At 35.8% G+C, this 144,179-nt stretch overlaps 1 protein-coding gene and 1 pseudogene across 1 annotated transcript; one reads left to right on the plus strand and one right to left on the minus strand.

Moving 5' to 3' along the window:
• The first annotated feature begins 26,636 nt into the window (after positions 1-26,636).
• CLVS2 (clavesin 2) lies at positions 26,637-90,158 on the plus strand. The gene is made up of 6 exons (XM_028510385.2): positions 26,637-27,390; positions 27,845-28,776; positions 40,742-40,916; positions 73,893-74,003; positions 79,248-79,468; positions 85,187-90,158. Exons 2-6 carry the CDS (start codon positions 28,388-28,390, stop codon positions 85,272-85,274), a joined length of 984 nt encoding a protein of 327 aa, XP_028366186.1. The 5' UTR covers positions 26,637-27,390; positions 27,845-28,387; the 3' UTR covers positions 85,275-90,158.
• LOC118500317 lies at positions 48,929-49,988 on the minus strand (annotated as a pseudogene).
• Positions 90,159-144,179: the final 54,021 nt, after the last annotated feature.

Consider the following 144,179-nt stretch of genomic DNA (forward strand, 5'->3'; position numbering starts at 1 on the left):
ATATATAATAATACCTCTATAACTTTCTTTATATAATACATACATATATGTATATATAAAAATATATCTCTCCACAACTTTTATTCTCTTTTGTCAAATAAATTCTAAAATAGTAACCAAAAGTTATAATTCCTTTATTATTCTTTTTCCAATTTAGTCTTGTACTAAAGTATTTAATAAATACTTGTTAATAAAATTGTTTAAGCTGTGCTAATTCTTTACCTACTAATCTTTTAAAACCTTTTGCTCCCAAGTTGGAGGCTTATATCAGAGATCTAGAAGACAAGTGTGACACAGAGTAAAATAAGTGCTACAAATATAAACCAATACTTTTTTGTAGGAACAGCTATTTGCATGGAGGAAAAGTGAATGGTCTTTTGTGAGTTATGTTGAAACAGCCTCATGGAGTTAAACTTCTTTTTTTTTTAAGATTTTATTTATTTTTAGAGAGGGAAGCAAGGGAGAAAGGGAGAGAGAGAGAGAAACATCAATGTGCGGTTGCTGGGGGCCGTGGCCTGCAACCCAGGCATGTGCCCTGACTGGGAACTGAACCTGCGATGCTCTGGTTCACAGCCTACGCTCAATCCACTGCGCTACACCAGCCAGGGCTGGAGTTAAACTTCTTAACATGCCTTATTAGCAAATGAACAGTTATACATGGAGAGAAGCCAGCTCCATATACTATTAAATCAGAACTTTATGTGTCAGATCTGTAAGATTCTTTTCCATAGGAGTTTGGTCCATTTTAAATGGTATGAACTTTGATGGACTAAAAAGGAACCTAGTCAATATTGTTTGAAATCATGTAGTCTCAAGCTACATGATTCCTTGAGCTGCTTAAAGTAGTATAACTCTTGTTTAAAAAGAAAATGTAGGTAGGAGGAGCGAAAACAATTTGGAGGAATCTAAAGCCACAAGTGAAGGGCAGTGATGTGTGTTAAGTTAGGGGGAAAATGTCTTTGATTATATGTTCTGAGGGCAAAAATCTATAGTAGAGTTATATCAGAGCTAGCTGTCTCTTGAATAATAATTTGTCACTAGCTGCATGGAAATTTTAAAGTATCGTAAATACTTCTTGACAAACACACAAAAATTAAAATCTCCAGGTTACACAATGGACAGTATTTGTATTGGTATCATTAATCCAATGTCACCACAAACCACATAAATGATATAGTTCATCAATTCAAAAATCTTTCTCAAGGGGACATGAAAAGCTGAAAGTCCGATCTAACTTATTACCTGGAATAGTGTCCATCTGATTGACACTCCAAGGTCTCTATGAAAAAAGATGGGAGTTTAAGCCACAATTTGCAAGACCAAACTCCCTGAACCAGTTGATTCCTGACCTGTAAATAGTAATCTGCAGAACCTCAAGTCTCCCGCCATTTTTTCATACGCCCTTACAGATTTTTGGTTGATTTAAACCCAGTGGTCTGGTCCAGTGCATACCATGTGAATACCTTTCTCCTTTACCTTTATGTAAAAACTGCTGCTTAAACACAGTCTGCAGAGTTTGCTCTACCTTCTTTCGGTGTTAGACTTGGAACATAAACTGTCATCGACTCTGGAGCCTATATTTCTATATCCCAATTTTTATAACACAGTGAACAACAGTTCCTTGAAGCACACAAATTTAAAATTTCATAGAAAAATTGGATCTGGGCTATGAGGGTGGGAATTAATAAAAGATTTGGACTAGTCTTGTTACTAGAAACAAAAGAAAAAAATATTTTTCTGGTGGAGAAATTGTACTCTTTCCTCCTGAGAACCATGTAACACTTATTTGTTTCTACTTTAAGACATAGGAAACAAAACACTTTCTTTGATAAGTGTAAGGGTATGTGGAGAAAGAAATGCTGAGGCCCTGAATACAAGGAAGCAGAGGGAACTATCTCTCATTGAGAAGTAATGTGCATGACACTGTGGTAGAAGCTTTGCAAACACTGTAGCAGGGTGTCCAAACTTTTGGCGTCTCTGAGCCACACTGGAAGAAGAAGAGTTGTCTCGGAGCACACATTAAATACATTGTGATATATAAGCACAGAAAACAATCTCATAATGTTTTAAGTAAATTTTATGATTTTATGTTCTGCCACATAGCCACGCTGAGCTGCATGTGGCCCATGGGCTGCGGTCTGGACACGTCTGCTAATGTTTAACCAGGACAAGAACCCCATAGATTAGGGAACTGAGCTTTAGAGATATATTTACATGACATTACCCCATATGTTTCAGTCTGCAACTACTAGAATATGTGATTCAAACTTATACATAAAGATTAACATTGCATGAACTTCAAAGCTAAGTGTGGGCTTAGCACTGATTGATTCAATGAACCACATGTTATGGAGGACTCAGGATCCTTTGGTCTCTGTGTGCAAACATACACAGTTTGGCCTTCAACCTAAAGCAAGTACCTCATGGCTCTAGGATGCATGCCAGTGACAATGAGCTTTAAGCTTCCTCATTCATATGCAGGAGAATGAGGGAGAACATTGCCTTTGGAGGCCTTCCTGGAAGAGCAAGGAAGATTTTTTTGAGAACTCTTCAACAATAGCAGTCCTTTCCTTGAATTTCATTGGTCTAAACCCACCTAATCTCACAGGTAGCCCTTATACTATGGTGCATTTAGGCAGAATCTGTAGTCATTTCCCCTCATCACCCTTTTTCTGTAGTGCCATACAAAGGTCTCCGAGTGAAGTAGTAGCCCAACATTATGATTTTCAAGGTCAAAATCATTTTTCTTTCAGTACTATACTAAATTTGTACATATTCTTTTTTTCATCCTTGTATTGTTTAAAACAGTATTCTCTAGGTTCTGTAAAAACCTTAAATTTAAATGTGCTAGTCATTATATAGAATTTGAAAATAATATTCAAAAGGTATTTTCTTATAATTTCTCTTTCTCACATATTTCTCACCCATTATTCTGAGAGCAAATTTTAATTTAAGCATTTGTTTTCTTATGCATCATTTTCCTTCAGACTGTTTGTTTGGTTAGTCTGTGGAAGAAATTGAAAGTTCAGTAAATGTTTTTGAGAAATAAATGTTTTATTTTTTGAAGGGGATAAATTAAGTAGAATTTCCAGATCTAAAGCTCTGAGTTGTAATCTTGGACTTGCTCCAGAATTAATCTCTTGTCAGCATAGAAGTAACTATTTTCTTAAATAATTTATCAACTATGCTCCCGAGTGACTGTTTTAAAATCTTCTTTATTTTCCTGAACTTTTCATTATCGGGGCTTAGAGAAAATAGCATAAAAATGTCCCATATATACATAACCCAGCTTCGACAGTTGTCAGTATTTTCCCAATTGACTTTAAAATTTCCCCCGTACACATGTCCCTCCTAGAATGTTTTAAAGCAAGTCCCAGACATTGTCCTTTCACCTGTAAATAAATTTGTTTGTATGGAGCTCTTGTTAAAAGGTAAATATTATGCAAGAAAAGTATTACAATAAACGTGACAGTTATCCCCCCAGAAATGCTCCGGCAGTTCAGAGGAAAGAGGCCTCCACAACCTCCTAGTTCCCCAGAGTTACGAGTCCTGACATATCCGCAATGAGATTTCAGTCACACGCCTTAACTCCTATGTCCTCAGTTTTCACTTCTAAAACAGAAATTTTAAAATGTCTTTTACTTCAGAGAAAAATACTAGGTTGTTATAAGGATGCGGTATAGAGAGAATGCAAATTGACTTTTTAAATCTCAGATAGAAAGCATTAAATACCTTTTATAGAGCCTTCAGAATGGTAAGCACCAAATGGATTGTGTTAAATGGAAGGACAGTATGTAAAAAATCAATTAAAGACATCTGCACAAGGCTGTACAAAAATTATGAACTTGAGTCAGTTCGCCAAATATTTTGCTCAACTGACATTGAATGGGTAGCTATTTAGAAATAACGATTGGGTATATAGACTGTCTGGAAAAAGTCCAGCCATTGTTAATGTAACAGAATGGTTTACGTGACATCCATGTACCCTGGCAGCCAAGGAGAGTGGACTGGAATGTGCATGTGTGAACAATGACAACTTCACTTTCCTAGTCAGTGGGGGTGATAGATGTAGTTGAGTGAGCATGTGTGCTGTGTGGCCATTGCATTCAAGATAACTGAGTCCATCAAATTTTATTTTAAACTTGAACATTCCTCCATGGAAACTATTCAGATGATTCAGAAGGCTGCAGCTATGGACAACTTCAAAAGACAGGGTGCCCACCCCTGCATCACATCTTGTGTATACTGTTTTGACAAAACATCAGATCACCCAGGTGACTCAGTCCTACATTTGGCACACATTTGGCAGATTGTAACTTCTAGTTTTTTTCCAAAACTAAAACCACCTTTGAAAGGGAAGAGATTTCAGACCATCAATGGGGTGCAAAAAAATGACAGCACAGATGATGGTGATTGGGAAATCCATGTGAGGTCCCAAGGAGTCTACTTTGAAGGGGACTGAGGCATAATTGTCCTATTATAATGTGTCTTGTATCTTCTATCTTTTTCAATACATGTTTCTATTTTTCACATTACATGGCTGGATACCTTCTGGACAGACATTGTATAGTTTATATAAAGCATGCCTTTAGATTGCTTGACATTTTTGTCTTTTGGCTGTAGAGCACCATATAATTGACAGACATTTTTACTTTTGATTTACATGATTCATTATTATGTAGTAACAATACGAAAGAATGCAATGCTTTGCACACTACTGCTTAAGCTAAAGACCTGATTTTTGCATTTAGTTTACGGCCTATAAACTAAACGCTGTGTTTTTAGGATATATTGCTGCCTGACATGGTGACTAAATAGGTCTTCTTATATAGACTGCTATTCATTATGGTAACCAAAGTGATTGACTATTTGCAAGAAATTATGTTGTTATTTAATTATTTCTTTAAAATTCCATTTTATTGATTATGTTATTACAGTGGTCCCAGTTTTTCCCTCTTTGTCCCTCTCCATCCAGATCCCCCACTCCCTCAGGCAATCCCCACACCTTTGTTCAGGTCCATGGGTCATACATATAAGTTCTTTGGCTGCTCCATTTCCTATACTGTACTTTATATCCCCATGCCTATTCTGTAACTACCTGTTTGCACTTACTAATCCCCTCACCCCTTCACCCACATTCCTATACCCCTCTTCCATCTGGCAACCATCAAAACACTCTCCATATCCATGAGTCTGTCACTGTTCTTCTTGTTTGCCTAGTTTGGTTTTTAGATTCAATTTTTGATAGATACGTATTTATTGCCATTTCATTGCTCATGGTTTTGGTATTCTTTTCTTAAATAAGACCCTTAATTTTTCATATAATAATGGTTTGATGATGGGGACACCGTTAGTTTTTTTCTTGTCTGGGAAGCTCTTTATCTGCCCTTTGATTCTAAATGATATCTTTGTTGGGTAGCAATCTTGGCTGTAGGTCCCTGCTTTCCATGACTTTGAATATTTCTTGCCAATACATTCTAGCCTGCAAAGTTTCTTTAGAGAAATCAGCTGTCAGTCTTATGGGAACTCCTCTGTATTTAATTGACTGCTTTTCTCTTGATGCTTTTAAGGTTCTCTCTTTAACTTTAAACTTTGGCATTTAATTATGATGTATGTTGGAGTGGGCTTCTTTGCATACATCTTGTTTGGGACTCCCTGTGCTTCCTGGGCTTGCATGTCTTTCCTTCAGCAAATTAGGGAAGTTTTTTCTCTTTCATTATTTGTTCAGATAGATTTCCAATTTCTTTCTCTTTCTCTTCTCCTTCTGGTGCAAATGTTGGACCTCTTGAAGTTGTTAAAATTCTTTTTCTTCTTGTTTTTCTGATTGGTCATTTTTTGCTTCCTTTTTTTACAACTTATTGATTTAATTTTTGGCTTCATCCACTCTACTATTCTTTCTCCATAAATTGTTCTTTATTTTGATTAGTGAATCCTTTGTTTCTGACTGGATCTTTTTATGTTCTGAGGTCTTCACTAATTTCCTTGAGCATCCTTATAACCAGTGTTTTGAATTCTGCATCTGATAAGTTGCTTATCTCCATTTGTTTTAGTTCTTTTTCTGGAGTTTTGATCTGTTCTGTCATTTAGGTCATGTTTCTTTGTCTCCTCATTTTGGCAGCCCCCCATGTTTGTTTCCATGTATTAGGTAGAGCTGCTTTACTCTGTGTGTTGGTGGTGTGGCCTAATTTAGTAGGTGTCTTATAGGGTCCAGTGGCACAATGTCCCCTAACACCCAAGATGGGTACTCAAGATGTGCCCTTTGTGTGGGCTGAGTGCACCCTCCTCTTGTAGTTGAACTTTTATTGATTTGGCAGGTCTTAGGAGGAATTTACACAGGCCCATCAGCTCCAAGGACTGGCTGTGACCACTGACCATTAATCTCTACCCTCTGTGGAGAATCAGCTGTGCAGGACCAGGATGGTGGTATTCCAGTGTGGTCTGTAGCTGTCCACTGGGTGGGCAGGATCTGCATTTTCCCTAGTGGTACAATCCAAGGTCAGCCCCCACCTTAGTTCTGCCTAGGGCCAACCTGTATGTGGTATAAAGCAATCTGAGATGGCTACTACTTGTGCTGGGCTTGTAGATTCCCAGACAAAGCCAAGCAGTGAAATCAGGTCTGGGGCTTGTTGAGGCCAGCTGTTGCTTGTTTGATAGGATTTAGGAAGTTGTGAAACTTAGCCAAGATCAGCCTTCATATGGAAAAGTCATGATTAACACCTTGGGTCAGCCTGTACTTTGGGTGGGATGGTGTCTCAGGGTATCTCCAGGGCAACGCAACCAGTGTTAGTCAGGTTTATGGAGTCTCAGATACAGCATCTGCCTGCTGGCTTTATAGCTCTGTGTGGAGAGGGCTCAGAAATAGGACAATGGATCCTGCCCACCTTTCAGTCTGGGAGAAAGCTACCTTCCAGCTCACACCTTGATGCTGGATACTTGTATGCTGCTGATGGTTTTCAAGCTGTGACTCTGGTGCTGGTGCTCAGAGAGAGTGCCAGTTTGGGACTCCAGAAGTTTCTTCCACTGACTCAATCTCCACTGGTTTTTGCAGCCAGAAGTTATAGTTACGGGGACTTACATTCCTGGCACAGTAACCTTGGGCTGTGGGGCCTGTGTGGAGCTGCAACCCCTCACTCCCAAGATATCCCTTCCAAATTTATCCTCCATACATGGATGTAGGACCAGGCTGTTTTGCATCTCTGCCCCTCCTATGGGTTTGGATGATGCAGTTACTTTAATTCAGTAGTTCTCAGACTTCTGGTCAACTTGATTTCTGATGATTCTGAGTGATTGTTGTTCTATATTTTAGTTGTAACTTTGATGTGGTTGTACAAGGAGGTGAGCAGTGTTTGCCTAGGCCACCACCTTGGACTGGAAGTCTGTTTTTATTTAAATGAAAATTTGGACTGGTTTGGTTAAACTCAGTTCAATTAGACACAAAATATTGAGTTTTGTGTCTTTGGAGAGTACCATTTTTTTGTGGATGTGATAAATATGAAGATGAAAATGTAATAGGCACTTCCCTTTAAAAGCTTGTAATCCTGTCATAGGTAAAAAATACACAGAAGGTACACTGTTAGAAAGAATCAAATAAGTACTTCAAGGTATAAATAAGCAAGGACAAAAGAAAGTGCAGCTGAATTCAGACAAAAAACAAGTGAGGAAAAGCAAAATATTGGACTTTGAGTTGTAGTTTGTATCAAAAGCCCCAAAAAACTCAAATACAGGTAATATATTTTATTACCTCGAGAGACTACCAAAAAAGGATAAGAAACAATTATGAAGTCTAAAACAATCAACATAGATTTTTCTCTTTCTTGTATCGATAAGCTCACAGGAAGATCAATAATATGTATAGTATTATAATTGATAATAGAAAAAATAAATAAAAATAAGAGAAATGAGGGTTAAAATCAGCAGTTTTTTCTAAATTTACTCTATTTAATACACTAAACAATTTCTGTGGGAAAAACTACATAGAATTATAGTCAGCATTTTAGTCAAAGCAACTGCTACCATGATTGGTGTAAGGTTTGCTTAATACAGATTTCCCAAAGAGCTTTTTTAGGCACCATGGTGGTTTCTCATTTTGTCACACTACAATACTCAATTGTCTGTATAAACCATAAAAGGTTTACAACATCTAATAAATGGCACTGACAGGATTTTAGGCCTTTGCTCTCATCGCTCTAGTGCTATATAATACACCATGTAGAACCTGATAATTTATCTTTTCCTGTGTTAAAAATGCTAGCGGGGAATCTGTGAGTGTATCATAGCAGCACTGGGAGAACCCGAATGAAATTCCCATTGTTGTGAAGGGATGACGAGGGATACATGCCACCTAACACTTTTTAAAAAAGATTTTTAAAAAAGATTTAAAAAAAGAGTTTATTCATTAATTTTTAGAGAGAGGAGAAGGGAAAGAAAAAGAGAGGGAGAGAAATATCAATGTGTGGTTGTCTTTCACGTGCCCCCACCTAGGGGCCTGGCCCACAACTTAGGCATGTGCCCTGACTGGGATCGAACCAGTGACCCCTTGGTTCACAAGCCTGCATGCAGTTCACTGAGCCACACCAGCCAGGGCTCACCCAATACTTTTAGTGTACATAATTTATGCTTTTGCCCTAAGGAATACACACCACCTGGTCCATAGTGGGAGAAGGGGCCTCCTCTGCCCCTGACCCAGACACTCCCCTGAGTGCAGGCTGCTTCTTCCCTGGAAAGGCCCTGGAACTTTCTGGGGTCAGCACTGCATAATGTTCCCTCTTCAGTTCCCTCTTACGGAAAGCTGGGAGCTAAGTGGGGTGGGGTGAGCATGCAGGTCTGTGTCTGGTGTTTCCTTGGCCACAGATTCTTGGGACCACCCTCCACTTTCCAGAGTTGTAATACAGTGCTGTCGGAAATATGCAGCACCTTGCTCTCCCCAACCATCTTCATAGCTCCATTTCGTGAGACAGTAAGGGGAGGATCATTCTTATTATACAGATAGAGTCCATTGATTTCCATTCAAGTGTGAGTCATGTTTGCTTTAAATGGTACATAATCAATGCCCATTCTACTAAGACAGTCTGTATGCTCTTGTGATGAATTGCTTTTAATTTTGCCCTGACAGTTTGTGGATAAATTCTCAAAGGTGACATTACCTTGTTCATCTGAAACTGGGAATTTTAGATATGTAGCCAGATGGCAATGTACTGGTGTTAAATCATACTCGTTTGAAGTATAAAACTAACATTTGAAATTATCCATACTAGCTTTCACATTGTTCTAATCAAAGAAGGTAATGCATGGAAAGGTACTAATAAGATGCAGGGAGTCAGAGAAAAAGACCATTCAATTGATAAGTGAATTTCTATATAAGGTTGAATCATAGTGATTAGAATTGAATCACAGAGAGTAGACTTAGGAGTAAGTTTCAAAACACCATTTACAGTTCAGACAAATTGTCTTTCACTTCAATTTTATTTAAGAATTGCATTTTCCATTTGGTACAAAATCACAAAAACAAACCAATTTATCAGAAAAGTGTGCAAGATGTTCAGTCAAGGCCTGATGGTTTATAAAGATATGTATTTTTTCCTTTACTCCATTTTATACAACTGAATAGAAGTAAAGAAACCATATTGCTAGATAAATAGTGTAGGAAACAATTGAACTTTATATAGGTTCTATTTACACTTAATGTCATTATCTGAATAGAGGATTTTGAATTTGAAAGAAATGTTAGAAATTATCTAACCATACACCATTATTTTATAAATAAAGAAAAAGTGGTTAAGAGAATTAAACAGCTTAACCTAATAGCATGGCAAGTAAGACAGGCATAACTAATATATGATTTCTTGACTCCTACTAATGCAATTTCTATCATGTAATTTATAAAGCTATTGTATTTCTTACATGTTTTATTTTTAAAAATATTTTATTTATTTATTTTTAGAGAGGGGGAAAGGAAGGAGAGAGGGAGGGAGAGAAACATCAATGTGTGCTTGCTTCTCACACACCCCCTACTGGGGACCTGGCCTGCAACCCAGGCATGTGTGCTGGCTGGGAATCGAACCAGCTGTCCTTTGATTTGCAGGATGGCATTCAGTCCACTGAGCCACACCAGCCAGGACATATTTGTTACATGTTTTAAATAGCTGCTACTATAATATTAATTTGATACATTTATTTGAGCTTTTGAATTCCTTGAGAAACCTGGTATACTGTCTAAACTGGAAAACCAAATATTGTTATTCATTCATTCAAAATATATTTATAGCACTACAAGATAAAGCCCTAACTTGACACAACTATGCACACAAGGAAGCAAGATAAAAAAGTGAAAGCATACAATTACACTGGGACTGATATGTAACACAATAAGATATACAGTGTTATCATTACAGAGCTGGGATCAGCACTTGGACAGAGAGGGATGGGTTGCAGAATGAGGTGGATTTTAAGACGAGTCCGGAATGAGTAGTAGTGGTTACCACCACAGTGAAGAGGGATACAACAATGCCCCAGAACTGGGAGCAAAGTGTGGGTAGAACAGAGGGTGCCAAGCCTTAGTAGAAAAACGGTGTGGTGTTTTTGCTTTCAAGGATGCGTTAAGAGGCTGAAGCCAAGTGAATGCAAGAGAAGTCAGTAGAGAAGTTAGCAGTGTCAGGTAATACTTGGACTTTAAACTGAGGGAAATAGAAATCTATAGAAAGATCTTAAGGAGCAGATACAAATTTCATTCTGGTTGAAAGGCTGGCAGTGGCATCACTGGACAGAACAAACGTCTTATGTGATTTTCTTGCTTTTAATCATGCAGTGGCTTCCATTCTCTGTAGTACAGAGTCTAATTGCCTTACAAAGGTTATAGGGATCTGTATCTGTTTTCATAACCCTGACACCAAATTTCAGCCACACTAGAGCAGGATGTTTCATGCTAAGGAGACTGACCTCTAGAACACTGAAAATGCTGCTTCTTGCCTCAGACACTTCTTTTCATCTTTGTCCAGTCAGTACCTACTCATCTTTTGCATTTTAGTTCAAATGCCACTTCTTCCAGAAAGCCTTCCCTGCAATCACTCAGTCCCACTCCAAGCTGGTTTTCATCTGCTTTGTGTCTTCACTCCATACTATCACTATCATATCATCATCATCTTAGAATATGATTGCATTGAAGTGCTTATGTTATTAAAATATTGAATGTGAATAATGCATGTATGACATTACATGAAATAAGAATAATTAAGCTCATACTGATGGAAAACAATGTTGTGATCCCAAGTTTACTTATTTTCCTCACCTCTAGCTGTGAACTCTGTTCAATAAATGCTTCATGATGAATGGATTAGAATGGCACGCAGCTGGGACATGAGACCAATATGAGGTAGTTACAGATGTAATAAAGGCCCTGACCTAGAGAATGGCAATGGGGTTGAATGGAAGTGGATGGACTCTAGATGGAAGTGGATGAAGTAGATAAAGGGGAAGAATTGACTGGACCAGAGATCAGTTGTGAAGGATAGTGGCATAATAGTGGTTGACCTTCAGGTTTTTGGTTTGTGCAATGGCTTTATAATGGTACAAATCACTGAAACAGGGAGCCCAAAGGCTGAGTACTTACAGAAAGTCAAGTTGATGACTTCAGTTTTATTCTTGTTGCATTTTTAGGCCTGAAGGATCTATGAGTAAAATTATGCTTGAGACCACGGTAGGGGTCTGGAGCTCCTCAGGGCAATTTGGCTAAAGGGGTGTGAGTCACTGGCATGGGAGTGGGAGGGAGGTATATTAAGTGACAGGAAAAGAATGACATGCAACCCAAGAAACACAAACATTTTAGGATTCGGAGAAGAGTAATGAAACCACACAGGTGTAATGAGGTAATAATAATAGTTAATATCTGTAGTAGGCTTACATATACCATAGACAACACCAAATGTTATATCATTTAATCAATCTGACAACACAGTGAAGTCTATTTCCCTATTTCTCACTTTCTCTTTCATATTTTATAGCTATCAAAGTAATATATACACTTATATAAAATTCACCATGATATAAATACATAATTTAGAAGGTAACTGCTATATAATCCATTCCACAAAACAACTTTTGGCCAAGTGTAGTGCATATTCCTCTAACTTTTCCTACTCTCTACACACTTATTGATATTGATGATTCTTTTTGTAAAGGACTGTGTTACTTTTGTGTAATTTAATACTTCTAGATGATTGCAACCGACTTACTTTATATTTTAAAATAGCTCCTGGTGTTCCATTGTTTGGATACAATAAGTGGTCCAAGTAACGCTGCAGTGAGTAGGCTTTACAGTGAAGAAAACTGGGTTTATAGGTAAAAATTACCTGAAATACAACTGTCAAGGAAAAAATGGTTTAAGTGGTGGAAACAAGACTCATAAGAGAGAATCCCAATAAACATCAGATCTTGGAAGCTTAAAGATGACTGGGTAATATGACAAGAAAGATGTGGATATTAAGAGTACACATGCTACAGAGATTAATATTTAGCAAGAATTTGTTAGTGGAAACCACTAATGTGTGATGAATACAACTTCATTGGAGCAAGTCAGAGGGCCTCATAGAGGGTGATTGGAGGGTGACTAAGAGGAAATAGTGATTCTATTTATTTTTTTAAAATTGTATTTGTTTTCATTAAAAATTAATTTATTTTCAGTTATAGCTGTTATACAATATATTAGTAGTTTCAGGCATACAGCATATGATTATACATTTAGATATCCTTCACAGTGATTATCTCAACAAGTCTCATATCCATTTGACAGAGTTGGTGATTTTAAACAGCCCTTTCAAAAAATTTAAAGGGGAGGAGAAGAAAGAGGATGGTAGAGTGATTTATGAGGTTGAAGAACCCTATAAGCAATACTATTTTTAAAATTCAAGTCCATTTTGATAACTCATCAAGATATTTTCCTTTGACTTGAAACTGGATGAATATAGAAACATCAGAGAATTTGGGTGTTCGTACAACTACAGACAAAAATCATACTAAATAAAGCATATCACATACCTTGACCTGCATATAAAGGTCACCAAAGTATGTGTATGATTAAAGCAATTCAATTTTTTTCTTTCTTTAAAGCCTATTATGAGACATTTAAAACAATGTCTCATAATAGGAGATAGAATATTATGAGAAAGGCCTTATACCCATTACACCTACTAAAAGATAAGATTATGCCAAATTTCTTAAAGTCCCATGATATCCCTCTTTGATCTTATCTCTCTGTCTTCACCTGAACAGTTGCCAGTATTATGAATTTGGTGACTTCTCTGCAAGAAGTAACATTTTTTTTTCTAAGAATACAATCCCATTTTGTCATTTTCATGGAAGTAAAATGACAGCTAATAGGAGTTAGTATAATGTTGATCTATTATTTGACACTTTAAGACAAGCTCAATATTGAAAAGTTTTAAAATATATTCTTATACAAGTAGTAAAATGAACTTTAGAGGATGATTTAAGCCATACCAGCTAAGTTAATTTTCATGTAAACCAGACAGTCTGGGCATTCTAGTTAAAAATAAAGCTTATGAGATAAGCTAAAGCTTTTGCTTTGACTGATGCCTATAATTTTGCTCCATTTCCTATTCTCATGATGTCTAATGTAATATTTTATGCTGAAAATGATTTTCTCTGGGTTAAGTCTCTGAGGCTGAAGCACCAGTCTTCCTTGTGAGGTATGCCGTTCATTTGGTTGGAAGGATGTGCTGTTTCTAAAAGTGAGTCTTGTATCATCAGTCCAGGTCAGGGTGCTGTGCTGGTGGTGGGAGATGAAGGGAGGGTAAGGTGGCACAAGATTCTAGAGACACACTCTGTGCTCCTTCACATGGCATCCCTCATTCATACAATAATGTGATTGTGGTAACATTAAAATCTGCCACTGGGGCGTAGGTAGCAGTGTCCTATCAGACAGAATGTTTGGTCTTCCACAAAGTGTCTAGTGTTCAAAGTGAAATGTTTCAACTTTATGTTAATTAAAAGATGCAACTTTTTTTTACCAGATCACTTTCCCACTTTTTAAAATAACTAAATTACATTTTGAAACAAAAATATAGTTCTTGATGCTCTTTAAGGCCCTCTTTTTTTTTTCTTTGGAAAAAAAAATTTTAGTCTCATAATCACAAAACACCAATCAACATAAACAGTCACAGCAGGTCCTTTGAGACAGGTTTGTATCAGATGTTGAGATGTCAATATAAGTAAATTTTAGTCTTTTTCTTCAGGAAGCCCACGGGTCTCTTTGTGGATGCGATCGGACACAATCATACCTGCAGATTCCATGTCCTTTGAACCATAGCACATTTCAAAGGCTGACATTGAACTCAAAGACACACCCCTCACACATCTGCTGAATTTCTCTGAACTTTCAACTCTCCAATACCTCTGTTCCCATTTATGAGACAAAGGAATGTCCTGGAGACTGTGATCCACCTCTGAGAGTCAAGGCCATCACAGATTTTAGATCAGGTAAGTCAAATGTCAGGCTTTCCAGGCTGCAGACACCCTCGGAGGGTTCCATGGGAAGTCCTTCCAGAATCCACTACCTGCATTTCCTGTGACCCCGCCTCCACCCCGCCCACAGTCCTGCACTCTCCTGCAGACATTCCACCACCTAGGACCTGACAGGTGCAGTGCTGTCGCCAAGCAGCTGGCCTCACTCATCAGCTCCTGATCCTGGTTCCTCCCTGCTTCCATTTCTGGTATTGATAAAACAGGTTCTGTTTTTTTTCACTGTTAATGGTTTTTCTTTCCCTCTACAGGCAACAGACCTTTCAACTAGGCCTGCCAGATATAATTTAAGATGTTCAGTTACATTTGCACTAAAAAATTTTTAATACATCTCTAATATTTCATGGAACATATTTGTGCTATTCATACACAAATTTTATGTTGTTTATCTGAAATTCAAATTTATTGCAGTTATTTTTCTCCTTATATGCAGCAACCCTACTTTCAACTGGCCAAACCCAAAGGGCTCTTGGAGCCTGGATGTCAAAGCTCTCTCAAGGTTGTGGCTCCTTCTGATGGGAAGCCTGACCACATCTTGGACTTGAGCTCCACTCTGAGGCTGTGAGCAAGTTGTAATGGGTGCCACTGGGAGAACATGTATAATGATTATAGGGGGTAGTGAGTACATCCGTTTGCAGAAAGCACAGGGCGTTTTGAAGGCTTTGGCTGGGAATTGTTTTTCTTACCTCAGTTGTTTTATATTTTAGGAATTCTTACAGCCTTATGAAGTCATTTATTGATTAATTTTGAAATCATAGCACCAGTATTTTATTTCTGCTGCTCCACAGTGACTGTATATCAAACTCTTCTGACATTCTCTTGTAACTTGGTTCCCAGAAAACTTGCACCTATTTTTAGTCCTGTTTTGTAGCTTTTAGAGGATCACAGGATCAGAAGAGAGACATAAGATATTATTTTCAGTGATTAGTCTTCTAGTGATAGACAGTTTGAAAACTCTTGTTTGGGAGAATCGCTACTAACAGTTTTTTTCTTATCATAATGTTATTTTCTTATGATGTTTTGCTTCATTGTGACAGCTGTTCTAATGTTTTTCCATAGTAACTTGATAGGTGTATGCTGTAAAGTTGCTGAAGTGTGAGAGTATTTATAGTAAATAAGTCTCTTAACTTTTGTAGTCAAGTAGTGTGAAAATGGGTAGCTAACAGTACGACTGAGTCCATGCTTTTGCAGGAAGAGCACCCTTTTCAGTACTTTATGAGTGTCTCTCCAGCTGGTGGCCAACACCAAGCTCTCCATCATTTCTTAAAATGGAAAGGAAACTGTCATTATCCAGTGAGTGTCAAATTAAATGCCTAGTCTGGCTTCTTTAAGTTACATTATCCCTAAAATTGGTGGACTCAGAAACACTACTGGTTAAATACAGTGAGAAAGTTGGAGCTGGATCTCTGGGATGCTGCTGGGCTCCAGGTGCTAACGTGAAGGAGTTTATGGAAGCAGTAAGTAGGTGTTGAGGGCTGGCTGCATGTTCAGGTAGTCAGGGTGCAGCCTCTAGACCTTACACTGGTAGGAGAGCATTCAGAAGTCAAAGAGCTCGTGGTCATCTTCTGGTGAAATTGTCTATTGCGGCCAGGTGCCTGGTTACAAATGCAAGGAGATATCATAACCACAAGGAGAGCAACTAGAACAAGCAAAGCAGAATACTAGAGGGACAGTGAGTATGCAAGGGTTTGGGACAGGCTTCATAGCTCAGTCCTGTGGACTGGGTTCCCCTCTGGGTCAGATGTAAGGGAGTTCTGAGATGTTGTGAGTTAGGGAGTATACAGATGTTCTAGCACACCCTGTTCCAGGGAGTGTGGTAGCCACAGTGACTGAGGTGGGGGGAGGTCAGTAGGATAGCACAACTTGAGCATCCAGGGCTGCAGTGGTCCCAAAATTCTCAGGTTTGCAGTGTCACAGAGGAATAGCTAAGGCACGACATGCCATGTTAGTCAACGTCAAAGGTTGCACAATGGCAGCCCAGCTGATGTTTTGATGTTCTGCACAATGTGCCAAAAAAAAAAAATCAAAATGCCTGGATGCCGAGTATGCTCTCAAGTTTGCCAGAGTTACCAACACTCCCTGTGGCCTTACACAGGTTGTTTTAAATTTTAAGATACCCTGCAGCTGGGTCCCTAATGACATTTGAATTTGGACACTTGGATTGATAGCTTACTTTTGTTTTGATTGATCTGGGAAGCTGAGAAAAGCCAGAATCTTTAGAAGAAGCGAAGGTTGGATCCTTGCGAGGAGCTGGGTCAGTCTGAGGCAGAGAAAGGAAGGTAGCTGCTGACACTGCTAAAGAGAAAATTGTCATCAAAAGGACTATTATCAAAGACATCTAATTATTCAGACACAACTAGCTAAGCTTCACTTCAACTGATGAAGCCCAGGCTGAGAGCTCTTAATTACAGAGAACCAACAGACACGCTTTGTAATAATCGAGTGTGAGGTGTGTTACATCCATTGCTACCACTAAATCCTAAAGTATTGACATTTGGAAATTTTTTATTTTCACACATATAACTGTGAGTACGATTCCAGGTTGCATTCTTATAACTCACTCCATCTTTCTGAGAGTGTTTTTTTAATGGAAGAATATTGGACAAAGTAAGCTGTCCAGGGATTGCACAAAAGTCAAAGGCCCATCCTATCTATGGGTTCATGGTGCATTATCAAAAACAGGAAACCTGTTTTGGGAGGTTGAGAAAAACTGAGCTGCCCTTAAAAGGATGTTAAAAGAATACCTTTTTAGTTACAGCATCAGTATGAAAGGCCACAGTACAACCAGTGTTGGTTATTAAAGAACTTCTTAAAATGTATAGATCTGTTCTCATCATAAACTAGAAAACATGACCTTTACAATAAAACCCTAAGACTGAATCATTTGCAAAATTAGTGTAATAATTCAGACCATTCATCTGCAGAATACTTTACAGGGGTGAGCTGAAAATGAAGCAGAGAGGAGAGTTGGCTAGTGCAGGGTTTCTATCATAATTCGTTCTCGGTAAATATTTGGTGAAAGAACAATTGAATTAGTAAAGGGCTGAAAGTCCATTTGCATCTTTAAACAACATTGTCTTGAAACTTTATGTGAGGATCAATCTATGACTTAACCAGATTGATTTTTTAAAGTGCTCTGTATCACTATAAATGCCATCTTAGTAATTCATCAACACATTTCAGCTGGACAGTTTCAAGGTGTTTTGTTTCCTTTTTTAAGTCAGAGGAAAACAGCTTGGGAAAGGCACATGTCTGTAACTGCAGCCTGAGAAGAAGCAAACCAATTACAACCTCAGAAACACTTTCAAAGGGTGATTTAGTTGAACTGCAAAAGTTATCAGAGAAAACCAATTCATAACACATTGAGCAAAATGTCTAAGACAGCTGCTTTCAAGAACCTAAAATATTTCACATGTACATTATGTAGATTGTTTCCACTTAAAATATTGGCCTATAGATGGCAGACATTGGGATTTTGTTTTTGTTTAAACATCACAAGTTATACTTTTCTTCCACTTTTCACTGGTGGCCTTTTGAGCACTTCATGAGTGCTGAACGTTGCGCCTGACAGGCAAGGTGCACTTGGTTTTCATGGGTTTGTTGTAGAAAATTTACTTCTGTTGTGAAGTTTATCTAATTATGTTCCATTAAAACAAATTCAGGCCCTCTTAGATGATTATTAACAATACAGTGCAATAACAGGATTGTCAGTATTTGTGAGAACAAAATCACTTGAGAAAATGAAAGATTCAGGTTTGAGCAGTTGGTATGAAAATGTGTTACAACTGAAATTACATGGCTCACAACAAAAGCAATGAGGCAGAACTGAATCTGTTCTTATCTCCTGATGAGGCAGTGCCAACAGGGTGGCATTTAGTCACGGGCATGCTCACTGCCATCGACCAGACTGGATACAACTGCATTCATTTAAGAAATGACAACTCTGCAAAATTCAGGAAAATAGTAGTTTTCCACATGTTTACATATTGAAGTATCTTCAACCTGTAGGCTCTTTATTATCAGAAATTGGAGGATGTATTTTAGGGGAGTTAGTGTTACTTGTGTGTACCAAACTGCTACCCAGGGAGTGAGCACATCGCTGCCGATTGTGTTGAAAATAGCCAAGGCTCAGCCCTGGCTGGCATGGCTCAGTGGATTGAGCGCGGGCTGCAAATCAAAGTGTAGCAGGTTTGATTCCCAGTCAGGGTACATGCCTGGGTTGCAGGCCATGACCCCCAGCAACCACACATTGATGTTTCTCTCTCTCTCTCTCTCTTTCTCCCTCCCTTACCTCTCTAAAAATAAACAAATAAAATCTAAAAAAAAAAAAAAAGAAAATAGCCAAGGCTCATAACCATCCCTCCAGACCTTCATCACTTTTTAAATCTACACACACACACTCACAAACACACACATGCCCTGAAACCTTTTATGAAATGTTTTTCCTTAGGGTGGCTGTTGATTATTATTTTCATCTAGTTTCACCTTTATAACTATATTAGAACTACTGACATGGGAAATTAAGTGATCTAGGCAAATTATGTCCCTTTTAGGAAATACTTTTAGCCTTCATTAAAAGTACAATGTAACTCTGAAAAATAAAGTAAAATAAATAAAATTAATATAGATCTGAGATATGAAATAATATTACAATAGTCATATACAATATATGTTATACTTTCACATAAAATTTGTCAGACGAATCAGATGTAATAGGAACATTTCTAGGATTGCATTTACTTCTCAGAAAGAAAGGAGAACAATACAATCACCTCCAGTGCATCTGACAGGGTCCCTGGGAAGCATCTGTATCGCCAGGGGAATAGCTGGATCAATTTTTTATTACTGGCTTCTGTGAAGGTGTGAAATCACAACACTGAGATGAAATGAGAATTTGCCAGTCCTGTCTGAAACACCTAGTCTACACAATGTTTTCCAAGACAATGTCTAATATTAATTTTTAACTTATCTGTAGTACTACTTAGATACAAAAATTTAAAAAGGACAAAACTCCCACAAAATACACTTCTGGAAGGAAGAATTTTGCCTATTAACTAACACAATGGGGATTGTGAACTATGGTTATGACAGTGAAGACTGTGAAGACATGATTTCAGTTTTCTCTTAGTGCTCTCCTGTGTTGAGACGACTAGTTATGAACCATGTAATTGCAGAAGGAAGGAAACGCTAAAGTCTTTGATGAATTTATAGACATTAGGAGCACTGGTCTTTTAGGTCTGAGGTTATGCAGAGTTTATAGAAGTGGGTGTGGCTAAAAAAGGGCAACATAAGGGATTCTTGTGGTGGTTAAAATATTGTGTCTTGTGACTGTATCAATGGCAATATCCTGATTATCATATGTTACCATTGGGAGAAACTGAGCTAAGAGTGCATGAGGTCTCTCTGTGTTATTTTGTAAAACTGCATCTCAATCTAAAAATTATCTCAAAATTTTAAAAAATAAATAAAAATTCCTAATTTTAGTTAATTTTAAACTTGTAAACATTATCCTGTACTTTTGGGATTAGCTGTCATTTGTGAGTTTAACTTGCTGATCAGGTAATAAGCACTGGAGAAATAAATACTAAAGGGAGATTTAGAATATGTTTTAATTCTTATGAAAATTTTTGCTTTTTCATAAACATATACTCCTAGTAGTGATTTAATAATGCAGACATAGTTCCTGTTGGTAAAATAGTTTCATATAGCTATTAATTATACAGTATAGATCTAGATATAAAATTATGATCTCCAACATTCAAAAACTGTTCATCAGTAATGAGAAAATTTAGAAATTGGTTTGAGTTATTTTGCAGTCTCTTTTAAAAAAAGACTCCATTTAGGTATTTTGGAGCTCAATACTCTTACTGAAGACATCTAGGAGGGACAATCAACAAAAACAAACATTGCCTAAGATATCGGAGAGCCAACACCATGGGACCAGAGAAGGGAAGCCCAGCATTTGGGTCCATTTTTCCCTTAGAAGCATTTTGTAATTGAGGAGAGAAGAGCTTAGAGTTTGAGAGGTTGACCAGCACTTGTGGCAGCTTTGAAAGTCTACAGGACAGGTATCAGGGTCCTGGACCACTGAAGCATAGTGGAAGTGTACTTTCTCCTCAAAGAAACTGCAGTTCTGTTGCAAATAATTTAATTCCCTGTAATAGGATTAAGTGGATCTGAAGTTCTAGTACCCAATTGTCTATACATGCTAGTGGTCCCAGGTGACTGATAGAAACCAATGTAAAACTTCTTTGGAGGAAGACAATATTACAGCTTAGGCCTTGATTTATCCTATAAATAATTTTGTAGATGTAATGACCAGGATATAAAGCAAGATACTAAAAAACATAATATAATATAAATAAAACTAGCATAAATGATGGTTAAAATAATAGAGCAGCTCCACCAGGAACTGGTATTGAAGTTATTAAAGACTTTTAAATCACTAAAATTATGTTCAAGGAGGTAAAAAGTAAGGTTGCTAATCACAACATAACTGATGTGTGTGTGTGCATATTAAGCAGAAATCCTAGAATTAAAAAATATAAATTAAGAATTCAATGAAGAGACAAAAGACAGAATAGTAGATTACCAATAGTTGAAGGTGACTTATTGAATTGAAAGTAGGTTAGAAAAAAAATATTCAAAATGAAAGATGGAGAAAAAAATTGCATGAAAATATGATGAAAAATGCAGAAGAGACATTAAGAGATATAGACGACACACTGAGGAGATGTAACACATGTGTTACTGAATTCCAGAGTAAGAGGAGAAAGAAAATGAAGCCCAAGCAATATTTGAAGATGCTACATTGTGACTTAGATCCTTCCAAAAGAGAGTTGTCAAAACCTAGTTAAGAGGCCCAAGTGGGATTTTTAAAAAATCTATAAAGTAAGAAAAGAATAAGAGTGGTAAAAGAGCAAAGTGATAAAAAAAGTAGAGCAAAATTGCTAAGAGTGAAAACAATGCCAAAAAAAAATCAGCTGGAGAAAAATAGTGATTACTTTTCAAGGAATAATAAAAAGATTAATAGCTACATTTACATGAGAAATAATAAAAGCCAGAAAAAATAGATTAAAATATTTAAAGTGCCGAAAGAAAATGGCTGTTAATCTAAAATCTTATACCCAGCAAAAATATTTAAGAGTTAAAGTGCAATAAAGTGACTTTGAGGCAAATAAAAAATGTGATTTATAATCCTTAGATCTGCACTAAAGGACATATTAAAATAGCTTATCTAAGTAAGAGGAAAACTATTATATATGGAAATACAGAGATACAAGAAGGAATAAAGAACAATAAAAAGATAAATATGTGCATAAGTCTAGAGTAATGATTCTAGGTTTTACACTTAATTTTGAATTTATATTAAAGTGTTTTAGTATAAATTAGAGTCACCTGAGAGTCTGGCCAGAAAACCCTGTGAGGTCCCATAGCAGGATTTCTCATTCAATATGTCAGGGTGGGAATTTGCATTTCTAACAAGTTCCCAGATGATGTTAATATTGCTGGCCTGGGGCCCACACTTTGAGAATCACTGAGGAATATTGGTTGCATACAACAATGATGTCTTCTGGGGTCTAAAATTCATATTGAAATAAATCCATTCATATATGGACAATTATTTTGTGACTAGTAACTCTTCTGTACAGTAGGAAAAAAAGTACAGTCTTTTAAATAAATGGTCCCAATAAGTGGTGGCTGAGTCAACTGGGTATTTATATGGGGAAAAAACAATACTTGGTGGATTGCAGGTCTAAATATGAAAGGTGAAGGTGAATAAGATGAATAAAACATCTCAAAGGTATTATCACATTGAGTCACTTAAATAAGATCCAAAAAGCATATTCAAACAGGAAACTATAAAGTACATTAAAATGTAAAATTGTGTAAATCAATAAACGACCCAATGTAAAAATGGGCAAAATTCTTGACATGTTACTTCACACAAAAAAGTTATACAAATGGCCATAAAGTAGACAACCTTGTTTAACCTCATGAGTAATCTTGAGTATGCATACTCAAACCACCATGTAATACTCCTGTTCGAAATCGGAGCTGATAAAAAATGATAGTGATGAATAATAGTAAGAACTTGTGAGACTACAGCCCAGTGAGAAATCTCTCACACAACTCAGAGGGGGAAATTGTTACAGAACACGGCGGGGGGGGTGGGGGTGGGCAAGGGCAATATACTATTACCAAAAGGAACCCCCCAGGTTCGTTATGTCTGCCACCTTATAAGAAAGACATCTCTCAATGCCAGAGATTCATGAAAAGGAAAGGAAATGTTTATTTAATGCTATACCAACTTAAAGTAATGACCTAATGTCTTCACCCAAATCCCAAAGTCCCTTAAAACACCCACAAACACACACAGTCCTTCCTTCCCTCTTTGCCCAGTCTGGGGTACCATATGTCAGGAGAAGAAATAGAAGTCCTTGGCTCGGGCAGCCTCTGGTTCTTCCCATTAATCCATCTTGGCTGGTAGCCTCCCTCGGTTCTCGGCACCATCAGCTGTGTTGCCGGGATCTCTGCTAAAGCTGGGTGGTGATTCCCCCTATGAAAGTTGCGGGGGTCCCCATTCTGGCAAACCCATGTGGCTCTCCTTCACTGCCACAGCCTTGTGGTCCTCTCTGAACAATGGCCGTGGGAGTCCCCACTCTGGCAAAGCTGCATGGTTCTCTCTCCAATGGCTGCCAAGTCTGGGTTTAAATCCCCGTACCAGTCTTCCTCTGCAGCCCCATTTCCGACTCCCACAATTGACCACACGTGCCAGCACTCTCATATCCTTCCAGCTTTACTGGGCTGCCATTGTGAGTCTGGGCAGGCATGACCCCATGTCATGGAGCCAATCTTCTCCAAGCTCTCATGCAGGTGCTGCAACCAGGGTAAGTTGCCTCCCAGTTACATCTTGGGGGGAAGTTACTTCCATCCCCCTGGTTCAGAGCATGGCCACAGCTATTTAACACATCTATGCAACCAGTTAAAGATTATAGATATGTTAAATGACCACACCAGAGGTTAGCTGCAAGGCTGTTACTATGCAAAACAGCTCTCAGTGGCCCTGATCCATTTGTCCCTTCCCCCAGCTCACACCTGTGGGGGAAGGTGTGAGGACATTCTAATATTTCCTGAACACCTTGAGTTCTGGACCTCACTCCAAATCCCTATTTGGGGCCCCCCTCTTGGCGGCACCCTGTAACAAAATGACACAACCATTTGGGAAATAGTTTGGCATTATTTATTAAATTTGAAGATACACACCCCATACAAAACAACAATTTTATTTCTAGGTATGCATATGTGTACCAAGAGATATATACCAGAATGTTCATATATCAAGATTTATAATAGCCACAATTAAAAAATAAATTTTCATCAGCAGTAGAATGGATAAGTATATTGTTCATAAAGTAAAATTCCATCATCATTGAATATGGATGAGCTAACTACATTCAACAATAGGGATGAATCTCACAAATGTAATGTTGAATGTGACCAGCCAATCACAAAATCACACAAAAAGATTGCATTCATTTAAACAAAAAAAAAAAAACAGGAAAAACTAAATTGTAGTGCATTGTGACTTAGTCTGTAAAATATTAAAGGAAAACATTCTCATTATTTTCAAAATGAAGGTAGTGTGGCTTCCTTTGCTGGGAAGGAGAGACCAGCAATTAGGAGAGGAGGAGGGGGGCGGGGCTTTCTGGGTGCCGGTGATGTTCTTCTGTTCCTTAGCTTGGAAGGGTGTTCACATGGGTGTATGCTCTGTAATACACATGGAGCTGTGCACATCTTTATTTAACCTTTCTCTCTCTCTCTCTCTATATATATAATTTAATAAATGGAATAAACATTTTAAGACAAATTACTTAGTCTATCCATTTTAAATATAGCAGTAAATCAAACTGTCCTTTCCAGTCACTTGAAAACACCTGAAGTCCTTGATTTAATTATTTTTTCAATTATGCTTTAATTCTTCATTTAATTTATGCTCATATTCTAGTTCTTACATTACTTTGCATTAATTTGGTGAAGTAAATTAATATTGAATGAGAATCAAAGGCTCTGGTGTCATTTGGATTAACACTTTGTTTAGTTCTTAGAAGGCTTTGTATATTTATTTTGGTTGCAGAAATGACTTCAAATGTGTGAATATAGAAAGAATAATATATGATCTTTGGAGGAAGGACTTAATTACTTGTAAAAAATAATGAAAAATACTCTTAGATGTATCTAACTGATCTACTGCATGACAAAGGCTATTTATATCATATATTGATAGATTAAAATGAACTTGGTTTAAAGCAATTCTATTACTGATAAATATAAAATATCACTAAATATAGGTAATGCCATACCATGAACCAACATGTAAATTTAATTTTGTATTTCATTCTAAAAATATAGTCTAATATTGCCATCTCAGAGAGTAAAACTAAGCAGTTGGTTTTTAATCACCTTGAAAAATTAGAGATTTAGCCTTTAGCCTACTTGCAAGCTGACCAATTAGCTGGCCACAGGTGCATTGATGCTGGTAGAAGATGAAAACTCCTTGATAAGAGGGATAAAGACTATCACTCGGGGGCAGCAAGCGGTATGAGCATTGACATATCATGTGCTGGTTTCCTAGCCCCAGTTCTCATAAGCCTAACAGCATCAGGTAATGCTTGCTCACACAGTGGGTGTTGTTACAGGAGAGCGAGTCTGAGTTGTGGGAACTCAAGCCAGTCTGCCTTTTGTTCAGGAGAGAGACACTATCTCTGTCTTCCTAAACTCTAAGCAAGCCTCCCCTTTGTTCAAATGGAAATGCTATCTTTAGCTTCCAAGGCTCTTTCAAGATTGTTTAACACAGAGCCTTGAAAGTATAGTCTGGAAAAGAGAGAAGTTAGTGCCTTACTCATAGGCAAGTAGAAATACGAGAGATCCATGGAGAATTGTCTTCCAATACTGGTGATGGTTTTTCAACCATCATACAGTCAATATGAGACAAATTTTCTTCAATTTTTAGAATACTGGCCTGGCCCAAAATAAACTACTTTTCTTTGAAATGGAACCACATTATTTAACACTTGCATTCGGAATGTTTTGGAGAGTCACAATCACATAGACCTAGAAGGACTGTTATATGGTGTGTTATGTATATACAAACATACCTATGTGGCTTATTATTTGCTCCCCAATTAAAATGTAAATTTCTTGAGAATAATGACTTTGTCTCTGTCTGTGTGTGTGTGTGTAATTTATTCTCTTATTCTGGTTTCTACACTATCTGCATTAATTTAATTAGTAAAATGAGATAGGTCTGCCATATGTCTTCTTAAAACAATTTTAAAAAGCATGGCCACGAAAAGAACAAAAAGTGTATTCCTGTAATCTGAGGGTTCTAATAGCCAAAAATTTTACAGTATTTCATTTTCTTATTTTCAAGATCACTTATCCATAGAATCTAGGACAATGCCCCGCACATAGTAGAAGTGGGTAAGTATTTTTGCATTGCTTGACTTGAACTCAGTAGCTGGTTCCACACTTGGTAAGCTCCAAGTTGCTCTTGTTCAGTAACACATGTTGTGCTTTGAAACGGGAAACATTTCTTTTTTTTCTCGAAGCTGCAGACAGTCATGTTAAGCTTAACGATTACTGTTCCTTACAATGATTCTAGTGTATAGGTGCATAACACAGGGCGAAAAATCGTATGTCTCCAGAAATACTAGTTTTATTAGAAGAAGTGAGTCAAGGAGTGCCTATTTTTTCCCTCCCTCTTCAATACAAATTTAGCAGCCACAGTTTAGGGTTGAAATACTATGTATATAAGTTCCCCCAAGGCTTAATTATCAACATAATGGTTTGGAAACACTCTGATCTTCTCTTCTAAATTAAAGATTTGAACAACAAATACAGAAAGTATGAAGTGTTTCTGTATTATTTCTTGATTAAATTACCTCGTACAGAAACTGGCAAACGGGCGTCAATGAGAATTACCATCTACAGCGACTGCTCGCGGGACCACTCCAGGGTCTTGCACGCAAAGGGTGGGCAAAGGGTGGGAGAGGGGTGTGGGGAGGACGCAGAGCGTCGCTGTCCCTCCCGGCCCCGCGGTGCCTGCCGGAGTTACCTGATGGAAGCCGGGACCCGGAGCAGGCTAAACTTGGGGCTCAGGATATATGAATGCCACCTACATTGCCGCCCTACCGAACGAATCTGGCAGAGAGGCGAGGAGTGCGCGCGTGAGCTGAGTGCTTACGTCGTTGCAGTGAGACCGGTGCTGGGATAATTAGAGAGGAGTTGAGCTGAACCGAGTTCGCCTTTCGGCAGCAGCAGCAGCGGGAGCCTCAGTCAGCAGCAGCTGCAGCAGCAGCAGCTGCAGCAGCAGCAGCAGCAGCAGCAAGAGGCGAGCGCCTGACTCCCATCGTCCGGGCAGGCAAGCAGAGCGGTGGCCCGCGCCCCTCGGCAGCCACCCCACCGCGCCCACCACCCCGGCGGCCCCGGGTGCACAAAGGCGGAGGCCGCCCGCGTGGCCTTCACCACCAGGCGGTCAGTTCCCGCTCCTTCCCTTCTCTCTTGGGAGCGAGAATGGCAGGGCTGAGCGAGGACCCGGGACAGAGGTGGCCCTAGCTTTGCACTCCTCTCTACCTCTCCTCCTGGGAGGGGAAGCGGGTTGGTCGTGGACTATGTGGCCGCGGCTGCTCCCCAGTGCGTCCTCGGCCCGGGAACCCGCTACCGCCCCTCTTCTCTGCTGGAACCATCCCACCGAGCGGAGTTGATGCTGCTGTCGCCGCCGCCGTTGCTGAAACCGCGGCTGATGGATGCCAGGAAGTGCCGCATTGCTTAGCGTCCCCGCCTCCGGGTTTGCTGGTAGGAGCCTTCTGCTCTTTCTTCCCTCTTGCTCTGGGGTTTTATAAAAAGGTGGAGGCATTCTGATTTTATTCTCCACTCCTCTTTTGCACCTTCTCACCCCACCTAGCATTTGTAATGTACATTCCCAGAGCGATTCCCCCAGTCCTCCGGGGCAAGTCCGTTGAAATAAAGGGCCAGAGAAAGGCAGAAGTTGGGGGCGGGGGTGGGGGTGGGGGGAGCCAACGCTGGTGCCAACGCCACCAAAAACCCTTCTGGTGCCTTATGAGATCGCGGGTGTATCCAAGAGGGGCGGAGGGAAGGTGCGCTATATACAGAGTCTCCATCTAATCGGATCATAATAATTTTAAATAAAATCCCACAAATATATTTTACAAATAGCTTCTTTGAATAAGCAGAAGGAGAAATAAGCTCCTTTTCTCCCTCTTTCTCTGTCTTTTTCTTTCTGGCAAAGACGCTCTTCCCCTGCTTGGAGCTCAGCGCTGAAGAGCCACCTTGTTATTAATCACAATCCCCATCGTTATCCTTGACTGGAGCATCCTTCGGTAGGGACCGCAGAAGCGTCAAAGTGCTGCGGCTGAGATGTGCGTGGGGGTTGTTTTTGTTACATCTTGGGAGAGAAGAGGACAGCACCAAGATCAGCACCGCCCGTGCGGGGTGCGATTAGGCGTGTTTTGTTAGGGGACTCAAAGGACGAGAAGAGGAGCGCTGGGACGGCCAAAGGTGCGCATCTCTTTAGAGGAAAGGAAAGAGGGAACCAAAGTGGGGGCGGTTTTTCAAGGGAGTGGGAAAAGAAGTTTATCTCCTTCATAAATAAAGCGGTGGGAAAGCGGGAGCAACAGGGTACTTGATTGGACACAAAGACAAATCATTTCCTGTAAAGAAGAGGAAGCAGGAATCTTCCAGGTCTGGAGGCCAGAGTGTGGTAGTGACAAGGGCCAGGTTTGTTGTGGGACAGTCAGCAGGAGGAAGAGAAGGCTCAGGAACAAACAGAACAATGACTCACTTACAAGCTGGGCTGTCTCCTGAGACCCTGGAGAAAGCTCGCCTGGAGCTCAACGAGAACCCAGATACACTGCACCAGGACATCCAGGAGGTGAGGGACATGGTCATCACCAGGCCGGACATTGGCTTCCTGCGCACGGATGATGCCTTCATCTTACGCTTCTTGAGGGCCAGGAAGTTTCATCACTTTGAGGCCTTTCGTCTCCTGGCCCAATACTTTGAGTACCGGCAGCAGAACCTGGACATGTTTAAAAGCTTCAAGGCCACTGACCCTGGCATCAAGCAGGCACTGAAGGATGGCTTCCCTGGGGGCCTGGCCAATCTGGACCACTATGGCAGGAAGATACTAGTCCTTTTTGCTGCCAACTGGGACCAGAGCAGGTAAATCCTAAATCCCAACTTATACCAGGGGTTCTTTTCTCCTATTTCACAGAATTTACCCCGAGTAGTGTTATAGCTTTACAGATTCGATGCTGTGACTTGGCTGGGAACAAAAGGGAAATTGGAACTAAAACATAAGTTATTGGGGGGCACCTGGGGTAGTGAGAGGAGGGCATTTTTTTAACCTTTGAGACTCTTCACAAGTATCCAGTTTCTACTGCAGCTTTAAGTGCTTCCTGAGCCCTTTAGATTTCTGCTGCAATCCAAATAATTTAACTTCTAAATAAATCTGCTGAATTTCCCACCTCCTGAATAAGTTTACTGTGCTGCAGAGAAATTAGTATAAGAATGGAGATAACTTTTTCTTCTTCTTTCTAAAGAAATTATTAAACTAGATTCATCGTCATCATCATCATCATCGTCACCATCACCATCATCTTCATTACCATCATCATCATCATCATCTCTTTCTTTAGCACTGAGGTTTTATTTTTTATGGATAACCTGGTGTTCAACCAAGATTGAGTAGTTTTATTGCTGGGGAACTTTTCTGCTTGGTGACGTGCAGAGGAAGGAATGATATGATGTGTGTCGCTTCAATGAAAAGGCAGAATTGTATTCTCTGTGTCTGAGCATGCCTGCCCACACTGAAGTGAAGGCTGACGGGTGTGCTTGTGCTTCACTTGTCACTAATCCAGAGAAGGTGTTTCCTGCCTGATGTGATATTCCGTCTCTTGGAAGAAGGTGGAAAATACTCAGGTAGACTTTTTGAGCTGTCTTGCTTTTAAATGGAAGAGAAATCGTATTTTTATTTTATTTACATTATCATAGGAAAATGCAAAGAGTGACTCTTCTATTTCCTCAATCAGAATTCTTTTCTCAGGCTGACAGATATAAGAAATGATAAATGCTCATGTATAAGGTAGTTTCAATTAAGTTCAAAGGTAATGTATTTCATGGAACCTAAACAAGTTTATCAAAACTGTGAATCATAAGGAACTGGTTGTTAAGATATTGGTGTATTTTTAGGTCTGTGAATGGTGACTTTTGATGCATCAGGTTAGTTTAAACCATCTCTGGAGTAATTATAAAAGACTTTTTTCAATGACTGGGAAATCTTATAGATAGGCTTCTCAGAATCTTGGGATCCTAAAAGGTAAATTAATATTTTTAACAGGTTTTTACTCTTTAATTGGTATCTTTTCTCTCTAATTTTAGGTTGATTATTACCACAATTATTTTTTAGGTAAATATAAAGACAAACTACAACGTGAAGAATCCTAAAATCGTAAAGCTAAGAAACTCACAGAGAGTTAGCCATTGAGGGGGAATGGAGTCCTGTTACTTCCTTTCATTGGTTACAGAAATAATTTCTTTTTTTAAAAAGATTTTATCTATCTATTTATTTATTTATTTATTCTTAGAGGAGGGGAGTGGGAGGGAGAAGGAGAGAAAGGAAGAGAAACAGAGATGTGCGAGGGAAACATTGATCAGATGCATCCCGTATGCCCCCAGCTGGGGACCTGGACTGCAACCCAGGCATGTGCCCTGAACGGGAATAGAACTGGCAACCTTTTGGCTTGCTGGACAGTGCCCAACCCACTGAGACACACTAGTCAGTGCAGAAATCATATTCTATTTTTTATCAGAAAAGTTTAAAGGACCACGAAATGCCAATTTTGACCACTGTGTTTCTATAACTTTTTTTTTTTCATCTGGGCAATACATCGTAGGGTCATGCAAGCCAATGATTGTGTGTATCAAAATTGAAAACTTCTGTTCAAGAAAGAACCTGATATTCTATTTGTCAGTTCGATTGGAACTTTGTTTATTAGGCTACAGATAAATGGGAGCTATGGAAATCTTGTATTTAAATACGCCTCACAGTCTGAAAGTATAATTAGGGGGGTAGATTGTGTCAGAGAGGCACATGTTTACATTAGACCTCTTTTAATTTATTTTTATAAGGGAACTAATATTCCCACTGATTTATAAACCTAATTAAGATGAAAATCACTTAACATTTCTTATGTATGTGGGAAGTTGATTATTCCAGATCACTAAAGAAACTGTTGTTTTTGTTGTCCATTTCATACTTTTATATAAAGGATAGGTTACTAGTAATCAAAATCTATCTCCCTAGAAATCTACAGTGGGAGAAGATTTATTAATTGGTATATAGAACTGCTTTTTATTAAATCAGCATAACAATTTTAAATATTAAAATTTTGTACATGTGAAATTAAAAATGAGAAGTGGTGTCTTGTAAAAACACCACAATGTGTTCTGTAGACTAATGACTGTGAATTCTTTCTGTGGATGGAAATGAGAAGGCATAATCATAAAGTTATAGTATATCAAGGTCAAAAGGTAGCACAGGGGAAAGTAATGAGGGAAAAATGGGGACATCTGTAATTGAACAAGAATAAAAATATTAAAGAAAAATTAAACATGGAAAAAACAGGAAAAGTTATATGTTATTTAGAACTTGACTAAAATTCAGTTTTCTCCTTCCATATATTTTTTAAAAAGTTATTTCTTCCTTCTCCTTGCCTGCCCCCATCCCAAACCGACATATACCTAATTCCAAGGACTAGTGGATAAAGAGGTCTACCCTCTTGGCACTCTCTGTAGCCCATTATCATTGGACTATATGCATAAGAACTGCCCTGAAGCCTGCAGGATGGCTGCCTTTCTGGCAGTACCAGGGTATCAACAGCCCTTCCCCTACCTTTGGCCTGAATCCCCTTTCTTCTTCTTCCAATTCTCAGCCTCAAGTCTTATCTGACTAGATTCCTACAGAAATTGCTACCACCATCCCTAGATGTTTACCTTACTGTTGCTTTGTTAGGTGGATAGCCATGTACTAAATTCTCTCATTCCCCTCCTGTCCTGTGAGTCCAGTGCTCCCACCTTCCTGCCCTGATCCTGCAATCCCAAACAACCTGGGTCTCTTGAGGAAACTGCACATCTGATCATAGTTCTGGCCACCTTCCTTGAGTTGTTCAATGAATTACCTGGCTTTCAACGACTTTGTACAAAGTAGCATTGTTTTAAAGCAACAATAGGTGGGTGGGAATGCCCACAATTACAGAGGCAAATTCCAGACATGAGGTAGAAAGACAATGCCTCCCTGTATTTGGAAAACAGGTTATTTCCAACTTCCCAAAGGGAAAAGGAAGATTTTTTAAAAATATTTTATTTATTTATTTTTAGAGAGGGAGGGAGGGAGAGAGAGAGAGAGAAAGAGAAGAGAGAGAGAAACATCAATGTGCAGTTGCTGGAGGTTATGGCCTGCAACCCAGGAATGTACCCTGTCTGGGAATCGAACCTGGGACACTTTGGTTCCCAGCCCGCGCTCAATCCACTGAGCTACGCCAGACAGGGGAAAAGGAAGATTTTAAAAATAAATATTGAAAAACTATAAAGACGTTGAAATAATTGATCTTCATAACAAAAGAAAGACTAAGCCGTGTATTATTATTTTTATAAGAGCACCTGAACTAGAGTGAATGCTCAATAAATATTTGTTGAGTTGAATGCCATTATGTATTTTTTCTAAAATTAGAAAAATGCTAAGTAGGGAGTGATCTAATGCATACTTTCTCCTATATTAAATTTGTAGGACAGTTTTCTGTCCTCCTCAGGAGGCTGGAAATAGTAAGTGTGTGTGAGATGGTGACTATAAATAAAATAGTGTTTCTCTCTACTGTGATGTAATGCAGGTCAGTTTCAGGTTATTGAACTGGACCATTTCCAAAGCCCTTACAAGAGGCATGGAATCTTCAGGAAGACTAAGGTAAAATAATATTTACAGTATACCCACTTTCTAATAACTCTTAAAGGGAAAAACTGAAATGTTGAAATGACTTTCAGTTTAGTTTGTGGTTCTTTTTAAAAAGAATTGAACAGGCTTAGATGACTTATTCCATTTCTTGAGCAGGCTAACTTTGGAAAATATTCATCCAATTTTATCTCCTTTTAGATTATCTAACATAGTTTCTGGACACAAAAGTAAATTCTACAAAATGAAAAACAATTGGATGGTTTCACTGCATCACCAGGATGCAGGTGGCCTCCATGCATCCCATGCTGCATTCCTTTCATGAGTGACAGTGCCCTGATTAGGACTCATTCAGCAGATACCTTCACATGTTCACCCGATGTTAACAGTGGAATGTGAAGATGATGTGCTGTGAAGCCGGAAGTGATTGCACTACCTTCAGAAGAGGAGGTTTGGAATAAAAGTAGATCGTGATCTACACCCTAGGACATGAGGGCAGGCATCTGAGTAGTTGAAATTTACTGACACATATACTTACCAGAGATATTCATGAGCAAATTATGTCACCTGAAATATAATCGTGACATGTATTCTGATAGTTGGCCTGCAAATTTTCAGTTAGCCTGAAAGTCATATTTCACCTCATTAGACTTATAGTTTTCTATGCTTTAGTACAGCAAACAATCGCTCATCTAGAGTCTGGTTAATAACCATTAGAAAACCATTAAATGCAGCTAAACTAAAATGATTCTTGATGCAGTGGCAATTCAGAAAACACTGACCGTCTTGTAGCTCTGTTTGGCTTATCGTAATGGACATTGATTATCACTTAGAGTATTTATTGAAGCTCTGGAAGGGGTAGAAGGCTGACTGGTCAGACATTTATCTGATCCTGAAACTCATCCTGGAATCTGCCTGAAAAACGTGTTTTGTCAGCTTGTTTATTTTGTGTGGTTTTTTCATAAATAGAAGATATACAAATGGTTAGCTACTTACAGCTTTAAATTGAACTATGATTATGTTTCCATTTATTAAAACAATGTAACCCATCCCTAAATTGAAAAAAAGTTTACAATAATGATAGACTAAAATTTAAGAAATAACCATGGACTATACAGATGATTTTTGGCCTGATTTTTCAAGACCTCCTGGCTTAATTTATCAAAATATTTAAATATTTCTCAACTATTTGCTGCATGGTGTCATATGCCATGGCAGGGTCAGGAATTTTCCCTTCGAATCCTGGAGACATCACTGTGCTGTGTCATGGATGGATTTTGAGATTCAGTCAAACCAGTAATGGCAGATGTGGCTTCCATGGGGCTTCTGTCCCAGCAGAGCTTCGTATTGTTTCCTTACAGGGATGGCTCTTTTAACAAATACTCTGAAAACTGCAGGTTATTCAACACTATGTCCTTGGTTCACACCTTGCAAATTGGAAAGACAAAATTATCCTGAAAAATGGTAGTGGGATTTTGGAATAGATCTCTGAAAAAATAAGACAGTCTCTAAAAACTAGGACAACTATGCAGGAATTAGTAAAACAGTTTTGAAATAACAGTAAAGACCAAGAGAACCAACCTACAGTAACAGTCAATTGGGCCTAGACCAAACCAGGCATGTTTCAGATATGCAACTTCGAACAAAGTTGAAGAGAAGGATTCAAGGTTACTAGAGTGCACTGAAAATACACCTCAAAATAAATGTTTAAAGATATTTCAAAACATGAGCCAAGTTAGTGAAATAATAAATTATCCTTAGTGAATTCATACATTCCCTCCATTCTGGGAAAGAGCCTGAGCACGTTTACATCATTGAGCACAGGCACATATCATTCATTAACACAGTAAGTGACACCGTCGACCTCAGGGAAAGGATGTCCCTGTACGCCGGGTCCTCATCCTATCAAGGAGTGCACAGTACTCAAGTCAATTTTCTTTAAAAAAACATACTTCAGTCAAACATTTGCTACATACATAGAAATTTAATCATTGCTGAAGGTAAATAAACATACATAACTCATTCTTTGTACTAGCAAGGGATATATACAGCCTCTCCAGGAAGAAAAAACAGGAAAAGCCAGGTTGTGATGAGGGTAACTCTGCCAGTGGAGAAGTTCAGGGCAGTGGGGTAGCTGTGAGCCACTCAGTGTTTTATGGAATGGTGCTTAGTCGGTTAAATAAATTCAACCTTTTATTATTTCATTTTAAAGGTTAATTAACTAATTCATTCATTTAAAACACTTGTATTGCATGTGTCAGGCACTCCTCTAAGCACTTAATAAACATTAACTTATTAAATCTTTATGACGATTATATGAGGTAGGTCCTGTTCATATTTAAATTTTGAAAATGAGAAAACTAAGGCACAAAGCAGTTAAGTCTTTCATTCAACCAGCGAATCGGTCAAACTTTTTGTTTGTGTGTGTGTATAGACAGTTATCAACATAAATCTTGGGAAAAACCCTTAAATGTAACTATATCAAAAAACAAGCTCTAATCATTTAAAAATCATCTGTGGTTTAGAAAGTCTTGATTAAATATCAGGATCTAGATGAGTAGGCACAGAAACTGACATTGCTGGAATAAATCTTGTGAAGGGAAGGACTTTACCAAGCAGACACTTGCCTAGAATATTCCTCCCTGAAAAGAAGAGTTGCCCGTTTGGTGTGTTTGTATATTTCCAGCATAATTCTGTTTTATTTTAATTTGGTGGAAGCAGTGCACACTTTTTAAACTTTTTTTTCAAGGAAATACATTTTCTTCTCTAGATGTTTTATTTCCAACAAAGCATCTTTCTCATGTTCTCACTCACCTACATTCCCATAGCAGTAAAATTAAAGCAAGGCCCAGGCAGATAATCTACTGTGCTTAGTGATACAAACCAGACACATGAATATTTCAGACTTCATATTTTCCCCAGGGTTTGTAGAGTTAGCCTTTTCCCATCCCAGTTCTTTTGAGTGTCCTGTTGCTTTTCCTCCACCAAAGCCTACTGTGGGGCCAGGTTGGGATGTGTCCTGGTGACTGACCCAGCACCGTGTTGGGATTGACTTTCTGATCTGTCTCCTGACACACGTTATGCCACTGAGACACGAAAAAGCAGAACATCTACTCATCAAACTCTGTTCTAGGTATGAGACACCATAGGGGGTGGAGAGAATTGTGGTGTCAGAAAGAGGCGGCTTCTCATCTAGGCTCTCATTTCCTCCCACAGTGACTCTGGGTGTATTGTTTGAATTCTCTGAGACCTTGTGCCATCATCTCTGATGAGATCGGGTGCATTCAGGGTGGTTTGGCTGTAGACTGCCTTCATCTCTAATTTGCTGAGACCTCATCTGTGTCCTCATCTCCAAAATAATAGGATCAAAGCCAGCACTGAGACTTTGGCTTGTTTTGAAATTAAGATAATGCATTCGAAATTCCTTTGAAAATCTTAAACTATTCTGTTAGCCAGGTAGAGATATTATTATTATTCCCCTGAGTAATATGAAGCATGTAATGGGTTCAACTTTGGCACTAAGGGTACCTCGAGGCATTAATAATGGTAATTCTTCTCCTTTGTTTCTCCCTTAGCACCTTCCTTACAGGACCTGTCTTAATGAAAACTGATGGGTGGGGACAGCCTTAATGAAGAATTTAATAATGGCTGATTGATTTAGTGACAAAGGGAAATTGCTTGCTGTTGTGCTGCTCAATGTGATGCCAGGATGCCAGTTTTTCCCTGTCAGACTGAAAGAAAGGTTTGGAAAATAGGAAGGAAATGACCTGTTTGTGATTTGCGTCGCTCTTAGCACTGATTGTAAGCTGTGGTAGAGGGTGAGATACTTTGAACCTCAGGATTGAAGCACAGAACAGGTAGCCACCCAGAACCTTTCAAGAAGCTCCCCTGTTCCTGACTGTACAAGTAGGAAACAGGAGAAGTGGGTGTCAAAGTTTTCTCCACCTAATCTTTGTGCAAAGTCCACTCTACTCTTTCTTTCAAGAGCAATGGTCTACACTTTCGTGTAGGCTGGTGTCCCACTTTTAAAATCCCTTAATTGGTGTTTTTATTTCTTCCTTTTCTACATGCTACTTATCATCCTCTCCAAGTTGATTTCAGATTCAGGCTCTACTTAATGCTATTTTGGGAAGCACAGTCAGGAGTTAAGAGTTGCATAAATGTGCTAGTTTGTTCCAGCATACAAGAGAAGAGTAGCATTGGTGGAGTGCCCATAAATTGGGGTGTAAACCCAAGGCAGAAACATGTGGATAACTTATTGTACTGACACTTCATAAATTGTTAAAATAAAAATTATTTCAAAGAGTAGAACTATGGTAGGGTTTCTGAAGAGATGAAATTCGTAAAATGCTCTGCTTTTTTTTGAAAGATATTTTATGGAATTTAGCAAGATCTCTTTTAATAATGTTCTGCTTAGGAAGAGCCCACTGAGCTGCTGATGGGAGTAATGTGACATGTTTGACAGCAGAGGACTGGGGTGTCAAGAGGGTTTTGATCTGCTCTTTGAATGCTGTAAGCTAGGATGCTTTTATGTTTCTTTCTTTAAACTTGTACATTCATGTGAATTATATAAATGTCATTTAACTCTTTTTTTTGGAGTAAGATAATAAATTTTAAAGCTTAGTGAGATTTACTCTTGAAAACATTGCAAATCTGCTTTTTTTCATGGCTGATCCTGGAATTCACCTTATTTTAGATACTTCAGAATAATAATATACATATAAATTTTCTCTTGGCTTGGACAGTTTTATAGAAACATAAGTAAAGTGTGTTAGCTAAAACAAATTGCTTCTTATTTTGAGCCCTTACTAGTGTCATGATTTATTTTTTCTATGTACAATGCATTATGTTTCCAAAACTTATTTCAGATTCAAGTTTTACTTAATGCTACTTTGATATTAATGATATTTGGTATTTTTGTAAGAAACTCAAGAATGATCACAATGAAAGAACAGTTCTAAGTTGGACTTTTCTAATTTTTAATTTTCTTGATCATCATGTTATTACAGACTTTAGGAATTAGAATGAATATTTTTTTCGAGGAGGGTCCACATTTAATGAGAAATATACCTCTCTTGCTCCAACTTCCCAGTTTACGTAGGTTTATAAGCTTTTGCTTGTGACACAGTGGTTGGCTATTAAATTTAAAAAGGAGATAGGCAGGGCCCAGTGTGACTCTGTTGATTGGGTGTCATCCCAGAAAGCGAAGGGTCACTAGTTTAATTCCTGGTCAGGGCACATGCCTGGGTTGTGGGCCAAGTCCCCAGGTGGGGTATATATGAGAGGCAACCAGTTGATGTTTCTCTCACACATCCATGTTTCTGTCCCTCACTTTCCTCTTCTCTGAAACTAAATAAAATCCTTAAAAGAATAAAAGAAAAGGGAGATATGTCAGCCACAAAGCAACAGATAAAGGTATTCAGCCATACATACTTCACAGGCTTAAAGGCAAATATGTAATAGAGTTCTACAATAAGTTTTATTATCTTATATATTTAGAAAGTATTTTAGGATGCCATATTCATATTATTATAAATAGTCTGTGTATCACCCAAAATTTTAAAAGAACCTGTTGAACTTTGCCTTTTACAATAGTAATAAGTTATCTAAAGGTCATCAAGTTTTAAAGTAGAATGTAAAAAATATTCTTCAGTTCTGAATACACTTTACCAAGTATATCCAGGGTCATAGAGCTAATGAGGGATGTGGAAGAAATTTATCTTGAAATTTTCTGGCATCATGCTCTGTGTTTGGTTAATACTGGGATCCAAGAGATATCTTACTCCATATTACTGTACTAATTTTGCAGATAAGGAAATGATATCCATGAAAGTGAAAAGTCACCTGAACTTTTATTGTTAATTATTTCTTCCTTCCTGCACTACTATGCTTTCTCTGTTTGCCTCCAGATGTTTTTAGAAGTAAAAATAGGATGATTCCCACATATGCACTCACTGTCTCATACTGTGAGTGAGCATTTAGTAGTGCAAGTCAACCTTCACTTCCACTAAATACCAGTGATTTCCACTTCTAATCCACTACCTTCCCCATCCCACTTCTTCCAGAGGTCAGGATTTTTTTCTGTAGCTTTCATAATTTTTAATTATATTTTATTTGATTATGCTATTACAGTTGTCCCAATTTCCACTCCCCATGCCCCTGTCCACCTAGCTCCCCACACTCCCTCAGGCAATCCCCACACCATTGTTCATGTCCATGGATCATGTATATAACTGCTTTGGCTATTCTATTTCCTATACTGAACTTTACATCACCATGACTATTCTGTAACTACCTATTTGTACCTCTTAATCCTCTCACCTCTTCACCCATTACCCTATACCCATTATCCTATTGGCAACCATCAAAATGATTCTGTCTCTATTCTTGTTTGCTTTGTTTTTTTAGATTTGACTGTTGATAGATTTGTATTTATTACCATTTTATGTTTCATAGTTTTGATCTTCACTTTTTAAATAAGTCCCTTTAACATTTCATATAATCTAGGCTGGCCACTACTAGTGCTGGGCCTGGGACTCACTGAGGCCAGCTGTTGCTTGTTTGATAGGATTTAGGGAGTTGTGAAAGATGAACAAAGACCAGCCATTCACATGCAAAAGTAGCTTAGATGGGCCCATAAGTTGGTTGGGGCAGAGTCTGTGGGGATCTCCAAAGCAGCTGAATGGAGTTAGCCAGGTTAATGGAGTCTCAGATGTGGCACCAGCTTGCCACCTCAGTCTGGATGGCTGTGGTTTCTTTAATTCCACAGTCATCAGACTTCTATTCAACTCAATTTCTGATGATCCTGAGTGAAAGTCGTTCTATATTTTAGTTGTAATTTTGATGTGGTTGTGCAAAGAGGCGAGACAAGTCTGCCTATGCCACCATCTTGATCTGAAGTCTCTTCTGTAGATTTTATTGAACATTTCCACCTGCAATGTTGAAGAGAAAAAAAAAACCTCGAGAAGCAGCATGCTAAAAAATTGAAATGGTTAAAATATTCCATAATTGTGCCAATTCCTCTTAAAATGCTAACATTCTTGTCTTAAAATAATTATCTCATTTTTTCTCTCAGCTCTGGCTGCATTACCTCTTTTACTTTCTTGAATTGGAGATCTGTAGGCTTTTGATTCTGAAATTTTCAACCTCGAGACCTCTCTTGAGTTGAGTACATATTTTTTCAGACACCTAACTGCCATTAACCAGGTGTACTATATGTTTTCGAATACAACAGGTTCCATTACAAACTCTTTATTTTCAGTCATCCCAGCTGTGTCTTCTTTTTAAATTATATTATTTATTCAGGCTCTGAAGCTAGAGTCTGTGTGTCATCCTTTACTCTTCTGTCAATCTTAGTCCCCACATCTAATTAAGTGTCAAATTTTCCCAAGTTTACTTTTGAAATACTTGTCAAATTTGACTTACTGTCTCCATCCTTATCTCCATGCCTTTGTGAAGGTAGTGCCGTAATCTACACTAGTGTCTTTGTACTCGAGTCTAGTCCATTTTACAGGAACAATGCAAAGAACATTTATTGAATTTTTATAATGTGCCAGGCACAGTGTTAAGGTGTTAGTCAGAAAAAGATAGAGACTTAACCCTTATTCAGAAGGCCTGCATTGTGATAGGTAAATTTCTCCCTTTGTACTCATTGATCTTCCTTTCTTTCTGCTTATACACTTTTTCTTCCTTCTTTTCTTTTATCTTGATGACATAAACTCAATACAAGTAATTAAAATCTGTTGACACTTTTACTCATTTATTGATTAGCATCCCCAAATCTCATTCTGAAAATTTTCAAATATGCCGATATGAAATGTCTATTACTTACAGCATTTCTGAGCTATTTAAAAGTACATACCTAATTTTGAGATAAGTTGCAGTGAGATCAGAAAATGATAAAAAAAAAAAAGCTTAGAGGTAAAGTACATGGTTGTGAAGTATGAAGAAAACCAGTATTTTCCAAAGCATTTTAGCTTGTTTTGGTAGAATACGTGTTAAATTTTATTATGTCCCAAGTGCTGCAAAATCAAGTTCCTTTTAAAAGAATATTTTTAAACAAAATCATCTCCTTAAAATTCTTTAGGTATTTTCAGAGGAGTTTTTAGTGTGCTAATTTTTTTCTATAGTTTATGAAGAAGTGGTTGTTAGATTTAATGAGGACTTTTCTGTTGTTGATAGGTACACACTGGTGGATATTTTGCGCGCCATCTTGCTGTCTTTAGAAGCCATGATTGAAGATCCTGAGCTCCAAGTGAATGGATTTGTTTTGATCATAGACTGGAGTAACTTCACCTTCAAGCAAGCCTCTAAACTTACACCCAGCATGCTGCGATTGGCTATTGAAGGCCTTCAGGTAAAGATTTGCAAATTACCCACTTTCTTGGTCTCCCTCCTTTGACTCATCTAATCTGTTAGAATAACAAAATGTCTTACTTGAGGAATAAAAATAATTTTTATACAGTTTTCAAGCACAAACATTAAAACACTAACTGGACAAAGGGTTTTAGAAGAAAAACTGAGGATGTAGGCCTGTTAATAAATGAGAATTTGTACTACTTGGTGCAAGCCCTCACTATGCCTATGCTTAAATATGGGTGAAGATGACCCAAGATTTTTATCTTGAGAATCAGAATAAGCAACATCTTTTTGGTTTTAATGACTAACTGTTTAAGCTTGCTTTTATTTCTTTCTCCTTTTCTGTGTATATTAGTTAAGCGTTAAAGGTTTGCTACATTATTTCATTTAACCTGGTGAACTTAGGATGTAAGGGGCAATATCTTCATGTTGCCTAAAAAACTGTTGTAAAATCAATCAAAATCATTTTGATCTCCGAGCTACAGAATCACTATTTTCAATTACTTTTCTAGACTTAATTGGGGTTTTTGTTTTCATTCTGGTAGAAGGGCTATCACACAAAATTTATACAGGAATGGTCTATCTTCCAGTGAATGACATTTAACTGATTGGGAATCATAAAATGGAAAATCAATCATTATTTAGTGGTATGCCATAATTAGTTAATGGCTGATTACTCCCTAAAATTGAGCTACTTCTTCAGGTGGCAGGACGGCTTAACCAAATTGAACTCACAGTTTGAGTTTTGCCTCTCCAGTGAATAAAACACTGTGATCATTTTTCTCTGCGTAGGCTTTTTTTGATGCACGTTTCCTGACTTGCTTTTGGTGAGTCACTCTTACTCCTGTCTTATCTTGAACGACACTCTTTTTTAACTCCATAGAGAGAGTTAATAAGGTTGGGAGAGGGACAGAATGATGCATATTTTAGAATGCACCCTATCACCAGCAGTGTATAAAGTGTTGGTTATTTTATAAAGAAAATCAGTTGCCACCAGCCATGTTACTTTTAAGCAGGATATAACCTAGCTTTTTAGAATTGCTATCACTATTTAACTTGTGCCTTCTCTTTACACTAGAGGTAGACTAGACCTTTAGCTGTATGAAGGACTGGAGAACTCATTCTGAAGGAACTCAAAAAGCCACCTCAAGGATAGACTCAGTGCCTTCCTATATGCCAACTTGTACACTGTATGGAGACAGTTAGTAGTAAGGTCTGAGTAAGCAGGATTGATGCCTCATGGCTGCCTGTTGGAAGCCACTTAAAATAAATGAGTTCTTCCTACCAATAAGTTTGACATATTATTAACCTTTAAACTCAATGTTATCTTCAGGCCAAACTAATTATTTAAATGTTCTATATATATGTCTATATATGTCTATGTCTCTGTATTATATTTAGAAACAATGGTAAGTCTGAATAGTATAAGATGTGCTAAAAATGTTCCATTGTAACATGCATAATTTCATATTTAGCCTTATATAGAAGTTACATTTCCTGACTTTTTAAATCAAGTCTCTGTTAATTTTTCACTTACCATGTGAGAAATATTATTGTGCATTGATATATGTTTCATGCAGAGCATGAATAAACTTATTTTTGAGATTGACATCAGACCATAAAACATTTTCATTAAAGATACATATTCAATTTTTTGTCACTAAACACAACTAATAGCATCATCAAAACCACCAACACTATCACAACAACAAATAACTTCCAATTAGTCTAGTCAAGGAAATTAAGATATGGTATTTTATTTATTTTTACATTTTGATGTGAGAGTATTTTAATAACTCAGTGACAGTTTATATCATGTCATAATTCTGCTATAACATGTTATTTTCACTGAGGTAAGTATAAAATATATTGCAGTGAGTTAGACCAAAAATAAGAAAGGCTACAAATGGGTCTAGTGCCAGAAAGGAAACTTACTTTAATGATATGTATTACTAATGGGATGTAATCGTGTTTTGAGGAGGCCTCATCTCTCTTCCTCTTGAATTTGCTGCATAACCTCTCTATCTTCACACACTAAACCCCTTTTTTCCTCAAGCTAGAGGGTATTTTGAGTGATCCGGGTAGGGATAGCACCTGATAGCATGGTTAAAGACATGTAGACCATTGCTAGAAGATCCACCTGTGATCACTGCACAAGGTCCATAGAGAGACAGTGTGGAAGGTTGAAAATAAAAATGGGTTATAGAGACAGACCCAGCTTTGGAAGACAATTCTACCATGTAGCAAATATTTGGTCAAATTCCTGAAAGTTTTTGAATCTCAGTCTGTTCATTTGTATCAAATTTAAAGTGTTTTATTAGAAGTGATACATCTTATTATATTTTGCTTGCTTATATTAAAGAACAAAATGACAGTATCCAGAGGAGAGAGGAGAGGGGGATAATGGGGGAAAAAAGAGGAAGGTCTATCAAGGAACATGATATAAAGCACACATGGACAAAATCAAAAGGTGTAGGTTTGAGGGTGGGAGATGGGGATGGGTGTGGGGGGTGACATGGGGTGAAAATGGAGACATCTGTATTTGAACAACAATAGAAAGAGAGAGAGAGAGAGAGAAAAGAAAGAAGAAAGAAAGAAAGAAAGAAAGAAAGAAAGAGAGAAAGAGAAAGAGAGAAAGAGAGAAAGAGAGAAAGAAAGAGAAGAAAGAAGAAAGAGAAGAGAAAGAAAGAGAAAGAGAGAAGAAAGAGAGAAAGAAAGAAAGAGAGAGAGAAGAGAGAAAGAAAGAGGAGAAAGAAAGAAGAAGAGAGAGGAGAGAAAGAGAAAAGAAGAAGAGAAAGAGAAAGAAGATAAGAAAGAAAGAAAGAAAGAAAGAAAGAAAAGAAAGAAAGAAAGAAAGAAAGGAATGCATCTTGCACCTAGCAGGTGATGTCAATGATGAAAGTAGTTGATCTGTAGGAGTTCATTTTTTTCAGGTGCCCCAGTTTTCTGCACGTGTGCTGGTTTTTTCACAATTCCAGTGACCACCTGGATAGTGAAGACTTAACATTGATTGGCATTGGGAATCTGAATGATCTCATATTTTGCATTTAGTGCTTAGATTGTAGATGCACAGATTGACTTTTTACAAATCACTTCACTGTGTGGTTAAATAGTGTCTAGATATGTTCATGTTAGGTGCCAAATAAAATATTTTTCCATGTTGGAAGCCAAGCAAAAATGAGATCGTTACATCTAGTGAAAAATAATCTTTGTTTCTTTTAGAAGAATCTCCAGGCAGGCACAGTTGGAAAGGTGGCGATTGTGGAGATATCCTTGACCTTGAGTGTTGAACAAGAGTTTGCTAAATTGACAAGGACAGAAGAAGCCCTTTGAGCAGGGAAACTTTGGGGAAATGCTTTTGAAGAAACCTACAGCCACAAGGGGGTGGAAGTACATGATAAATCTGTTTTCATATGGTAAAAATGAGAAATGAATTGAAGGTAATGACCAGCAATGATCTGGGAAGAGCAGGCTGAACCTTGTCTCCATGGGAGGGATGCCCAAGCCACCGGCTGCAGGTTGCATGTGGCCCAGGATGGCTATGAATGCGGCCCAACACAAAACCATAAATTTACTTAAAACCTTTTTTTTTTGCTCATTAGTTTTCAATAGTATTTTTGTATTTAATGTGGACCAAGATAACTTTTCTTCTTCCAGTGTGGCCTAGAGATGCTGAGACCCCATCGAATGGCACACTCTGCATTTAGGCCTGTGTTTTCAGACATGGGGGGATTTTGGACAAGAAAGTGACCTGGTCACTACTTTGCCTCAGGAAGAACTCTTGGGTAGAAGAATGGACTTGGATCAAAGGAGGGAGGGTTTAGATCTAGTGCATCCCAAAGTGTGTCATAGATGATTATGTGGATTCCATTTTGTAAGACAGGAAATGAAACTTCAGGGAATTTGACACCCAAATTTTCTTAACTGACTTCAAGGCTTGAGTCCAAGTTGGCCAACTCCACAGACCAACGGCTCTCCTGAATCGTGTTGCTTCTATTGTTTTCAGGCCTGTGCTTACAAAAAAGTGGGCAAGCTCAGTTGAGAGTAACTTGCCTCCCCATGCCAAATTCTCACATGTTAGTACAGGTGAAATTTGTTTATTGTGATAAACTAGGCAATGCTAACTGGCCTTGGCACTTCTTTTTCTGACAGCAAGTGGTAGAACCATTTCTTTCCCCTTGACTGACTGCCAGCTTCCCAGTTCCCTGTGAGTGAGGCCAAGGAAAAAGCATTTCATCTGATAGCCAAAGAGAACTCACAACAACACAACCCAAAATTTGTAAGCCACTCATGATATTGGTTTAAGGAAATTCTATATGCTTTTTCTGTGCAGAATATTCAAGCATTTTTTAAAATGGAAAGCATCACACATTTTTACCTATAAAATGTAGTTCTTTGATAGATAAGAGGCAACATCAGATATTTTGTGGAAATAAAGTACTCAAGCTTCATTGGAAAGAAAAGAGAAAGAGAAAATTGTCTTGCTACTTACAAGAAGTTAATTGATTAGGGTAGTTATAGTAACAGGAAGGCTCTTAGAAAATCAATACAAGATTAAGTGGAAGTGACTTGTAGACTCTAATACATCTGCCTGGGAAACCCATTAAAGCATGAAATGTTTGGAAATACCTGGAAAAACTTAGACTTTTTGAATTTACAGAGAAGTGATGTGCTCTTTATATTTTTTTGGTCACAATTGCTCTATTTTTATTTTTTCTTATAAAATATTACCACTCTTAAAATCTTTTGATAATGAAAAACCAAACTCTCTTATAAATCCAGAAACTTCTATTTACCAATTTTTAAAAACATTATCCAAATCCTGTATGTATGGTTTGTCATCCTTTGGATATGTTTATCCATTATTTTCCCTTTAGCTCTGCCCTGCCTTGTCTGTGCTTTGCTTTCACAATTTCACAGGAATCCCCAAACTCTATCTGCTAAAAAAGACATAATGTAGTCAAGATGTGGGTCTGTTGGCAAGGGGTTCAGCTGTAATAGAGAATTGAATAGCTCTTTGAATTGCTATAGTAAGACTCAGATGTGGGGGGTGGGGCATCAGAGAGTGCCAAACTCAGTGCCAGATTTGTAAGAGCCCTTCGTAAAACTAGGACTTGTGAGAGAATAAAGAATATGTAATTAATTCACAGTACTTAATAGGGCCCTTTCTTTTGACTCAAGGGTTCTGTGTTACAGGCAGCTACCAATCTGCTAGATCTGATAGTTCTGGTCATTCATGTGGAAGGCAGAAAGTGCTGCTGCTACAAATTCTGGCTCTGACTGTTTGGAAGCTCAGTCCTATCTAGGGGATCCTGCCAAACACAGAGAACATGCTAATGACTTGGAACATCACTGCCCAAGACTAGCGGGTGAAGAGCTCCATTAACTTCTATTCAGCCCTCCAAATCCTACCCACAATCTCTGAATCTCTGGCAGCTTTGAAAGTGAACTCCTGTGTGTCTGTGTGTGTGCGTGCGCGTGTAGGGTGGTCAAGGGAGAATATTAAAAAGCAACTCCATCAAATATTGAGTAAATTAGGGATTCATAGTAAAACAAAGGGATCCTGTGCTTTGCAACAGTGTCCTTTGCAATGGTTTTAACTTGTCAATAGTTTTCAGATTAATAATGCTCTGGAAAATACATAGTAGGAACTTTTGCATATAAGCTACCCTGTAAACTTAAGGCAGAATTATGATGCATAGATAGGAGTGGGGTGAAACAATGCTTGTCTTTTTTGAGAATAAACACAGGGACTCATGAAATGAACTCATTCAGACAGCCTGGAGGTGGGAGCATTTTGTATGCACAGGCAGGACCATATTGAGAAACAGTGATGAGGGCAGTGTGTAAAAAAAGTGACATTTTTTTGTTCATCACATGCATTACTGTCTGGGCTAAGTGTGCTTCCTTTCAGTTGTTACTTAACCTAAAACTAAATGAGTGAAAACTCTAGCTTTGCTGTATTTCATAGTGTGAGAATGTGGTAGTTTCAGTGAGAGATTTAGTGCCCAGAAATAGGACATTGGAAGTCTTCGGAAAAGCTGACAATGGGCATGTATAATATTCAGTTCAATAAGCAGGCTAAACATTTTATATGACCTTTGATAACAGGCTATACATAGATACGCACAAAACATAGATACATATACTTATACACATATATATATACAAATCACTATTTTTCTTGCTTTAAAATTGCTATTTATTTTCTTTGATTAACAGCTAAATTTGTTTACAATGGTTAGTTATAGGAAGTAGGTGTCAACCTGGAGAAAGATGAAGAGATGAGTGCTCTAGAGGTATTTAATTATTTAACAGATACTCAAAGAGTATCAGAAATTAATGATAAAATTTAATACTGCTACACTTTCAGCCACTGAAAAAGAGACTAGTTATCATTTTGCTTCAAGTAACCAAAAAATTGAAGCAACAAAATGGAAAGAAGTGAATAACCATCTTTTTGGTTTGAGTCATTGAAATAATGATAAATGGATAAAAAGTAATTATCTATAATGAAAAAAGTAAATGAATAATATGAGCTAATGTGCAATTCTTTTTATTGGCTATGTTTAGACATGTCCTTAACTAGAGAACAAAAAAGATGAATAACTACAAGTTCTCTCTTATTTTTCTTTGTAACAATGCAAATACATCTTGGTATATCATTCTCCCCTAGCAGAAAATCATTTTTCAGTGTCTTCAAGTTAAAACTGATAAATATGAACATCCATTATACTTTAAATATGGAATATGATAAAATGGAATACGATTCAATGTTAAAAAAGGAAACCCTGCCATCTGCAACAACATAGATGAACCCGGAAGACATTACCCTAAGTAAAGTAAGTCGGGCACAGAAAGACAAACACTGTATTGCCGCACATATGCAGAATTAAAGAAGTCAAACTAATAGTGACAGGGAGTACAATGGTGAGGGGATGAGATGCTGGTCAAAAGTAAAACTTTCAGTTATCAGATGAATAAGGTCTGGTGATCTAATATACAGCACTGTGAGTGTCGTTTCTAATTGTATACTTGAAATTTACTGAGAGATCTCAAATGTTTGTACAGACACAATGGAAAAGTAATGATAAGAGGTGATAAATATGTTAATTCTTAATTGTGGTGATCCTATTACAATGTACATGTACACTAAAACATTATGCTATACCTTAAATATATATAATTTTCACTTGTTAATGGTACCCAGTAAAGCTAGAAAAAATTGCTTTAGGATCCCAGTACCATAAGATTTTCTTGCAGATATTGATAAATTTGGCATGCTTATCTTTCAAATGTTTGGTCATTTCAGCTTCATAAATGTAATCTCATGAACATCTAAATCAACATTTTTTGAAATCTCAAATTGAGCTGTCATTTTTGTGTTCTTAAATTTTAAAATTGTGGCACCATATTGCTAGAATCTTGGAAGTCAATGAATGTTCTCTCCCATTTATGGGAAGCACTCTTATTGCTCTTGTTATATTCTTTTAAATTTTATCTGAAACTAGAATACTCTTTATTCTTTATTATAACTATTCTAAAGATGTGTTTCAACTTGGTTTAGTTTTCTTTACATCTGCAATTGGAGAAGCCACAAAAAACTTGCAGGAACAATGCCTCCTTGATTTTATCCTGGTGTGCTATGTAATGTATGATTAATAATAGTGTGTTTCTATGGTTTAAGTCAATTTTGAAAGGCCCCAATCAACTGGACTTTTAAGGTAGTTATATAAGCTAATGATAGCTGCTGTAACAAACCAAAATGTGCACTATTGATGGAAATGCAGATTGGTGCAGCTACTGTGAAAAACAGTATTGAAGTCCCTCAAAATGTTAAAAATAGAACTGCTTTATGGCCCAATGATTCCACTTCTGGATATATATCCAGAGGAACCCAAAACACTAATTCAAAAGAACATTCATTGCAATATTTTTGTTGTTATTATGTTTTTAAATCTAAATCCCCCAAGACATTATTTTTGGAGTAAAATATAGAAATGATTTCCAGAAATCAAAATTCTAAGGGATATTCTCATAACTTTATTTTTAATCAGAGTTCAGCAGAATACTTTTATATAACTAGTGGAAAATAAGCCATAAATTTTAAAGATGAACCCACTGAGAAGATAATAGTAATTTTTAAAACAGAGATTTCTATATTCATGTGACTATTCTATTTATATTAAAAAAACTAATAATTGAAATTTCTATTTATGAAGTGCTAACATTGTTTCTGTGGTAACGTAGATGCTTTGAATGACCCACTCGAGGAAGTTCACTTAGTCCACCCTAATGAAGTCTGTGTCCTTTGTGTACTGACAGATACACTGGCAGTGCATATTGAGGCCATATTTCCAGATCAGACCATGTCCATTTGAACAGATGTGGCAAGAAAGAATCCCGGCAGAATTTTCTTGGGTGGCTCCAGGACAGCTGCTGGTGATTCATTTTGCTCTCTTGTGTGCAATGAGGCAAAAAAAGGGCCATAACTCTTTGCAAATCAGTATAAGAAGACCTAACCTAAGTCTACAAATCTTAGAAAACTAGGTGTAGTTATCACCTGGTTTCAAAAGAAGAGTTCAAAGAGATACCTATGGTCAGCCCATTATCTTTCCTAAGGTGGTTAAAGAAAGCATGTTTTACTTCACTTGGGACAATAATGTGTTTCTACAACTGTTAGACAAACTACAATTAGTGGCGACTGAAGCCTGCTGTCTCAACATGAGGTAGATGATCAGCAGTGTAGTGGGTTACTGCTATATGCTGAACTTACAGATAAAATTTAGTCAGTGAAAGGAGAGTGAAAGCACTCTTATGTAAGTAATAAGAAGATGTTTTCTAGTTTTGTAACTATTTACATCTGGAAAAGACCTTAACTCAAAGAGGAGCTAACATAACTTCAGTGCTGCATAGAAATCTTCAAAGGAGGCTTAGGCTGAATCGAGCAGCACCATGGAGAGCTCCCAGGAATTCCATTTCTGTGGTTCTTCTTTCCTCCTTGGCAGTTCTGGTTTTCTCTAGCCATTACTGCCTCTAAAAGTGAGCCTCCCTGCTTCTTACAATAAGTCAAAGTTTCCTTCATTATCTCTGAGTCTCATAGCTTATGTGTTTAAATAAATGCTATATCTTTCATGTGGCCCAGTGTTCTCCTTTTAAGACTTCTTTTTCCCTACCTCTATTATTAGCTCCTGTTTTGGAATTGTTTACTGGAAACACATGTATCAGCACTGGAATTAAAATTATCCCCTTCTTGCTATCATAAATGGTAGGAGCTCCTTTATGCTAAGTGAAATAAGCCAGGCAGTGAAAGACAAATACCATATGATTTCACCTATAAGTGGAACGTAAGCAAAACAAACAAGCAAGCAAAATATACTCAGAGACACTGAAATTAAGAACAAAGTAACACAAACCAGAGGGGAGATGGGAGGGCATAGTGGGGGGGAAAAGGGAGAAGGTCTCCAAGGATCATAAATAAAGGACACATGGACAAAACCAAAGGGGGGTAGGATCAAGAGTGGGAGGTGGAGATGGCTGGGGTGAGGAGGAGTAGTGGGGGGAAAATGGAGACAACTGTACTTGAACAGCAACAAAAAAGACAGAAGAAAATAATATGATGATAAGTAATACAAGAATACAAAATAAAACTATCCTCTCTTTTCCCTTTCTTTCCCTCTTAGAGACTTCTAAAATGTTACTTATAATCTAATTTTAAAAACACAAAACATTCTTAAGTTGGATATAAGGTGAATGAAATGAAATTGACTTGTATTTATCTTAAGACCACGTAAGGAAGAATGAGATTATCTTATTTGGCCTGAGCAAACTGCTGGGAAAGAAATGTTTTGATTATATGTGTTCTTCCTAAAGAGTTGTTTGGAGAACAATTATAAAGGATATGGCTGAAAGCAAAATTACCTTTCTCCTTGACAATGGCTAGGGCAAACTTTAGAATCAAGCATGCCTCAGCTTAAATCTTGCCTCTGCCACATCCAGATTTTAATTTTAGATAAACTACTTAATTAATCCCAGTCTTTGTTATTTCATCTAAAATATGGGATTGGCACCTTCCACCTGGCATTGTTATGAATATTAAACAAGATAACATACATGAGAGGGCCGTGATACCCAGTTAGAGAAGGCACTTGGTTCAAGTCTGTCCTGCCAATGTACTTTTTCCTTGCCCTATGCTCAGGAAGAGAATCTAAGTAAACTTATAAAACAAGATTACTCCTTAGACCAAAACATGATTATTGCACAATGCAAGCCATCAGCCAAACTTGGCAGATCATACAAAACTGACCAACTGAAGTTATGTGAGCTGAAAGCTTTCCCCCACATTTTCTGTAAATTATGAGAAACCACAGGCAATCATTACTTTAAAGTTTTTAGATCCTGCTTTTGTTCTTTCAGATTGTAAATTAATGATTAAATATGATTATAAAAAGTATTGGTGCTTTATAATATATGGAATTCATTGGTTTATTCCTAGGATATTCTTAGGGTTCATTCTTAGGGTTTTCACTCTTTGGAATATCACAAATGTTTTCCATTGAAACCAGACTTGTAAAGACATGATTCATACATGTATTTCTCTTCACTGTTCTCAATTAGATAAAAAGCTTCACAATGGCAAGAACAATATTCACTTCAGCTAAGTAAGTCACCCACCAGCTGGCCATCAAGGAGGATCATATCACTGGCTCCAGGTGGAAAATAGGCATAGTGGAGAACTGCAATTCTTAAAACTCTAATCTGTGGTGAAATAGGATGGGATACTCTTGGGAGAGGATACACTGGAGGGCGGTGTCTCAGGTATTTGAGAGAATCAGGGGAAGCATATCAAAAGGACAATGGGAAAGAGAGGCTGCATTAGAGAAAGTCAGTGAAAGAACTCCCTGAGCAATGGGGAGGATAGGATTCAGAAACAATGGCTGGGTGATGGCATTTAATGTAGGAAGTATGTTGAGCATAATTTTATATTGAGTGAAAAAGTTGGGTAATGGCCATAAGGGCCTGGCCTTCAGGGAGCTATGGATGTGGTTATGAAACATGGTGTTCTTTGTGAGAAAGATGGATAGGAAAACAGTAAGTATTGTTTCAAACACTGTGGCAAAAGAAATGAAAAGGAATGAAGGCGGCTATCCCAGTGCTGTTAAACCACCATACTTGCTTTTCTGACTTGAGCCAGTTCTCAGCCTCAGGATCCATGAATTGTTGAAGAAAAGAGATCCCCAAAAGAAGGACCTACAACACCAAGTTTTTTCTCTGATGGATGATCTTTCAACTGTTAGGAGTAATGTTTGCAAAAAGTTTGGTAATAATATGGGTAGTGGTTATGTATAATGTTAACTGAAATAGGTGTGATATAAAGAATGTAAAATATCACATTTATGTTAGTAACATGTTTAAAAAGAGAAGAATAATGCATTAGAACACAAACTTGTTTATATGAGAGAAGTTGGACTATGGCGAAATTTTCTTTTTCAACTTTCTGCATCTTACATGTTTACCATTAGAAGCAGTACTTTTATCATTAAAATCATTAAAATATTGTATTTGAAACATTGGCCTAGCTGGTGTGGCTCAGTGGAGTGAGTGCCAGCCTGTGAGTCATGGGGTTCGATTCTTGACTGGGGGCATGTGCCTGGGTTGTGGGTGGGGTCCCCAGTGTGGGGTGCACAGGAGGCAGCCACACATTGATGTCTCTCTCTCTCTCTCTCTCTCCCTCCCTTCCCCTCTAAGAGTAAATGAATAAAATCTTAAAAATAAATCATGCTATACTGCAGAAAGTAAAGGCAACTATTTAACAAGTAAATATAAATATGCTATTGTTTAACAGGTCAGTGTGTATTTTAAAATAATATTAACATAGTTTGATGAGTAAATAAATAGAATCTGGCAGCTGCAGTGCTCATCTTAAAATATGCAGTGCTAATACATATAGCTGTGATGGGTCATATTTGGAGACCACAAAGGAAATCTACAGCAAGACCTAGGAAAGCAGAGTCAATTGAAATGCAAATATGCTTTGTAGTGAAAAAGCATATAATCTAAAATGTTTTTATAATATACATGGCATATGCCAAACAGTTTTTCATATGAGGAAGGAAGTTAAATTCAGTCAACCAGCCATCAATAAGCCCTATTAAAAATATTCTGAGTAAAATAGGATGGATTTTTAAAAAGTAGACAAAATTTTACCTTATAAAGACAATCATACTTTTAAACAATACATGTTAGTTCTTCATGTCAGTTTTAGCCTTATATTTTTAAGTCAATTCAATAATTTACACACAAAAATTTTACAGACAGAAATACAGTAGTTCGTAGGAGGGATTTATTGTGTCAGGACTAAAGTGATATAAAGCGATAACATTTTATGAAGGGATTGAAAATTGAGCTAGATTTTCAAGGATGATATGATATGGATATGTAAAGAGACATAGGGAGGGAAATAGCAGAACTAAGGTATAGAGGTGAAAATTAATAGATTGCATTTTGGATATGTAATAAGTTTAGGTAGTCTGAGGTAAAGGATTGATACAAGGTAGGCAAGAAAACAAGCTGAAGAAAACTGACAGGTTGAGGTAAAAATTTAATGCATTTTGAATTTTAACTATGCATTGTGAATAATGGAGAATCAATGAGTATTTTGAGTAGGAGAACAAATCATGAAAAATTAATGTGACATTATTCATTTGTTCATGATTTCATCCTACAAATATCTGTTGAGTGGGATAATTTTAAAGCAAGAATTTGGCAAAATGGAAAGTTAGGATAGGCTTAAATGGCAATCCAGCCCAGAAGGCTAAAAGTCCACATTAGTGACAGGCTAAGTGATAATAAAAAAGAAGAGTTTTGACTATGTCTTCTTCCATCCACATTTTTTCTATTGTCATTTAAATTTTTGTTGCCTTTTGTTTTGGTTACCTCAAAAGACAAACCTGTGGCCTTAGCTCCAACTAGTGCCCTGGACATGGTGACCATTAGTTGTCTTTCTGAAACATGATCTTGTCACCAACTTGTGTCTTTGTTTACTCCCAACCACATCTTTACTCCCACTGTTTGCTTTTCATAGATAAGAAATAAGGGCTCTGTCATGCCGTGCAGACCAGAGCTCATCAGACTCACTGGAAGTAAAACAGAAAAGAATTTTAGCAAAGTAACAATTTGGAACTTAAATTAGAATGCCACTTAAAGATAATCTTGAAAAATTTAAATAAGTTGTTACACATGGTAAAAATCTCTTTCAGAAAGGGGTTTTTTGAAAGGGTTTGTATATTTTTATTTGCTCAAGATCCAGTGATAGACTATATGATATTAATACACTGTATACTTAAAGAGACATATATTCTGTTTTATATGAATTTAGTAAAATTAATTTTTTCCAAAATCTGATTAGATGTTGGTAAATTATAAATGATTATTTGTATACTGTAAGTATTTAAGGATTACAGATTCATGATTTTTCCTGCAGATTTTCTAGACTAATAACTAAGTCTGAGTGAATGGGAAACTATCTATTAAAACATCAGACCATGTCTGAATATGATCTTTGTAAATTAACAGGCAGGCTATTTCTTGGAATTTTATGTGGATTTTGTGTTGGGTTGTTGACCTCAAGCAGATCTGAAGGAGTTTTAGCGGGTGCACTACGCAGGAGCACGTGTCGTCATACGCTGTAATGAAAAGCGGAGCATAGACATGTATGGATTCAGAATCTTAGCATTTGAAGGAATCTTAGAAGTCACACAGGTCCTTTTACATAAGACTGGCTCTATGGTAGTCTTTAGAGATGATTATGCAGCTTTGTTTACATTCATTCTGAGCCTGCTAGTGAAGTGCCTCAGGAGGCAGCCCAATTAATCTCTGAGTTTGGCCACAAAAGCTTTTAAATTCAGCAAAAAAATGACTTTGAATCTTGCACCCATTGGCCCTTATACCTATACTTAAACACAGGATTAATGCCACTCCACTTAACACACTGTCTTTTACATAACAGTATTTCAGAAACAGAATATCTGTTCCTTTGAACATTTGAAACTCAAAGATATTTTTCATTTTATAGGTTTTTAAATACCTGCGACTGTCCCTTTATCCCTTTCTCTCATGACATAGTTGCCTTGTAGTGGATCATTTTGAATGTGTTCTTCTAAGTTCAAAACATTTTGTTGGTTTATTCCCAAGTAAGAAAAACAGTTACTCCACATGTGTTTTATTAGTGTTGCAAGTATGTCTTACTATTAAAAAAGAATATTATCAAATAGCTGGAGGTGATGTTAATTTAAAATTGCAAATGCTCTGTAAAAGTGTAAATAACATACCAAAGGAGAAGAAAGGAAAGGACAATTATTTTTCATTTAGAGAAAGGATTAAAAAGAAAATATCCATAGAAGGCCCTAGAAGGATTTTGAAAGAGGGAAAATGTATTGTTAAAAGCATCATAGGTTGAGGAACAGTTGGGAGGAATACAGAGATGAATATGTATATGATGCATTTGGATATTGGCAAGTAGGTTAATTTAGCTATACTTAACATTCATGAAGAAGTAAAGTAGGAAATGAGGTTGCAAAAGTTATTTGATAACTAATAGTAGAAGCTCATTAATGCCTCTCTAAAGGTGGACTTTTTCTGGAAGTGATCTGTCAAGTTTTTGACTTAACAGGATATGTATATTTTAATAGATAAAACTGCTGGTCCTATGACAAAGAATGGATTAAACAAAGGGAAACATGGTAACACTTGCAACATGTTGTTGGTTCACTTCAAGTATTTCATTAACCATAATTCAAACAAATACTGCCTGATGATGGAATTCAAAGGTAGCAAGGAAGCTGTATATTGAAACACAGATTGATGAGGCAGTTTTTGTCAAAAGCTTTCTGAGAATAGTTGTCATGAATCATCTTACGTGGAGAATGTTGTTAGGCTTGGAGATATATTACTTTTCCTTAGTGAAATGCTCATAACCTCTGCACACTGGACACTTAGCAAGCCATTACAGAGAGAGCAGAATCAAAGCTTTCTGTCAAAGCTCTGCAAATGCCAACTGTGATAAAAGGCAGGAAGTTAACAGTTTATCACCATCACAGTGTTGTGTTATAATAACCTTGTGTCTCCTTTTATATAATTTCCGTCTTATTTCTTTGACATAGGTTTTTAAATAGGCTGTTAGTAAAAGTGTGTAAATTTAGTTCTTTTCTAGTTCAGTTCTATCTGTTCCTGATCTCTGATCTTATCTCTTATCCTATGGTGCTATTATAAGAGACAGATAAGAGAATGGATTCTTGAATTCACTGTGTAATGTTTAATCTGCAGAGTCTCAGTTAGCCAAGAACCCTACCTCATATTCTGTTTTAATGTTTTCAGATCTCTAGCCATGAGAAGCAGGAATAAGTCAGTTGAAGTCAAGCTTTTTTGCATCTAAAACTATATGTTGTTCAGACTCATTTATGAATGCCTGGAGAATTACTCACTCCCTGCTGGCTAAGCATAAAGGTCAGCTTTATCTTCAGTAACATTTTTTTTTCCAGCTTTGCTTCCCTTTGTCTCTTTTCTTAGCTCCAAAGTGGACTTTGCTGCCCAGGTAATAATGCTGGACTGGAGCTAAGCCATAAAGAACAAATAATAGTATGTGCTTTCTTCTTTGATATCTGAGACTAAGACTTGCTTCGCTGAACTACCTGGAGTAAATCTCAGGGACTTAAATCTTATTTTATTTGCTACGCATTAGGGTAGGGTTGAAGTAATTTGTAAGAAGCATCTTAATCTTGCTGGAAGTTCACAGAGCAGAGGAAGGATAAATTTCTGTTGTGTTAGGTGTCTCTATTAGGCCTCCTTTATTTTCACAAGTGAATGCCAGTTCTAACTCCAATTCACATATCTGCTAAAGAATCTGCTGAACTTTTTACATGACTATTTCCAGTAGAGTGTCAAAGGGTACAACTTCAAAGTCTGCTGCTAAAATGCCTAAGGACATATTTGCTGTCCACTAGTAGTACATGTTTTCATTGCATTAATCTCATTACTGAGTCTCTTGGTCTTATTTTTCCTTATTTTATACTTAACTCCGTCTGGAAATACTATATCAAGTAAGATATTTACCTCTTCATAAAAAATACAAGAGCTTACAATTAAGAGACCTTTTCCCACTATTTACTGCCAATACCTTATAGTCATCTTTCTATAAATTTATCATAAAAATTATTTTCTATTAAAAAAAGCTCATTCTTTTTTTAGGCCAGATACTTTCCCTTCTAATTTGTCTAACTGTTTTCTAGGCTTGCAGCATGGCTGTTATCCTGGGTTGTTTTCCAGTGAAATCCTGCTTTGAATCTGTAGTTTCTTGTTTAATATCCCTCCTTCATCCCTGTTTTTCACACTGTGTTGTCTCTGTTTGATTCATTAGACTTTTATCTTCTGTTACTCTAAAAATGTTTTGAAATAACTTATGTGATAGTGTTTTTTTCTCTACTTCTTTCATTATTTAGGTTTCATTTCCTTTGAAAAATATTCATTTCCCATTCTTTTTAATGAAACCTCAGGGGTAGGAGAGACAAATATGTGTGCTCAGTCTGTCATTTTAAATCAGAAAATACTCATCTGCTTATAAATAATTTTATATATCATTGTAAGGCACCAAAATGCTTGCTGGTAAAACACAGAGTGTAAAAATTTTATTTCAACTAACTAGCAATATCCAAGGTTGGCAGGTATGGTGTTTTAGTCACCATCACTAAGAGAGTGGCAAAAAATGGAGCTTAACAAGTGTTTCTTAAGTACATGTATCATCAGTAAAATGTGATGTTTTTCTGTAAACTAAGAAAAGCATAGAGGTGGATATTGGTTGTGGTGATTGAAACGGTGTCACCACTATAGGAATATTCCAGTATTTTCTTAGTATGATACTTAGCTCTTGTTTGATATTCAAAATTTGATCTCTTTCTTATTTAGTCATGAATCAAAAAGACTAGGAAGTAGATTTGAAACTATAGTAGAATCCATACTCACTGTGACTAATAACAGTTTGAATTGAACTTTAATATTTTAAATCTTTAACTATTCTGTGCTTCAGTTTTCTTAGTTTAAAATTAATATCATGCAATAACAGGCTGATCTAAGGTTATGGGCATTTCATAAATTATAGACATCAAAGATTTATTTGTTGTATATTGTTTCTTCATCTGTGTCAGAGTGTTTTAAAAATTTTTAGTTGTATTGTTTTCTTACTAATTTTTCTCAATTTTTAGACATGTATCTTTGACTCACGGTTGTGGTTTATCTTTTTCATGTTGACATATTAATCATTTATTTTTATTTTGTTTTGAAGGAAACATTTTAAACTAATGTTATTTGGCTCATGAAATTGAAAGATTAAAAATGACAGTTCATTTTTTAGCTTTTTTCTTGGGAAGTATTTCTTTTTTTAAAAATCAACTTTTATTTATCTTTCAAAAATAACATAGGATTATATCTGGAAAATGTTTTAAATTTTCATTTTTAAATGAAATAAATTTTGTTCCTTTTTGAGTCAAATGTATTTAGGAACAATAGTATCAGGCAGATAAATATTAGACTGTTGAACTGATAGACATATAGACACATATAGATCAATGGAACAGAGCAGAAAACCCAGAAACAGACTTACACAAATATTCCCCAATGATTTTTATGTTGATTTTTTGTTTAAATGTTTTATTATTTATGCTATTACATTTGTCTCAATTTCCCCCTTCATCCCTCTCCATCCATCTTGCCCTCCACTACAAGAACAAGTCAATGGAGAAAGTACAGTTTGTTTTCAACAAGTAGGGAAAGCCATGAACCCTGGCTTATAGCTTAAACTTTATGCATACGTTAACTCAATATGGATTATAGAATTAAATGTACAAAACAGAACTATAAAACTTTTAGAAAAAGAAGACCTTTAGGATCTAGGCCTAGACTAAGATTTCTTAGACTCAATGCCAAAAGAGCAATGCATAAAAGGAAAAATATAAATAAATGGAATCTTATCAAAATTTAAAAAACATGTTTGCTCTGTGAAACAGTTCCTTTAATGAATGAAAAGACAAGCTACAAAGAACTTTATCTAGAAAACATAAAAACTTCAGAATTCCATAGTAAAAAGAAATTCAATAATAAAAAGAATAAAATACATGAACAGATATTTCACTGAGGAGGATATACAGATGACACATAAGCACAGGAAAAGATACTCAACATCTTTGCCTTTGGAGAAATGCAAATAAAGATATAACAAGATATCATTTCATACTTACCAGGATGGCTCAAATTAAAAAAATATAATGAAAATACTAAAAGATGCAAAGATGAGGAGAAACTGGATCTGTCTTGCCAGGGAAAGTGTAAAATGGTGGAGTCACACCGGCACTTCCTATAAAACTAAACATGCAACCATACAATGCATAAATTGCACTCTGGCACATTTAGCACAGAGAAATGAAAACTTCAGTTCACACAAAACTTCTAGATGAATATTCTTAGCATGAGGGCCCCAAACTGAAAACAACCCAGATGTCCTAAAACAGGTGAATGGTTAAAACTGGCACCTTCATACCATAACATATTACTGCTCAATTAAAAGGGGGCAATATACTGTTGATATCTGAAATGATGCTGATGTGTACTAAGGGAATTATGCTAAATAAGGAAAGCTTATCTCTAAAGGTTATATACTATATAAATCCACTTGTGTTAATTTCTCAAAATAACAAAATGATAGAGGTGGAGAACAGATTAGTGGTTAGCAGATGTTAGGGGTGGGGGTCTGATGGGTTGGTGTGACTTCTCTGAAGAGGCAGTGTGAGGGAGCCCTGTGGTGACAGAACACTTCTGTATCTTGAATCTGATGATGGTCACACAAAGGCACACAAATGCAGAGAGTACATACATACACACTCACAAGTGAGTACTTGGAAAACTACTGCCATTTGAATATTTTCTGTGGGTGGCACCCAAATCGATTTCTTGTTTTTAATGGTTTATTCTAGTAATGTATCCCATTTGGGCAAGACTGGAGGAAGGGTGCATATCTTTCTGTTCAGCTCTGCAGCTTTTTGTGTCTATAATTATTTCAAAATTTAAAAATCAATGAGTCAACAGACACGAGTACCTTCTCTCCGGTAAGAGAAAGTGAAAATGTCAGCGTCCAGAGCCCACCACCGGCATTGTGCCCACATGTAAAAGAAACAACAAACACTTGCGAAATGAGGAAAAACACTTTCATTGTCTCTTTTGAAGAACACTAAAAGATACTATTTAAAAAATAATCTTTTATTTTGTATCATTAAAATGGGTAGACTTTCTTTACTGGTTGGTTTAAGTTTGATCATATCTGTATAGTAAAAAGAGTATTCAAGAGATAAAAAAATACTCTTCAAAGTTAATTTTACCTTTTTGTTAATATTTACATATAAAGGGATTTTTTCATGGCTTTACCTACATGTAGGCATTAGTTTTTAGAGTTAATATGTAAACCATCAAAGGGAGCTTTACATCAGTTATATATACATAAATATATATACACATATATATGTATAAGCACATATACATATATATGCATATATGGAAAGGGAAGTGTGCAGTAGGAGAAGGAATATCATAAAGACCCGATCCAATGTCAAACTACATGGATGGGTGGGAAAAATGTTGAAAATAAAGATGTTGAAGAAAAGATGTATCTCTCTGTGTTTTAGCTCCAAAATTTCTTGAATCCACCTAAATTGTACTCACAGCTGAACTACAATCTAAAGAACAGAAAGTGAATATTTAAAAATTATGCAAATATAAATATTTGATATACTTCAGTGTTTAAAATGACATGCATTACCCCAGTCAGACTCACATGTTATGCAAAACACATCTACCAGTCCTGTCAGTTGTTCAGAATTGCATTCACTTAGGTGTTAAGGACAGGTGAAGCACTAGGAATAGAATCTCCAATTGCAAGGAAGGGATTGAAGCTAGGGAGCTCTCTTAACCATGCAATCACACCTCCATACATAGAGCAGTAGTTTAAACAGCTTTTTCATTCAGAAAATCTGTACTTCTTTAAGGATTTTATGAAACTTTATGTAGCTGAGCAGGAAATTTTTTATTGATTATGGAAAGAAAGACTGCAGATGTGTGCGGTTGCTCTAATTTGAAGGCTTGGTTAAAAAGAGATGCTTGCATATGTTGGTTATGAACCTTGGCACACCAAAGTCTCATATGAATTCTCCAAATCCACTACTAGATTCGAGAGTGATTAGAGACCTTGAGTGCATAGTCATGTACAGAGAGAGTAAGTACTATCATTGACACCTCCACTCCAGTGAAATGCATCATGGTCCAAAAGTTTGTTGACTATTACTTCCTATGTAGCTTTATTTATAGGGGGACTTTGTAGCCATGTGCAGGGAAACTTCTACAGAAAAGCTTTGATGATTAATTCCTGCCAATAATGTCATGGGAGGTAAAGCAAAAGGAAGAAAAATCCTACACAGGCCACATGAATTCCTGGTAGTTTAATTAGAATCCCTTCAAATTAATGAAAATTAATAAATATCTTTAAGATTTTATAATAAACATTAGAAAAGTATAGTCAAATCTTTGAAGCATTGAATTAGAAGTTTTGTATTGAGGTGCATTCTTAAGTGTTTTTGGATTTTGGAGAGGGGTGATAACCTCAAACCCAACCCTTGCTTCCTTCTGTTGTACTGATACAACTAACAGGTAAGAGAAAGTAAATACTCCCATTAGCAAAACAGAGGCATAGTCTGCCTTACCCCCAGCCTTGCACAGACAGTGAATGGGAGTCCCTCATGAGCAGTGGCAGGTGGAGGGGCTGTCCGTACCCGGGGCCTCAGTTGTGTTGTTCTTCATGTGGGCTTTCTTGAAGGACACGTGCCTGAGCATCTTTAGATCTTCTCAAGCTATCTTTGTAATCCACTGCCTCACAATCCATATGGACAGCACACAGTCTTGGAAGGAGTTGGTAGAGCTAAAAGTGTTCTGGCAAAAGATCGGAAAACATCACTCTGGCTTCAGGGATCTCTTCTCTCTCCAACTTCTTACTGAAGCCAGCTCTTCTCTTCAACTTCTTCCTGGTCAAGAACTTAAATTAGAGAGAAGCCTGTGTATTATTATTATTATTTTAAAATAGACAGATTATGGTAGCATTTTAAAATGCCTTTCAACATATTCATGAATCTTATTTTTTTGCTCTATTGCTCTTTTCTATGTGTCTGCTATAGTCTGAGCTATCCAAACTTGGGGACGTCGTCACACAGCCTAGTGACACTTGAAATTTAAGATATTATACTTCTCCTCAGTTTCTATTTCAATTTCTAGTACAATTAGTGGTCTCTCAACTAACCAAAATTAATGAAATGACCTGTTTTCCATCATTTTATCATAAACCTCCTCTGCATCCAATCATTTGTTAAGTTATGTAGCTTCTATCTTCTTTGTAGCTCTAATGTGTGTACTTGTTTTCCTTTTACAGTTAATACCTTGATATGACTCAAATTCAGTCTCTAGTTACTTGTATAGTGCTACAATTTCAACCTCATGTCTCTATCTTTGTTTTTTCCTTACTCAAAATCAAGTAAATTTAGACATTTTTCAGGCTTTATCAATTGACCTGGGTAGGTCAAACATAAAATCAGTTTTTTATTCCAATAAATGTACACCAGAGACACCTATGGCTCTTATTCCATTCTTATCTTCATCCAATCCCAAGTATGACTATGGTCTTGTCTCTCCCTTAACCCTCACCACCTCATCCCTGCTGGCCAGTGGTGGGAGGTCATGATGGTAGGGCCTGGTGGATGGATGTTTGTGTCACACATCACTTGACTATTTAAAAAAACTAAGATAAAACTCTAGCTGTTTTTTTTTTTTATTATTTTTAACCGGAGACAGAATGTCTCACCATAAAGGGATTGCGCTAAAACTTAAATACTAAAATATCAAATTTCCATAATAAATTACATACCCCTTCTAGATTAACTGCAATATGTCACTCTCTTCTCAAGAATGCCGAGTGCTAAGAACACACAGGCTCTTATATGAGACAATTTGGATGGTCCAGGTAGACCCCAAAATCACCTCAGCCATATTGCTAACATTTCCTTAGCCTTACCTTCAGCTGCAGACAAACAGTTTTGGCAACTACACTCTAAACGTGGCCCAGTTTTCCTATCTCTGGTTTTATTGCTCTTTCTCTCTGAGGCACTCTCTCCAACTTGATCCATTGCCTCATCCACAACTAATAGATTCTCATTGACATCCAGGATCTCTTCTAAATTCTACACCTTTAAGGAGTTCTTTCCTCTCTCTTCAATCTTTGATGCTTGCACTTCTTTAAACCTCATAACACATTTGGAAATAATGTTTCCTTATTTCATGTTACTTATTCTCTTTACCAGATTATAAATTCCCTCAAGGTAAGAACTCTTTATCATTCATCATCTATGCCCCTTATATTATCCCAGACTTGAGTAGTTTTCAGTAAATATTTGCTGAACTTAATCAGTGCTTGGAGTGCTATACTGTTATCTCTTTTACTCCAGCAGGGCTCCAGTGCACACTGAGTCTGCCCTTTGAGTGTGTCACTTGTAGAGGTGGTTGGGTGGTCATGCCTCAATAGAGTCTGTAGCTGTCCACTGGGAGCACTGGCTCTGGGGCCTCCTGGGATGTGCAAGTTAAGGTGAGCCGCCACTTGGGTTCTGTCTGGAGCCACCTGACATGAGCTACAAAATGATTTGTAGATGGTTGCTACTTATCCTGGACTAGAGGAGCCCAGGAGAGGCCAAGCTGTGAACTAAGAATGGTTGCTGCTTATTCTGGGCCTAGGCCCACTTAGTGAGAGGTATGGGACATGCCGAGGCCTGAAGCTGATTGTACAAGAAATTTTAGAAAACCCTAAAGCATGAACCAAGACCAACCATTTGTATAGAAAAGCCACTGGAAAAATCTTCGGTGGGCCCAAAAGCTGGGTGCAGTGGGGTCTCAGGGAATCACCAGATTGGGCAAACAGTGTGAGCCAGGTTGACGGAGTCTCAGATATGGTAATGGCCTGTCAGCTCTGTAGTGGGAGGGCTCAGCAAAGGAGCAATAGCCTCAGCCATCAGTTCTCTCTGGGAGAAAGCACTCTGAAGCTCTTGATGTGATGCTGGACAATTCCATTTTCCCCATATGTTTCTGGTGCCTTTTAAGTTGCAGCCCCAGTATAAAAGCTCAGAGGGAGTGAATTGGAGTATGGTCACACATGGGCTGTTTAAGAGGAACTGCTTGGGACTCTAGAAGCTTCCATCTCCCTCAGCCTCAATCCTCACTGGTTTTTATAGCCAGAAGTTATGGGGACCTTTTATTCTGGCATTGAAACCCTGGGCTGGGGGGCCTGCTGTGGGACTGGGATCCCTTGTCCCGTAGGGGGAACCCTACAACGGAGACACCCATCCCAATTTTTTCTACCATGTGTGAGTGTGGGACCAGCTCATATTACACCTTGACCCTCCTACCAGTCTTGATGTGGCTTCTTCTTTAATTACTGAGATATATGACTTCCATTCAGCTTGATTTCAGGAAGTCCTGAATGATAGTTGTTCTGTAGTTTAGGCATAATTTTGGTATGGTTTTGGGAGGAGGTGAGTACCCTGTTTACTTACTCTGCCATCCCTTCATGTTGATTTTTTAAAAGCGTATTTGTAAGTGTGTGTGTGTGTGGGTGTGTGTGTGCATGCTACACTGTCATTTCAGAATACTTGAAAAGTAAAAACTATACAAAGAATAAAATAAAAGTCATCTATTATTCTATTATGTAGAGTTAGCTAGGCTAATATTTTGACATATTTTTCCAAGTCTTTCTTTTATATTCCTTGTAATTAAATAAAAAAAATTTCCTGATTCATTAACCTAATATTATATTTTGATTATTTTCTGTTAATAATTCTTTAAAGTGCCATATTAATGGCTTTTTAATACTATATATTATAAATACATTATACATTAACTTTTGTTGAAATAAATTTAAATGGATTCCAGTGTTTCCCTCACTACAAAACATGTACAAAACATTCTTGCACATAAAAATTTTCCCCAATTAATGACAATTTCTTTATAATTAACTTCTATAGCCAGTATTAAGGGAAGCAAGGAGTGTTTTTGGAGGTTTCTTTCAGGAATATTTTACCAGTTTATATTCTTTCAATAGAATAGCATGGATCTTGTTTTGTCAATGCCTAGAAACATTGAATTTCTTCATTAAATACAATTTTGCTAGCCCTTAAATATCCACTTAACAACTTCCACCTAATTCTTTTTATAATTTGCTTTTCTCAGTCCTCTAGCAGCAGTTCTGCTGCTTAACTCCCCTTTGGCTATTTTGAATATAAGAACATCAGCACTTTTGAATGTGTGCTACTAAAGTCGTTTAAAAGTCAAGTGAGAGATCTAATCCATTATTGATACAATGGCTGGGGTAAGAGTCAGGACTGCCTGCTGGAGCTGACAAATAGGTTGGAGCTACAAGCCTCAAGATTGAAGTCACAGAAAATTGCTACACATTCTGTTTTGATTTAAAATGACACCATTATTTGTTACCCGTGCTATGCATTCAGTTTTAATAAAAGAGCCTTAGACACATTAGTAACATTTTTACAAGATAGTAGTTTTTACTTTTGATTTTTCCCTGCTGATATACTTGATTGAAATTGGTACTTCACGGACTGTGAAGAGGTGTGAGAACAGCTCCGTGCCGTGTTCTCCCTGTGATTGGTGTGTCTTCTCAACTCCCCCACAAGCACCAGGCACACACCAGCCGAGACTTGCTTAAATAAGCCTTGTGTCTTCATGTTAAGGCGCTGTGGCTGTGATTTGCTTCAATCTGTTTTCAACCTGCTCTGACAGAAAACTAGCTGGGGAGAATACCACCCTTATTCTGCTCATGAAAGAGAGATCTTCTTGCCATTCAGCTATATAGTGGCTAACCATGTTATTACAGGGTGGGCAAAAGAAGGTTTACAGTTGTTCATATGGAAAACAATACAATAATTAATAAATAATAATACAAGGGTAAACTGTATTTCATGTACTCGAAATTGTAAGCGTTGGTTTTACTTCAAGAAACATGTTCAGCTAGGCAGAGCTCTTTCAAGGAAGAATATTTTACATAATATTCCACTTTAAGTTGTCTGTATTTTACTGTTATCAAGATTCAGACATCCTCTTCCATATGTAAAGCAGATACAACTGAGTCACTAGTGAAATTTGAGAGGATTATCCAGGCATAGGGATGTATTTACATTAATATACTGGCATCGTGTTTCTGGGTCCTTCACAGGGTTGGGGGGGCAGTTTATTTGAAGAAGTGTTAGCCAGCACCAGGTGATTAAGTGTAGGCACACACACACCAGTGACAAAATAATGATTTATCTAAAATTAGAGTATATCTGACAGAGTTCAGAAGGGAGAGGAGAGGGAATTTCAGGGGAAAAGGGGAAGGGTTTACAGGAACAAGTATAAAGGACACATGGATAAAAACTAGGGGTGGGTGGAAATAGGAGGGAGGAGGGGAGGCTGGGTGGGGGGGTTGGGATGGGAGTAAAAGATAGAAAATTGTACTGCAACAACAATTAAAATAAAATTTAAAAATAAAATAAATAAAATTAGAGTATATCTGAGATTTTTAGATCGATTGGTCAGTTCTCATCCACAAATTTCAGAGGCCCTTATCATATAGTCATCATTACTCCTGTAACATTGTTCTCCATAATAATCCCTCCTGTCTACTTAGTAATTCTGTGTATGTAGCTGGGAGGGAGGGACAGAGATACTTTTGCTGACAGAGACAGATTTATTTAATAGGTAAGAAAATTTATCACTGGGAACTAGCCATGAGTGTTATGGATTACTTAAATACCTAGTTCAAAACGTATTAGGAAAAGAAAGAAAAAATGAATAATGATGCTTTTTTTTCTGTGAAATCAGTAAAATAACTTATTTACAAGTGATAATATACTGGTAGAAGAAGGAATGAGATTTTGTATTTGTAGAGTTAAGCAAGCCAACCATACTGTTATTTAGAATTTTAAAGCAAAATAAAAAATTTGGAAATGATGGTCTACATTGAGATTACAACAATGATAAGAGTATCACAAAGTGCTCATTTTTATGAGAGCCGGTGATAATCCTGCACCATGGTGGACGAGGAAGGGTAACTCCTTGCCTTTCTCTGGGCCTGCAGCTCCACGCACCAGAGCAGCCCTTGGCCACCACTGCATTCTGAGTAACAGAAGATTCCCTCTCGTCCCTGTGAGTGGAAGTTGGAAGACTGTCAGTCCAAACAATAAATGCTGAGGGTAGAGTCCCTGAAGCAGCGAAGGCAAACCATTCACCTTCGAAATGCTGGTGGGGGACTAGCACTCCCTACAGCACATGTCCATCCGCCATTTAAAGTACATGATTATTTTCCTTCTAATTTGCTGTGAGACCATCCAGCCCTCTAGCAAACCCCTGTAAGCTTTCTTTTTTGTACCCTGTAAAAGAGCTGGTCAGGCAACATCATTCTGCTCAGGCATCATTTGTAATTAGCTTAAAAAAAATAAAACCAGAGGACACCCTCCGACAGGGCTGAAAAAGAGCAGAGTTAGCACATCTCTATAATGGGAACTGAATGTCACCAACGGAGAGTGACAGGGAAACAGAGGGTGATTAGCAGTCACAGTGTCACGAAGTTTTCTTTAGTCAAATACTGATGTATACAGGATGGGGAAACTGGATATTTTTTAATAGAAATGTCAGAGTGAGATGTAGTTGCCTTTGGGTAGAGCGTATTCTCTTGACCACCCTTAAGAGAAATATGTGTTGACACACTTCTATTCATGATAGATAATTTAAACAAAAGCTGATATTTTGCTACAGATCTTAACATAAATCAGATACTGTAAAGCATGCAAATATATGTCTAAACAAATCAATTTTCAAATTTAAAAATTCAACCTACAAGTTGTATATATTTAGTGCACATTTGTATTTAGGACTTTAACTTTGGGGAGGGCAAAATTAATTTGAAATATATTCGTATCTCAAAAATTTTAAATTCTACAAGGAATTTTACCTACAATGACACATATTAGTGGGAAATTAATGTATCCTACTAATTACCCTTCTAAATGATCCATCATGGTTAATCCAAGTTTCTTAAAACATTTATTAAAATTAATGCACTGTTTTCTGAGGAATAATAATTTAAACCTGTAATTTACATGCATTTTGTTTCAGAGATTGGTCATCAAAATGGAAGATTTGGTAAATTGATGTTTTGAAATACCAGATAATATGTCTTTGAAGGCTGACTTGTTTCCCATAACAGGAATTGACTATTTTTTTAACCGTTAAATTTTGTTTTTCTTTTTTATATTGGATGAAAAAATTCCTAAGTGTTATAAAAACTGGTTGTGGAAAATGTTAATCATTATTATTTCCCGACACATCAGAGCAATTTTTGATGAAACTTTGCTTCTACATAATTCTTTGTGTCTAACCAAGTGTCTTTATTATAAGCCCATCTGGACAGCATGACTTTTTAACGGCAGGTAAAAATTAAGAGGATAGAGGTGAATCTTCTTCCTGCCTATGTACAATCCCAATTTAAACTCATCTCTGTAGCAGGGATAAGATTCTTTGTTTTCAATTTGTTATTTGCATTTGTTTACATATGGCTCATTACCAATTATGAGATGTGGACAGAAAAGACATTCCAATTAGCTGGTAATTAAATAATTTATGGCTATCTACTCTCATTTTGGCAGAAGACACTGGTTAGAATGTGTTGGTCAAATCTCTTGTTTCCACCATGAAAGCAACTTAATGACTTTCCTGGACCTGTCTGTCCACTACTAATAAGTCTAAATATATGTGATCACAACTATGTTTTTTGTTGTTGTTGTTTTTTCAGTACTAGACACTGCACAGGATGCCAGTGGTAGGGAATGGGAGCAGTGCTTCAGAATTAGTATAAACATGACTTCCTTTAGGAATCAGCCTTGAGGAAGATGAGTAGGATGTGTATACAAATAGCTAAGACAACATTCTAAATGGTGGAGATGAGGTATATGAATAATATTATACCATTTAGAAAGGATACCTGCAAAAGACATGCTTAGGAAAACATGATGTGGTTTGCACGTCAACATAGACCAATCTTAGTAAGTTTAAACACATCTGAAGGAGACTAATATTGATACTACTTAAGGAATCAGTAGTACCAACTGCTACAATAATCACCTTCTGCTTTCTATACATAGGCACACTTTTAGAATGAGAAGTATCATATGTGTTGTATATGTATAAAACATTATAAAAACACTATTATAGTAATTCCAGGCTGTTAGAGTTTCGTGTCAAGTATTTAAAATTTAACTGAAAAAATTTGGAAGCATACCTCAAGATGCTTAGAGTCTTTTGTCTCTGGTTGGTAAGGTTCTTAGTGATTTTTTTTAAATATTATATTTTATTTTGGTTCAAAGTTTCTACAGTAAGCATGTTTTATATTTATACTAAAAATAATAAAAGGAGAGTGTAATATTTTTGATCCTAATATAATTTTAGGGATAGAGTTATGGAGTAAAAGGAGTAATTTCTGCAATTATAATTTTATTTCTATATGCACCTTTTGTAGTGCATATAGCAGTTAAAATTAGGTGCTTCAAAGTGCAAGAGAGGGAGAATAGAAAAACAAACATTTAAAAAACCTAATAGATTTAAATCTGAATGGGTGGGTTACACACGGTTTTTGCTGATGTCCACACTGCAGTCACATCTTACCACAGTTGATAGATTTAGGGTCCCTAGATAGTCTTGTGGAATGAGACCAAAGTTGTGGATTTATTTCTCATACAAAAGTTTTCTTTGCTCATATTTATAACTGCAGATTGTACCGTAATTGCACCAGAAATTGTAATGATTTGTTCTCAGATGTGACACTGGCTTGTAATAATATCTTAACACACAATTTTTTATATTTCATTAAAATAAATTAAAGAATTTGAATAAGATTTGAATTAAGATTCTTTTACTTTTTCTTTTTGAATAGATGTACGCTTGAGGCAAACATATTTTTCCTAGAAATACCTGAATAATTTTCTTATGTATATATGACACATAAAAGTATACTTATCCACATTATATGTTTACCTCTGTGGTCACTTCCATGGGTGTAACGTGGGGTTGACAGTTCGTGTGACAGTACCTAGGGGCTGTGCTCAAAGAGTAACAGCTATGGGTAGCCATCAGCAGTCCTATTAAATGTTGTTCCCCTTTATCAGATAAGGAGATTGTGCCTCAGAAAACTAGTTTATTTAAAGAGTAAATATCTGAATCTATTCCATTCAATAAAAACTTATTTAGTTCCATTCTGAGACACACACACACGTTTTTGAATGCTTTGAATGTAAAGATGACTCAGGGACAGTCTGGTTCAGAGTCTGGTGCTTAAAACAGAAATCTCTATGGATAGATCAAGAAAAAATGGATTTAAAACACAGAGTTAGTGCTTCAAACCTTATTGGAAGGGCGGAAGAATGAAAGTTAGGAGAGGACTGTGAGTGTTGTTTTGGTTTTGATTTCTGCAGATGTGAGGCAGAGGTCAGAAACTGCTGTCTCCACACTCTTATTGCTGCTGTCCTGGAGGCCTCTCACCCTCCCAAGTGGCATCTAGAAAGTGGAAGGTGTGGTTCAGACTCTGCTGCACACCCCTCCAGAGCTTCAGCAGGAAGGTGACTGCTGCCTTCCTCGAAGTCCTTTAAACCTTACTCAAGTGCTCCTTATTGAGATAACTCTCCTATGCAGAGTCCCTGCTGTGATATTCATATGTTTTAGTTCTTTGCCCCCTATCTTGTAGGGTAGAAATGGATGCCAGGTTCAGCACCAACAGACCAAAGAGCTCACAGTTTAATAGTGGAGGCATAAAATTAAGAGACAATTTCAGGGTAATATGGCAAGGACAGCGTTGGACTTAGACACTGTGCTGGTGTTGGAGAGCTTTTAGTGAGTTCAAAAGTAGAGAAGGGAACAAAAACAGCTTCCTGGAGACGACATTGCCTGAATAGTTCTTATGGAATTAGCAAGAGCAGATTGTGCAAAAATGGAAGGAAGGACACAGCGAGCACATGGGAGAGAACAAAGTGTGAGTAAGTTGTAAAACAGCACATGGACATGAATAGAAATGAAGGGGATGGAGGGAAGTGACATGCTGCTAAGCAGGGGAGTGGAGGTAGTGGGTTTTGGATTTCACTGTGATCACATTGGCATCATGGAGGGCAAGTGGGCAACTGGATGTGAGACCGACCCTGTGTTCCTCTGGATGCTATACCCTTAGGGATAGTTTGTGCTAGGAAAATCCCCACTGGTCAGAGAATTTTTAAGGAAACTTCTCTGCCTCACTCATATCACCATTAATAATGGATATGATAATAATAGTCTTCTCTGATATAATCTACGGCCATAATTTTTTAGATAGCTCTAGTATTTGAATATGCTCTGCACAAAGAAACCCCAAGATGGAAAATTAAAGTAAAGGGAAATCAGGTTGATAGACAGATGATCTCAAACAAGCTCATTCACAATTCCCAGTGATTAATATTAGCCAAATATGAACTCACCATAAACAAGTCACCACAAATAAGAGCAGTAGAGACAGCAAATTCAAGAACTCAAAGACTCAAAAACCAAGTACCTATGTATTAAATAGGTATGTCATCAAACAATGTTACTAATCATGGAATGTAAAAAAAATGAGCAAAACCCAAGCAAGTACACAATTCAAGTCTTGTGAGAACCTATTTTACACATACTAGATCTGCAAAAACTAGAAAAATTCACACTACCAAGTGCAGTATGTGGAACAGCTGCAACTTAACTGCACTACTGGGGGAAAGAGGAATATAAACTGGTACAACTGCTCTTACCAGTTCTGTAAAGTAGAGGTATATAGACTTTATGACTTGCCATTGACACTTTTAGATAAATGCCCTATATAGAGAGTACACTTGAATATGCAAAACAGACATGTTTAAGAAGGAGGCTGCAGGGCAGCATTGCTGGCAATGGCAGAAAAACCAGAAATCTGGGAAACAATGTGCATGAACAGAAGAAAAATAACTTGCTGTACCACATAATACTTTACTATTCAATAGTAACAATGAACTAAAGCTGTACACATGTGTAAACCTCAATACAATGAGCCTCAAAATCAATGTTATGTGACATCAGAACAATGCATGCACTATGATAACATTTTTATAAAGTTTAAGTACTTAAAAAGCTTAACAGTATATTTTAGATTTATGTATATAGCAAAAATACAGCATTAAAATACATAAAATATAGAGTAAATATATTTATATATTTGTAATATTTATAAAATACAATATAAGCCAAGTAAATGCTTTTATTTAAAATATAATGTGAAATTTTAAAATGTGGGGGAGGGTGAAAGAATATGAATACAGTGAATTTCAAGGTTACCAACAATTTGCTATTTCTTCAGCTGAGTGGAAGACTGGTGGGTGTTGATCTTAGCATTGTTTTTATTTTTATATGCGTTATTTATCTTCTTTTCGTGTATAAAATGTGATTACTTCAAAAAATATTTGTCTGAATTTCTATTTGATTTATTTCTATTATTGTATTAACCTCTTGATGAATGACATGTTTATAAAAGAAGTAATGACTGTCATAAAAGAAATCACATTTTACCTTTAGTGATTGTAACTTATTTACTTCTGAGGTACTGTGGGTTTTTAAATAGTGTGTTATTCTCAGAGGTAGAAATTACTTTGTAAAAATGCTCATCAGTTCTGAAAACCAGTGTACATAATTACTAAGGCTTAATGTCTCCCAAAACAAAATAGATTAATGATGTTATATTTTGCATGTTTTTTAATCTTTTGAATCTTGTTCAAGAGAACGTTCAAATTAAAAAAAATACATGTACAGTTATTTTATTTCTTTATTTTTGCTTCTGTTAATGCTCAGTAGAATCCAGAAGAATGTCAGTTGTGAGGCCACTGGAAGCATATTTCTAGTGGTACAGTTTTCCTTAAAGAAGACATTAGCAGCCAATTAAGTGTGGAAATTTTAAACAGTAGCAAGATTCAGGTCTATTTATGTGGAATCCATAGCACTTCAAATGTTGTGATTAATTTTGCTTAAGGATTCCCTTCCTGTTGTGGAATAGGTTTGGGATGTACCTCTCTACATCTCTTCAGATGCAAACATTACACAGGTAGGTTCTTGCCCTTACGATAGCCCCATTTCCATATGTGTGGTGAGCTCAGCAGGTTTTGACTTTTATTTAATCTGGCAAAATCCATCTCCAGATTTCTAACACTGCAATTCTAGGCTTTTCTTTTGCTTAAGCACAGTTTCTTTTGTTAATGGTTGAAATGCGGACAGAAGAATGTTTAAAATAAAGTTGATAATAAGAGTAAAAGAATAAAGTGAGTTTTGATACCTGACATTGCTCACATTATAGATGACTACAGTGAAATTTAATAAAACATTTTAGTTTTAGTGTCCTTCAACATAAATATAAATCATTTAAATAAAACACTCATCTATCATAGGTTCATTATTTGGCAAATTTCTAATGCCTTTTAATTATGTTTCTTGACCTATAATGACCATTGGTAGTTTACAGGCTTAAAATATGGCAACTTGAACATGGTGAAATCCTTACCAACAATTTTTATTGAGAAATATTTGCTTTATTATGTATTGGTTCTGTTTTTTGTGAAAGTTGCAATGTTTAATGTGATGAATTCCTTCTTTCTTCTCCTAACTATACAGGTGATCTCATTTAATTGTGTTGAATAAAAAATTTGTCTACCATATGACTTTCTCTAAACCTTCACCATGTATTAAAGCACGTTGGATTTTCTTTCCCTCTATATTCCTCTAGGACAGTTTCCCAGCACGATTTGGAGGAATTCATTTTGTCAATCAACCATGGTATATCCATGCCCTGTATACTGTAATCCGGCCTTTCCTAAAGGAGAAGACTCGGAAAAGGGTATTTGTTTATTTCTGTTTTTATTTCCTCTCACCTTCCTCATTCAATGAATTATGATACATACTATATGTATAATATTGGCTATGGTAAACATGCTTCCATATTGCATGTCAATATTCAACACACAAGACATTTAAAAATTCTTAAAGATATGTGATTCATTCTGAACAGTATCTGTGAAAGAAATATTTAAAAGCTGGCTCTCCTACTTTTCTACAAAGTAGAAGAACATTTTAGCACTTTATTATATATTAATGTTTCTGTTTAAAAGTAAAAATATTGTCACCTCTCTATATTTATTGGTACACTTAATATCAAGTAGGTCTAGACAAAAGCTATAATATTATAAGTTGATAAATGGAATTACTTCACAATATGTATTGGATTAAATATAATGCATTGTATGATAGCTAATGTGATTTTGTCATGGTTGTCCTGACCGATCACACATTAGAAAGAATGCTTATGTGTAGAAATATTAACATTCATTTAAATTACAAGTAACTTGAGTTTCTAGATTCAGTTTCACCTCACAATGAGCACATTCAAAGTACACTCAATAAAATCATTACTCTGAGAATAAGATTATTTATATGCTGGCCGGCACTCAATCTGGTGAACCACATCAGCCAGGGCAAAATAAGATAATTTGTATAAAGCATTTAGCACAGTGCATGACATGTGGTAAATGCTGAACATGTTTATTGTTATTATTAATATTGATTTAAAAGTGCATTTTAATGCATATTTTATTGAATTTTTCAAACAGCCCTGAAAGTAAGCTTAGTAAACATTATGTCCTATTTCAGAGCAGAGAAATATCAGTCTTAGGATGGATAAGTAACTTGCTTACTCATTTATACAGCTGTAAAGTGGTACAGCAACATTCGAATCAAAATAGCTCCGCATTTAGAGCTATTTTTACCATTGTGCTGTGACCAATTTTCAAATGAGTAGCTCCATAGTAAAATATACTTCTAAATCTAGGTGGAAGGTGATTTTCCATGCCTCTCAGTGAACGAAAAATCACTTCAGGTATTTCTGTGTCATAGAAGCCTCATTGCAAGTGGAAATTTGTGAAGTAGTTGTTAAGTATGTGTTTGTATCAAACATTAGTGATGGAACGTTTTCTTCTTATGGAGCGTTTTCTTCTTATGAATTTGTTGAAAATGTCCCAGTAGTTTAAGAGGAAGAATTCCATAAATAATTATAATTGATATTAGAAATTGTTTTTACCACTGAGTCTCAAATTAATTTACATTTTACAATTCAGAAAAATGGATTGTTGTGTCTTGCAAATAACACTTGCAAATTTTGTCTTATGAAGGGATGATCAGGTGAGCAAAACACCCACTGGGGCTTTTAGTACAAATTACACTAGTGAACAGTTTTATAGTAGTCACTTTGTACATGCTGTTCTAAGTAATTTACATATGTTATCTCATGTAATTTTTAAAACAAGGCTTATTTTTTCTCTTTTTATATATGGGGAAACAAGGCAAGGTGGTTAAGCAATTTGCCCTAAATCACTGCTAAGAGATAGTAGAACAAGATAGTAGAACGAAATGTATGAGTTTATACAGAATGCTGCTCCAGGCAGAGGGAGTAGCAAACACGGAGGTCCTTTGGCAGAAAACTCCTGGTGTATATGGTGAACAGCACGGAAGCCTCAAAGACTGGAGTAGTATGAGCACTGGGGAGGGTAACAGAGGACTAGATAGAAGGGAAAATGCTGTGCCCGGCTCTGTAGGGCCTTGGACACCACTGCTAGGACCTGGGCTATCAGAGTAAAATGAGAAGCATGTGAAAGTCTTTGAGAACAGGGATGATTGTTCTCACATGATTTTAACACGGTTCTGTTCTGTTGAAAGAGACTGAAGAGGATCCAATCTAGAAAACCAGAAAAGCTCCAGGTTGGGGGGTTGATTGTATTTGACAATTTTGACGGTGCCTAAATGAATGCATTTCTACCATTATTCTAGATGGAAGGGAGGTATCTGAACTTTAACATTTTAATTAAAACTGTATGACTTTGAATTTTTCATATAAGAAAATAATTATTGGTTAAAACTCCTTTATTTTCTCTTTATGCAATCAATGCACAATGCAAAGCTATAATTTTTCCTTACTGTTGGTCTAAGTAATTCAGAAAAATGTAAGGCATAATTGTGAATCTTCTTTTACAAAACACAAGCACCTGGTTCTCCATTTGCTTAACTTCAATCTGACTTTGAGTCCCCAATATACCTGGCTTGTGAGAAGAAATATCAACCTTAGGTATTATTAGGGGTATCTTCTTCTCAAAATCTCACCAATATCTGGAATCCATCATACAGAGTCATACTTCTCAACTATCATGGCCACTTTTGACATCATTATTCAAGCCAGTATTAGTTCCTTGAATTAAGTTCTCCTCTGCTCTCCAGATGTCTGTGAAAAAAGAGCATCTTTGCTGCAGCTAGAGCCCACTGGCTAGGCTTTAACCCACTGCCCCAGTGCACTCTTCAGCTACCCCATGGCTGTGACCTTGCCACTCCCCAAGAGCTGGCAGGGAGCAGGTTTCACTTCTGGTTTGCACAAACTTCTACCTCTTCCTCAAATAGTGGACTCTCTCTGCTATGCCTTGTTAATCTTCAAAAGTATTCCACTCTAGTCACCTAGCATATTCTCCTTAATGGCACAGTTTAGGAAAATGAAATAAAAGTTGGAAGTGTTATTCAAGATAATTGTTTTTGCCTTTGAAGGTACTCTGGGCCAAAGGAGCCCACAAGGACAAGACTTTTTGCATGGAATGGAGGAAGAGAAAAAATAAGGCGAAAAAAATAGTAAAACTTTAATAAATGATACTATTACATAGATCTAGTTAAAACAGAGAAAAATCTTAGAGCAAAAATTAAATAGTTGGGCAATTACAATACATCCTATTATCCAGCCCAGAGGGACATGAAGCCTGGAGCTCTCTGACATTAAGATGTTGGGGTAATGAGGACTAATCAGCCAAAGAGAATGCAAAAGCGTTAATCAAGGTAGGAGAAAACCAAGAGATCATGGGAGAAAATGTTTTCATGAGGAGAACCATCCACTTAAAGGGGTGTCCAACCTGCAGCCTGAGAACCACATGTGGCCCAAGATGACTATGAACTCGGCCCAGCACAAAATCATAAATTTACTTAAAACATGAGTTTTTTGTGTGTGTGATTACATGTCACAATGTATTTAATGTGTGGCCCAAGACAGCTCTTCTTCCAGTGTGGCCCAGATGCCAAAAGGTTGGACACTCCTGATACTGTATCTAGGGCTTCTGAGAGTTAAAGAATAAGAAGGACTGAGAATTGGGCAGTGAATTTAGCAATGAGAAGACTCTTGACAAGAGCAGCTTTCATATTGTGGTAGGAGGTAACACCTATTTGCATTGGATTCAGGAAAAATGGGACAATAGTATTTGGACAATGAATATAGACAAATCTTTTGATGAATTTTGAAATGAAGGGTAGGAGAGAAATTGGAATAACTGGAGGTTTTATGTATTCGTGTGGGGGAAGGCAGAGTAGAGTTGGCATGTTTGTTTTCTGGTGCTAAATATCCAGCAGAACAAGGAAATTTGATGATGTGAGAGAGGTAGAGAGAATTGCTGAGGAAACATAATTGATAGAGACTCAGATGGTAGTGGGGCCGTCTCATCTGGTTGCCCTATTTTTTCAGTGACAGAAGAAAAAAGGCCAAAGCAGAAAGGGATCTTGAGAAAGAGAGTGTGTTAGTGAAGAAAGGAAGTAGTGTGCTGGGTTACATTTATTTTTCTAAGGATTTATTACCATACATCTTGCATGACTTGAAAGAGAAAGTTTCTTACATGAAGTAATGCACCTGATAAAATAAAGGTTATATACCTAATAAAATATGGGTTTCAGATACTAGAGCTTAACTTTGCCAGGAAAAATTATTTTCATTTCTTATGAGAAGAACCTAGCAGTGTGTGTGTGTGTGTGTGTGTATGGGTTTTCCTGGGCTGTTGTGCTCTGCAAAAAGGTGTGGTAATATATAAACTTTGCAATTAACTTGATGTAGTTTGGGACAGATGGCTTCTTCCACTTTTGTATATTCTGTATCTTATATTCCAGGCAGCTGGATTTTTTTCTGCCTATTTTGGCCAGTGACTTGCTCTCAGCTGCTTTTACACTTCTGTAATTTGTTAAAATACTTGTCAATTGGTGACTCCCATACCTTTCATTTTATTTGATGTTGTAGACTAGTCTTTCTTTGTTTTCCTAAGTATTTACATCACTAATTCTAAAAGTTTATAAAACAAAGATGAATGTGGTAGTCTGTTCATCGTGAACCCAAAGTATAAACTATAATCCTTAAATAAGTGTTATATGATTTTAAATGAGATGACAACAATGCTTTATCAGAGAAGACTGATTTGCAGTTTTGATATTGAAATGAAAGAAAAGAGGTAGCAATTTTTGGGCAAACAGATCTTGAATATGTAGCTTGAATAATTTTTCAGTTTAACAAAATGCTTTGTGTAAACAGTTATACCTAAAATTAATATATGCATTTAGCTTTACATTTTTAATCCATTATTTCATTTTCAACTTGAACAATAAACATGGAACTCTCCAGTAGAGAAGATGCTGAAACATTGCATAACATAAGTCCTTTGGGACATGAACTTTCACTCAACCTTTCATTATGATGATGCTAATCTACTTTTATTCACATCATATACTTTGCATTATGAAGTGGTAATTTAGCAGTCACAGTATTCTTGTTTTTATGGATGATAAAGAGAAAGTCAAACCAGTGACAGCTTTTGGGCTGAATAACTTGGATAGACTTTGTAGCTGATGAGTCCCACATGAGAAGAAGCTGTTTTAGCAGTGTTCATTATCGGTTTTGCACAGCTAACATCAGAACGATGTGCAGATTGACACGCACATTAGATTCTGCTATGTCCCTGGCTATGAAGCGGGCAACCAAATTCTGGTTCCAGCTCTTTAAGTCAATAATTATTGGATCTTCTAGAAGCTACTTAAAATCCCTGAGCCTTGGAATTTTCATATGAAGTAATAGGATGATAGTACCAGCCTGCCTGTTTCTCAGAGTGGATGAGGGGTTTAAATATTTTAATAGACATGGAAAACTCTTGCTTTTGCTTTCTATCCTTACTCTCTCTGTACAGCATTTGGGTAATATTTGTTCTCTTGTTTGTGTTTTCTCTCACCCCTGTTCTTGTATTCATAGATATTTTTGCATGGCAATAACCTGAATAGTCTACACCAACTAATTCATCCTGAGATCCTGCCCTCTGAGTTTGGAGGAATGCTGCCCCCTTATGACATGGGAACATGGGCAAGAACACTGCTAGACCACGAGTATGACGATGACAGTGAATACAATGTGGACTCCTTCAGCATGCCTGTGACAGAAGTAGAAAAGGAACTCTCCCCCAAGTCCATGAAGAGGTATGCCCAAGGTAGCTGGGAATTGGGCTGGGGCCAGGGTAGAGGCCCCCAAATCTAATTCCACGTTTTATATTTTTTGAAGGAGGTATTTGGTGATATTTAGAAGCATTTCATGCTTCCATGATTGGATGTCTAGGAGTTTTGAGTCAAATAAAGTCATTCAAGGTAATCTCAAGTTGGTGTTATTGCAAATTCACAGACAATCTAACAACCTTAGAAGTGATTAAATTCAGTGATTTTTCAAATTGCGCTTTAGGGTTCTGGTAGAGTTTCTCAGGCCAGGCTGGTGGGGCAGGCACAGTGCCCAGCTCCACAATGAAAATGACCCTCCTATCTAAGCAATTTGTTAGACTTCTATTTAAGATTTCATTTGAAGAAAGGGACCTGTAGCTAACACTCATGCATGCAAACTCTTCAAACACCAATATTCGAAGCTTGTGTTCTCTTTACAGTATTTCTGCCAAGTTTTTGTTTAAAGATCTAGTCATTCTTGGAGAAAAAAACACTCTATTTCCCCACAGCTTTAATCTTTATAAAGTTCACTGTTGAGTCAGACTCTCTGCTTTGACTCTCACCGTATTTTTCTGCCTGTTTTCTTTCAGTCAGTGCATAATTTATTGAACAAGTGCTTTGTAATAGGCTCTTTCCTAGGTATTTGGGATCTAATGTGGATAGAATGTACATCTAGCCATTGTCTAGTGATGACTGAGAGTGGGAGAATTGCCAGACTTGCATGAACGCATAATTATGGTTGAGCTTGCATTCTCTAGCAAACTAAAAGACATCTAATTCCCAGGTTTCCCTAGGCCACACTGGCCCAGGGTTTGTGTGGATACTGTAACAAATATTATTGGTTCATTTTTCATCACAGAAATAAAGGAATTACAGCTCCTGCAAGTCTCTTCTCACCTAGCTCAGGAGGGACCACGTGCATCTTACATGTCATCCCAAACGCGTATTGCATCCTTCTCTGGTGAAAGCCTTCTGTTCCTTTGTCATTGCTGTGACCCATACATGGCACCCCAGATCTTTGGGCTGGCTTTTTTTTTTTTTTTGCTGCTTTTGGTATGTGTATGATGTCTTCCTTTCTGCTCCACCACTCCTTGGAGAGAATGAAAAGGCTGATGACATCTCCAGTTTTAATTTCTCCACTGGTCACCAAGCTCATGTTTAAACCAAGTTCAGCTTTCTCAACTCCTTTCTTAAAATAGGACTTTATAATTTGAGTTCTGCTCTCTAACCAAAGGGATTCATGGATGGACCCTTCAAGAGGTCTATTAAGTGCAAAAGGTTGTCTTCAAAGCTGTGTATGGAAAGGTATGGAAAAAAAAGAGTACATTTTTCTAGAGAAAAGTTATATATTTCATTACATTCTCAAAAAAGTTTTCTAAAATAAAAATATTTAAAACACATGGACTCAGAATAGGTTTCTTCTTATAAAATAATAATCTTAATATTAGTGTTGTAATCTATCATTTGCTTTCCACAAATTAGGCCTTACTAGTCCCTTTTTTGTTTATATTAATTTGTTTAATCTACAGAGCAACCTTGTTAAACCGATATGGTATCTCCAAAGTTACACAGTCTATATGTAGTGAAACAGGGCTCTAACCCATGAGGTATAAGTCTTCTGTGTTGCTGACATACACTCTATCTACCCCTCTGTGATATTATGACAGAGAGAGCCCTCACTCTAGAACTGAGCTATATAAAGACTCAAAGACAGTTGTCATAAGTGTTCCCTCGTCTTTTCCTTGGCCAGCTATGTTCATTTTCTTAAGCCACTCCTTCTGTGACGTATTAACATGATCCCCTCCTCTGGGCACATCCTCTATGACCTTGGCTACACCCCCTTCACCCACACTCTGCTTACCTTCACTAACTCCAAAACTGCCTACCTGCTGCCTTTGCCCCCGCCCCGACACTGCACCACTACCTTCTTTAATATCCATATGGCAACAGATTATTTTACTTCTCTGCTTTAAGTTTTTTAATGACTGCTGATTATACATATAAAATCAACTCCATATCATGGCTTACCTTGTGGTATGTGATCTGATCCTGCCTGCCTCTCTTTTCTAAGTTTATTTACCTTTTCTATCTTTCTCCACCTTTCAGACCCAACATCCTTGTTTATCCTCTTTCAGCTTCTCCAGCTTGTTCCTGCCTAAGGGTCTTTATACTTGTCATATCTGGCTGGAATGCTCTTTTCCTATGTTGCACAGTGGCTAGCCCAGTCAAAGGTCATCTCTTGAAGAGGGTCTTTTGATTTTTCTCAGTCACCAGGTCTTATTCAGTTCTATTTCCTCCTCATTCTAGTCATTCCTTATCAATCACTTCCTTTATTTTCTTTTTTTTTTATTTTTTTATTTTTATTTATTTATTTTTTTAAAGATTTTATTTATTTATTTTTAGAGAGGGAAGGGAGGAAGATAGAGAGAGAGAAACATCAATGTGCAGTTGCTAGGGGTTATGGCCTGCAACCCAGGAATGTACCCTGGCTGGGAAGCGAACCTGGGACACTTTGGTTCCCAGCCCGCGCTCAATCCACTGAGCTACGCCAGCCAGGGCTACTTCCTTTATTTTCTTCATAGCACTTACCAGTCTGTGAAATGGCTTATGTTATTTAATTTTATATGCACCCCCAACATAAGCTTCATGGAGACTTCAGTAGCTTTGTCTGTCCTGTTCTCTTCTGAATCCCCAGTACCTGGAGGAAGCCCTGGCACACAAAGGGTGCTTACTAGGTACTGGTTGAAAAATGAAGGAGGCCTCTGCTGTCTGTCATTGGCCCCTTTTAAGTGTTGTATTTAGAATTGAATAGGTAACATCTGACACTGTTACTACTTGCACTGAGGTTCTGGAATTATGGATTTGCCATGTGGACTTTATGGGCTTCCTTTTGTTTCAGTTGTTGCCCTGTGGCTCTCATTCGGGAAGCCAAAGCACATTGCTAACTCACAGTGCACTGCCTAACACTAGTAAGTCTCTTTACTTTTAGATCCATATTCTAATTCTCTATTACCAGGTTCCGCACATTACTTTTAATCAATTAACATTATGTTGTTAGATTTGGCTCAGTCTATCTACCCTTTGAAGTCTTTATGGATCCAGACTTTTTTCTCCAATTAATTAGGCCATTTTGTTCCCTGCAGACAGCTCACAGCACATCAACCTCCCCAACTCTGAGTTTCTTGCTTCTGACATGGGTTGATTATTATTTCCAACATGCTTTGTTTGGTGCTGGCTTTGTATCATATAATATTTGTTCTATTTGAAAGCGTGAGATTCAGAAATGTGTTTTACTTGACTCTTATCTTCTCTACATCAGAGAATGACAGTTCCACCACAAAGGATAAGAGACACTGTTTCTAGGTTCCCCCTTGCTCTCTTCTCCTCTGTCTTCTTTTTGAGTTTTTTCATATTTAAGTTGAGAGGGGAAAAATCATTCCTTCACCAAACAGTTATAGATAAACCCTTGGGGTGAATTTAGCTGGATGTATAAGACAAAGACTAGATCCCCCTGTGTAAATTCATGGAGGGATAGCATAGTCACATGAAGCGGTATAAAGTTCACTAGATTGTGGCTGCCTTAAACTGGGCAAGTGTCTTTCTCCTTATATCTCTAGTACCTAGGATAGTGCCTGGCACATAACAGTTGCAATGAGTAATGATACTAATATGGTTATGCTGACGTGACCTTAAGTTTTATTGAATAATACTTAACATCTATTGTTCCTACATGCAAAAACTTATCTAATGTTTTTATGTATTGAATCCTTTGCTTTTCTAAACAACTAGTAAGGTAATAGTGTCCCCATCTTATTAACGAGGAGACCCAGTGCAGAGAAGGTAAGTAACTTCCACATGTCACATGCCTACAAAGTGGTGATGCTAATGTTGGAACATGGGCGATACTATTCCATATATCGTTTCCTTAACTGCTACCATTTGCTAGCTGCCAGAATTTGTGCTGGGGTTTATGCATGCATTATGGCATTTGATCTTCAATACATCTGTATGATGTAGCTATTATGTTCTCCATTTTACAGATAAGGGAACAAAATCTTAGCAACTTTAAGTAGCCTTCCCTTGGTCACAGAGATAGTAAGTGGCAGAACTGGAGTTGGGATCCACTTATGTCCATGTTACTATTTCTTCTTAAACACTAAGGTTAGCACAGTATTGGAGAGGCATAAAAAATGAATAAATGATACCTGGAAAACTAAATTTAAATTATAAGTTTTAATTAAAAAAGTTATTTGTTCCAAAGACAGTAGAGGCAAATACATACACACTTGCCTTTAGTCAATCTCCTTTCTGATAGAAGCATCTGATACCTATCATTGAGACCAAATGGTAAAAATGAATTAGGAAATAAAATAACCACTTTAGTATTCTCACCTTCCTTTCATTCCTTCTTCAGAAAGGAATTTAAGTTTGTTTAAAAGAAGGACTGGATGTGTCAGTTCACTTTGTAATTATTTTTACTTTGATAATTAGTTCCATGGCTTTTCTTTTTCATTAGCCCGTGCAGTTGTAGTTTAGCTTATAGTCTTTCTGTTTGAAAGTTAATGAGGTCTGCTAAGAGGCAGAGCATTAGCCAATTGGCTGGAATGCAGCAGCAGGGGAAAAATTCATTACCGCGGAGAATTTTAAAAGGGCAGCTGCTTCCTTAATGCTATAGCTATTATGATGGCAGCTTCCTGCCACAACAGTAGCATGTCTCATTAACTTTCATCCTTTCCTGTTTTATGTTGTTTCCACCTGCTATCAAAGGCATGTGTAAGGGATTTTCAAATTATTTGCTTTCCTAATCATAAAGGGTTACTGCCTAACCAAGAGGGGTTTTAACTTCAATCTTCTTTTTAACATTTTAAAATTACAGTTGACATTCAATATTATATGAGTTTCAGGTATATGCAAAGGGATTAGACATTTATTTAACTTACAAAGTGATCCCCCAGTAAGTCTTGCCCCCACTTGACAATGTAAATATATATATACACACACATATTTATACACATAGTTATTATGACCTTATTAACTATATTCTCGATGCCATATTTATGTCCATGTTACTATTTTGTACCAACCAATTTGTATTTCCTAATCCCTTTTTCATCTTTTTCACTCAGCCCCTCAGGGTTTTAACTTTTTAAAAATCTTAAAACATTTCACAAAATTTCAAGAGTAAGATTGATTTTATTCTAATGTTCCAGTGGGAAATTGAACAAAACTCACATACAAATTTAACTATTTTCCTAACATAATCATTAAAAACATGATGTTTAAACAAATGCACATTTATGTTAAGTTTGTGTCATAGAGCCCTTTAAGACAGGAATAAAAGCTTCTACAATTTCTATTTCCTGTTTCATAATAATAATTTCACTGAAATAATTTCCCATTTGGAATACATCTGTCCTATACTACAAATTATCATTTTCAAAGAAAAGACCCTTGCTCCTTTGTGAATAGGAAAACTTAAGGCCATTATTGTGTATTTAGAATCCTTTGCTGTTGTGTATTCCATTTAGAGGCCAGAGGGTATCGTTTCCTCTAATGCAAATTGATGCTCAGCATCCTCAGCTCATAAATCCCTTGATGTAAAGGACGATAATGCGCATCGTGAGAGAAGTAATAATGGAGAAAAGGCAGAGAAGAGAATGTGATTATTTGGTAATAACTCACTGACAGAGCCTCTGTCGTTTCCAGATCCCAATCAGTAGTGGATCCTACAGTCCTAAAACGCATGGATAAAAATGAGGAAGAAAACATGCAACCTTTGCTCTCTCTGGACTGATAACTTCTCTACATTTCCCGTGGATTGGAAAAGAAAGGTACTTGTTTTCAGCAACAGAGACAGCACTGTGGAGGAATTACCAGCTGGAAACTTATTTATTCTTGTTAATGTAGCATAATATATAATAAGACATCAGGCTTTTCCATTTGCCTGAACCATGGGGGCCCTGGTCTGGATGAAAATGTCAATAATTTATTCTGTAAGTGCCAAGTTCTTTGTAAATATAATGTAATCTTTATGTCAAGTTTGTAAGTTTTGGTAATAACTAAAAATGGAAAAAATTGGCTTATGAGTCCTTGCCAGTGATGTGAACTGTAACAACAAGAAAAAAGACACATGGATAATCAAAGCTAATTAAATGTAGCCCTGTTTCCTATGAAGCCATATTTCAGCTCTCATAGTGGTCGTTTCATTGTTTTTCTCTGAAACTCTGTCATATTCAAATGTACTTTTAATGGGCACAGGGAACTAGATGATTATAGGGAATTATTATGATAAACATATTTCCTGTCTCGTGATTTGCATTTCACAGAAAATGTATTCTAGTGACTCTCGCTGGCCTTGTATTTTGGAGACAAAGAATGGCAGTTGATCTGGTACACTGAACACTTGAACTCTTCAATGTTATTTAATTCCTGGATTCTTGTAAAAAGATGTTTTCCCAATTAAGAGGTAGAATTTTGAAAGAGACTGGATTCTTTTTAAACTGCTGTCTTCACAACGTGTCCTTTATTCAAGACCCCACTGAATCACTGTCTGATGTACTTTAAGAACATTTATCCCTCAAAAATTTTTGACCAAGAGAAAGAGAACTCATACATAACAGTGTTTTGACAGCTAATTTTGAACATAAAAATTGCTACATACAGATAAGGGGCTAATTTCTAATTTATTATACACTGGTTTATAAAACACCTATTTGCACACAAACATATATTTTTGCTGAGCTATAATAAATCCTTGATGTGACAGGCTTGTAAGATAAAACATACCTATTCAACAGTCTTTAGAGATGATATCGATTATTACATGAGATGCTAACTTTGGAAAACCACTTTTTCTAAAGTTAATGAAAATGAGTTGTAGTAAAACAGATTTTTAGTGAACCTATTGAAAGGAATTCTAATTCGTAATACAATCTTGAATCCATGCCATTTTAGTGAAATCTATTTTTCTAAACAACTGGTCTCTACATAGTGCAGGCAATATCAGGTGATCAAGAATAATAAAGGTTTTCTCACATTTAAGTGAATTATCCCAGTGATCCTGTAAGTACAGATTTTCTTTTCAGAAAAGATTGAAAGAACATATTGCATCCAGGAGATACAACGAAAGCATCTGAGGGCATCTGAGATAGCATAACATAGTTTAAATATACTCTATAATCCTTATGTCATTGAAAGTTTCTATTTCATAAAAATTCTGCCATCTTAGCACACTTTAAATAGCTTACTTTAAATTTCAAATTCTAGTGTGAAAAAAATCAAGAATTTTACCACCTTTTCAGATTGGTAATTTTTGATATTGAGAATTTACCATTAAAATATTCTTTTGAAAGAAAAATATCTGCAGAAACTCTTGGAAACCAACAAAAATAAAGATGTGTATCAACCTTTTCACACTTTTTAGCTAGAAGCTTAACACTTTTCAGTTGTAATTCTATAATGAAAAATCTTAAATTCAAGATCAGTACAGTCTACAGTATCACCAATGAACTATTTAATATTTGTAAAAGTCTATAAATATACATGAATAACGTGAATGAAAGATCCCTTAAAAATGCCAGTGTCTAGTCAAGTATGGAAGATTAATGACTCTCAGGTACTCTGTTCTACTCATAAATATCATAGAGGTGGGAATGAATTTAGTATAAAAAGCTGCAACAACTCTTATCTGTGTAAGAACCCTGACTATTGCATGTTTTGCCAACCTGACACACATTTCCCAGTATTGGGCTTTATGTACTATATGAGCAAGTGGTAGGCAATATGGTGCATTGGAATGAAATACAAACAAACTAAGTGCAGAAGGCAGTGAACTTTTCATTCTCATTGATTTCTCTTTTCATTTATTGCCAATTTTCAGAACTCTACCAGCTTCAAAAATGTCAACTAGAATAGTCAGCTTCTTTCCCCTGTCATTAGACTGGCGTTCTATAAAAATAATTAGGCAGACGTATTTCTTATATCTCTACCTATCTAATTATAAAGTATCATACACACTGGCTCCCTGCCCCACATTTGGAAACTTTGCATAGGGATGGTTGCTCTTCTGCTCTTCTTCAAATGAGCAGTTCAGAATTGGTGGGATTGTGTAAAATATTTTAAAATGAATGCACAAAATTGGAATAATGATGCCTGTTGAAATAGCTGTATCTAGTTCAGCCTGTGAGAAAACTCATTTCCTAGGAATGTGTTTGAAGCTGCATAGTCAAGAGATACTTAGTCAAGTTTACAAAATTTCCCCTCAGCCTCAGCTAACTAGTACCATGTAGGAGCTACTTTTCCCCTTATTTTTTTGTCCCGTAGCTGTGTCTATTGTTATAAAACTTAGCAAATAAGCACCCCTATCTTTCAATTTAACTGTGATAGTACATGCCCACTCACACACACTGACACACAAACACTAGACTATTTGCCCTGATGAACTTGCCTGTCAGTTTTGAGAGCTATGCTTTGTTTTTTTAAGGTATGTTCTTACTGAAAATATGTAGACATTAAAGATTTATGACATTCGATTTGGAATAGGCCAGTAGTTCATTGACTTCTCTTACCCTATTTGCTCTACCTTCTATTGTATCTTTTCTTTCTTCCAATGTTTCAGGGCAGCTGCTTCTAAAGCTGTTTTAACAATAAATAACTTTTATGTTGTCAGTGACAGTTGCACACATTCTTGACTGATATTCTAAATGGAAGATATTATCATGAAAATATACTCTAAGAAATATGGAGAAGTGCCTCTTTAAAAATGAGATAAACAGTGATACTAGAACATGGATTGTATCTGTACTCTCTTCCAAAAAGTAACTACGATTATATGGTACAGAGGAAATATAGCTATCATTTGAAGAAGGCTGTTTGAGGCCTTATTATAAGCATTCCTGTACAGTGTAAGTCTTTATTGTGTAAGTCCAATATAGTAACTTGAATGCACTATCGACAAGCCTGGCACTATGCTAAAACAATATACAGGTATTAAATAGAGTTTTGCAAGCAAGTTTTTGAAGTGGGCATGCATTTTTTTCTTCTCTTTCTATAATAGTTTGCATAAATGTAGGCAAAAACATTTCTTAAGTCTTTTCATATAAAATGCTTGTTTACTTTACAGTACTAAAAATTCATATATTCATAAGCAGAAAAGCCAAACAGCTAGGGTCCCTTTAATTTTGTAAACTAGGTCACTTTGTTAAATTAAACATTTGAAGTATCTGTAATGTTCCTGAGGGAACAGAAATGTGTCTCATGCATCAAGAAAATGGAGAGTTGTTTTAGACATTGGAGAACATACTTATTACTCTTGACAAAAGGAAAACCCTTAGACTCATGGCAGTGAGACTTTAGGGACAGACCTCCTTTTCTTCTAGAAACAACCTAAAGGGTTATGGACATGTTTATGGTCCTTTAGAAAAGTTATATCAGGAAAACCTGCTGAGAAGCTATGCATTCTTCTGTTGATTTATCTAAATGTCTAATTGGTCTGGTTAGTTAATAATTTATCTCTTTTGCTTCTTACTTTGTAGTAATATAATTACTTGAAAAATTGCCATGAGCCATGGGGATATTTCAGAATGATTTTTCACTCACAGAATAAAATGAACAGAGCTCTGGCATGGTATTTGAACTTTAGGATATGGTATTTACATTTTTACATCAATAACTTAGTAGGCATATGTTTCATTTAATATGTACTAAATAGATACATAACCTAAAAAATGATGGTGCATTTTAAATTTATGAGGCCATTAGATCATGTAAGACTCAGCTGGTAATATAAAATATATTGAAACAAAATTGTCAAGTGGCTAAATATTCAGGGTGTATAATTATCTTCAGTAGTGAAAACTATTTGTTTTTTGTTTTAGTTGCTTTCCAATATGCTATTGAAACTATTCAGCATTACTTTTACTTGAAATGGGGCAAATGGGGCAAATAAGTAAAACTACGAAAGGACACTTGGCCTTGAAACATTACTATATTATGATCTTAATGGCTTAGAGCAGATAATTTTTTTCACAAAATCAAGTTTTTATTTTGTAAACATCCATAGGTTAATGCCCCATGTTGAGATAATACTATGAAGTCTTTTCTGTGTTGAGTATAGTAATTTATTCTCTTGAGTTGTAGGAAAAATATATAAAATAGTAATTCTATGGATTGAAATACTCAAGTTGTGCTGGAGGGGTGAAAATGATACTGTTGAAAAATTAAAAAAAATTAGGAACCAATAAGTATAGGACTTAAATATAATAAATGCACTTTTATAGTTCACAGTGGACATTGTTACAGTTTAGAAGGTGTTTGGTCAGTGCTCAACTTAGTTTAAATGCAAATATTTTTGTCCTTAATAATATCAATGCATTTATTATTCTGTTATAATTATTTCTTGTAGTGAATGAGGGGGACATAAAGGAACAGTGAAATAAATTCTAACAAACCTTTTAAAACTGAATTGATCCTTAAATCTTTTGAGAAATTGCAGTAAAGTATGTATAATGGGTTTATAATAGAGGTGCAAAGCATTGTCTTTGTTGCTAATATAGTTTTCATATTTGTTGAAAAATAAATAAAACTCCAAAGACCAAGTAATTTTTGTTTTCAAAACTTCCAGAAAAAGTAAGATGTATAAGAGGTCATTATACAAATCTTTGATAAGAATACTAAGCTATTCTTATCAAGGTTTAAATACAGTACTGTTTGGCTCAAATACCTTGATCTTTTGAGGAATATATTCATTTAAATACAGTATCATAAATGGTATAAGTTTTTAATAAATACATATTTCTGCTTTAAAGAAGCATTTATTTTGCACATGGCAAATGTTCAGTTTGGTAGTACTGGATCTGTTGCACCTGTGAAATGGATTTCTAAAATGTCATCTAAAATAAACAGCAACAACTTTATTATGAGAGAAATTGTAGTTAGCTATTAGGTGAGGATACATAAAATTTTCTGATATTTTAGTGTTTGGGGCTTAAAGGGAAAAACACAATTCTTTTTATCAAGATGATATTTTCAGTATTCTAAACTTTTATACAAGCTTTCAAAGCTAGTTTGAATAGAGATGTAAATTAACTTTTAAGTTGCATATACCAATGACAGTGATCAGTAAATAAAATAACATAATTTATTGGATTAGACAAGTGACTGAATGCTGAAATTTGTATTATAAAAAAGTGTTGTTTTAATAAATCTTATTAAAATAACCCCAGTTCAAAATATTAAGTAAAATAAAAATTTTCAGCCTGACTTGAAAAAAATACCCACTCAATAAATATGCATTATATCTTCTCTGAGTTTTTCTCATTTATCTACCTGTGGATGAAAAGACCATCAATGAAGAAAAAGTCACTTACCTAGAACCCTCTACAGCAGATTTTACTTTCTTCAGCTCAAACACAGATGACTTTTCCGTACAACTTTTGAGGTTATCAAGAATCGGTATTGCCACCTCTTCTTAAAGCCATGTCAGCAGGAGCCCGAGTTTCTAGCAGTGACTGCGGAAGCATCCTGAGAGGGAATAAACACAGGGTAACCAAAGAGTGCATGAAAAGCCAGAGATGTGGTCTTCACTTCTTGTCACTCCAAAGGGAATTATAGTGTAAATGCAGAAGACTATTTTTAAATGCCATGGGTTTCTGATATCAAGAGTTAACTACTTGGCCAATGCAAAGAGGCCATGATGATGTGATGGTCTGTCCCCACACAGCAACAACATTATCATAAACTCATCTCAGAGCATCGCCTCTCTCTAAAACTGAAAATAAGCAAGCTCTCCTTTTTTGAATAACTGGAATCATCAAGTGTCAGATAGAAACCATAAATGCTTTGTTGCCTTTTAAGAAAAAATGCTACATTATATACATATAAACATAATTGACTCTGTTGCATAGAACTGAAATATTTGCATGCTGATTTATAAATTCTTACCTAAAAATTTAAAAATATGTAATGATGTGATTTTAGTGCCAGAAAGCTATGAAACGTTCTCTGTATTATGGATTCATGGAGAAGACTGGTAGTATCCTGGCATTTGAATTCATATATCTAAACATTTTTATTTTGATGTCTACTGGATGTTTCACATTTAACATCTACAAAACCAAACTTCTCTTCGTTCCCCCTGGACTGGCTTCCCCTTTAGACTTCCCATCTCACTGTCAACTCTAACCTTCAAGTGTCTAGAACTTAAAACTTTGAAGTCAGCTTCTCTTGCTCTCCACCAATCTTTGACTCAGTCACATCCAATCAACTAGCAGATATGGTTGGCTTTCTTTCAAAGTATGTAAAACCACACTGACCACTTTATAAATCATCTGTCGGACCAAGAGTTCAACTTTATCTCCACCTGTTATATTTTAACAATCTGAAAACTAGCCTTCTTGCTTTGGCCCTTGGCCCCTAAGGTCAGGTTACAACATGTGATTAAGAGTGAGCTCACTCAGATCATTTCACTCTTCTCAAAAACCTGCTGCAAGAATACCAACCAAGTCCTTACAACCGAGTATGAGGAGGGCCAATATGAAGTTAGTAAGCACCAGTATAGCCGAAGAGTGTATTTTCTGATTGGGTTGGCACTTTTGTCTGTACAATGCAAAATTAATTATTAAATACTTCAATTTCTTGTTTCTCAAGCCCTACATAATATATCCTCTCACCTCTGACCTTGACTCTTCTTGGATCATCTCTTAAGAACATTTTCTCTTTATTCTCTTGCCAAACTCATCCTTGCGTTACCCAGAACTTGCCAAGCATCCCTTCACATCAGAATTTTTGCACTTCTCTTTCTGCCTCTTCCCCCAGATATCCTCATGAAAAATATTCTCATCTCCTTCAGATCTTTGCTCAAACGTCACCTTCTTAGAACTCTCTAGATTTTCCTATTTAAAATACATGGCCATATAGTTTTTTATATTTCTTTTTTCCACTTTATTTTTTTCATAGCTTTTATCCCCTCCTAATATACCACATAGCTTATTGATTTTGTTTATTTAAAAATTTTTCTTAATAGAATGTGAACTACACACAGTCTGTTTGTCTTATTTACTATTGCATTATAGGTTTATCAGTGCCTTGAATAGTGCCTGAAATTTAGTAGCACACCCAAAAAGATTGCATGAAAATCTTAATTTATTTCATCAAGTTATATAGTAGCCAGTAGTATGCATTTAAGGAGAGAACTTTTTCTTAATAAGAAACATCTTTTGTTATTTATCTTCAAAGGGGGAATTTTTCTTTCTCTGATAATGATGATGGAATCATGACTAAGAATTGTATCACCTCTCTCCACAGTTCTGGTCTCTACCCCCAAACCTAAGTTTTCCACCAGTGTTTGAGCTTTATCTGTGGAAGCTACTGTAAGATTATTAGGTAATATACCATATGCATGACTTATACGTACTCTTGGAGGGACTACAAGATACCTCAGGTGAAAAGTTTGTTTGAGTTAATAGTTAATTCCATGCTAAAAAATTATGGGAAGTTAAAAGACCATTATTTTTCCAATATTGGAGGTCAGACTAAGAGAAAATGCCTATGCACTTTTACTAGAAAGGAAAAGGAAGAGGGGGAGGAAAAATAAGGATAGATGTTTGAAAATGTTTTCAAAAGACAGACAAACTAGTCCTTTATTGGCTTTGAGATGGGTACTACGTAGCATGTTGGTAATCGATATAGATCATGTTTCATGTTAATTACATACATATATGGCAATCAGGGTTAATGAGTAATTTGGAAGACCTTCTATTGAGACCAGACTACATGGTTCTTGTTATAAAGGAGGTAGAATTTTTTTGTGTTTCTTACTACGTGAGTCTTGACAGTCTGTATATGGAAGCCATTTGCCATTGCCATGCTCTTTTGCCAATCTTCAAGAATGTGTTTATCATCACTTCCAAAATAAAAGATTGGAGCTCAAGCATACACGTGTAATACATGTTATCTTTTACTGAATTTTGTTTTTTTTATAAGTTGTTTTTTTGTAATTGAATTCTAGGAATATGTTCCTTGGTAAATTTTATCAATTTTCTCAACTTTTTAATAGATTTTGAAATTTTATAGGTCACTATTATATTCTTGAAACCACAGTATTAAATGTTTCATGTCTATATTACTTTATGTCCTTTTTGATTTCTGAGGATGAATGGAGTTATGTTAAATAAAGTGTCACCAAATGAAATTTCAAATTCAGAAATGTGAATGTGCATAATGCCCTTTCAATTTTTTTAATGTGAAAAAAATTCCTATAAGTTTTAAAAACATATCATATCAAATAGTTATGACTAAATTTGTCATTTAAATATGGAGACAAATGAAATTGGTGTTAGTTTTGGAAGTATAAAATGCTTTTAAGTGGACTTTAAATGTGTGGCTACATTGCAATGTTATTTGGAAGTTACTGTTGATTTAACACATATATTTGCTAAAATTGGTATAAGTTCAAATCACTGGAAAAATCACCTCTTCAATTGTAGAATGATAGAATGGAGATGGAAACCAGAGTCAGTTATAAAGTTCTACCCTTAAATCAGTAGAGTGAATTTGATGACGATTTCAGTTTATTTTATTTTTAACATTAACAAATATTTATTGAGCACTTACTCTGCTCCACACACTGTTCTAGGTTCCAGGGATATAACAGTAAACAAACAAAGGCCCTGGACTTCTGAAAGTCACATTCTGGTGGAGAAGGCGTAACAAAAGCAGATGAAGTTATATACTGTCATTGGCATTTTAACGTTAATTCGAGTGGCCTCTGGCACTGTTTCTTCATCTGTGCAATGGGATATCAGTAGTATGAGCTAGATTTTATGATCTGTTTCTTCTTTTACTGGGAAAATGCAACATAGTCTCCTCACACCAATGCTGTTTTGGGGATGGCTATTTGGGTTCTTTGGTTGCTTCCTTTCTTCCCAGTATGGGCATTGGTTGTCAGGCCTACAAGATGCTCAGGGAAAATGAAACGCAACGTGTCTTCCAGGGTCCTCCAGAGCTACCAGGTCCTGCCCAGTTTTGTCCCTTTTAAGGTAAATTCTGTATTGCTTTAATTCATTATAACTGAAAAATAAACATTGATTTTTATCAGAAAAGAAAAAAAAAGAACCAAATATTAAACAAATTCTGAGAAAGAGCACAATAAAGGGAGTTCCAACCATAAGGGTCCCAGAGGTGCTAAGTCAGGTAGTGTTGAGAAGATTAGTTCTAGCTGGTATATGTAATTTAATGAAAAGTTTTGCTTTTTAGAAAGTGGTGATGTATAAAAAACCTTTGAAGGTTTCATGGGCTATCATGAGAAAAATCTCAATGTATGGGTAGAGTAGAGGATACCATAAATATTAGTTATAACTCCATTAGGAGAAGCCATTAGTTAATAAATATCCTTTTATAAAATAAAGGAAAAGCACCAAATAATTTCTATCTAAAGGAAACATGCAGTTTTCCTGTTTCTATTCATACAGAAAATCATTAAAGGAGAGTGCTTGGGTTAGGGGACACTGGGTGTTATGTTAATTAATGAACAGAAAAATAAAATCTCATTTCACATACTGACTTTCACAAAGGAGTGTTTCAGATCATCAACAATGGATCCATTACATTTATGAAGAAAAAAATGGATACTCTATTGTTTCTGGATGTGAGTATGGACATCTTTCAGATTGCTTATTTTTTGTGTATTATTTATTTATAGAGTCTTTGTAACTTTATTTTTCTCATCATTACATAGTGAAGATTTTAGCTAGTCTCTAGGAAGAAATAGTGATTTTTATACAACAAAAGGTGTTTGACAGCATTTTAAGGAGCAAAGGATTTTAAGCTTTATTTTGCCATAGCTGATCTTTTATCATTTAACGGGAATTATAAAGATGTTTTAACAAATTTTTTCTCAGTAATAATAAAACAAACTATAGATATACATTTAATACTTTAAAAAACTAAATATAGAAACATACATATTTTAACTTGGAATACTTATGAAGATATTTGGCAATTTAATGTAACAGAAAGATAATTAGTAACACCTAAGTAAAAAAGTTTTCTTATCCCTCAGGCATGGCCCCCTCACCACAGTCAAAAACTACTTATCTTTCTGATTTCCTTGAGAATAATAAATGCTACTGTTAGAATATACTTTAAAGATTAAATAATACAAATTGCTTATTTTATTAGCATTTAAGTGGAGACCCATCAGGTTTATCTTTCTAGAAGTCATACAAGTAGTTAAGGGAAATGCTGGTACTAGAACCAAGGCTTAACCAGTCTGGTGATATTGCTGTTGCTTTGAATGTGTTCTCCCTGAGTATGACCTCATTTCATTTTCTCCACACCATTTTCTGTGCTTGGAATTCTCCACCAGTATTAGGTAAATAGCTCCTAACACAAAGAGAACAACACTCAGGGACATTCAAATCAGAAACAGATTGTACATATCCACACTTCCCAGTCTTTCAGCACTTTAGCAATCAATAGAGAGCCCAGTCTTGCAGCAAGATGAAATTCTCTCAAGCCTATGTCTAAATAAAATGGTAGTTACTAAATGAAGCTATCGTTCATTTAGATGTATGTGTTCCTTGATTTCAAGAAAATGGGATGGGGTGCAACCCAATATAGCTACTCAACTTAACTGTTGACTATCTTCTCTTCATTTGTCAATGATTTAAAGTAAGTAGGAGGCCAGGATGTTGGAGACTTTTGCTATCATAATGGCTGGCAAGCAACTTTGTGTTACATAGGAGAGCTGTGGTACTATTTGGGAGAGAGTTTCCCCACAGGTTCACTCAGGTATTTCTATTAACTCTTACCTTATGATATGCTTTTATCATAGGATTTACTATAAGAATTTTATGGGCTGGAATTTTTAACAGATTAGATTCTCAAATCTTAAAAAAATATATTGGAGCCCTGGCTGGTGTAGCTTAGTGGATTGAGTGCAGGTCTACGAGCCAAAGCATCGCTGGTTTGATTCCCAGTCAGGGCACTTGCCTGGGTTGCAGGCCATGTCCCCAGTGTAGGGTGTGCTAGAGACAACCATACATTGATGTTTCACTCCCTCTCTTTCTCCCTCCCTTCTCCATCTCTCTAAAAATAAATAAATAAGATCCTTAAAAAATATTGGAGAGAAGTATGGATTTTAACTGGTTAATAACCTAAGAATGCAACATATTTATTTCAGCTCATTAAAAGAGAGTAAAAAGACTGCTTCCGATTATGCCTGAGGTTATCTCAGCATTGCTATTGATGAGTTTATGAAAGGGTGACTTTGGGGTTACGTGGCCACTCTCATTTGACCTGACTTTTTAACTGCTTTCTCATGACCTTTAAAATAATGTGCAAAAACTTTATATTAGACCCATACTGAGAATATCCATGTTACAGAGAGTCATTATGGCTTAAAATAATGCAAACTGTCTTAAAACAATTGTATTTATGACACTATTGTATTTTAAATTGACATTAATCTACTTTAAATATTATTCCTGTTTGAGAACATAAATTATGATTAAAAACAGCTATAATGCTATTATATTCTAAGTTGATAGTAATCTACTTTAAATATTATTTCTCTTTGAGAAAATAATTTATGATTAGAAAAAGCATAGCTCCATACAACATACTATGTATTATAATAAACTTCAAACATGTTAAAAATTTTCAAATAAAAATAAGGAAACATTAATGTATTAGTAGAAAGCATGAAAGAATGCCTTGATAATCTTAGAATAGAGGGCTTTATACCTATGATTCAAATTTTAAAAAGAAAAAATACATTTGAATCAACAAAATTCAAAAATTTCTGCATGGAAAAAATTATAAAGCATGTCAAAAGACAAATGACAAGTTGGTAAAAGGCAAAAGATTTATATAATCTGAAGAGAAACCAGAGTATGATAAATGAAAAGTTGGGAAAAAAACTTTAATTCATATCATAGACTTAGAGTCAAGTTCTCTAATACATTAAAAGGTTTCTAGAAATTGATAAGAAAAAGAAAAACCCAGTAGAGAAATGGGCAGCTGATATAAACCAATTGTTCATAGAAAAGAAAATATAGTGTTTCTAAGAATATAAAAAGATTCTATCACACACTCCAAATGAGAAAAGTAGAAATTCAAACTATGGAGTAGATTGATGACACACTCTCTCTCCAGGAGGCAAAAGGGAAATAAGCTTTCTCTAACATTGCTTTTAGAATAGATGACAATTTGGCAATATCTATCAAACCTACAAAAGGAAGTGCACTTTCACCTAGCTGCTCCACTTTTGGGAATTTATCCTTCAAATGTACTCACACACAAGAAATATTTCATAGGACATATTAAAAAATACTTCCAAGGATATTCAAAGGATAACAGCAAAAACAGAAGTAGAAAAAATGTTAAAAGAATACATGAGATCCATAGAAAAGATACATTACAGATCTGATACAATCTATTTAAATAAACCAGAATACTATACAAATCTTAAAAAATGAGGGAACACTTTATATACTGAAAAAAAGGTTTCTGAGATATAGTCAGAAAATGTTATTTTCAATGTAAAAAAGTGGGTAAGGGAATAAAAATATATATTTTGTTTATATATTAAGGAAATGCAGATGAATATAAAGGAATTAATACATTGGTTGTGAGGAGAGTTGGAAACTGGGTGGATTGAAACAAAGATGGGAAGGAAATTTTCATTTTTATCTTTCTACATTTTTTCATTGTTGAATTTTATGAATGTATCATTTATTGAATAATCAAATAAAAATCTTAAAATGTTTTTGTTTGAAGCCATTTTAATATTTCTGATAGAAAGTTTATAGTATATATGTATTCTGTACATTATACACACACACACACACACACACACAGAATAAGAGAAGTACCCACATATTCACCACTCACCCTAAGATATAAAAGATATAAAGCCATTATCAATAGTCTGAAATCCTCGACTTCCTACATAATGCCCTCTTATTCCTGCTTTCAGGAGATTATCCAAAACATGTTGATTATTAACTTTTTTCTCTATAGTTTTACTATTTATGTGTATATTTCTAAAAATTTTAGCTTTACAAACGGTTCAGGTAAGATTGGATTATTTCTTTTTCGAATGTTTGGTAGAATGCAATTAAAATGATCTGGAACTGGTATTTTCCTGCTGTAAATATTTAAACTCTTAATCCCGTATCCTCAATGATTGGAGGACTATTGAAATTTTTAGCTTCTAGTTGTATCAGTTTTGGTTATTGTATCTCTTTTTCTAAGAATTTAACCATTTTCTACAAAGTTTTCAAATTTATTTGCCTACATTTTATAATAATCTTCACTTTTTAAAAATACATATATTTCCTTTCTACTACTCATCACTAAATTCTTTTATTACTATTGCTATAAGCCTTGTTTACATAGCTTAGTTGAAATTCTATTGTACCTTTGTGTCCTGTTTCACTAATTTCATTATATTTTTATTTGTTTCTTCATGATAAATTTCATAGATTTTGTTTTATGGGTGTAAATTTGGGTGCCAAACTATTCATTTTAAGTCTTTTTTATTTTCTAATATTAAAACCTTTGAAATCTATGTACTTTTTTCTTTAAGAAATGTGCTCTTCCTTTGTTTTCCAGAATATTTTACTTTTTTGCCTTTCACATTTAATCCTTGACCTACATAGAATTGGTGTTTTTAGTAGTGAATGACGGAGATCAAGTATTTCCCTTCTTCATTCAGCGTCTAACCTTGGTTTTAGGTAGTCCCAACTTCATTCATTGTCCTGTGTTTCAAATATGCCGATCCTGTACAGGCCCCTTGCTTTGTCTCCTGTACCTTCAGTAACGATTCAGACCAAAACTTTAGGTGAAACAGAATCAGCAAAAAAAGTCAGGTCAATAGTTGTCATTAATATTTGATATTCTTTCTTGGATTTTTATACCTATCTTGTTTTATCATCTGAGGATTCCTGTTTTTTTCTTGTCAGTTTAGCATTCTCTTTTTAAAATATAGTATTTTTACTTGTTTTATAAAGGGAAATATTGTCAGCATATTTACATATCAATACACAAGAATCCTTTGAAATTGATCACCATTATAGGAACTTTGAACTCTAACAGAATAAAAGCATCAGAATAATAAGCCTAGTTTATTTTTTAAGAAAAGTATATTGTAGGAATTTTGCTGCTCCCTTTGTGATGTGTTTTTTAATCACCAATAATTTGACACGTTCCTCAATGCAATATGTTCCAATATTGAAAATTAAAAGAAAGAAAAGAAAATCTTACGGGTGTAAGAAGCTAAATACTTACTGATTTAAAAATAAATGTTTTAGCCCTGGCTAGTGTGGTTCAGGAGATTGAGTGTCGGACTGCAAAACAAAGGCTCACCAGTTTGATTCCCAGTCAGGGCACACACCTGAGTTGTGGGCCAGGTCCCCAGCAGGGGATGTGTAAGAGGCATTCGTACATTGATGTTGCCCTCTCTCCCTCCTTTCCCCTTTTAAAATAAAGTCTTTTTTAAAAATAAATAAAAATAAATGTTTCAGACAACTTTGATGCACATTAAGTAAGGTGTTTCACATTAAGCTTTTTTTTTGGAATCACAATTACTTAGTCATTTATTTTTCTCTTGCAGTTAATTAATATTTGTCTAAGCAAAAAGCTCTCAGATTTCACCTGCTGTCTGTGTACTCTTTTATGTTAAGCAGAATTTTCTGAAGTCATGGATACACAGAATGTCAATAAGGAGGCTGCCATTTTCCCTGGATTCTTTCTCTAAATAATCACATAGCAGAGATGAAATCCTGGTAAGATAAGAGGAGGCAACAATCAAATTACTCAAGGGGGATCCTTTATATATCTATTCTTTTTTAGTGTTCAGAACTTCCAAGTTGTCTCTAAAATAATTTCTTAACAAAATTATTTTATACCTTTTATAATGGGTGGTCTAGAGTGAGGGGTGGTCTAAGATTTATGATTCATGGACCAACACAAAACCTATCACAAGTTACTCATAACCTAAGGTGACTTTTAGATCCCTAAATTGCTCTCTACAATCATCTGGATAAAAACTTCAATGTGAGTATTAATAATACAGATAGATTAGAGCAACTCATAAGTATTTAAAAATCAAGGGCAAATGAAAATAACCTTGTAAGCCACAATACCGTAGACTAGTGGTTAGCACTCTGGTCAGACTCTTGAGTTAAGGTTGTTTGTATTACTTTGCTGAGGTTACTTTAACAAAATGTAAAAGACTTGGGTAACTTAAACAACAGAAATCCATTTTCTTATCACTCTGGAAACTAATAATCCACCTTGACATGTTTATTTTCTTCTGAGGCCTGTCTCATCTTGACTTGCAGATGGTAGTCTTCTTGCTGTGTTCTCACATGATCTTCCCTCTGTGCTCCTGTAGGGAGTTTATAGTGTTCATGTATTTTATTTTCCTGTTGATCTTTATCTAGTTGTTCTAGTTATAATTGAAAATGGAATAGTAAAGACTCAAACTATTATTGTTGATTTGTCTATTCTTTCAATTATGTCAGTTTTTACTTGATGTATTTTGAAACTCTACTATTATGTACATAAAGATTTGTAATTGGTATGTCTTGTTGATGGATTTTTATCATTATAAGCTGATTTTAGTGTAAGGTGACCTATAACAGGAAGTCACGAACTTGGTACTGCTTATGCTCCAAATTTCTTCATGTTTTATATGTATATATGTAGTAGCCCTCTCCCAGGCCTTGGGTCCCCATTGAAGAAGGAGACAACTACTGAAGTTCTTTTGTCCAATATCTTCTGCCTTAAAGAGCATCCATCTTTATGTGCTCTATAAGCAACTCATGACCCACAAATGGACAATGCAGCTCACCAAGGGCAAATGAGGAGCTGGAAAATAACAGTCATGAGCCTAAATTAGAAGCCAGAGGAGACTAAGGTGTTTCAATTTGAGACTGGTGTTATTAAGCAACATTGAAAATAATGATCAAGTCTCCAAATACTGGTAAATGTTGAAATAATATTGGTCATTATGTTCACTATCAATATTATCAACACTACAAATGATTATTGATCAATTATTAAAGTCACTAAAGACCTTGAATTATATTGCTTATCTTATTTATTATTTTATATATAGCTTCTTCTACCTTTTAAATGTTCTTAATAAACATGAAAGAAGAGAGAATGAATTATGTGCCAAGTACTTTTTAACAGAAAGAAGGTATTTTTAGTTCATATATCACTTTGATGCAAGTGAAGATTTTGTAAAGATGAGTTCAAAGTAGTAAGTGGGACATGCAGGATTTTAAAACATGGTTATGTAATAATAAAGTTATTTCTACTACAACTTTCTGCTACTTAAAGATATATTGACACTACCAGAAATTAATTTAATGAGGACAGTTTGCTTTCCAAATAATTTTAACTAATAGACATTTTGTAATGGTTATAATGTGCAGCATATCAGGCATGTCATATATAATATGTATTGAATAATCCAAACAATTAGTTTAATTGTTTAACTGCTATTGAAATTGATCTTGTCTTTTTATAGTAATAAAAACCCTCTTTGTTATGTTTATTTAGTGCAATGTGATTTTCACCATTGACACATTGACAGATGTTTCAATAAAAGGAAATCTAAGACACAGATCTATCTCATTAAGCAATACTATTTGCATACATTGACATTTTTAGTGCAATTAGTGACTGATGATGTGAAAGTTTTGGTGAACAAATGTTACTATTTGTATGTCAAAGGCAAGGCTAAATGAAAAATTTGAGTTGGAAATAAGGATGGACATTCTTAAAAGGACTTATATTGAAAATGATCATCAAGGAATGGCTTCAAATATTCCTGATAACAGAAAAAATGTAGCATGTGTTACAGGTGTTAGAACTTTTTAAAGGTTTACTGAGAAGCAAAACATTTTCTAAAATAAGAAAAATATGAGAAACCTACGTATTCTCTGATGAGTTACTCTTCATGAACAAGTGAGTTTGCGTGAGGTATATATAAATTCCACTGAGTGGAGAATAGGGACTCTGGAGAGGTCTTGCTCTCACAGGACAGGTTTGTTGACAGAAAAGAAAGGCATAACTTGAGAAGCACTCACATGCTTACTGTCATCCTTATCTCCTTTAATTTTAGAACAACTCTTACATTGGTTCTATTTGTCTGATTCTGCCATGTTACTCATTCTTTGCAATGACATAGCAAAAAATATATTGAACATATTTCTGGGAACACTAGCAGTTGAAGCAGAACTTTACTTGGTTGATTATATTAACCATATGGCATCGACCAATTTCCCAAGAGCAAATGAGAACAGGGTCTTTGAAAGGAAAAAGAAGCAAAAAAATAAAGATATGTTAAAAAAAATTTTGGTTGATTTTTAATTTTTCCTGGATGTTCTTTCTAGAATGAGATGAAGTTACATAGAAATTATATACACTGAGTCATTTAATTCTGTCTATAGTTAGATACATGATATTAGGAGTAGATCAGCTGGGAAACTGCTAAGAGACATGGCCTGTGTGAGACATCAAAACATTATTGACATAAATTGAAATATGTAAATTGTTTCTACTACCACTTATAGGTGGTGGAGATCAGGAACATTTCTTGTTAGCACAGTATCTCATTTTTTTAATTTAATTTTTTTGCTATTTACATGACAGCAGAAATTTGGCAGCCAGTCACAGTTGAAATTCTGAAAATAAATAATTCATAATGCAGTGCTGTTTATGGGAAAGTAACTTAATTTTTAAACCATTTGCTATAACTCCCAAGTGATTTCTGAGTAGAAAAAAAATGCTGAGAATCCTGAAAAGAAAATGGAAACTATGAAACAGAGTTATTTATTAATATGTATTTGAATATAAATCCTGCTTTGCACAATCAAAGTGACCCAGTAGGTGATTCTAGTTGATATATAGTATTGATAAACAGAAAAAAGATATTCACTGATAGCAATTTTTATGCCAGCAAAATAACTTAGAATGATCACAATATTTTAAAATCATTTTTAATGCATAACTGAGCAAACAAGAAAATAAGGGAAATATTTAAGGTAAGAGTGTGAATGTTTTGAAGAACTTTCCTTGTATTGGGGGTGGGATTGTGGAATGGAGGGGTGAGAAGTTGATGGAGGAGGTTGCTACTTTCCTTTCCTTGGGTTTTAAAAGTTTAATGAGGATTTGGGTCCAGGATAGGGATGCAAATTGAAAATAAGATCTTGCATAAAGTTAAGTCCCTTCCGTCATGAAAAGAGTAGAAATAGCTACTCCATCGGGGAAAGCCACCCTCATAAGGATCTTTACAGGTATTAGGCTGGACCTTGGTGGAAAAAAGTAAGTTGAGGATTCATAACTATGTAGACTTGGGGTTCCCAGGTCTAAAACCCACAATCAGAAGTGGCATTCTATTGTAAAAGAAGTCTTGGGTGGCAGTACATCTGGAGTGCCTGGCCGAACCAAAAGCACAGCCATTGTGGACATGCCAAATCCACATTTCCCAGGAATCTTGAGTATATGTTTATAATACAAAATTTGAAATCCACGAGGAACAAGTTGATCATGAGCAAGAATCATCAGATAAAACAAACAGTAGAAAAAATAACATGTTTCTTAATATTTCTTATATTAGAACTCTCGTGTAAAGATTAGAGAATAAGTAAGCATGCCTACCAATCCATTTTTCAGCATTTTTAATAGATTCACACACTATCTTTGCATTCAATGAATTAAGAACTTACGTGTGAAAACACAACTTTTAAAATTTCAGAAGAAAATATAGATGAGTATCTTCATGCCAGGATAGAGAAGGATTTCTTAACCACCTCTTCAAAAAATTATTTTAAAAAAGAGAGATACATTTAATTATATTAAAATTCTCTGTATAGCAAAAAATAAACTCATTTAGTAACCATAAACAATAAGCCATTTTATGGTGAACTAGCAAAACCTATTTGCAAAAATTATTGACCGAAAGATTTGAATATAGAATATATAAATAACTCCTGAAAATCTATGAGAAAAGGCAGATAATGTTATATAAAATTCGGCAAAGGATTTAAAAGGGAAAGAACACTGAATTGTTAATAAACACATAGAAGACACTCTCCAGAGATCAAGGAAATGTGACTTAAAATAAAATGATGTTAACACCACATACCCATAAATTGAGAAAACTAAAAATATTTTATAATACCAAGTTTTGGTGAGGTAGTTGGGAGGGTATAGTAAGTGCCACCATTTTGGATGGCAGCTGCAGTATCCCAATTAAGATGGAGATATGAAATCCCTCCAATTTTAGGTGCGAGAACTTGATGGAGTTCAGGACAAGCTATTCCAAAATGTGGCGCCTTGGTATATTAACCTGAAGAAGTTTGAGAAGAAGGAAGGTCACTCTGAGCTTCTCCTCACCTTCTTCCCCTGAAACAGGTCATACAACCTTCATGTGAGAGGTGCTCTCCCTGTACTCCTTATACTCAGAGAAGATTCTGAACAAATTAGCCTTGCTAAGGTTTTCACAGTTTACTACAATGACCTCATACTCCTTGAGCTATCATACTTGCTCACAAATATCCACTTTATATTAAAACTTGTATAAAATACACAGACTTAACCATTTCTTCTGCTCTTCACTTGTTTGTGAAGCCTCCTCTGTCCCATAAAACTTACACTAAATAAGTTTGTGTGCTTTTCTCTTGTTAACCTGTCTTTGTCAGTTTGATTGTCAGACCCATCCAGGAACTCTAAGGAGGTCAAGAAAAACTTTTTCCTTCTTCATTCTTTCTAGAGAAACTTTTGAACATGCGCACAATGTGATCAGGTACAAAAATTCTGCTTGCAGTGTTGTTTGTAATTGCCAGCAAATGGTGAACAATCTAAATGTCCATCGGGAGAAGAATAAATGGTAACACTGTGATATATTCTACCTTGGAGTGCTATGTGACAATTAAAATAATGAAATCTGCATGTATAAAAGGAAATTTGGGACAGAAACCTCTAATATGAGTCACTTATGTGAAATTTCACAATGAAAAAGAGAAACAGTCTATTCCTATGAAGCAGAAGTATAAAAACATCATACCTGGAGGTGAAAATTCAAAAATTATAATTACCTGTGAGGAAGGAAGGAAAGAAGTATGATCAAGCACAGGTTCACAAGGGCTTCAAATGTATCAGGTATATTTATTTTAAAAGAACTACGTATCTTTTAAAACAATTATCTTAAAAGAATTTCTTTTGTTTGATTAAGTTGGGTAAATAAGTATTTATTTTACTATTTACAATTTTCTGTATGTTTGAAATACTTCATTCACTATAAAAAGAAAAAAGTATTTTTCATCATACTCAATAAATACCTGTCTGATTATTAAATAGTTTCAGTGAAAAAGTGGCATTTTATTAACCTGCCAATAGGGCCAATATGTCTCAGTGTTTTCCAGGCCCTAATTCCATTTGGCCCAGACCCCCCACCCTTAGGGTGAATCTCATACTCCTTAGATACTGCCTGTAGAATAAAATTTAGCTCTTCCAGTGTTCCACCAAACAGGATCAGAAAGGCTGAACCATGCCAAATGATTAGTCTGCAAATGATTAGACTGAATTGTGTTCCCCAAATTTCATATGATGAAGCCTTAACCTCCAATATACCTGTATTTGTAGATAGGACTTTCAAAGAATTAATTAAGGTTAATGAATGAAGTCATAAGCTTGGGGCCCTGATCCAGTAGGGCTGTTGCCCTTGTAAGAGGAGGAAAGGGTGTCAGAAAAAAGGCCACATGAGGACACAGTAAGAAGGAGGCTGTTTGCAAGCCAAGGAGAGAAGCCTTATAAGAAACAAAACTACCAAGACCTTGATCTTAGACTTCCAGCCTCCAGAACTCTGGGAGAATAAATTTCTGTTGTTTAAGGCACCCAACCTGTGGTACTTTGTTATGGCAGCCCTCACAAATTAATACCAAATTAGCTTGGAAGATCTGAGATTGGAAGCCCAGAACTAGTTGAAAGACCAGATATAGTATAGTTATTAATCTATAAAAGTGTGAGGCCGAAGGATAGCAAGTAGACTCTCCGGCAAAGTCATTGGCAGTGCTGGATGGGTTCTGTCAGAGGCATCAAAGTGAGCCATAGCCTTATTCAAACCGCAGGTGGTTGACAGCGTGGCTGAAAACCCTGGGTAAATCCCATCCTCAGGTAGAAATAGGTTGTTTCAGCTATTGTATGAATAGAGGCTTTCTTGGCTTTGAGTTTTGCACTGTATTTGTATTATTTCTAATGCAATATCCTATGAATTCTGGCATTTTAGTAAATACTTTTATGATTCAGTGCCCTACTATCTAATTTCCAGTCCATTCAGATTTTTAGAAATCACGAACAATTGAAATGAAAAATGAATAAACAAAACAAGCACACACTGTAACTAGATTTTAGGTCGGCTTGGTAATTAATTAATCTTAAATAAGTTAGTGTTGAGTTTTAAAGAAATATTTGTGTTATCAGTTACTGCCTTTTCTCCAATATGATTAACTTTTCATCTATATTCCTTTTTGATTAATAGATTTTTTGGGAGCTGAAAGGGAAGATATGACATAAAGGGTGATACTGAAAATACTTAAGCCAAGAGAACCAGTAAATAAAAAGACATGAATGATGATAGTGACAGCTAAAAGAGCACTGGAGTATGATGGGAAAAGACTCTGAATATAACATTCTTAAATAATATCCACCAGTTTTGAACTGTTATCCTGCACCTGGTTCTATGCTCTGCCTTTTTTAGACTGTATTTTATTTCATCCTTAAAACCACCCTACCAGGTAAAAACTAATATTAGCCAAAATTCTGAGATGAGGAAACTTCAACTGGGTGGCATCAATTCATCTGCTCAAGGACACATAGCTGGTATGTATCAGGGTCTAAATTCAGTTCTGTCTGATTCGTAATCCTAGGTCTTTAACCACTGCAACATTTTGCATCACAAAAGACAGATGTTTCTTTAAGGCACTATAAAAGTCAACATAACCCTAATTTCTTGTGCATGGTCAGTCGGCAGAAGAGAATGGAGCTGGACGCTGTTTTGCCTCACATCCTCTCAGGACACTTTGTACTGGGACTTCTGTTTACTTACTGATGACTTGGAACTGCTGAGATCTCCATAACACACCAATTAGAGCAGACCAGCAGGGCCCTCACTAATGCTGAAGTTGGCCCTCAAGGTAGTGTACAACAGTCAGCCCTGTCCTCAGAGGACACCATAATCAGATTTGGGAGGTCTGGGAGGAGGCCAGGCTTTCTATTCAATAGGAGAACAGGCTGACATTCAGATGTAAATAAAAGGGAAAGTCTGCTGTGGCAATGGAAAATAACTATGTAGCCTTGGATTGTCGATTTAGCATAAATGCTGCAATGATTCATCTCTGAGTTGATAAACATGTTTTCCAAAGTGAAAGGCCCACAGACAGGATGCGATTCCCAGCTTGAAAGGTCTTCATTACTCAAAGGTTTTTGGAGAGAAGCTACTCAGCCCACGCCTACACCAGGTTGGAAATGAACTGGTGGTATTAGGGGCACAGTTTTTCCCTTTGAAACACAGAGAAGGGGGAACTCTAGCAGTTTATTTCTTAAAGAATAGTTGGAAGTGAGTCTTTAGCCTTGCTGTTCTTAGAATTCCTATAATGATTAAGCTCCAGTGTCATACTGAGAGCTCACATTCATAATAGGCATGTAAGAAATGCTCAGTGACTCATTGAGATGGTCACCATTGTATTCCTAATCCTCTGAAAGAGAAAAAAATAGATCACAGACTCAGAATTTGAAAATATGGCTAGCATTTACTCAGGCACATAGCCACCAGGTAGATGTTAATACCACACCTCAGCTATTAATCCATCCAGTTTACTTTTCACGTTCCCTTTTATGTGTCAGTACAACTTAAGTTCACCACTACTACCTCCTCCGGGCTTTCAAGAACTGCCTCATATTCACAGGAGAGGAAGACCCTTGAGCTCCCTAGTAAACAAATTTCTAAAACTTATTTGAAAAGGGAAAAATGGTAATGTGCACTTTAAAAGAGGTCAATTACATTTGAAAATAATGATAAGCAGAATATTTTTCAGAAGAAAGTATAGCATACCTTGAGGAACTCTATAGGAGGCTTTATATTGGTTCAGGGAAATAAATACTAAGAATGTTTCATTCATGGAGTTTTTGACTTTTTGAATGTGTGACATGACATTTATTGATTATGCATGAGATAGCTGCTTTTTCAGTACCTAACAATGTCAGGCAGATTGAAGGTCATTCATTAAGTTAATTAAATGCATAATTTAATTGTGAAATATTCAAGTGATATATTAATTAGGCATGTGGCTATAGATCTAATGTCTAGAAGAGCGGTCAAGCTAAAAATATAAATCTGATTGATATTCATGATTTAAAAGAAATAATAGGAACTATAAATACTGATAAAGAGAAAACCACAGAGCCAAATAGTATCTATCAATTGTGTTAAAAGCCCATGATACAAAAGCCTAGATATAATACCTAATCTGACTGCAATCGCAATCTCTCCCAGACATGTTACCTTAATCAACCAGTCTGGAAGTTTTGGGTCAAGTACCAGTAATCTGTCACATGGGGGCCCTCCAACCCCCATAGAAGGAAAAGGTAGTCTTCTTGCCATTCCTATCCCCTTAAATTCCTTTCCCCTTAAAGAATTTAACTTTGGTTAAAAAAGAAACCTTTCTTTTCTTTTGTTATTAGCTCCCATGCCCCACCATTTTATACATCCCCTCCATGCGCCCTTCAGTTGCTAGATTGAATGATGCTCAATTCATAAACTTGCTTAATAAAGCAAACTAGATCTTCAGATTTACTTGGTTGAATTTTGCTTTCTAATACAACTTAAAAAATAAAGATAATTCAAATATGTAGATGGTTGGATCTGAGCCCTACAAAATTCCAGTATTCAAAGGTCTGGTAACGGAGAAGAAGCTGGTAAATGTCACTAGAAGGGCTGCCTGAGAAATAAAGGAAAAAACCAGGGGAATAGCTAGTTAAATAAAAAAATAAAAAAGGATTGTTTTAGTTGCAGAAAGTTGGTCAACTTGTTGAATTTGGCTGAAAAGTCAAGTTTTCCTGTAATTTAGCCATTTGTGTAACATTTGTTTCCTTTATAAGACAAATTTTTTTTAGAGTAGTAGAGCTGGAAGCCAGATTGGAGTAAACTAAATAGTGAGGTCAAAATGAAGAACTCAAAAATAAAAAAAAATGTAAAAAGCTCTCTTAAAATACACTTAGATTTATGTAGAGATGTGATTTTCTCATTTGGGTGTGATAATAAAGGAAAGGGCAGGGGAATCGTTGCATCTGTAAGAGGATAACAAAGGCATATAGAACTGAAGCTGTGTCAAGAAAGATGTTAGGACACAAAGACATCAATGGATATATAGTATAAATGGTATGGTTAATGCGTTGGTGATCTCAATGAGTTATATGAATGCTTGATTCAGGGGATAGAAAGAGGTTCTTGACAAGTGACTGGATAAATGAGACATTGTAATAAAATTGACTTTTCTGATACCTATCAAATGGAAAGAAGTTATTGCCAACTTGATTTGGTTATTGATTTGGTCTATAAGAAATTAAAGAGACAAGACCAATATCTCAGCTATTACAGGTCTGAACTCAATAAGTATTTATTAAATAAAATATAGTTTTTAGCAATAGTTGAATTATTTTCATTTAATTGTAAATACCTTTTTTAAAAATGTTATTTTATCCAAATTATGGGGAAATAACAATACTAAATATGAATAAAAATCAACTTAGGTAACTAGCATTTTCACTCTAGCTCCTGCCTCTGTAAAATCACAGGATTACTGTAGGGATAGATTCTTTTGGTCTTTGTTGTCCTTGTAAATGGTTGCATGATTGATTTCTCTGTGGGTTATTGAAATAAATAAAGTAGATGTGCATGGAGAGCTCAACTCATATTTCTCCTGTGACAAGGTTTCATTTCAATCCAGCAAGTATATATTGGGTATCTAATATTTGATGGGCTCCATCTAGTTGCTGGGATAACAATGTGAATAAGAAGAGTTTTTGTCCTTGAGGGCCTTACAACCCAGTAAAAGATGAAGATGTACAAGCAGAAATTAGTGTCAGGCAGCCTGAAAAGCGGTAGAGTTAGGAGGTAAAATGGGAGGACTAATGAGAAAGAAATTTTTTTCTGCATAAGATTAGAATGTTGAGAGTAAAAACAGAATTACAGAAATTTGCAGATATGGACTCAGGTTTGTGTTAGTTCTCAAAGCTGGAGAAAATTATTTTCCAGGTAGACTAATTGGGAAAGACACTCTAGGCCTACAGAAAAGCAATGGCAAAATCATGAAGAGAAGGACTGTGAGTAATATATTTTAGCAATAGTGACTCACCAAGAACTGCCATAGGTGAGGTTTTGTGGGGACAGTGTGGAAGCAAGCTTACAAAGGCAAATTGTGACCAAGTTGTAGGGTAAGTGAGGCAGGTAGTGGGTGGCGGTGGGGAGGTGAGAAGTAGCAGTGTTGACCTTTGTGTATGGAAGGTGGAAAGCAAACGGAGGCCTTTAAACAAGAAACTGACAGGATCTGAGTTCAGATGGCTTATTCTTGCTTTCATTAAATTCTTTTGCATTTTTTTCTTAGAGAAAACCTGCTTTTAATAAGGCAGTATTTTAATCAGAAGAGTATTCATCTGGCAGCACTGACAAAGTTGAAGACTAAACATAAAAGAATGAAAATTCAGGAGAGTAATTTATATAACCAAGAATTAAAATGAATGTTGAAAGGTCATTGTTTCATCTTCTGGCCTTTGGGGGTTATGACTAATCCAGGCACAAAGAGTCAGAGTTGGCACTTATTTTAGCCTTAATGATAACATTGAGATTCTTTCAAAGCACGCAATGCCCCTCATCATTTGGGTCCTGATTATCAGACAAGCTGATCCTTTGGCTCTTCTGTATATGGACTCTTCACTTTAGTTTTTCATAATGAATTACAGAACCTGGGATTCACCATTCTCTTTTACTTCTATGTCTTTTTATATTCTGATTGCTACTTAAAGTAGTCTTTTTTCTAATGATTTTTTTTGTTTGTTTACTGGATGATTCCCATTTATTCTTCAATAATCAGCTCAGATATAATGTGCTCCAGGAAGCCTATGCATTTTAAATCTGGGTTAGGCCTCCTCTTTTGTGTTCCTATGCCATTCCATGTACATCTGGATATTACCACTTTTTCTGTTGTGTTACATGTGCTTAAGATTTTTACCACATGAAGCTGAAAGCTTTTGGTAAGTGGCACTGTGTCCTACCTCTATATTCTTTATGTCATACACTTAGAAGATCTGCAAACATTTGCTAAATCTAATGAAATAAAATGGAATTGAACAAATGAAGATATTAAATGAACTTGATGCTTACTAAAGAAAACTTAGATAAAGGACTCCTCCATAGCCGAGGCCTTGGTGATTCTAAGACAATAATTATGGGTGGGGCATAAAGAAAGCAGGTTTCCCACGCAGTTTCAGATTCAAACATACTGAACTACACATACATAAGACATAAACATTTGCACATATAGTCTTATCATTCAAAAAATGATCATATCCCTTTATGAACATAACCTCTTTTTTCTCAAAATTCAGAAACATAAAGAATGGATAGCTTTCTTTGAGCTAGTGCCTTATATATGAATCAACTACTGTATTTTTTGGACCATAATATGCACCTAGGCTTTAGAGGAGGAAAATAGGAAAAAAAATTTTGAAGCAAAAAATGTGGTAAAATATTTAATAACATAAATAACATAATATTTCACCAATGTAAATGTAATCAGAACTCAACAGCAGCATTAACAACCATTATTTCTCCCAAATTGTGGGGGTGGATGCATCTTATAGTCCAAAAAATACAGTAATATTAGTCCAGCTATAATGAACTATTCAGAACTTGGGACTTTTGGCCATAAAACCACCCCCTACAAGCTTCTAAAAGCTTGAAACCATGCTTTACCTATTTTTCCTACTACCTAACACCACGTTTAGGTTATAGCGTACACCAAATAACCTATTGTAAAAGAGAATATAAGGATAGTTCAAATATTGCTTTCTGGTTCTCAGCAATATGACAATTTAGATCAATATATACCTTTCTAATATGTTCTTTCGAGTTTATGTAGATAATGTGTGTCAAAAGTTGATTGTTTTTCACTTCTATTAATTAGTATGGGGGTATTGGGAACTTGAATCTCAGTCTAAAAACAATTAGTGATATTTTATGAAGTAAATGTAAGCTTAGTCATTTATGGGACTGCATAAATTATGTCCCTTCAGAAACAAATAGTTGAATTATATATTTACTATATTTCAAATGTTACAGATATTTTTACTCTTCATCCTAGATCATGGAATAAAATTATAATTCAGTGGCTATTTATGAAGAAATTTGTAAGTTAGTATAAGATATTAGTTTTAAGTTTAATTATTTTTGATAATAAGTAAGACTTTGTTTTCTTGAAACTCTAGGGGATAATATTGGGCTGGCCAAAAAGTTTGTTGTTTTTTTCCCATAAAGTAGTTCTAGTAGTGCTCTGACACAATTTTGTTAGATATGACAGCTGTCATGTCAGCATGCATTAAAAAAAACTTCTTAAAATTAGTGAATTTTTTGTGTAACCATTTTAATATTGGAGATGGAAGAAAATAAGTGACATTGTCAGCATATTATGATTTATTATTTTAAGAAAGGTAAAAACACAATTGAAACACACAGAAAAAGAGATTTGTGCAGTGTATAGAGAAGTTTCTCTGACTGTTCAAATGTGTCTACAGTGGTTTGTGAAGTTTCATGCTGGAGGTTTTTCACTGGATGATGCTCCATGGCCAGGTAGACAAGTTGAAGTTGATAGCGATCAAATCAAGACCTTAATTTAGAGTAATCAATGTTATACCGTGAAAGAGATAGATAACATACTCAAAATATCCAATAAAAATTATTGATAAAAATGAAAAAAATGTGTCTTTTATGAAGAAAAACTTACAGACCTTTGGGCCTACCTAATAACTTCTTTGAGAAATTATTCATTAAGTGACTTTTCCTTATTAATTAATATTGACTTTGACCGTTGTTTTGATGCTCTATTAAATTTGAGGTAGGTGTTATTATTTAATTAAATAATCCAGAGAACTAAGTAATATCTCATCATAAACCATAAGCTCCAAGTTTCCTAAAAGATTTTCTCAGGATATGTAGGTCAAATCACTTGATGCCAGGTCTTGTTGCCATTCAATAAAGATTTACTTGGGCATAAGCAATGTTCTAAGTTAAGGTAATAAAGACAGAGTACCTGCTCCCACAAGCTTACGTTTTAATATGAGAAGACTGTAAGCAAGTAAATAGAATAATTTCAGAGAGAGTTAAGTGCTATGAGAAAATAAAACACGGAGGCAAGGTCAGCAAGTGACTTTGTGAAGGGAAAGGCCACTTTTGCTGGGAAGGTTAGCGAAAGACTATCCAAAGAGGTGACAACAGGGTGAAAATCTGGGGGAAAAAAGATGACTGAGGAGATCATGACTCAATGAGAGGGTTGGGAAGTAGTACATGACAAAGTCAGAGAAAGTTAGTATTTAGATTTTAGGTTGATTAAAATTGGATGCCATTGAAGGGTTTTTAAAAATTAACGATGTGTTCTTAAGCCATGGACGCTTTTTATTTTGATCAAGTCCCATTTGTTTATTCTTTCCTTCACATCCTTTCTGTAGAGGAAATATTGCTAAAAATATTGCTGTGGGGAGTATCTGAGATTTTCCTGCCTATGTGCTCCTCTAGGACTTCTATGGTGTTGTGACTTATATTTAAGTCTTTTATCCATCTTGAATTTATTTTTGTTTATGGTGTAAGTTGGTGGTCAAATTTCCTTTTTTTGCATGTAGCTGTCCAGATCTCCCAACACCACTTGTTGAACAGACATTTCTCCAAAAAGGACACACAGAGGGCCCAGAGACATATGAAAGGATGCTCAGCATCACTAGCCATCAGAGAGATGCAAATTAAAACCATAATGAATTACCATTTCACACCACTCAGAATGGACATCATAAACAAATCAACAAACAACAAGTGCTGGAGAGGTTGTGGATAAAAGGGAATCCTAGTACACTGTGGGAATGCAGACTGGTGCAACCACTGTGGAAAACAGTATGGAATTTCCTCAGAAAACTAAAAATGAAACTTCCTTTTGACCTGGCAATTCCAGTGCTGGGATTATACCCTAAGAACCCTGGATCACCAATATGAAAGAACCCCTGCACCCCTATGTTCATAGCAGCACAATTCACAATAGCCAAGTGTTGGAAGCAACATAAGTGACCATCAATAAATGAATGGATCAAAAAACTATGGCACATTTACATAATGGATTGCTATGCAGCAGAAAGAAAGGAGTTCCTACCCTTCAGGAAATCATGGATTGGGAGAGCATTATGCTAAGTGAAATAAGCCAGGAAGTGAAAGACAAATACCATATGATCTCACCTATAAGTGGAGCCCAATCAACAAAACGAGCAAGTGAGCAAAATATAACCAAGAGACACTGAAATTAAGAACAAACTAACAGTAACCAGAGAGGAGGTGAAAGAGGGGTAATGGGGGAAAAGGGGGAAAATCTAGTTAAGGAACATGTATAAAGAACACATGAACAAAGCTGAAGAGGGTTAGGATTGAGGGTGGGAGGTGGGGATGGGTGGGATGGGAGGGAGTGATGGAGGGAAAATGGAGATGACTGTACGTGGACAACAATAAAGAAAAATATATTAAACATAAAAATATAAATATAAGGAGATTGAATGGTGGGCATTTGAATAGAATTAAATAGATATATTAGAGACTACTGAAGAGGTTTGGTGAGAGATAATTATAACTTACATTAGTGAGTAGCATTAGAGATGATGAGATATGGTCAGTTGAACTTGAGATATATTTTGGATTTATAGTCAATCAGGACTTTTACTCTCCAGTTGGGAGTGGAGCGAAAATTGTCATAGATGGGACTAGGTTAGGACCAGAGCAGATGGCAGTGCCATTGATAGAGACAGGAAAGAATGGAAGAAAATCACTTTGGAAGTAATACAGATCAAAAATTCTCTTTTGACATGTTGAATTTAAGATGGTTGTTAGACATCTAAGCAGAAACTGGTAGGTTGTTAGAAGTGAGCTCACCATAGGAACAAGAACATAAAGATACACATTTGGAAATGATAGGGTATAGATTTTTTAAAACAATGGTACTTAGATAAAGTCACCTAGAAAGGGAATATACATAACAAAGAGTAGAGGGGAGGATAATATCTCTCTCCAGTTAAGACAGGAGCTTCTGTGAAAGCATTCTTCTATTTGAGGCTGAGGTAAAACAGCAGGTTTGTAAATGGGTGTCTCAGCTGAAGAGGAACCCATTGAAGAGGAAAGGATATGGGAGGAGTGTTTCAGAGATGACATTTTTGACAAATTTGGGTGTGTTTTGTCATTGTCCTGAGCATTTGGGAAAGGCTCCATTTGTCTTCTTTCTAATTGGTTCCCTCAAGTGGGCAATCTTAATTGCCAAGGTCATATGACTCTTTGAAAGCAACCAACTTTAGGTGGCTCATCTGTCAGAGCTGAGTATGCAGAAGTTTTGAGGCACCAAGTGCTCATGCTGTGATGTGTATCTCCAGCCTTGCCACCCGAGGTCCTGACTACATCACGTCCATGATTCCCAGGGCTTGCAATTTCACTTCCTGGAATTTCATTTTTTTTTCTTTTTACACATATATCTTATCATATGAAGTTCTTAAAATCAACATTGAGTTCATCCTTTCATTCTTTTGATAGATTGAATGCAACATCCAATCAAATATCAATGCAGACCACTTCACTGCTTCATTATGCTCTTTTATTAACAAATGGTGTTAACTTTTGAGATGCAGGAAAAGATTAGTACTCCATAGACAGCACCAGGTTCTGGGTTACTCTCTTATCTTTCATTGCTGAGGTAATGATAATTAACTTTTGTCATCATGGTTTAGATGTTAAATAGTTGAATAGTGGGGAAGTTATACAATGGAGTGCATCACAATAAGTCAGCAACATATAATGACCTTTACAGGTGCTTGGAAAAAGTCTGGTCTGTATTGATTAAGGGAATAGAAATGGAAAAGTATGTTTCATGGGTCCTTGGTCATGAGAGCAGGGAGCAGGGAAAGATATTTTGTCACAAGGAGAATGGGAGCAGAATGATATTGTGTGTAGAGCCCCTTCTCTGCTTCCCATAGAAGAAGGATGGAAAAAGAACTACTACTATTTCCAATAATATTTCAAAAGGAAATTAAACCTGATTTATTCATAATTGCTTTATTCCACAAATGCTAACAGGAAGGAAAATTTCTATTGTTATGGTAGATGAATTAAGTTCTGAATTTTTGTATTATACTTTTTTCAGAAATAGTTATAAACATTCATAAGCAGACAATTACAGATAACTTATAATTCATTATTAAAGGATGACAAAATGAAAATGTAAATGAAAAAACTATGTCCTTTTTTGAAATAATGAATGCTTAGTTTAAATAACCAGATAAACCTAAATTAGCAAAGAAATGAAGCCAAAAGAAGCAGCCCTGCAGAAATTTTTATCCTAGCATTCTAGCATTAAATATTCAATATTATTATTCTTATTTCATTTCTAAGCTTCCATTGGGTCTACAATGAAAGCTATTTTATTTTGTTGTACATTAGAAGGAGATGATAATGTGCTTAAGGGAATTTGATCCAATTAGTATTACTTTGCTGACCTTTAGTAAAGAATGCATCAAATGAATTCAAATATGGATTGAAATAAGTTATACATTGCATGTATTCCAAAGGTTCAGAAGTGTAAAAAATTTTACTTTGTGATTACAAGCAAGTACATTTTAAGATATTACAATCTGAGTTGTTCATAGCTGTAGGGCATCATTTCAATAAACTGCTCATAGGGGAGAAATACAGTCAAATGAAGCTAAACCACATAACAAAATTAACAATATGCATTTGGTAAATTACTTCCTTCTAAATGTACTAATATCATCAAGGATACTCTTCCTTATCTGCAGAAGCAGTTAAAACCAAGAACAGTATATTATTTCCACAGTTGTTTAATTTATGTTATTACAAAACTTGTGAAATTATTTTACAAGTCACCTGACAAGAAGTCATCTTTATAGTCATTAAAATTGTTATATTGCTATTTAATATACTGTTTTAAATGAAATTTTAAGTGTAGAAGTAAGCAAAATGGTAATAATAATAATAATCTAGTTGAAAAATAGAGCCAAATACATTTCTGCTTTTTCTTTTCCTCTACACCTTGACAATTCAATTTTATCTTTGGGGAGTACTGCACTAGAAATAGGCTATGAAGAATATTATTGAAGACATAAAATAGAGCAGATTTGAAATTAAAAGATGCAGAGTTTAACTCAAATAGATCTTATTTTGCATGGTAAGTGGGATTCCAAGATGATACACTCATGTGAACCAAGTAGGGAATGATTTATGCATACCATGTAAGTGGTGGTCGAACTTTTGTAAGTGAATGATATTGCCTGGGGAATAGTCTTACTCACTGTAGCTCTCAGCAAGGTGTCCAAATTTATGCCATAGTCAATGTAAGAAGGTACTACTACAGTGGCCCTGCTTCACTCATAGTGGGGCTTAGAAAATATATTTTGCTGCTCTAAACATGCATTGACTATGAAAATCAAACTTAGGTGGTAAATCTCTGAGGTTATTTCTGTGGGATGGCCTATCCATTCTCACTTCTGTTTCAGTGGCTTGAAAATCTGGCACTTGCAAATTCCCCAGTATCTTTGGATGTAACCATTCACACTCTTAATGTTGTCTATGTATGCTGTAGTTCTTGGTATCTGTTGCTCAACTCAAAAACTTCACTCCAGCAATTTCTCTTCATGTATTTTCATCTTTTCATTCTATCAGAAATCATTCATATCAGAAAATGTTATGCTATAATTTTCACCATCTTTATAATAAAATAAGCAAAAAATGTCCCTTGATCTCACAATTCCTTCCACCTACTGTCCAATTCTTTGATCTCTATAGTGAACTAGAAATATCCGTTAAAGTATTTGTTTCTGTGGGCTGAACTTCTTTATCTTCATTATCCCTGAACTCATTCCAGTTTTTTATCTCCAGCTTTTTACCCAAACTGTTCTTGTCAAGGTAATCAATAACTTCGATAGTAATAAACACAAATTCCAGCCTTCAACTTTCTAGATTTTTCAGTAACATTTGCAAGTAGTCGCCTTCTCTGTTTTTAAACATCATCTTGTCTTCTCTTCTGGAACACTGTTGGGATCCGCCCTGCCTGGTTTCAGGAGCTGCAACCCCGCATAGCTAAGGCTGAGTGAGAGAGACCTCCGAACCAGGAGTTGTTAAGGAGACATTAAGGAGATAGCCTGTCTCCCTGGCATGAGCGCTGCCTGCTGTATGTCTGGCTTCCATTGCTTGGTCGGTTGACAGGTAACAATTCTCAGAGGAGGATGGACTTTAGACAGACACGATCACATGGGAACACCCTCAGGGAAGAGACTCAGGGGGCTTTGGAAATGAGGGAGTGATCGACCTCTGTCCCCTCGGCTTTGATAAGCCTGAGTCCTTGTTCTGCCTGTGAGAAATCCAAATCTCCTGGCTGCCTTTGTCTCCTCTGCCCAACTCAGGCCTGCAGAAATAACAAGGGGCGGTGCAGTCCAGACCAGAGTAGGAGGACCCCCTGGGGTAATTAGACCTGAGGCAGAGAATATGCAAGATCCTGTGAGATGCTTTTAAATTAGAATATGAAGACATGGGTAGGAAACAAGACTAGCCTTTTAGTTCATAGGTGTTAAGACCCCAATTCAGTGTGAGCTGTTTTAGGTCTTTTTGTTTGATCTTCCCTGCCAAACTATAATCAACAAACTGTATCTGTACCCCTACCCAATACTACCTAATAAGCCTACTCAGGCAGCGGCTCCAGGCACTCCCCCCTTGAGGGAGTGGCCATTCTATTCCTATTGCTCTGCAGGACTCGGTAGTCCCTGTGTATTTCTCTTGTATCTCAAGCATCTGCAGCGCCTGCGGTTGCCGGTGACCGTGACAGAACACAGGTCTTGTGTACTTTCAGTTACTTTACCTGGATCTAGTTCATCTTCCCCACAGCTCAATGTGGCATGCTCCAAGTTCAGTTCTCAGTTATCTTCTCTACTGTAACTGCATTTACTCCCCTCCCATCTCCGAATATTACTGTTTATATTCTGTTGACTCTCACCTTATATCTTCAGCCCTGTCTTTTTCCTAAACTATGTATTTGTATCTGTAAACTCCAACTTGATATTTCCTTTGAAATGTGCAATAACTATCCCAAATTAACATATTTTAAAACAAGCTTTTTAAAAAATGGATCAAAGAAGGGGAAGGGTCATCAAGGAACATGTATAAAGAACTCATGGACAGAGATGAAGTTTTTAATAATTCTCTTTTAAATCCATTCTTTCTTTATTCTGAAGCAGTGGTTTGCAACTGAAGATAATTTTGTCCCTAAGGGAACATTTAGTGGTGTCTGAAGATATTTTTGTGTGTCACCACTAGGTGATATATGCTACTGACAACTATAATCCTCAGGATAGTCTTCCACAACAGTTATCTGGCTTAAGGTATCAACCTTGATCTTTCTCTTCCCCTCGTCCTAATATCCAGCCTTTCAGCACATATTCTCAACTCTGCTTTCAAGACACATCTGACATTTCTCATCAGTTTCAGTGTTACTTCTCCAGACCGTTCCATCAGCACTGCTCACCCAGAATAACTGCCCTGTCTCAGGGCATATCTCTTTTTCTACGAGCACAGATGAAAAGTATACACATTAGCCATAGTGGCCCAAAGTTAGACTCCTCTACAGGCTTCATGTCTACCTCAGAATAAAATTCAAAGCCTTTACTTTTATTAATAGCCTATTTTATATTTGTTTCTTATTTATCTGTCTTACTCTGTTAAAACACAAGCTCTAAAGCAGCAGCGACTCTATTTTGTTTATCGTAGCATTCCGGAGCTTAGAAGAATATATACAATACAAATTTATAAATTGAATAAATCACCACAGGTTTAGTCTTGCCTGGTGATCCAACCAGCCAGTAAGAATCTTTCAAATACCACATGTGGGCAGTATTAACTGCAGATCAGGTCACAAGATTATGTCAGAATATAATTTTTAAATGCCTTTTCTTAGCCAAATGAAATGCTGATCATCTTATATGTTAGTACTCCATTTTAAAAGAACAATGAGTGACTTATGAAGTCAAATTCTGGAGACACTAGTGTGGACTATTTTCATTCCTGTCATTCCTACTTCCCTATCCACCATTTTTGTTTTTCTAAAACACCAATATATATTTGTAGTTCATATAATCATACATAGTGTGTGTTTTTTATAACATTGCATATTCTGTATAAGTCTACATCTGTGTCAGGTCATTTTGTATTATATAAAATATGTTTTCAAAGCTATATTTTCTAGATCCATAATAAAAGCTTAATAAGTAATTGTTGAACAAAATTCCTTTTGAAAACTTTGAAATTTATGTTTTAAATAATGCACTATTATAACTACATGTTTATATTTATGCTGAAGTGAATTTGAATTTCATTCCTGAAAAGAAACACAGCAAAGCCATGGGCTTATTGTCTTTATTTCTGAAAATAATTGATTTGCATTGCTATTTTGATGGTACTAGTTTTCCTTTTAACGAAACTAAACAAGTCTCTTTCCTGGACTCAAAAGCTATCATTATCCTGATGAATTGAATATATTTCATTTTCCCACATCTACCATTTCCTCTTCCAACTGGGATAATTTCTCTGTGTTTTTGAGATCAATTTAACATGTTTCCTGCAGAAAGCTTACCCTGACCTTCCCGATGCAATTCTGATAGAAGACTTTAACTACCTGCATTAAAATAATCCTAAAATGTTTTCCTATTCTTTTTTGAATCAGATTATCTCTGAAATTCTTATGTAGCTACCAAAGCTAACATTTGTAAAACCAGCCACTGATTATATTTATTGTGTTATGTTAAAAAATTAAAACTGTGATCTAAGCTATGACCAAGTGTGGATTTTCAGTTCAAAAATGGACATCCTCACATTAGTCTCAGACTCATCTTTACTTGAGGGAGCTGGCCCTATTCACATACTCTTACTCCCATGTTACCTATCTTTTTTCTTGTTGAATATCCCCCTAAAAATACAAATGTGTCTAATCTTTTCTATCCTTAAAAACACACTATTCTTATACAGTTGCTTTATAATCTCCAGTTCTAGCTTGCTATCCCCTTCCTTTTATAGCCAAGCTTTCTGAAAGAATAATTAAATGTTCCTCTTTTACTTCCTCAGTAATCCTCAACCCAAGGCATTCTGACTGTGGTCCCTGTCATGGTTAATACCGTTTTTTTCAATTTGGCTAGGCCATGGTATCCAGATACATGATCAGTCATTATTGTAGATGTTTGCTGTGAGTATATGCTCTAGATGAGAGAAACATTTAAATTGGTAAACTGCAAATGCAGCAAATTACCCCCATAGTGTGGGTGGTCCTCATACAGTCATGTGAAGGCCTTAATAGAAAAATAACTGACCTTTTGAGGACAAAAGGGAATTCTGCCTGAAGCCTACCTTTGGACTCAACTGCAACTTTTCCCTGGGTCTCCAGCCTGCCAGATTACCCTGAAGACTTTGAACTTGCTAGCCTACATAACTATGTAAACCAGTTCCTTAAAAGCAGTCTCTCTCTCTCCCCCCACATATGTGTTGTGCATGTGCATGTGTATGCATGTGAGTATGCACATGCACATATCCTATTGTTTCTGTTTCCCTGGAGCACTCTGACTAACCCAGTACCTGCTATGTACCTCCCAGTACCTCCACTATGGCCATCAGTTCCATCTACTCTGTCTATTCTTTTTGGATTATTTTAAGCTTCTCCTATCCTTTACATATTTCCCGACTCTGTTATCCTTTGACTTTATTGTTTTCCGTCAGGTCTCATTACCAACACACATGGACTACCTTAGATTTCTTTCTTTAAACGTACATATCTATTTACATCTTGGGTGTCAAACCTTGAGCTTTTCATTCCCTGACTCTTTTTGTCCTTTCTAGTCTAAGAAATGCTCTCACCATCCACTCCAAAATTGAAATGGAAAACCTAGACACCTATAACTCTTCATCAATCTCCATGTCTAAACAGGTATAAAATTCACTCAATTTTATTAGTGTGTGTGTGTGTGTATTGGTACATATTCTAGATCTGTACATATTTTCTGTTCTCATTCTAAAGTTACCATGCCATTATTTTCTGGCTCACATTATTTCTGTTCAGAGGGCAAATGTAATTCATGTTATTTATCCTTTAGAATATTTGAAAATTCTCAGGATATTTTGAAGATATTTTTTTCTTTGCCTTTGCATTTAAGTAGTTTTACTCTGATTCTTTTAAGTATAGCTTTTTTTAATACTGTCCATTTTGAAAAATGTTAGGTCATGACCTCTTTAACTGATTCATCTACCCTGTTCCCTCTGTCTCCAACACATTTACATGGATCACTGACAGTTTCATGAAATCCCCTATACCTCTCAGGCTCTTTTGTATATAATTTCATTGTTTCCTGTTCATGCTTCAGTTTGAATATTTTACATTTTCCTGTTTTCCAATTTATTATTCTGTGATTAACAATCTAATAAACTTATCTGCAGACTTCTTAACTTTATATAACATTTTTGTTTTAGAATTTTATTGCCATCTTTTTTATAGATTCCATGTTTCTGATGAAATTTTCCACTTTATCCTATAGCAACTTGAATATAGTAGTCTGATAACTGTATATTTATCACTCATGGTTTTTGTTCTGTTATCCAGTCTTTCCTCTGTTTTTCTTGACTTGGTTTTCCTGATAAATTTTATTGATTTTTAGTGATTGTATTTAAAAAAATTAGAGTCTATGAACGGTATACAGATGATTTTTTAAAAATCTGGAAGACAGCGAGGGTAGATCCCATTAAACTAATCTTGGATTAAAGTAATTAAATTCTAGGCTTTTTGTTTTGTGTAGATTGATTTATTACTAGTTTGCTCTTGCTCCTACAGTGCATCCTTTTAGATGACACTACTGATAGTTGAAGTTTTAGAGTCATCCCCCAAGGGAAAACTCCTGTAATAAATTTTTAAAAAGTCTTAGAAGAGTAGTAGAGAAGATAGGTTTCAGAATAAGTTGAGATTGGCTGCAGTGACTACAAACACCTTCTCTGAAGAAGACAATAGTTACAGCAAAGAGTAGTGTTAGCTAAAGAATCAGGTACAGCTAATAAATTAAAAGATTTTTTATATTTTCTCTTAAAGGTAAGAAGAGTTATGTAGTCTCATGAGCGGAATGGGAAAGGCTCAGAGGAGAGGCTTTGATGAAAAATTTAAGTGTAAGTGGTAGATGAAGGTGATAAGCTTAAAATTGGACCACTGAGGGAAAAATGGGGACATCTATAATAGTGTAAACAATAAAAATAAAGTAAAAACTAAATGAAATTGGACTACAAACATATCTCCCCAAAACATCAAGAAGGAAAGAAACCCTCTTGAGAGGTTTCTCTATCTTGGACTCCATAACATTCCTAAAGAAAACAAATCTCCTACACTGCATTATTTCAGAAGCAAAACAGACTTATCTGTGGGCTTTGTAGAGCAAGTGTCAGCTTGTTTACAGGGTGTTTCTTCTTTAGAGATGTGCCTGCTACTCTGTTTTCTTTCATAAAACGTGGATACGTGTGTGTGTGTGTGTGTGTGTGTGTGTGTGTGTGTGTGTTTTACCTCTCAGGATAAAAAGTAAGCCAAATATATGAAAAATGATAAGATTAGACTTGGCTTTATTAGTTCAGAGATACTAAGAAAACTCTGCTCAAAAATATATATGTAAGCACTCATGATAATGCTAACTTGCACTTCTATAAATGTTTTTCTTTGGAAGTTGAATTCTTTTGGTCAGCAAGAATCTATATAATACTCCCAGGAAATGTTACTATTGAATAGTTGACATTTTAAGGGGGGGCTATCTTGCTTTCTCAGTTAGTGACGGTCAAGAGAGCTTGCTTTGCTGGGACTAGAAAGAAATGTGCCTCAAGGAGGGAGTGGAATTATGAGGAAGGAGGGGAAATGTGGCAAAGATAACATGATCTATTTCCCAATTGTGCTTAGGGCTGGCTCTGAAAAATAGTCTGTCATTGACATGCTGTAGTTCTTCAATCTTAAACTACAGTTTTAGAGAAAAACCAGTCATACATCTAAGAAGGCACCACTCCTATGCTTACATGGTGGAGATGGAGGGCATGTCCTGTCCTTTCTTTGGTGATGGGTTATCACCTGTACCTCCAGTCCCTTGATGCCCACATTCCTCTTCCTTCTCATAAAAGGTGACTTTCTGGTAAAGGACTATTCTGCCAATAATTTCTTTACATTTTGCGTAAAAGGGGGGGTATAAATATTAAATGTCCAACATAGCCAACACTCTCCTTGAATTTAGTAAATATAATGTGTACTATAATGTATTTGGTATCTATGATTTGACTCAATTTCTTTACAAAGCTTCACCCTAAAAATTAAGGACTAACTGATTTTTATAAAATTATTGTAATAATTCATTCATAATAATAGATATCTAGAGAGAATTATATCTATACAATATGTAAAATAAGAAATGCTTTCCTATGAAACCATAGAATATGTTATATTACCTTTCAGAAAACATTATGCCACAATACACTTAAAATATTTTGAACTTTTTCATACTTTAAAGTTTTAGAAAATTAACTTCTCTTTAAAATATATGTTGCCATTGATTACTATTTATGGATTATAAGCTCAAAATCAATTACTACTTGATGCTGTACATACAAGCAATCAGGATTTCCAAGTGTATCCACAACCAACTTTATTCCATCATTTTATTTAGCATGATGAACCAGTCACTGTGCCAAACACTTTAAGTACCTTAATGACGTATTATTTAACCCATCATTAAATGATGTATGTATGTGTGATAATTATATATCTTCTATTTTAAGCATGAGAAAAATGAACCCCCCAAATTGAAGTAAATTGCCCAAGGCCATGAAGATAATCAAAAGCAGAGCTACATATTAATCAAAATTTGTCTGACTTCTAATCTCATGCTCTTTATAATCTTTTACAGTGTGTTACTTAAATGATTATCAAATAATTCCTTCATTTTTTGTATTTGCAAGTGGTCTGATTTTCATCATACAGAGAATAACTTAAAAATAATATAAAAATCTTCTCTTACACCATGAAGAGATGAAAATGAATCACTCAAATATATTTTCTTAACCAGATTTTCTATTGTTGTTGCTTGGCAGAATGAGTTAACAGTCATGTTTATTCATTTAGGAGAGTAAAAGTGGGCAAAATAGAGAGTAACTTTATCAAGTGATGTTTTCACCAGCAAGGGTGGTCTGGTTTTCTTTTCTTCAGTACATTTAATTATTTATACCTAATTTTACTGAGGAAAGTAGTTTAATGGATTTAGTACTCTATCATTAATGGCCAACATTTTTCTCAGGGTGCTAATTTTCCATTAATGAATAAGTGCTCTACTTGATCTGCTGTACAAAGTGACATGTAAACTCTTAAATTAATTAAAATATCTAAAATCTTAGCAGAAGGTAATAACATTAGACATCTATTGAAATGATCCATAGTTTTTTTGACAGTCATGATTTATTTATTTATTTATTTTTGATTTTTACTTTAATTGTTGTTCAAGTACAGTTTTCACTGTTTTACCCCCAATCCAGCCCACCCCCAGCCCTAACCCATAGTTTTTTTTTTATTAAATCCTATTACATTGCCTAAAAGTTGCACTAATCATCAAGAGTCATAGTCCATGTATTTTCTACTCACCAGTCAAAATCCTATATAGCTCATAGGTTGCTTTTTGCTGCTAAGAATTTGCTTTGTAGGTTGATTTTTTACAATGTGGATTTTAAAGTAGTGAGACTAATTTTCATACATTCTTACACACTAACAACTATTTTACACATTTAAAAACTATTTCTACATTACATTAAAGCTTTGAAAAGCATATACAACAAATATAAGCATATTTGCGATTGCATATTATAGCACAAAGCAAAGGTGAATTTTCTGATTTAATACTTTCTCTCAGGTGGAACTACTACCTTGTCTTTCCCTAACCTTTTCATTCCGTATGGCTGGAATTAATAGTGACCAAATCAGAATCTGAGAGATTAGAGGAATCTCAAGTTCATCCTCTAGTTTCTAAGCTGATATATGGTTAATTCTCTCCAGGCCCAAGTTCTTCTCAACGGGATAGTGTTCAATTTTCAAATTTATTTCTTTTTTTCATATAGAAACATGAGTAAAGACTGTAATGATATATTATAGTAGCATCTACTTTTTTTCCCAGCATTTTATACAATGCTGGGAAAAAATAGAAATTGGCACCCAATACATTTTAGGGGTATTTTATATTCTGAGCTCCTTCACATGCAGAAGATGACTGGTATTTTGCCTGTCCAACATGGCCAGCTTCTCTTCTGTTAATAGCACATGAATCCCCCTGATGTTTCTTGGGCATGGTGGAGTTTTTCTCATTCCCACCTTTTCCATTTGAGAGGTAAGCATAGGCCAAGGATTAGATAACGAGTGCCTGGCAGACAAGCCCACATTTGGAGGATTTCATGGTTGGAGGATACCAGAGCTCACATTTCTGAGCATGGCCCACCTCAGAGTTTCAGATTTTAGTTAGTCACATGTCACCTTTAACATACTTTCCACAATTAAACACCACCCGTCCTATCATTTACTTAGTATTCTTTAAATTTTTATTTTGTTAACTAGAGTTTTATATTGAAATTATTTTAAATTCATAAGCATTTGTAGAAAATAATATGGAGATATTATGTATACTTTACCCAGTTTCCTCTAATGGTAACACACTGCAAAACTATATATTATGGGGGGTGGAAGCAAGGGAGGGAGGTGGGGTGCCTGGGGTTGGGGTGAGAGGTCAGGGGTAAATGCAGACAATTGTAACTGAACAACAGTAAAATAATTTAAATAACTTTGTAGTACAATCATAACCAGGATATTGGTAGAATATAATCTATCAGTCTTACTCAGATTTTCTAAGTCTTACTTGTGCTTATTTCTATGTGTATGAATTTTAGTTCTGTGCAATTTAATCACACATATTAATTTGTATACCCACCACAGGACAAACATATTTCTATTATCACAGGGATCTTTGTGTTACCCTTGTATAACCACCCCTGCCTTTACCTTGTCTCTAAACTCTGGCAACCACTAATCTATTTTTCATCACTTGAACTTCATTATTTTTGCAAGGCAATATAAATGAAATCATACAGCAGTCACCTTTTGTGGTGAGCTTTTCTTCACTCAGGCTAATTATCTGGAGAGCTCTCCAGGGTGATGCATGTATCAGCAGTCCATTCTCCTACGTTGCTGAGTAGCATTCCACGGTTTTGATACATTACAGTTTGTTTAACCATTCATCTGTTAAAGAACATCCGCTTTCCCGTGAGTTAAGTGAATGTTTTTCAGATTACATTATGATTTATTTATAATATTTTTTTATGTATCATTTGGTATAGTTTTCTCAGTGATTGCTCTGGATATTATATGCATGTAATTTATCACAGCCTAATGGCATTAACATTTTACTGCTTCAGGTGAGTTGTGGAAACCTTACTCCCATTTTTTTCTCATTGCTTTAATCACTTTACATATTATTATTTTTAGTATTGGAAACATAATACTTTTTTTGATTGTCAAATATGACAAATTTTTAAGAGTAGTTTATGGCATAAACTCGTAACTGTACTTTTCATTCTTCTTTTTTCCTGATACTCCACATTCTCTTCCTTTATCATTTCCTTTTATCTGAAGAAATTCCTGTAGCAATTCTTTAACAGTTAATCTGCTAGTGACAAAGTCTTTAATATCCTTTTACCTGAGAATTCCTTGATTTCCCCTTCTTCTCTGAAGACTTATGTTCTTAGATATAGAATTAATAGTAGACAATGCTTTTAACACTTGGGCAAGGGAGAGTAATGGGGAAAAATGGGGACAACTGTAACTGGACAACAATAAAAGAATTTAAAAAATGTTGTGACACTTACTTCTTTCCTCCAAGTCTTTAGATGAGGGTTTAACTGTCATTCAAATTAATGTTTCCCTATATGTAATGTGTCAACCCTCTTTGTTTTCATAAATTTTTGCCTTCAGTTTTCAAAAATTTAATTATAACATGTCTTAGTGTACTTGTGTTTTAATTTATCTTATTTGGATTCACTCAGCTCCTTAACTCTATAGATTATGTTTTCTAACAAATTTTTCCTGGAAACCAGAAAGTTTGTAGCTGTCATTTTTTTGAATATTCATTAGGCTCACTTTCTTTTTTTCTATTGGGATGCCAGTGAAAGTAATATTAGAGCTTTTGTTATTGTGTTACAGGTTCCTGAGGCTCTTTTTTTCTCAATCGACTTTTCTCTTTGTTGCTAAGATTGGGTAAATTCTATTTATCTTTCATTACATTCACTTATCCTAGCCTCTATCATCTCCATTTTACTGACAAACTCATTAGAGAGTTTTTTATTTTAGTTATTGTATTTTTCAATTCTGTTATTCCCATTTGATTATTTTTATAGGTTCTATTTCTTTGCTGGTTTTTCCTATATATATATTTTTCAAGAGATGCTTGTCAAAGTATATTTATGATGACTGCTATGTTGGATAATTGCAACATCTGATTTGTCTTGGTGTTGGCATCAACTGGTTGTCATTCATGTTTTGATTGTCTTGGTTCTTGGTATGATGAGAAATTCTTAGGTAGGTGAGAGGAGTCTCAGAATCAGTGGGGAAAGAGACCACTTCCCCTGGCTACATATGGTCAGTGGGACTCCCAACTGATTCCTCACTGCTGGTACCACTAGTTGGTGGTGGTGGAATTTCTGTTTGATGTGTGGAAAAACTTGCATACCTGAAATGTCTTCTGTTGCTATGTTGGGGTCAGAGGGCACTCTGCCATTTGTTCCCTCCAGTTCTGGAGTCTCTAATTAGTACATCTTTCTCTTTTCACCTTTCAAACAGTTCATTTGTGGACTTTTTTTGTGTGTTATTTCCAGGAGCTATAGTTACAGTTAATGGGGAGTATCAGGGAGAAACAAGTCTATGCCATCTTCTCTTGACCAGGAGTCTCTAATTTTATTTTAAATGGATTCAAATTACTACTATTTATTTATTTATTTATTTATTTATCAGTTTTAGAGAGAAAAGAAGGGGGATGGGGGAGAGAGAGAGAGAGAGAGAGAGAGAAGACTTCAACCCATTGCTCCTCCTATCCATCCACTCATTGGTTGATTCTAGCATGTGCCCACCCAGCCTTGGCACATCTGGACAACACCACAACCAACTGAGCCATTTGGCCAAGGCCTTTTTCAAATTCTTTATGTAGAAATATTCTAAGAATTAAGACCTATGTGATTTTTATAAATTATTAGTGTGGTATCGCTAAAATCACTGTATATGTTTATATATATATATATTTTAAAGATTTTATTTATTTATTTTTAGAGAGGGAAGGGAGGGAGAAAGAGAGAGAGAGAGAGAGAAAGGAAGAGAAACATCAATGTGTGGTTGCTGGGGGCTGTGGCCTGCAACAGAGGCATGTGCCCTGACTAGGAATCAAAACTGCGATGCCTGGTTCTCAGCCCATGCTCAATCCACTGAGCTATGCCAGCCAGGGCTATATATATTTTTTCAGCCATGTGAACAGCAAATTAAATTCCTTTAAATTAGGTCTGCTTGTTTAGATAGGTATCTTGAATAAAGCAATTTGGATACAAAGCTAGAGGGTTTTCTGACTCAAAAGAATTATATTTTGAGGTATTTATATATTGGAAGGGACTTTTTTAAGAATTTTAGACCTAACATAATCAGTTTACCTCAAATTAAGATGATCTTTCCTGGTAAGATCACATTTCATATGATCACCTAATTATGGATAGCATTGGTCCAATGGGGTACAGGTTAATCAAATTTGACCAATGATGAACACTGAAATCTGTATGATGCTCACACAGACATTGTGAAAATGACTGTAAGGCCAGAAAATTGTTGGTTCTAGGAAAATGCACTGTTGAGGGTTACATGTAATATTAGGAGGGTCAAATCTCTGCAGCTCTGTGTAAATTTACAAAATTGAATAAGACCAAATCACTTCCTTCTAACATGATGAGCTGAAAATTAATTTAGCCCTTTCTGCATTCAGCCAACTTCCCACTATCAGTATTCCTGCAGATACTATTGTCTTTTTTAATCAGAGGACATTTATATCTTAAGTGCTTAGATGAATTTCATATTCTTATTCATATTTAAAGGCCAATTCCAACTCTAAGGATTTTGCTCTGTTGTGGGATGCACAATTTGGTTATAGAAGCCCTGGAAATGGCTAATTACTACCAATATCCTGGTATGTTTTTGGAAAATACTGCACTAAATTCCATACATAATGGTGCTGAATTGGGCCTAGGGCATGATGCATTATTGATTTGTGTAGTGATGAGCAGGCTCAGATTCAGAAAAATATCTATAGGTATATGTGACTTTGAAAGTAAGTGCCTGCTCTTAAAGTTATCATTGGAATTAAAGCAAAAAAGTGGACATCACTGCCTGCTTTAGAATTAATATATGGCAGGTTAGTCAGTGACTGTAACTTAGGTGTTAAATCCCCAACTATATTCAGTGCCCAAGAGACAGTGCTCTGTTTCAATGGGCCATCTGCTAAGGGTCAGAAAAGAGATAGTTGGAAATTCATAAGCAGTTAAGTCGAAGTTGTGTTTGGATACTTTTTGGTCAGCAAAGTACTAAGTATTACATCAGCAGCACTAGGAGGTCCTTAAACTCTAGTGAAGAATAAGAGGAGGTGATGTGATCAGCCATTGGCTAATAGGATCCCATCATAAAGTTCTCAGACTTAGGAAACAAAAATTAACTCATGTTTGCCTCTTGAATAAAGAACTCAAGTAAGTGACAAAGTCCTATTTGGAGGAGAGCTATGTTGGAAGCATGGCTGGAGACTGACCCTAAAGACTTATTCCCAGTGTGTCAGAGTAATGGCATGAAGCAACATTACCACAGAGAGTAAGAGGGCTGAGGAAGGAAATGCAGATGACTCAGTGTTTTACTCGGGTGCCTCGGGTGCAACAGAGAGAGGTGTCGTGCATGATGCCACTGAGGCCACTACTTCCCTCCCTTCCCACCACTCAGTAAGATAATGTTCACTACTTCAGCTAGATTTTTTTTTGTTTTTCAATGTTGAAAGTTTAAACAGAAATGAGAAAAGAATTGGCAACTCTAGAGTAAACTGGGAATGATGTAGATTTAGCAGTTAAAGTGACTCATACAATATAATGCTAAGAAAGAGCAAAGCAATTAGAAGAAAAGAAAGCCGTAATGAGTGGGAGATCCCGGGAGATTCTTACATGAGGAATAGGGTGGTGGAGTAACTAAAGGCTCTATGAGAAACAGGACAAGAAAGAAAGTATATAATTGTGACACATATCAATTTCCAAATATGGCTGTAAATGCTCACATCTCACATGCTTTTGTGAAATGAGAACTTGACATTTCTCCTTTAAAAGAGGAAGCCATTTCCACTGCTCTGGAATCAGGGCAGGCTCTGACTGCTGTCTGCCCAGCAGTGTACAATGGAAGGGAAGAGATGCTCTGTGGCTTCTGAGTCTAGGTCAGAAAAGTCTAGGCAGGTCCCAACTATTATTCTTGGAACACTTGCTCAGAACCCAGGTGTTCTCCCTCAGAACCTGGTTTCCATGTTAAGAGAAACCCAAGTTCATGGAAATGTAATAACTTGGAGTCCAAGTCCCAACCTCAGCTAGGCCCAAACTCTTGAGTCATTTCAGCCCAGGTATCAGATATGAGAATGAAGAAACTACTAGCCCAAAGCCAGCTGAAGATCAAGTCCTTGTGGACCAGAGAAAGCTACCCTGTCTGAAATACTGACCCACAAATCTGAGCATAATAAAATGATTGCTTTTTTATGCCATTGATCTTGAGGTGATTTGTTTTGCAACCGCAGATAACAGGAACAGAAATGCTGTACTTTTGTATTCCTTTAATGATCTTGATGAGATTTATTAAAATTACATTTGACTGTTGAACAGTGTTTATTGAAAGTTGTGTAGCTTGGAGACTATAAAACCCAGACTGGATATTAATATGGTGAACTTGATTTTTAGTTCAATTCAACTAGCATTTGTTTAGTAAAAAGCATCTAAAAAGCATTCTAATCTTAATGTTATCATCTTTTTAAAGGACAAAACTCTAGCCAAGCAATGTTATTCATGTAATGGTCCTTAAAGTCCCACATTTGAGCTTTAAAATTTTAATTTTTAGAGAAAAAAAGTATGACTACACAGAGTATGTCCTTTTGAGGCAAACATCTTCCACCTGTTATTGGTGGAAGAGTTATGGTAAATATGTCCCAGGAAACTTTAACATCTTTGAATTTCCTCTTAATGCATCAAAATGTAATTTGAGAAAATTCAAGTTATGAAAAAGCATCTTGCAATTATTTGTAACTTGATTTTTCACATCTTTTCAACTGCTCAAAGTTTTAATTATTGTGCTTTAGGCAATCTCTTCTCTCACAAGACTCCCACCCATGGCATCAAATGTCACTGAGCTGGAAACAAAGATACCCTAGCTAGATACTCTACCCTAGGTGGGAGAGTTCCTTTTATTTTCATCTTTAAAATGATCTTCAAATTCTCTTCACCTTTCAAAATCTGTGATATAACCACTAAGAAGAGCTGGAGGCAGGTTATTACTTCCTACATGAGTGAACCTGGACAAGTTTCTTAAATTCGTGTAGTCTGTTTTAGTGACAACATGTTATTAAATTGTTAGTAACATGTTACATGTTAGTAATTCAGTTTAGCATCTGCCCATAACTGCTACCCAGGATTAAGTAAGAAATTAACAATTCAGTTTAATAAGCAGTGGAGAGTTAATATCATACTTTCTACCAGGGTGTCCAACCTTTTAGTATTTTTGTACTACACTGAAAGAAGAAGAGTTGTCTTGGGCTACACATTAAATACATTGTGACGTATAATCACAAAAAAAATCTCATAATATTTTAAGTAAATTTATGATTTTGTGTTGAGCCACATTCACAGCCATCCTGAGCTGCAGGTTGGACACCCCTGCTAGTCCCCAAGACAGTTTGGCCAGCCCAGCTGAGAATGCAGCTATTTTGGGGCAGCCTCAGTACAGACAATACTATAATACTGCAATACTAGCATGGGCCTAATCCAGGAAAGAGCTTCCTAGTGTCTGTAATGGGGTGGAAAAGGAGTGAGGGTTAGCTTCATGATTGGAAGAATATGGAAGGAATTATATACGGAACTGGATACCTCCAGAGGAGACTGAAGTGGGAAGATCTTTTATTGATTATTTAGTTTAATTTTAGGGGCTATAATTTAATTGGTGGGGGTTTTAAAATTAAAATGTAGTATATCCATATATATATATGTATGTCATAAGTAATACCTGGTGTGAATATATTTATAATTTTATATTAATTAATGTATATTTTATAATACTGTTGAATAATTTAAATCTCTTAAGCAATAACAAAGAAAGGAATACATGTCTATATATGCAAGTTGTCTGCAACAGGAAATATACAATGTTTTCACTAATGGCATATAAACAAAGGAAAATTATGAAAAAATGAGCTTAAATAGGGGAGGTGGATTAAAGCTACATTAGGATTTCAAACAAAACCTTAGGATCCAATATTGCTCTACACTTCTCTGCTTTTGATTAGTGTTTTTATTAAAATTCAGTGTAGGCAGAATCTTTTTAGTAGTGTTATATATTCTATGCCTTATAATTTCTTACAGTTGTTTCTGTGGCGGAAGTAGAAGCTGTGTGTGTCTGTGTGTGTGACCTTAGACAGTCAGTGATGTTCTCTGGTGACACAGATGACAAGGATCACCAAGCACAATGATGAATCAATTCCAGAAATCTTGGAAAAGGGAGTGAAAAAGAAATAAATATTGTACTGTGAAAATTAGGGTTCAATAGTGAAGTTTAATGACATGATTTAGTGTAATAATACATGTCATGTTCAGTCATAAAATGTTAGCTCTAAACAGGAAAGATTATTTTATAAATTCATATTAGATCAAGTGAAAAGAGAATTTTTAGAAGTAAAGGTCAAATTGAAATATCAACATGAACTCACGACCTTTACAATACAAAGGGATTTCTCATTTCATTTATAAAGTGATTTAAGCACTCCCTCTTCTAAGGTCACTTGCCTAACATTAGGATTTGTGCTTCACTAGTGCCTAGGCTAGGGATCTCTAACACTCTCTTTTAACGGCCACTTGGATAACACCAGTCCCATGTTTTGGCATATAAAAAATAAAAGATCATCTTAGAACATTTTGCTTTCAGGAACAGGGAGACTCTCAATAATTTGTGGGTTACAGTTAAGACAGACAACTTGGTTAGCCTGGAAAGAGGGCTGTTGGTGGACAATTATTGACAGAACATCAAGATAAAACAATGATTTGTGTCAACTGAAACATTCTCAGCATGTAAAACAAGTTTCATTGTTGAAACAAAAATGAAGATTTTCACATAAAATATGTGTTAAAAGTTATTTTGCCCACATGAGTTTACAATATTAGCTCCAAAACTACATGAAGTAGCCAATACAAACTGAGTCAAGAGTGGGATTGTGATTAACATCCTAGATATATGAAATATAGATGTGTTTTTTTTAATACAATGAAAGAAGATATTTAGATAGGCATGTAGGAAGGATGTCAGGTAGTATATCTGGCTTCATTACGTTTTCTCTACTGGAGCTCTAGTGGCACACCTTGGCTTTGATTTATGCACTGCTGTAGAATGTGTATATGGGTTGTTCTGTCAGTGTTACATGGGAAGTCGTAAGTCACAGACTGAATTGAGAGAGAGAACAAGAGAAAAGAATGGGAGGGAGGGAGGAAAGAAGAGAGGGGAAGAGGAGAGAAAGAAAGGAAAGAAAAGAAAGAACAAGAAAAAGAAAAGGAATAAAAAAAAAGGGGATGAGAAAAAACAAACAAACTGAGTTGGGATTAATTTTGGGATACTGAACACAAGCTGTGCTGTATTTAACAGTGTGGTAATATACGCAGAGCCTGGGTTGACCCAACTTCTGTCATGGCCTAGATGGAATCAGGCAGTGTCAGCTTTGATGTAGAAGTACTGCCTCTCAGGCTGTGTGGACATAAACTAAAAATATTTTAATTGTAATGATGTGTGGAATCAGATGATAGGGAGTTAAACTCAGAAGAACAGAGAACTATTCATGAAATAGACACTTTCATGACCACTTGGGCGGGGACAGCTTTGGATGGGGAAGAGGGTGTAACAATTTGATTTGGAAAATGAAGAACCTAGTAGTTTTCATGTTTCTTAAAATATATTAATTTCTTGATAATATATTGCATAATAAAATTCCTAAAATTTTATATTGACAGCTGGGCCTTTGTGGAAGTAGGGCAAAATGCAACCCAGTTTAGAGGGCAATTGTTAAGTATATTTTATCCATAACTGGTTTATTTTAGGCCAGAGAAAAATTTTTCCTTTATCTTATCTGTGATATGGGATCCTGACCCTAAAACAATTGATTTCAGGTGATTCCTAAAAGGGATCAATACTTCTGAAAAATACATAATGGAAGCTCCATGTGTGAACAGATGTATAAATAAGCTGCATTGTCCTGTAATGCTTTATGGGACAATATGAACTGTGTTTTAAGGAAAAAGATGGGTAACAGATTTTTTAAAAAAACATTTAACAGATAGCATATATTATACTAAATATGTTTTTGGAAGTCATTAAGTATGCAAGTCATAAACTGTAAGTAATATTTAAAACATAAAATTCTAATAGTTAATGTCCAAAATAAATAATGACTTCTTTAAATTAACAAGTATATCATAGACACTGTGATAGAAAAATGAGAAGGATAAAATAGAAATTTGGGGAAGAAGTACAAATGCCTAATAACGTGAAAAGTAATAATGAAAATGCAATTTGAGATTTTTTTCTTAAAATATAAGGAAAAGAAAGAGCTTGTTAATGTCTACTTTTGACTATGGTAAGAAAAAGTGGGCACTAGCATAAATTGATAGGAATTTGTGTGGTGTTATATAAGGTCAATCAGTAGTGTTACAACTGAAATGAACTTTAAACTCAACACTCAAATTTAAGATAGTAATCTCAAAGAAATACATGAGAACATGAAGTAGCAGGTACAAAGATTCTCACTGCTAGAGAGGATATAGTTCCTTTTTAAATGTATGTTTTATTTTTATTTTTTAGATTTTTAAAATTACAGTTTACATGCAACATTATTTTGTATTAGTTTCAGATGTACAGCATAATGGTTAGACAATCACATACTTTACCAAGTATTCTAGTACATAGTTTCATCTTCATGGAGTTTATTTACTGGGAAATTATGACATATTTAAGACAAATATAAAAGCAACATATTTAAATATTTTAATTCAAACTATTTGTAAATGTTTGGAAGAAAAGGGATAAGTATGAGCCTATATCACTAAGGAAGATTTTTATGGAGAAGGCATTGCTGGTTAGTACATTATATACCTAGTTATTATAAAAAATGAGCATTTGTTACTTAGAATGTTAGTTCCATAAAGGCAGATATTTTGTTTGTTTCCAACATCTGAAACAATGCTTCTCAGGGAATGGACAATGAGCATATGTTTGCTTAAAAAACTAAATTACATATGACCATATAAAATAAGGAAACTTTAGAGTAAGGAAGTTTCTACTAGATGTAAAGCTGACTAAAATGACAATGGCACTAAATACAAACAAACAAACAACCCCCCCCCCCCAGAAACAGTCTCATCAATTCCATTATATTTTAGGTAGACAAGGATAAAAATACCATACAAATACCAGTATAACATTTTGTTTTATGCTCTGTGAAATATGCCCCTAAAAAAAATTTAAAATGACAGAGAATTTATCATTTAAAAAACAAAGTAAACTCAAAGTGATCCTCAAGGAAGTCATTAAATAATATTTATCCCTCCACATTCTAAATTAAATTGTTTGTTCTTTTTACAAATAGTGTCTGTCTAAGCTGTCAGTTTACTGAATGAAACACCTCTTCATTTTGACTCTATCCAAAATCAAACTCTGCTTGAAACTTTAAGTCCATTTTTGTTCTATTAAAAAAAGTAATGGAGATCTATTTTCTATATTTGTAAATGTTTGGATCAAGGATGTTGTATTGGTATGTGCTAAATGAAAGAAATTATCAAATGCTGATGCTGAAGTCCTTAGAGATTGTCTATTCCCATCCATTTTCATTTATCTTATAAATAAGAAAACCGAGGCCTAGAAAAAATGGTTAACAGAGACTTCAAAATCATAAGCACTTGTACATAAATAAGTTGGAAACATTAAGTGTGGAACTCTGAGGAAGTTCAAAACTGTCTGGGCTTTTTTTTCTTTCTTTTTTTATTGTTGTTCAGTAACAGTTGTCCCCATTTTTTCACTACTGTGCTCCCCTGCCATACCCACCCCCACCTCCCACATTCAGTCCTTCTCCCACCCATTGCCCTTATCCATCGGTTCTTCATACATGTTCTTTGATGACCCTTCCCCTTCTTTGTCCTTTGTCCTCTTACCTCCTCTCTGGTCACTGTCAGTTTGTTCTTTATTTCCATGTTTCTGGTTCTATTTTGCTCACTTGTTTGTTTTGTTAATTAGGTACCACTTAAAGGTGAGATTATGTGATATTTGTCTTTTACTGCCTAGATTTTTTCACTTAGCGTAGTGCTGTCCAGTTCCATCCATGTTGTTTAGAAAGGTAGGAGTTCCTTCTTTCTTTCTTGTGTGTAGTAACCATTGTGTAAGCGTACCACAGTTTTTTGATCCACTCATTTACTGATGGGCACTTAGGCTGTTTTCAGTACTTGTCTATCAAATGTTAATCATTAGAACTATCTTTTTAATAAATTATCTTGCCTAGGGAATTCAATCTTTATCATGGTTTTATACAATTTTTAACTTTTTCTATACTGTCAGTTTCATCTGCAAAAATTACAATTATTTGAGATGTACATGTTATTTGGAAAACTGAGATTCTCAAGTTAAAACAAATCTATGCAGAACCATGGAAGAATTGAATGAGGTGCATGCTAACAAGAATGATGGGTCATTTAAAGTAGCAACAACAGACTGTTTAGTGAGAAATATAAAGCCAAATGTTTCCCCATTGCACACACACCTTTGCCAGAACCAGGTATTACTTATGACTTATAAAACCAAGTATATTGTTTATTTAATAAGGTCAGGTTTTATATTTGTCTTATTTTTATAGTGCCCAAGTACTAATCCATTGCAAGAATATAATGCATTCTCAATATCTTGTTTGTTAAACTCAATTGAATTCTTAACCAGGAACCAATCTCTTCCAGCTTTTAAGTGGTTCATTATGACACTGGATTATCATCAAATTGTAGTAATTGCAGAACTAATGTGTGAGCTTTTAACTGAAACTTCAGTTTTCTGTATTCACATTTCCCTTCCATTGCCATTTCATTCCATTGCTGTCCTGATTGAACAGTGCAATTACATAGAGTGTTAATTGTCTGCTAATAAGAGGAATAATGATAAAATTACATAGTACATGCCCCTAATAACTCTCAAATTACTGTTTTAGATTTTTTTTCAATTTATAACCAAGCTCAGTGATGCTGATCCAATTTTTCACAAACACATTAGCAAATAGTATTGGTATAAATACTGTATTCTAGTTCTGAATTTAAAATATGTGTTAGAACTCAGCACAGTAGAGGAATACAGAGCCAACACACACAAGTCAGTTGCATTTCTCTATACAATAGAAAAACTCTGAAAAGGAAAAAAGAACAATTTCACTTACAATAGCATGAAAAATAATAAAATATTTTGAATTAACTTAAACAAGAAGGTTTAAGGGTTATATAATGAAAAGTAAAAATAATTTCTAAGTGAAATTAAAGAAATTAATTAATAACATGCTTTTCATAAAATGTATTCTTTCTTGAGAGATTATATACATTAGTGGTTATTTTCCTTAAATTTTTCAGGTAGTTCCTTTTCTGGATTTCTCCTGCACATCCAATTAAATGCAATGGTTTATTTGGGGTTCCTTAATTTTCATTGATTTTATTAGTCTATGAATAATTTATTTTGGAAACTTTAAATAATAGAATGGCTGGGCTCTACAGGAACAAAAGGCTCAGGGAATCTGAATTAGATATTTCTTTTCCAGATAGATGGGCAAAAGAAAGCACACATAGTATTGCACACCTAATGAGAATTAGCTATCATGAACATTGGTTATGATTGAGATTTGTGAAGACTTACTCAAAAACAACAAAAAAATCAAAGAACTAGTGTGAGAGAGAACTAATTTTGTGATTAGAATGCTGGTTTTAAATAAAGATTCATTTTCTTTACTGAAAAAAATTGCTGTGGTCCTAGGGTATAAATACACAGATGTATGAAATTGAATAAAATGTCCAAAAGTACACAGGCCAAGGGCACATGATAACATATGAAAAGATGAAATTTTAAATTACTTAGTAAAAGATGAATATGTGTAATGATATTGCAAGAACTGGAAGATTATACAGGTAAATTCCTTTTAAATCTTGTCTTATAAACTTTTAACGAATGCTCAAAATCTAGATGCACTAAAAATAGCAATAAATTAGACTGTGTAAAGTTTTAAACTATAATATTTTGCATAGAAAAATGCCATAGTAAAGAAAACAAATTAAATTTACATTTAAAGACAATATTGGCAACAAAATTCATGGATAAAAGGCTCATCTCACTAGTATATAAAAAGCATAAAAATTATTTTCAAAATGTGAAAAATGGATGGAAAAAAGGTTTGTTTAAGGAAATGGTGCCACACCCAGAGGCACAGGTGAACTAGCTTAAGACCTGGCTCCACCATGGCCTGCAGGGGGTCTATTTTATAAGGTGGGAAATCATTAATCATGGTAACTAAGAGAATTGAGAGTGTGGGCTCCACCAATTATTGGTTGGGGGCAGGGTAGGTAGTAGTGAGCTGATCATTATATGAGGTCCTGATGTTAGCCATGAGGTTTCATGAGTGTGTGGTGGGTAGGGTCCTATGTTTTCATGGACCTGGGGCTAAAACACTACTGAGGTCAAGATGTTATCTTTGGTTTGACTAAAACTCTGTTTCCTTGATCAATAGACCTGAGGCCTTATTCTTAAGACAGTTTGCCACGGACAGGAACCTAATATCCTAAGGGCTTAATGATTAATGGAGTGGACTTACTGCTTCTCATGACATTAGACTGGGAAAAGCTAGTGTGAAGCAAGAAAAAGTTGTATTAAAGAAATGAAGCTTCTGTAGGTTCAAAAAGTTCCCCTTTTTTGATTATTTCTCAGTCTTAAGGAATATAGGGTAACTGGGTAGAATCACAGCAATTTATTATTGAGGCTTTAGAGTATGTTGTAGGATCTGGTAGGCTGGCGCCCTTCAGTGTTCTTCCTGCTTCCTGTTCCAGAGCTTGCTCTCCTGAGTATGCCAGCACATTTGCTTTTCATCTGGAATTTAGACTCTCTAGTTTCAGGGAAAAAAATAAATTTGAAACCATGTTAAATTTATATATTAACAGGAGGAAAAAGAACACTTTTTGATATGTTTGTTTCAAAACAAGAGATGTTCTTCCATTGATTCAAGTCAATGCTTTTGTCTTCAGGATATTGTATAGTTTTCCTCACTGTATGTTTTCACATCTACTCCTATGTATTTAGCCTTAGTGATTAGTTTTGTAAGTGGAATTTATTGCGTTTATCTATGGAGACTATTGAACATGTCACTATTATTTTCAACATCTTTCTGCATGATTGTATTGTTTGCATTGCTTTTTAAATAGATCACTTTTAGTCTTTCAGTTATATAATCTGCAAATATTGATAGCAGTAGTGGTAAGAAGCACCCTTGCCTTGTTAGTGAGAACCACTATAGTGTTTCCCCACTGAGCAGAATACTAGCTGTAGTATTATACACATATAGAATCATGTTAGATATCAAATGAGTTCTATTTAAAGTATTATTACCACAAATGTGTGTTGAATTTTTTCAAAAAAATTTTTCAAAGACACTTTAGCATCTGTGGAAGTAATGATTTTTTTTTATTGAATCCATTAATGTAAACTATACAGGGGGGGCAAAAGTGGGTTATAGTTGTTCACATGGCAAATAACACAATAATTCATAAATAATAATACAAAAATAAACATTTGCATACTCACAACTGCAAACCTACTTTTGCCCTACACTGTATTATTAATATCCCAATATTTAATAACCATAAATTTATTGGTATCAATAATGTTATCATTAATAGATTTGGTTTCAATGCTATACTTGAATATTTAAAAAATTAGCAATTATAGTTTTTCTATGCTCTGAAACAATATAAACAATTTGTGCAGCATTGAGATTTACTGATCTTTAAAGGTATACTTAAGTTCCTCTGTAATATCATCTGACATTTATGTTGTCACATGGGATAATCTTTGATATGTTCCTCTGTTTTTTTTTTTTGGAAATTGGTATGGTTAAGTTTTTTTGATTCTATATATGTATATAGACTTCTAATAGATTTTTAAAAATTTATCATTTTCCTTTGAGCATCATGTACTTTAGTCTTCATTGCTAAAATAATTTTCCCTCTATATCTTCTTTTATGAGTTGAATCATCTGTTTTACTTTTTAAAAAATATTCAGATATTTGAATTTTTAATTTGAAATATTTCTCTTTATGTCTTTCAGTGCCTACCTACTAGTATTTAATTCAAATTAGAGTATGCTATTATAGTTTTATTTACTTTATGGTTGTTTTGGGGAAGACAATTTTCAGCAACTGAAAAATGTTTTGACTTTTAGCTTGTTTTCTTATAGTAATTATGAGTGGACATTCTACACCATTTTCAGGTCCATTCGAACTGTCTGGATTAGCTATAAAAGATGGTATACCTGAGAGAGAAGTGTTTGGTTTGCTTACTCATTACCCCTAGTGAGTGCACATTTGGTTTGTACAGAGAAGTAAATTTATTTAACTGACAGGTTTGCATGTTTTGTTCTGTTTTGTTTGTTTGCAAAGTGAAAGCTTGGTGTGTTTTCTGATATGTGATTCTGGTGTTTTGTGTTAAATTCTACTCCTTGTTTTCTTGTTGCCTTTCATTTTCAAGCTGCTAAGAGATGCCTTAGATTGCTATCTTACACCTCAGTCCCCAGAGGCAGTGATCTCTTAAGCAGTGCCTTGTCTAGTCTCACATAACTTTCTTTCAATTCTCTAGTAGCTGGTACTCTGGTCTAGCAAGTGTCAGGTAGGTTCTCAAGAGATAAGCTGTTAAAGTAGGAATATTTCTTTCTAGGTGATTGATTCCCCAGGTCCGTTACTTTTATGCTCTCTCTCTCTCTGAATAAAATAGGTTTTATTTATTTATTTTATCAATAATTACTTCTTATCATTCTATTGAATTTATTGGGGTGACACTGGTTAACATTGTAGAGGCTTCAAGTGCATAATTCTACAACACATCATCTGTACATGGTACTGTGTGTTCACTACCCAACTCAAGTCTTTGTCCATTACCATTTACCACCCCCCCAACTTCTTTGTCCTCCTCTACCTCCCTCCACCACCCCCAGGTGGTCACCACACTGCTGTGCTTGCTCACAAGCCTTTTTCCTCTCTCTTTTTCTCCTCAGTGACCCAGTGATTCCACTTCTTTGAATTTGTCTGAAGAAACCTGAAGCACTAATTTGAAATACTATATGCACCCCTATGTTCACTGCAGTATTATTTACAATAACCAAGATATAGAAGCAGTTCAAGTGTCCATCAGTGGAAGAGTGGATAAAAAAGCTATGGTACACTTACACAATGGGACAGGACAGTACTCAGCCGTAATAAAAAAAAGAAATTTTACCTTTCGGGTCAGCATGCATGGACCTGGAGAAAATTATGCTAAGTGAAATAAACCAGCCAGGTAAAGACAAATACTATATGGTCTCACTTATTTGTAGATTCTAATGAACAATATGAACTAAAAAGCAAAATAATGACAGACTTTCCCCTCTCTTGTTTTCTAACAATATTATCCCTACTTTTTACTATAATGTGATTATAAAATTGCCTCTACTTCTTTCTGATATTTACTGCTAAACTCCCACATAATTTGACTTTGTGCCCTTTTCTGCCTTCTGGTTATTCCAGTGTGTAAATTAAGCTTGGTTTTATTTGTTCTTCTTGTTTATGTGTTTGCTTTTTTCTTTTTTAGGAGGATGTTTAGAGAATCCACTTAGGCTGTTCTTATTTTGTTATAAAGGT

Source organism: Phyllostomus discolor, chromosome 4 (assembly GCF_004126475.2).
Source record: "Phyllostomus discolor isolate MPI-MPIP mPhyDis1 chromosome 4, mPhyDis1.pri.v3, whole genome shotgun sequence".
Taxonomy (NCBI): domain Eukaryota; kingdom Metazoa; phylum Chordata; class Mammalia; order Chiroptera; family Phyllostomidae; genus Phyllostomus; species Phyllostomus discolor.

Coding starts and splice junctions, on each gene's coding strand:
- CLVS2 (XM_028510385.2), top strand. CDS start 28,388: ATGACTCACTTACAAGCTGGGCTGTCTCCTGAGACCCTGGAGAAAGCT. Junction 40,917..73,892: donor TGGCTATTGAAGGCCTTCAG/GTAAAGATTTGC, acceptor ATATTCCTCTAG/GACAGTTTCCCAGCACGATT. Junction 74,004..79,247: donor AGGAGAAGACTCGGAAAAGG/GTATTTGTTTAT, acceptor TTGTATTCATAG/ATATTTTTGCATGGCAATAA.